This window comes from Coffea arabica, chromosome 2e (assembly GCF_036785885.1).
Source record: "Coffea arabica cultivar ET-39 chromosome 2e, Coffea Arabica ET-39 HiFi, whole genome shotgun sequence".
Lineage (NCBI taxonomy): Eukaryota > Viridiplantae > Streptophyta > Magnoliopsida > Gentianales > Rubiaceae > Coffea > Coffea arabica.
In genome coordinates this window covers 10,278,511-10,382,289 of record NC_092313.1, presented here as the reverse complement: position 1 = coordinate 10,382,289, position 103,779 = coordinate 10,278,511, and the positions used below count along the sequence as shown (strand labels likewise).

The 103,779-nt window shown below is 36.1% G+C and overlaps 9 protein-coding genes and 2 pseudogenes across 20 annotated transcripts in view; 10 read left to right on the top strand and 1 right to left on the bottom strand.

Annotated features, from left to right (window-relative positions):
• The first annotated feature begins 8,681 nt into the window (after positions 1-8,681).
• Positions 8,682-18,212, top strand: LOC113728541 (G-type lectin S-receptor-like serine/threonine-protein kinase At1g61370; annotated as a pseudogene).
• Positions 18,213-25,686: 7,474 nt separating this feature from the next.
• On the top strand, positions 25,687-32,717 carry LOC140036641 (receptor-like serine/threonine-protein kinase SD1-8). Of its 2 annotated transcripts, none has more exons than XM_072078863.1 (7): positions 25,687-27,147; positions 30,610-30,687; positions 30,880-31,070; positions 31,164-31,374; positions 31,500-31,737; positions 31,832-31,982; positions 32,135-32,717. In XM_072078863.1, exons 1-7 carry the CDS (start codon positions 25,848-25,850, stop codon positions 32,444-32,446), a joined length of 2,481 nt encoding a protein of 826 aa, XP_071934964.1. In that variant the 5' UTR covers positions 25,687-25,847; the 3' UTR covers positions 32,447-32,717. The 2 variants fall into 2 exon arrangements, with proteins under 2 accessions (XP_071934964.1, XP_071934963.1); XM_072078862.1 differs by having other exon boundaries at positions 25,688-27,147; positions 30,610-30,777.
• Positions 32,718-36,263: 3,546 nt separating this feature from the next.
• On the top strand, positions 36,264-40,683 carry LOC113728539 (G-type lectin S-receptor-like serine/threonine-protein kinase At4g27290). 2 transcript variants are annotated; one of them, XR_011840206.1, is made up of 7 exons: positions 36,264-37,701; positions 38,579-38,734; positions 38,908-39,062; positions 39,173-39,383; positions 39,486-39,723; positions 39,887-39,984; positions 40,079-40,149. XR_011840206.1 is itself a non-coding variant. In XM_072078861.1 (7 exons), exons 1-7 carry the CDS (start codon positions 36,432-36,434, stop codon positions 40,385-40,387), a joined length of 2,490 nt encoding a protein of 829 aa, XP_071934962.1. In that variant the 5' UTR covers positions 36,269-36,431; the 3' UTR covers positions 40,388-40,683. The 2 variants fall into 2 exon arrangements, 1 of the variants encoding a protein (XP_071934962.1); XM_072078861.1 differs by having other exon boundaries at positions 36,269-37,701; positions 39,834-39,984; positions 40,079-40,683.
• A 480-nt stretch (positions 40,684-41,163) lies between these two features.
• LOC113730866 (G-type lectin S-receptor-like serine/threonine-protein kinase At4g27290) lies at positions 41,164-46,203 on the top strand. Its single transcript, XM_027255824.2, has 7 exons — positions 41,164-42,721; positions 43,899-44,054; positions 44,275-44,429; positions 44,528-44,738; positions 44,842-45,079; positions 45,199-45,349; positions 45,458-46,203. Exons 1-7 carry the CDS (start codon positions 41,458-41,460, stop codon positions 45,764-45,766), a joined length of 2,484 nt encoding a protein of 827 aa, XP_027111625.2. The 5' UTR covers positions 41,164-41,457; the 3' UTR covers positions 45,767-46,203.
• A 1,835-nt stretch (positions 46,204-48,038) lies between these two features.
• Positions 48,039-53,085, top strand: LOC113730867 (G-type lectin S-receptor-like serine/threonine-protein kinase At4g27290). 2 transcript variants are annotated; one of them, XM_072078860.1, is made up of 7 exons: positions 48,040-49,376; positions 50,383-50,499; positions 51,479-51,636; positions 51,726-51,936; positions 52,010-52,247; positions 52,337-52,487; positions 52,574-53,035. In XM_072078860.1, the coding sequence occupies exons 1-7, from the start codon at positions 48,104-48,106 to the stop codon at positions 52,880-52,882; spliced, it is 2,457 nt and encodes an 818-aa protein (XP_071934961.1). In that variant the 5' UTR covers positions 48,040-48,103; the 3' UTR covers positions 52,883-53,035. The 2 variants fall into 2 exon arrangements, with proteins under 2 accessions (XP_027111627.1, XP_071934961.1); XM_027255826.2 differs by lacking the exon at positions 50,383-50,499 and having other exon boundaries at positions 48,039-49,376; positions 52,574-53,085.
• A 4,367-nt stretch (positions 53,086-57,452) lies between these two features.
• Positions 57,453-61,222, top strand: LOC113728538 (G-type lectin S-receptor-like serine/threonine-protein kinase At4g27290; annotated as a pseudogene).
• Positions 61,223-63,968: 2,746 nt separating this feature from the next.
• On the top strand, positions 63,969-68,339 carry LOC140004445 (G-type lectin S-receptor-like serine/threonine-protein kinase At4g27290). Its single transcript, XM_072078859.1, has 7 exons — positions 63,969-65,308; positions 65,410-65,520; positions 66,744-66,883; positions 66,994-67,204; positions 67,291-67,528; positions 67,629-67,779; positions 67,863-68,339. Exons 1-7 carry the CDS (start codon positions 64,003-64,005, stop codon positions 68,175-68,177), a joined length of 2,472 nt encoding a protein of 823 aa, XP_071934960.1. The 5' UTR covers positions 63,969-64,002; the 3' UTR covers positions 68,178-68,339.
• A 12,655-nt stretch (positions 68,340-80,994) lies between these two features.
• LOC140036640 (G-type lectin S-receptor-like serine/threonine-protein kinase At4g27290) lies at positions 80,995-85,052 on the top strand. 4 transcript variants are annotated; one of them, XR_011840205.1, is made up of 7 exons: positions 80,995-82,627; positions 82,721-82,840; positions 83,276-83,421; positions 83,704-83,914; positions 84,037-84,274; positions 84,437-84,534; positions 84,628-84,825. XR_011840205.1 is itself a non-coding variant. In XM_072078856.1 (7 exons), the coding sequence occupies exons 1-7, from the start codon at positions 81,337-81,339 to the stop codon at positions 84,928-84,930; spliced, it is 2,379 nt and encodes a 792-aa protein (XP_071934957.1). In that variant the 5' UTR covers positions 80,995-81,336; the 3' UTR covers positions 84,931-85,052. The 4 variants fall into 4 exon arrangements, 3 of the variants coding, with proteins under 3 accessions (XP_071934957.1, XP_071934956.1, XP_071934955.1); XM_072078856.1 differs by having other exon boundaries at positions 83,357-83,421; positions 84,384-84,534; positions 84,628-85,052; XM_072078855.1 differs by having other exon boundaries at positions 83,282-83,421; positions 84,384-84,534; positions 84,628-85,052.
• A 1,594-nt stretch (positions 85,053-86,646) lies between these two features.
• Positions 86,647-92,262, top strand: LOC113728537 (G-type lectin S-receptor-like serine/threonine-protein kinase RKS1). Its single transcript, XM_027252935.2, has 7 exons — positions 86,647-87,997; positions 89,910-90,032; positions 90,329-90,525; positions 90,620-90,830; positions 91,096-91,333; positions 91,493-91,640; positions 91,765-92,262. The coding sequence occupies exons 1-7, from the start codon at positions 86,683-86,685 to the stop codon at positions 92,083-92,085; spliced, it is 2,553 nt and encodes an 850-aa protein (XP_027108736.2). The 5' UTR covers positions 86,647-86,682; the 3' UTR covers positions 92,086-92,262.
• A 358-nt stretch (positions 92,263-92,620) lies between these two features.
• LOC113728536 (receptor-like serine/threonine-protein kinase SD1-7) lies at positions 92,621-96,448 on the bottom strand. Of its 2 annotated transcripts, XM_072078857.1 has the most exons (7): positions 95,088-96,025; positions 94,907-95,014; positions 94,556-94,770; positions 93,988-94,198; positions 93,657-93,891; positions 93,413-93,560; positions 92,621-93,288 (listed from the first exon to the last, which is right to left on the bottom strand). In XM_072078857.1, the coding sequence occupies exons 1-7, from the start codon at positions 95,782-95,784 to the stop codon at positions 92,983-92,985; spliced, it is 1,920 nt and encodes a 639-aa protein (XP_071934958.1). In that variant the 5' UTR covers positions 95,785-96,025; the 3' UTR covers positions 92,621-92,982. The 2 variants fall into 2 exon arrangements, with proteins under 2 accessions (XP_071934958.1, XP_071934959.1); XM_072078858.1 differs by lacking the exon at positions 94,907-95,014 and having other exon boundaries at positions 95,088-96,448.
• Positions 96,449-103,357: 6,909 nt separating this feature from the next.
• Positions 103,358-103,779, top strand: part of LOC113730862 (thioredoxin-like fold domain-containing protein MRL7 homolog, chloroplastic) — a 2,947-nt gene continuing 2,525 nt past the window's right edge. For all 5 annotated transcript variants that reach the window (XM_027255819.2, XM_027255818.2, XM_027255822.2 and 2 more), the window contains exon 1: positions 103,358-103,631. The gene's annotated coding sequence lies outside the window, so the exon portion shown is untranslated. The remainder of the gene's footprint in view (positions 103,632-103,779) is intronic.

The window sequence follows — 103,779 nt, the reverse complement described above, 5'->3', positions numbered from 1 at the left end:
ACAATACATCACAATAGTTATTCTCATTTTTTACATCTAATTTTTAATTTATCTTCCCAGCACCTCCCCTATAACCGGATGAAAACTCCCTGCCAATCCAACCATTTTGACGATACTCAAGCATAATCTTATTGCCATACAACCAACATATATATATATATATATATTAAACATCTTACTGAAATATAACGGCAAAAACCAATCATAATGACATCAAAAGACAATTAGTGTACCTCTCGGGCACGTAAGCCTGTCAACTGATCTCGGAATACAGATACAACATGTCTTGCCACTCTGTGTACATCAAATTGAACATTCCACCTGAGGGAACGAATTGGGAAAATATTTGTTAAAGGAGATAGTTGATTCGTATTAGTATTACAAAAATATATTTGATATATACATACCGAGCTCCATATGGACCAGGATAATGCTCTAACGGCTGCACACGATCAGGGCGCATTGTTGGTATACGTTCCCACGCCCATAGCTGTAATTTATAATATTTGAATGTATTAATTGACCGTATAATCATCACCTAGTTAAAGTTTAACACGTTGAATCTGGAGGAAATGTACCTGAAGCAAAACTAATGGTCCCGCAATTGCCGATCTAGAGGGAGATGTGGCGTTACACAATGATCGATACAGAGTTGCTAAAATCGCGCTTCCCCAACTATATTGCCCAACAGTTTCCAAATCTCGTAGTAATGGCATATACAATAGGGGGACTTTGTTACCGGACTTATCTGCTAATAAATGACCGCCTAATAGCAGGAGCAGGTATACACGGGCCCGCTGTCTACATTGGACATCCGAAGCATCAGGTGTCAACTCTGTATCTAATACTCTAGATAAACATCTAATTTAAGCTGCTGCCCATCAAAATCTGACATCGTTGGATAAAATCCAATCAACTCCTCACATAAATTCCTCCACTCCTCAACAGTATGAGGAGTATCAATCCCTATAACTGGAGGACCGTCTATGGGTAGACCCCACAGAACCTCCACATCCTGCAACGTTACCGTAGTCTCTCCAACGGGGAGATGAAATGTATGCGTCTCGGGCCGCTACCGCTCCACCAAACTAGTGATCAAAGCATGATCGAGCATCATATATCCACAGTCAAGCACCCCTTCAAAGCCATCCAATCGAATATACTGTCGAACGGGCTCAGGGATAGGTGTATGCTCCCAAAAGTGCCTATCACATCGCCTGACATCAAACTGCTCACCTACAATGTGCCCGTAAAATATAGAATGTGCCCGGTGTGCAGTGCCTGCTGAGATAATATCATACACGAATGGCCCCGGATGCAAGGCTGCATGTGTAGGAATGTCGGCCATATAGAAAACAATAGCTGCAAATGCATTATGTAACATATAAGGCTACTACACATTTAATTAGTAGACTGGTAGTTGCTAAAACTAATGCAACACTTTAAATAGTGGGATGCTAAAAATGACACTGAAATATTACGAGCCAAAGTACTGATAAACAGAATATCGTCTCATAAATCATATTAATTCCATAATCCAACAAAATGACATAGCAAACGTTCAGTACACTGGTTCCTATCCCTAAAACGGATGATGTCAAACTCTAAAATTAGGACAATTTCTTCTATTGTGACCCGACTGTTGGCAATTTGTACACCTTCTTGGTTCCTCTGGATCTCTCTCGTCCATCTCATTCCGAATTCTTCTAGCTCGTACCCTCCCCGCCCGACGGGCAACATATTTACTGCGATCTGCTTGTAACTCCCAATCCGGTTGGAGCCAAGTATCCGGATGTGGCAAAGGGTTACACTTTCCTGAATACTGAACTGTCCATCGCCTTTTTGTAAACTGCGGATCTACCAGCGCCCCCGGATTATCCCTGCGATGCCTGCACACGGCCAACACGTGGGAACAGGGAAGTCGGTAGCACTGCCACTTACCACAAGAGCAAGATTTTTCCAAATACTTGACCGTTTGTATATTGCCCCCTTTACCGTCCACACGGCGGCCTGTCACCACTTTATACACCCCGGAAGAGCCATCGAACTCAACAACCCGGTGGCTTCCCGTTTTCTGATCCGAATTCTTAAACTTTCGCCAAATCTTTGGAGGAAATGGATTACGGCAATGTCTGGCGTCCTCCCTTCTTGTTCTAAACAACTCTACTGTCCGATGAAAAGTCATATCAATACAAGCCCGGATAGGCAAGTGACGTGCTCCTCTAAGTACATTATTGTAACTTTCGGACATGTTAGTTGTGAGAATACCCCAACGATGGCCACCGTCATGAGTTAGACACCACTTCTCGATTTCAATGTTACACAAATAGGTACATGCATCTGGAAACGTGCTCCTTAATTCTCGTTTTAATGCCCTTCACTTGCGCAACTGTCTGGCCCTTCCCATTGCCCAACATAACTTTTTTAGGTTCAAACCTTTGAAGTGAGTCATTAGGTTACTCCTAACGTGTCGTAGGCAAAACCTATGAAAGGCCAAAGGTTCTTGCCAATAGTCAAAATGTGTCATAGCATGAATAATAGCGGGATGCCGATCTGAAATGACACAAATGGGATACCGATCGCGGGCGACGTGGTATCTAAGTTGCTCCATGAACCAAGACCAACTAGACATGGTCTCCTCGTCGACTATGGCATAAGCTATTGGAATAATGTGGTTGTTGGCATCCTGTGTCACGGCAACAGTAGTTTGCCCTTATATTCGCCATGCAAATGAGTGCCGTCAACACATATTACCGGCCGACACATGTGAAATGCATCAATAGCCGGTTCAAAGGCCCAGAACACATACTTAAATGTCTTCACGTGATCCGTGCTATCAGAATGATGTAACCACCTGATAACGGTTCCCTGATTTGACTTCACAAGCGCGTCAAGATATTTTGGTAGTTCGGCAAAATTTGTTTCCCAAGAACCAAAAACAAGTTCAATAGCTTTGCGTCTGCCGTACCAAGCCTTTTTATAAGAAACATCCACCTTCAGCACCTTTTTAACATCACTGACAATGTTCTTTACTTTGTACCTAGGATCGTCTTCAATACTGTGAACAACGTGTCTAGCAATAACCGAAGATGTTAGACTAGCATTGCTATTACTCATCAAATCACCCACACAATTGTGATCGTTCACCCACCTGGTTATTTGCCATAATCCGTGTGTCTTTTTCTTCACTGCTCGGACACACCAGTCGCATGGAGGTTCCGATGAGTCGGCTTCAATGGTGAAGGTCCTTTCAATTACGGATTTACATTTGGCAACCCAGGTGTTTCTCTTGCTCTCAACAACCCTAAACTCCCTATTATGAGTGATAGACCACATTCTAATAGCCCTGCTCAGTTGTTGTTTGCTCTCAAATCTCATATGCAGCCTTATATTATTATTTTCCTCACTAAATGTCACAATGCGCTCCAACTCATCGTCATCTGTCAGATACTCGTCCTCATCTATGTTTCCAAGGTTAGAGAAGAATTTCAATCCTCGTGGAGCATACAGGGGGTTGCTAGATGCATCAAAAGGCTGTTGGTTCTCAAGATCCAGGTGGACTCCATGTTGTCCAATTTCGCCATCTGAGTCACTGCCTGACACATCAACCGACTCAGATTCCTCTACATCTTCCACGTCATGCTCCAAATCATCATCTAGGGGGCTGTTGCAATGGCTTGGACCGGCAGTGAAATCCAAGCCATAACTACCAAGATGATCCGGCGATTCTGGATCTCTAAAACTTTGAATCGAGTCTAGGCCCTGAACAGATTCAACTTGCGTCCTTAAGCCTGATGTAAGACGTGGCTCTAACGAATTCCTACCACAATCTCCATGTGCCCATTGTGATACCGATGCCGTCTCAGGTACTGCTGTACTAGAGCTTGGTTGAAATCTTGTCGGATCCATGCATGCATGGACAAGCGACATCATCGGACCTAAATTAGTATTTGGTGAAATGAATGTCCCGGTGACTCGAGGATTTTGAAATTTTTCATCCTTCTCGATATACAGTTCTGCGGTGTATGGAACAATTTCATTCCATACATCGTACATTATCGCAAGAGTTTCATCATCAACCACTGGGGACACGTTATAAGAGCTCCGGCCACAAGGTTGGCGGAGAAATATATTCAACCTAAACAGCCCCCTATCGACCCCCATATATTCATAGATTCTATCCACCAAATCATCATATCCAATCCTGCATCGTAATGAGAATGTACGGTTGCAAATACGAGGCAAGTAACAAATTGACCCATCCTCGTAGTGTATTTTACCTCCCCAATAAAGAGACACGTGCAGAGGTCTTTCTATAGACATACGTGTGGAAAGAATCCCTATTTTGGAATAAAATAAGTTAGCTCATGCGGTAGAAGAGTATACATCATATAACAATCCCTATCCATTGTTACTGTTTCAAGTGTGATACAAAGGAGAACTCATCTTAATCAAGCAAATGTGTGTTTAAGGTACAAGTAGTAGTACAAGCAAAGGAGAACTCACATTTGTAGTAGTACAAGCAAATGTGATTCCAGTTTGTCTTGTATACAAATTTTTAGTCAACATTTTAAGTTAATGTTCCCTCTAACCGCCTATACATCATCATCATCCAAATGCCAAAAAGTTATTCAACAACTCCTAATTAAATTGAATAGTAGGTAATATCTCCGAGGATGTCTTGTTTTATTTAACGGAAAGAAGCACCCCCCCTTTTGAGTCCATATTGCCGCCAATTTGTCTTATTATACTCTTAAGGCAATCACTAACCAAAACACCCAAAAAGATTTTAAAAAATTTTTGACAGAGTCTCCCCTGTAACTGGGCGAAAACTCCCTGCCAACCAACATAGGCACATCGATTTTCAAACAAGACATCAAATATGAGATAATTTACAGCACTACAAATACGGTAGCATAATTTGACATACAATAAGCATCTTATAGAAGACAACCAACTGCGAATTTTCCTTAAGCCTGCAATAATAATATAATGTACACAGTAGAATGTGAAACAACAATAATTTCGTATGCTCCACTGTCAACCACCATAACATGCAATTAAAAAATATACTATACTACAAGGACCCACATTACATTCATGAATTCAAAATAAAACGGATCCAAGCAAAGCTTTATAAATTAGAACATGTGCAAGTCTACAATTAAATCTACTTGAAAACTACATGACTTACCCAATGATATGCCGAAGATTCTGAAGATGCACCTGTGCAGACAACTTCCTAGTGGTACCAATCAAAGCCTCTTCAAGTCTCCTGGCTTGTGTCGAAAACTCGATGTGCACCTATATGAATATGATGGAGTTCACACAGACCCAAGATAAGGTACTGGAGCAGAGGATCTGGGGTGCAATGAGGGATTTGTTCAAATGAACCACCTCGTTCCCGTAGATCTTGCTTGTTCCGATATACCTTTTTGGATCTATTCACCTAAATTCAAAGAATTTAACCCTTGGTAAACTAGATAACATAGGTATAGAAAACATACTTATAGAAAATAAAAAAATGTCCACGCAAGGGGGTTACTTTGGTGTCCCATTCCGACAAGGGAGGTGTTCAAGCATTTATTATTATTCCGACAAGGGAGATTATTATTGAACGAGTCATGCTTATTATATCTATGTTACCCTGTTATACTAACCTAGCAAGACAAACAAGAAGATATGTTCAACAACTGAAAAACATGTTTTGGAAGATTCTGTCAAATTCTCACTTCACTTCACCAAGTAACCAATCGTGTCAAAATATCGTCCCAATGAACCAAATAAAAGTACTTGAAGCAAGGGAAACTTTCTACATGCTTCAATATCAGATTATAATACAACTCCACAATGGCATGGTTCAATTACTGAATTAAGTGACAGAAGGGACCATTAGATAGGCTGTCGAACTTCAAGACCGAGGGCTTTTTTTTTTTTACTATACTCCAGTTTTCAGATAATACCAAAAGAAAAAGGCTTTTACTTAGGCCTTTGGTGCAATTTAGCAGTGAAGTACTGGAATTTAGCTGTTTAGTACCAACACCTAAATAGATCCGAGGTCGTATCTGATCATAAAGTCCTCGGATCCGACATGGCTCGGATCAACTATAACAGAAGTTTATCCGAGGTCTCGGATACAACAGGAACTTGTAGGATCCGAGCTCGGATCCCCTGTTTTAATTTTTGGCGTTTCAAACGATCCGAGGTCGGATCCTTCTGGGTTTTATAGATTCGAGCTCGGATCATACGCTTAAAAATTACAGCAGTACATATTCATTATACAGAGGGCCGAGGGGACGGAAGGGCAACCAAAAACCAATAATCAACAACGACATAACTTAAACAAAAAAAGGGAACAAGGATAAACAAACCTGGTATAATCTGAGCTGGGTAGCAGCTTAGAAATGCAGCGGCGGCGAACAGTGTGGTGAAGCGGCGAAGATGAAACGAAAATAGACGGACAAAGGGACAACCAGAACCCAGCTGTGATGAATTGATGGGTAGCAGCTGAGAAATTAGATTCGAAATTGAGCTGAAGCGGGAAACCGAAGCGTGTCTTGGAGGCTGGAACCGGCTGAAGCTTGAGTTTAGACAATTGCGGTCAGAATCCAATTTTCGGTCAAAAAAGCTTGAGTACTTCGCATTTCTGAAATGCGAGGAAACAAGCTCGCATTTTGTAAATGCGAGCTCTTGAGCTCGCAACTGAAGAACCGTAGCTTGTTTTTCTTTTTTTTTAAAAGCACCTACCTCGCATTTGTGAAATGCGAGGTACCTGAACTCGCATTTCACAAATGCGAAGATCACATTTGTGGAAGCTGCTTCACTAATCACCCCCTTTGTAGTATAACTTTTGTTTTTCATCACAAATTAAGAATTTTCTCCTTGGCCTCAAGGGACAGTAAAGAGCATAGAGAGCACAATATAAAAGAATGTAGAGGGCTATTGCTAGCTTACTATTGCTTGTGCATTTTAACATCTTATTCATTTTACCAGCATGTTCTCCATCCCAACCACTCAAGATAGGACAAACTCTAATCTCCGCCGGGCAACTCACAGTTTGAGTTTTATGTCTTGTTTTTCCTTTTAATTGTAGAACTGGGGGTTACAAGGCTTCCATTTGAGGAGTTAATATAACTTTTGAAGTCTTTTTTTTTTCTTTTTTCTTTTGAACAAAGGAGAACTTTTATTGATCAACCGCATAACATTAAACTATAACTTTTGAAGTCTTTAATCGCATGATAAGCATTAAACTATAAATCTGCTAGCACAGAAAGTTAACTTGCAGTATGGCTTTGCCACGTGAAGGCCTCCACTTTAATATAATTAAGGATGCATCTGTAAATTCCACATTAAAGGATAAATTATTTATTACCCCCTTGTGATTTTATATAATGCCAAATCACTCCCCCCCCCCAAACTTTTAAAATAGTCACATAACTCTCATGTGGTTTTGTGTAAAGTGGAAAATGGATAAAATTCACAATCAGTCACAGAGTTTATACCAAATATGCTTTAAAAACACGCGTGATAAAATCTTAATATCTATGTAACCCCCTTATGATTTGTATAAATATCCACTTTATGCCCATGTAATTTTTGTATTTATCCACGTAATCTTCTTATTCTTTTATACAATGTGGTCAAGCCACTGATTGATTTAGCATTTAAGTAAGAACATTGTTGATATTTCAATTAGCGCCGTTACATAGGATATTTTTCATCAAGTTTCTACTTGACATAAAACTATAAAGGGATGAAGTGGATATTTTAAAACATTAAAGGGATTATGTGGCAATAGATGAAATCATTGGGGGTTATATGTAATTTACCCCACGTTAAATTAATGAGTCATGACTGGAGTTCTGGAACCCGTTTTCTGCGATTGGAGATCCATAAGTATGACTAGTCTTCCGAACGTAGTTCTCTGGCTGTAATTTATGGATGAAACATTTCTAATATACAATCAATCTTCAACTTTTCATCCAACCTAATAATGCCATAGGAAACATCCCCTTTGCGAAACTGAAGACACCAAGTGTTAACGGTCAACTTAAAAGTATACTGCTCGTAAATGGTCCCAAAATTTACTTCACCTTCTCTTCTTTGCAGTTCTTTTTTATTTTTTTTTCCACTCCTCCTATCGTCAGAACTGTTGACAAAAAAATTGAACTAAGCTGCTTAAACTTTTAGTAGTTGTAAAAGATGATTAGTTAGTTGGTAACTAGATTAGAATTGATATCAAAATTAGTGTAGGAAATAAAGTTTAGCTTAATCCACTGATTTGATACCATACTCTAGCCTTTCTACAAGTGTGACAACTGTTTATTTTGGTTGACATAAAGCATTATTTTTAGGGATCCACAGCAGTTAATTAAAGATTTTTGTAAACATTTTCTGGGGAGGGATTGAGTGACCTCATGATTCATGACATAAGAAAAGATTAGGCTAGAAAATGGTATCTGACTAAGCCACCTTGCTAAGGTGCAAAGTTGAACAAAAACTCAGTCAAGTTAATTTGTTGATGAGCAAGCATATTGACCGATGACATTTGCTTATGGTGTACTACAAAGAAGGGTTAAAGGCAGAAGAAGGCAAAAGCGATCTCAAGACTTTGTTTGGTGAACAAATTCTTGAGGCTCTTTTGGGCTCAACGACCACTACAGAGACTAATAGCATAGTATATGGACAAGTACGGGGATATAGCTAGCTTATCATTGCTTGCGATTTTTAACATCCACTTCTTTTTACCAACATGCTTTGCATCAAATGACACCCTAACTCCATCCCAACCACTCAACGCAGGACAAGCTCTAATTTCAGCTGGACAAATCTTTGAATTAGGATTCTTCAGTCCTGGTAATTCAAGTAGATTGTACATTGGAATCTGGTACAAGAATGATATTGATCATAGAGTTGTTTGGGTCGCAAATCGGGAAAATGCACCGTTAGAAGGTGACTTGGCTTCAAAGCTGATAATCAGCAGCCATGGGAATCTAATGCTTATAGATGGAAAGCAAACTACTGTCTGGTCAGCAAATGCCCCTGTCCAGTCTAATAGCACAATAGCAGTGCTCCAAGATGACGGGGATTTCAACCTTAAAGATAATGTTTCAGGGGAAACTATATGGGAAAGTTTTTATTATCCTACTGATACAATTTTAGCAGGCATGCAGATAGGATTCAACAGCAGAACTGGACGGGAAAGCTTCTTGACAGCCTGGAAAAATGAGAATGATCCGGCACCTGGAAACTTTGTTTATGGACTCACAGACGAAAGACCAGCACAGTCTGTGGCATGGAATGGTACAAAACCACACTGGAGATCAGGTCCATGGGATGGATGGAAGTTCACTGGTATACAAGACTTCGCCGAGGGGTATTCAAATGGACTATTTGTGACACCAAATAATCATATGGGAGCTGCATCCATGACTTTCAACAACTTTGACAATTCTGATGTTTCAATTGGTGTAATTTCAACGACAGGTATGGTAGAGGTATGGTACAAGGAAAGAGAGCAAAATAAATGGAACTTTATATTTGCAGCACCTCAGGGTCCATGTGATGCATACGGAACTTGTGGACCCTTCAGTGTTTGTAGCAGGAACCATGCTTCAACTTGTGAGTGCCTGAAAGGGTTCTTGCCTAGGTCAAATGAGGAATGGAGTAAAGGAAATTGGACAAGTGGATGTGTAAGGCGTACAGAGTTGATGTGCAATGAAAACAGAAGCAACTTAAGCTTCAATGCATCTAAACCGGATGGCTTCTGGAAGGTCGGTCAGATGAAATGACCAGATCATTATGTGTATTTGTATGATAAGACTGACCAAGGGGGGTGTAGCCAATGGTGCCTGAGCAACTGCTCTTGTCTGGCATATGCATATCCAGATGGTATAGGGTGTCTGGTTTGGGTAACAGATCTTATCGACATGCAGCAATTCGTGAAGTCTGGGGAGGATCTATACCTCCGCCTTGCTAATTCAGACCTAGGTAACTTAGATCTAGTCTGGACTGGTACTACATAATATAGAATTATGTTCTTCAACAATTTGTTTAATGTAATTTTCAGGAGTAAAAAGTAGACATACAGCAATCAGCGTCAGCTTCGTATCCATATCGGTTGGTTTCCTCTTGGGTGTGTTAATATGTTGTGTCCGCAGATGGAAAGCTAACAGAAGAGGTAAACATGTTTATCAACTACTCTTAGCGTGTAGAGATATTAACACACTGAATATGATTCAAACTACGTATTATATTTGATCATTTAGCTGCAAATCAGTATGAAAGATACTTACGCTTACCTTCGTTTTTCCCAGAATTCTAACTACTCCATTGCTAATTTCAAGCCAACTTATATTTACATCTCCGAAAAGGTTAATCATCACTGATATTCTTATGCATACAATCACAGACAGACATCTCAGGGAACAAAGGTCAGAGACAAGAAAATGGTTCACAATAAAGAGCATCAGAAAAAGGGGCAAAGTAAAGGGTCACTTGGCTGACAAAAAGGGCACTTTGATTGATACTTCACAGGACAATATCCAAGAAAATCCTGCATCATCAAAGGGGTCATCAGAGCTTCCAATAGTTGATTTCAATAGGATAAAGATCGCTACCAACAACTTCAGCGAAGCTAACAAGCTTGGTGAAGGAGGATTTGGCACAGTTTACAAGGTAATTATCATTCCAAGCATCTAAACAGGTACCTGCAAACATTATATTAGCTTAAGGCCTGGGTGACATTGTTGAATAATTTGTGAATTTCACGTAGGGAAGCTTAGAAGATGGACAGCAAATAGCTGTGAAAAGGCTTTCGAGTCACTCAGGACAGGGCATGGAGGAGTTCAAGAATGAAGTTATATTGATATCTAAACTTCAGCATAGAAATCTTGTAAGGCTGTTGGGCTGCTGCATTCAAGGAGAAGAGAAAATAGTAATTCTTGAGTACATGAAAAACAAAAGCTTGGACACTTTCCTGTTCGGTAAATATTGTTCCTTTACTTTACTGAGCTATAATTAATTTTCTTTTCTTTTTTTCTTCAAAATTTTTTGCTTCAGGCCAGGAGTTTTTCGTAAGTTCTAATGTACTGTTTTGCAATGACTATCGCTAGTTGGGATCGAACTTTTGCGACTAATCAAAGTGCACAATGGTCGGTCGAGCTTATAAAATACCTCTGACTGTACATACTTTAAACAAGTTTATGCATGATCAGAAAACCAAAATCAGAGCTATAATTATATTTCTTCCAACATTTATCCACAGACAAAATCATACAGTTTTTCATAATTATCTTTCATGCAATATTTTGTTTCATAATTATCTTTCATGGAAGTCCATATGCAAAATCATATTTATCATTCATACTAGTATATAGAGCATTGTGTGTATTCGTCTGCGTACATTGAATGTCACTTGGAACATGTAATATGGACTTTGCCTTTTTCTCTCGTATATTGAATTTGTGTCTTGGATAAATGGGCAGATCGAACAAAAAGGCTGGAGCTAGATTGGGCCAAACGCTTCAGCATCATTCAGGGGATTGCCAGAGGGCTTCTCTATCTCCATCGAGATTCTTGTTTGAGAATTATTCACAGAGATATGAAGGCCAGCAACATTCTCTTGGACGATGACATGAATCCGAAAATCTCAGACTTTGGACTGGCGCGAACTTTCCGTGTCACACAGGAATTAGCCAACACTGGCAGGGTTGTGGGAACTTTGTAAGTCTTCTTTTTGCCTCTAGTCAGGAGATTCTGCTAATTCATGCCCACGATTGCCCAGTGCTAGTGCTCTTTGGTGCTTTTGTCTGCACAGGGCTGGGGAGGGTTTGGGCGGCTAGCCATAGCTACAATTAGTACGATTATTATACTCCTTTTTATGATTTACCATGCAATCGCATAACTTTGTTGTATTTCATGATGTACAACAAAAGTTATGCGAGTGTATGTCAAATCATGAAATATAAAAAAGTTACAAAGTCATAGAGTGTACACTAAATCATGAAAAAAATACAATCGCCCCAATTGCACCTAAGATCAATTGTACCTGCCCCATTTCGTGGTTAGCGGCTTTGTTTTCTGGATTAGTTTCGTCTTAGTACATTGGTGCAAATTTTCAATCTAGTCTCTTGAGCTGAAAATTATTCAATTTGGTCTTGACATGAGCAAAGCATATCAGTTTGGTCTCTGAAATTGAGGAAGTCTTGTTTTGGTATTAAAAATCTTAATTTTGCCATTCAAACTGAAAAAAAAAATTCTCAATTTTATCATCCAATTTGAGAAAATTATTCTAAATTAATCACCTAGCCCATTTGGCACTGTTGAATTGATTGTGAAAGCATCAAACTACAAATTGAGTTCAATGAGCAAAGTTATTTTAGCTGTTTTAATAAAAGTACTAGTGTTTAGCTTTTTTTGATGATAAACGTGCGTGTATCTGCTGGTTTCTTGAGATTTTAGCAAAGAACAACTTGAAGGTTTCATGAATGAAAAATACGTGCAATCATTTAACTCAACAAAAGAATGTCCTTTTCTTCACTTAAATTATTCAGGCAAAACAATTTTTGATACGATGACAAAAAACGTAGTTTGAAGTTCATTAGTTGTCATTCGATTCATTAAGGACACAAGAATGCCCTTGATTCATAGAGCAGGACTGCAGATATATCGTCGTTTAGCGTCTAAAGCCTATCTGCCATGTTAAAATAGAAATAAACTTAAAGATAATAATGTGCTTAAATATAGATGTGAAATGTTGCTAATCTTTTCATGTTCTTTTTAATTGCAGCGGTTATATGTCTCCTGAATATGCCATGAGTGGGCAATTTTCGGAAAAATCTGATGTTTATAGCTTTGGAGTTTTGCTGCTAGAGATTGTCAGCAGCAAGAAGAACACAGGGTTCGGATATCACGAAAAATATTTGAACCTTCTTGGTTGTGTAAGTGCATATTGCTTACATGTTTACTTATAGCAAGATCAGATGAGAGTTCATTACGTTTAACAAGAAAGACAAGCCGTCAAAAACGGTTTCTTAACATTTGGAAATTAATGGTTCTTTCAGGCATGGCAATTGTGGAACGAGTGCAAAGCTCCAGAGTTGCTGGATCAATCACTGGCAGATTCTTGCACCCCAACAGAGGTAAAGAGATGCATTCAAATCGGGCTTCTTTGTGTTCAAGACCATGCTGCAGATCGGCCTACAATGTCAAATGTAGTTCTCATGCTAAGCAGTTCTGAGAGTGAAATGGAACTTCCTCAACCAAGACAACCTACATTTACGTTTCAAAACTTGCAAGAATCCGATCGTTTTCAATCAGCCATTCGCTTATGCAACGGTTCCATAAACGAAATCAGTATTTCAATGGTTCAAGGACGATGAACCAAGGACGAGAGTCAGGAGACACAACAGTAACCTTAGAGAGATTACAAATTTTAGTGCGTAGCATATGTTTTCCGTAAGCAAGATTCAGATTGCTTTTGGACTTACTTAGCCTGTTGAGCTCCTTTTTGGTATATTTAGCCCCAGAGGTTTTTTCTTTTTTTGTGGGTAAAGAAAAAGAATCATTTTATTTTTGATGTAGAACTGAAGTTTATACACGGGGTAGCCCTTAAATAAAAAATTAAGGAAACAAATTAGTAGATCTTATCTAAAGGAATCCTCCACTCTAATGCAAGGTTTGGCATCCTCAACAACTTGTCATATAACTCGTTTGTGAAAGCTGAAGTTCCACTGTTTTGACACGTAAATGTCCCATCAGCATGCAAAAGCACCAAGTAAGGGGAAAACTGAACGTTCATGTTTTTGGAGCGCACATCATCAGGTACGATGATTGATTTATCAAATAACAAAAATTTTCAATATTTAACAATCACTCTGATCTCTTCTCCTCTCTGAAAATTGGCATTCGGTGGATAAACAATTTACTTCACAAAATTCAGGGTTGGCCAAAAATACATTCAAATTTAAGCACCTCCATTTTCAACTAGCATCCACAGTGTACAATTTGCAAATTGCATGGAAATCATGCACGTAAAAGTTCCCATTTCCTCTCATCAGATCAGAGATAAAAAAAGTGTAAATTACATACAACCTCCTGTGGTTTCATCTATTGCTACATGACCCCTCTAATATTTTAAAATATCCACTTTACCCCCAATAATTTTTGGAAACTTGATAGAAAGTAGCTTATGTAATGTCATTAGTTGAAATAGTAATAGTTTCCTTACTTAAATTCTAAATCAATCAATGGTTTAACCATCTTGTATAAAAGTATAGGGAGATTATGTAGACAAATGCAAAATTCACAGGAGGTAAAGTGAATATTTATACAAATCATAAGGAGGTTATATGGATATTAAGATTTTATCATATGCACTTTTAAAGCGTGTTTGATATAAATGCCTTAACTCATATGCATTCCATCCATTTTTTCACTTTGTATATAGTCACAGAGGGGTTATATGGCTATTTTAAAACCTTAGGGGGATCATCTAGCATTATATAAAATCACGGGGTAATAAGTAATTTATCCAAAAAAATCTAACTCTTACAGAAGTTCTTTTGATTATTGTCTACGAAGGAAACACTTCCAATTTACAAGCAACCTTCAATTCATGAAGCTGAAGACTGATGTTCAAGTGTAAAGTACTTCCACCAGTCCAACTTTAATAATGCTGAAGGTGCCTGTTACTTGCCGTGCTTAAACACCAAGTAACCAATGGTCAACGACTCAACTAATTAAGCTACATATTATGTAAATTGTTCAGTAATTCATATCCGCACTCTGTTTTGGCTTTTCTTTATTCTGCTTTACTCTTCATATCATAAGATGGATATTTTATTTCTCTATTCAACGATTTGAATGCCTGATCTAGCTGATGTACACGTTGCTAACTCTTTATTTTGGTTGACAGAGTGAACAACTAGGACAGGTGCAGGTTCCTTTCTGAAAAATGCTTAAGCTGAGAAGTAACAGAGATCAAGGCATTATCTTTTATGGAACCACCCCAGTCAATACTTAATAGCATATTTGTGCTCAAGATAATCTGGGTAGGGACTGAGTGATCTCATGATTATTGACATAACAATAGAATTATGCAAGGAAATGATATCCAATTATGCCACCTTGCAGTGCGCAAAGTTGAATAATAGAGTCGACTTCATTTATTTACCATGTATATTGACCATTTGTCTTCATTTCTCATGCTGTAGCAGACAAAAAAGGGCTAAAGGCAGAAGAAGAATAACAAAGAGATCTCAAGCATTCATTGGGTGCACAAATTCTTGAAGCAAACAGAAGAGGTAACTAATGTTCGCCTATTGCTCACAGTTTATTGGGAGGTTTTTTTTTTTTTTTTTTGGTTAACAAGAGTATTAACACTGCAAATAGAAAAATATGACTTGAAGTACTCTTTTTTATCATATATATGTAAAGAGGGGCTAATTCCTATTGTTTAAACGCTTATCATCATTAAAAATTTCGTTTTTTTCTTATTTATGAAATGAAAAAAAAAAAAAAAAAACTTAACAGCGCTGCCCCAGAAATTTAACCATTCCTAGTGTCTACAACTCAGAAAAGGAACTGATTGATAATTTTGTATGCAGTTATTTTTGAGGTATCGGCAGTTATGCTTATAACGATCTTCAGAGCGAGGACGAGAAAATGGTGCATAATAAAGGGCATCAGAAAATTGTGCATGCTAAAGGATCTCGTGGTGTCTGAGAAGAAAAAGGGCACTTTGAGAGATACCTCACAAGATGATATCCAGGAAAGTCCCGCATCGGCAAATGAGTCATTGGAGCTTCCAGCGATCGATTTCAATAGGATAAAGATTGCCACCGACAACTTCAGTGAAGCTAACAAGCTTGGTGAAGGAGGGTTCGGCGCAGTTTACAAGGTAAATATCATTCCAAGCATCAAAACAAGTATCTGGACACTTGATTAGCTCAAGGCACAGAGAAAACTCATTAGTAAATTTCTTAACCGAATTCCACGCAGGGGAGATTAGAAGATGGACAGCAAATAGCCGTGAAAAGGCTTTCGCGTCATTCAGGACAAGGCATGGAGGAGTTCAAAAATGAGGTTGTCTTGATATCTAAGCTTCAGCATAGAAACCTTGTCAGGCTGTTGGGCTGCTGCATTCAGGGAGAAGAAAAGACAGTAATTCTTGAATACTTGAAAAACAAGAGCTTGGACAAATTCCTCTTTGGTAAATGCTCTCCTATTTCTTTGCTGAAATATTAGTGGCTTTTCTTTTTTGCTGATCTTTTACTTCAGCCCATAGAGTTTAATGTAAATTCCAATGCATACATCTGCCAGAGGATCAAGGGCTGCAAAGTTGGTACTCAATTTGCCCAACTGGTCAAACTGTACGATGGTCAGTCAAGTGTATAAAGCAAAGCTGATAATGTAAAAATCAAACAAGTTTTTGTATTCACGAACCTTTAACATAAAAGTGATCTACTTTATGCTTCATAATATTGTTTCATCCAATATTCTTGTACACACAAAATTATTATACAGCTACTGCTACCTTAATTTCCATACCATAACTTAATCACTTGAAAATTCAATCCATCCTCAACTCACCCCGCCTGTGATGCTTTCTTGGGTCTTTGGCAAGTTTTGTGAAAGCAAACACTTCTCATTTCATTTCAAAATAGTATGATCTGCATTGCCATCTCCCCAAATATATTCTAAGGTTTGGAGAATTCATGTGTTTGCATTATGTAGATGTCCCTTGAGCTCTAGAACCTTGTGCAAACTTAAAAAATAACATTGAAGCTAGATTTCTGGTTCTGTAATTTATCTCCAGTTAGAAACATACAAGAGTAGCTTTAAACTGCAACCAATTTGCCAAAAAGAGCAGCGTTTATTCTTCTCTTATCGTTGAACATCACTTGGTACATATTATGGACTGTCCTTTTGGACTCATAAATTAAATTGTGCCTGCGGACCGTGGACAATGTGCAGATCGAACAAAGAGGTTGGAGCTAAATTGGGAAAAACGCTTCAACATAATTCAGGGCATTGCCAGAGGGCTTCTATACCTCCATCGAGATTCTTGTTTAAGAATTATTCACAGAGATTTAAAGGCCAGCAACATTCTCTTGGATGATGACATGAACCCCAAAATCTCAGACTTTGGCCTGGCACGAACTTTCCAAGTCACACAAGAACTAGCCAACACCCGCAGGGTTGTGGGAACTTTGTAAGTCTTTGCTTTTCCTCAGTAGATTCTGATTATCTGCTAATAAATCCCGAAATTCCCCTGTTTGTTGGTGCTCTAGTTATGTTCATGAACAAATTGGTTAACTTTTTCGTGTATACATTAAAGCTTACACCTCCAGCAAGTAACCGTAGAGCCCGAAAAGGGAAAAAAGCTCTCATAGAATGCCCCTGATTTGGATAGCATGAATATTATCTCTCTGTAGCACCTAAAGGCTGTGTGCCCTGATTTCATGACCAACCAAAAAGAAAGAAACATAAAGAAAATTGATATCTATTACACGGATTAATGTGCTTAAATTACAGATGTGTGACATATATTAGTAACACATTTCATGTTTCAATGTAATTGCAGCGGCTACATGTCTCCAGAATATGCCATGGGAGGGGTATTTTCAGAAAAATCTGATGTTTACAGCTTCGGAGTCTTATTGCTGGAAATAGTCAGTAGCAAGAAGAATACTGGGTTTGGTTATCACGAAAAACATATAAGCCTTCTTGGTTATGTAAGTGCAAACTCATTCACTGTTTAAAATTAGCTTGATCATACAAAAGTCCAGTCATGTCTAAGAATTGAGATTACAAGATAAATAATATGACAAGCCTAACTACAGCTTGCTTACTCGAAATGGTTTCTTAACAATTGGAAATGGTTCATTCAGGCATGGCAATTATGGAATGAGTGCAAAGCTCCAGAGTTGCTGGATGAATCACTGACTAATTCTTGCACCCCATCAGAAGTAATGAGATGCATTCGAGTTGGGCTTCTTTGTGTTCAAGACCATCCTACAGATCGGCCTACAATGGCTAATGTAGTTCTCATGCTAAGCAGTTCTGAGAGTGAAATAGAACTTCCTCAACCAAGAGAACCTACATTTACATTCCAAAGCTTGCTGGAATCAGATAATTGTCAGTCAGGGATTAGTTTATGCAATGATTCCATCAACGAAGTCAGTGTTTCAATGGTTGAAGGGCGATGAATGGGTGATTTACACAACAGTCAAGAGACACACATCCGCAGATTATGAAATTTATTACTTATCAGATGCTTTCTGTAGGTGAATGTGAGTATTAAGAATAAAGGTGCTCTGCGAATAGCCTATTTAGTTATCTAAATCGATTTAGTTCACATAAAATCCTTATGCATTCGAAACATATTTTAAGACATAATTCAATTTGTTTCGGCTGTGTCTGTCATTCTGTTTTCATATCTGAATACTGAACTGAATTAAGTCTGCTGCGGGCATATTCTAGGAAGTGCATTTTTTGGTAGTTGAAGCAACAGAAACAAAGCTTCTTCGATGGATTTTGTCGAAGAATTCTCTTAAATTTTCTGACCGGTGTAGTGGTCACTTGGTAAATGCCAGAAAGATGTTTTCTCATCTCAGATAAAGGGCAGTCACTGTATTCAAATAGTCTCTGTGTTATAATGCCAAAAAGGATGCTTGTTGAGATAAAAGAAGATTACTGCTGTTAAAACTCTGCATTTGGTTACTAAGGTGAAGAAGAGGCAACAAAAGTAGTAATTATTTTCCGGAGACGCAGGAAAGTAATAGTAATTATTGTCAAATGGCTATATGATATGATATTCATACTTCTTAGAACAAATCAAAGTGCAGGTGGAAAGACTTTTGTATCTAAGTACCATTTAGGACTTACAAGAGGCTTTTGGCTACTCAAAGGAATAGAGCAGTTTGCCTGAGTAATAAGATCTTATTAACATATTCACTTATCAAATCAGAAAACAATGCAAGTATGCAACGCTGACAACTAAAGAGGTTTGATTTTATAAGAAGAGATTTTTTAATGTGTGTAAATAATGACAACTAAAGAGGTGAATAAGTAAACACATTATTTTGTGAATTTTTTTTTTTTTTTTTGCAAATATGACTATGGATGAACATTAAAACTTAATTTGTATTATGGTGCCTTCCTAACAAGTTCTCTTGATTCTATTTGATATTTTGGATTCAAGAACTATTGCCTATTTGGTGGGACAGACAATTCCCTAAAGTATCACATTACTAAACCAAATAAATTTAATATTTTGGACTTAAAAGCAAGGACAAGTCCATGTAATTTACGTAAAAACAGATGGAAATTATTAAGTTGGCATCAATACGGCTGTCAAAAAATAGGGAAAAAAAAGGTAAAAACACAATTTTCTCAAAAGGGAGCTGTGTCACTTGTCACAAAGATAGATAGGCTACTACAGTATTTGCACCATCTTTTTATCTTTTTATTGTATGTATAGGTAGATAGATATAATCAAACTAATCCACCATAATCTACTTCTAAGCATGTTTTAACAAGCAAGCAAGACATTAAAGACTTCATAAAAGAAGAACAGTAGCAGTAAGATACTGGATGATGTCATATCTCAATGTAGATAGAACAATAGTGATTGTTTGGTTAGAAAGAGAAATATCTGCATATGCAATTTTCTTGAGTGATTCAAAACACGATCTTTATCCTTATTCCCTCTTCTCTCCAACAAATATTAATTGTAACGATCCAACAATTATAACTACAATTGAAAGATCTTATTGTAAGACTAAATGCACTCCCAAAATGACTAAATCCAACCAAAGACGGTTAGCGATGAAACCAAAGATGTGAAACAAAACCAAAAAAAAAAAAAAACAATTTGAAAAAAAAAAAAAATTGCCAACATTGCTAACATTCAAAATAGCAAATATTATTGGTGTTACGACAAAAAGCTGTCAATTGTCTACAGGCAAATTTGCCAAATTTTTCCTTTTCGATGTTTCAATTGATTTGTGAAACACGGAAACTGAACTGGAACCATACAACAATTGATTGATTGGGTCAGGCAGACAAGTCCGAAACTCGTGCACGATGGGCCGAGTCATGCAACGTAAAACTGTCGACGAGTCCACTGCAACAGTAAAGCCACATGAAGTGTTTGACCGTAAGTGCATTAAATCTCCATTTGTGGGCCTGGTGCCACAGAAGAGAAGAGAAGTATGGTCGCTGTACCACCGCCTAAGTTTGGATTAAATGCCATGGCGGATCCCACCGTTCATTTTGCCAATGTTGGCCTCCTCCGCGTTTATTCCACCGGCCTTATGAACACGTTGATGATGATGGCAACTAGCAGCCGCCATCAAATCATAAACGTGGTGTCTCAATTTCTGCTAATTCAATGTTGTACTAGCTCCGACCTTTTAACTCTTTTACCGCAGTGAAAAAGTTTAATTTTGGGAAGAGAGCAACTAGTGCCTTGCCTGCTTAAGTTTGTGCTCAGAAGTGACAAATAAAGAAAGACAGCCTTTACCTTTCCAGTATGACTAAATACTTGTGTTCCATTCTGGTTTTAAGCCACCTCAAGGATTAACGCTGCTTGATGGGGTGGGAGATCGAGAGTTTAAATATGACCTTCCGTCAATTATCACAATATGTGATTTTTTTAAAAAATTCATATGGGTGTGATTTAGTCCTCCGTAGGTCCAGTTGAACCTCCCTCCTTAGATTAAGATGTGATTCAGTCCCCATTAATCCCCCAATAATTACCATATGGCTATTTGTACAACAATCTTCATGGTCAGTTCCAATTATTTTTTTCATTTATTGATTTTTTTTTCCTCTGAAGAGTTTGTTGGATGTGAAACCCAAAAAGTCTCCAATGACAACACCATTAAAATGACACAGAAAATTCTGCGTGGAATTCGACCAGATTAATGCAACCAATGATATCCAACTATTAACCCTGTTGTTCTGGTCCGATTACCGTAGCTGAATTTCCTAACAAAATAAACTCGGTGGTTGAATACTTCTTCAACCATTTCCTGTTGGCTCTTTTCCCAACCATGAATCCATGATTCATATTCGGATTGATTCAACCCTCATCATGGAATAGGAGCCACACACTCACACACACACAAAAAGACCCCAAAAACCTTGACCCTATCCAACTTAGTAATCATTGCATTCTGATTCACTAAGACGTTAAAACGAGTTTGGATAGATTAATGAATTTGTTGGAGGCGTTAGTTTACCTTCTAAAATATACCCTTTCTACTTCAGATTCCGACATTACAATTCCGCTTTTATCTAAATTGCGGCGTAAATGGGTTTTTATGTGGGTATTTCATTAGTAAATCTTTCACGACCTTGACCTGCCACACTAATGCTTTAGTTTGGCACTTGAGTTTTTTGTCAAGTTTATTTATTATAAATTTTTTAAAAATTTTAGCTACAGTAACCTCAAAAAATTTCTCAAAATTTTTAAATCATATATTTCAAAATATTCAAACATTTATACATTTCAAAATTTTTTAAAAAAACTTCTAAAGCAGACTACAGTAAAGTTTTAGACAAATACCCAAAAAACTCGGTTACCAAACACTGGGAAACCCGTCAAATTCACAATATATGCTTTTTATTGTGATCTTTCTCAAGTTTAAATTTATATTGGATTGCAATGATCTCAGAATATCCCTAAACATTAAAAAAAAATTATCATATTCGAGAATGTTTTTTAAAAAAAAACGTGGATCAATTCAGGTATGATCTGACAAACATTAGAAAATTCCAAAAGGCAAAGATGGACGATTTATAAATTGCTCAAGGAGCTGCCAAATCGATATGGTTGGTAAAGTATATTATTCATAACAACACAAAAATGCTTCCTGCATTGAAAAAAGCTAGTAGTTAATAAAGTAATGAGAACGAGCACCCTTTACCTAACCCTTTTCCATCCCAACGAAGAGCCGGGCCCTTCTTTCTTTCTTTCTTGGCCGGCTGCGTGTTCGTAACTTCCATCGACAATCAAAGTCGCCAATAATGCTGCCAACCTCTTCAATCTTGCTTTCTTGGCGACAAATGGATATTTGCACTGCCGCATGAGGACAAATAACATGCTTCTGCGAAGGGCGTGTGGAATGGTTTTCTCTATTTGGATTGCCTTGATCTTACTTGCTACCTTCATATTTAATTTGGATTTTACTCAATCATTCCGCTTCAAACTAAGTTTTGTTTTTTCTTTTTGAAATTTTAGTCTCACCACACAAATTTTTTTCTGTTTGGACTCTGTGTCTGGTAATAAGCAATATTAAGCCTGTTCATTAACCTTTAAGCAATGCATCATCATTGAAGGTGATGCTCAAATGATCATTAACTCCATCCAGTGTCAAGAAGGTGATCAATCAAGCATTCGAGTTCTAATTGATGATAAATTGTTACTGGTCTTCAGTAATTCTCAATCTGGAAAGCTTCTTGGACTCCTAGGAAATATAATAGTGTAGCTCACGAGCTGGCACAGTATGCTATTTCAATTCCAGATGAAGTTTTTTGGGATTTTCCACTCCCTTTGTTTTTACTTGCTCTTTATGTGGGTCTTTCAATCAATTCATTCATGTATAAATCATCTCATGTTGCTTAAAAAGAATGTAACGGCAAATCAAAGAGAAAATGCACAAAAAAAGGTGTAATTTCTTTTTATCATTCATAGGTAACTTAAGACACTATTAATATTTCTTGCCTGTCATTTAAGTATCATATCGTGTTGTGTGTCGAAAAATTGGTGGTCATTGTATTCTGTAGTTGTCAATTCAAGAAATTGACCCGTTCTCATTGGAGAATAGTTTGGATTGTGATTTTCTACCAAAAAATTTGTTACGTTATTCATGAACATATTTTTTAATCATTTTTTTGATCTCGTATACATCAAATCACGATAATATATATTTTTCTTTTTACCAAAACTGCTAAAAATAACAATCCAAACGGACAATTTTTCAGTTGGACAAGGGTCAAAACAGTTCAAATTCTAGTACTATTTTAATTCAAATTAAGCCGTCTCAAAAATCAATTCTTAATATGTGTAACAAGTACTTTATCTTTTCATTAAGGTGTCCAATTGAGTAATTTAAAAGCTAATGTGGACAAAAATAATAAAATACGTCTTAAGAGAGATGCCCCCGATTTGACTAAACTTTTTCTCTTATTCTTTGCCAATCAGAGTTAACATCTGGGACCACCTGCAATCTCTTTCTCCTTAAAATTCAGCCTGTCACATTAACATTTGGTAAAGTTTAAAACTAAAGTTCAAGTAGCATTCAAATTAGAAAGGCTCCTTTAGACTGCTTTCGGATGAAACTTTTCAAGCTGTCTTTATAGGTCCTGTTTGGATTGCTACTTTTAGAAGTTTTTTTAAAAAAATATATTATAGTAATTTGATATATGTGAGTTTCAAAAGTAATTAGAAATGTTTTACAGAAAACATAAAAATTATTCTGCAAAAAAAATCATAGTCTTTTTAAAAATGACCAAACGTTATAACGGATCTAAATAATTTGAGGGGGAAAAAACTTTTTGATCATGAGTCTGAAAATTAAAAATTAAGCAATTACATTTTGGAAATGATCTCATACAATTTTAGGAAGTAATTCTTCTGTCCTAATTCACTCCAAAACATTTAATCCATGCAATATATGCAATTTAATTAGCTCCAAATCAAACCATGCTCAAAAGTGTTAGAATTGCGACATATGCGATCCATATGACTTATTCTAAGTTGATTGATAGTTTGATTGATTAATTGACATTTAGCTAGTAAGTATCTCCTATTAATGACATCATACGATATTATTCTCAATTATGATTCATAGTATGATTTCCTTGTGAAAGAAAACTTGCTATTTATTTACAAGTTACGATCCCTAACTGACCTATGCATAGCTTGTAATACTCTATCCATCCTACCGTTTACACAAAAAACAATTAGCGGGAGGCAAGTAATTCTATTACTATACTGCTACTTATTACATGTATGTGTATATTTTTAATCATTCTACACGAATTTAAGAATCTTTTAGACTAAGTGGCATTAGATGCACATTACATATAGTAGAATAGCAGTTAGTATGATTCATGCATCTAATCTAATAGTGTACAAAAATTGTTACACTAAGGATATAAAAATGATTAATCTTTAAAAAAAAAAAAAAAAAGAAATAAAACAAGAATACTATATGGCTTGAATCCAAGTCCGTAAGTACTCGTCGATATATATAATTCAAAAAATTGTTGTATTTATACATTTTAAGGGTAAATTATCTTTTATCCCCGTGTGATTTGGTGCTTTATTACACACCCACCTTATGATTTAAAGTTCTATAGATAAACCCCTCACGATTTGGGCTAAAGTGTTACCATTAGTTTTAAACCACTAATTTTTTTGTTAAAACTAGTGATTAATAGTAAAAAGTCAAAATTAAATTAACAAATTTACCTTTTCATTATTTATTTTTTTCCTCCAAACATAAAAAAGAAGAAATTGAAATAAAAAATAGATAAACAAGAACTAGAAAATACCATTAAATATTTGGTTTAAAAAACTATAATGACATTTATAGTCAAAAAGATTTTGTATTTTTTGTTTCTTATTTCCCTTCCATCTTTTTTGTTTCTTGATTATTTTTTTTAATTTCCCTTCCATCTCTTTTGTATTTGGAGAAAATTAGATTTTGTAAGCCAAAATATAGGTTTTCAATATAATCTCTTCTCTTCCCCAGAGAGAGAGAGAGAGAGAGAAGGGAAAAAAAAAAGAAAACAAGTAGTGAAAAAGGTGAATTTGTCAATTTATTAGTTTAACTTTGACTTTTTACTATTGACTGTTAATTTTAATGAAAAAATTAGCGATTACACTTTAATCCAAACCATGAGAGACTTATATATAAGTTTTTAAACTACAGGGAATTATGTGGTAAATTATCAAATTATGCAGGGGAATAAAAGGTAATTTACCCTGCATTTTAACAATACTTTAAAAAAAATATTTATATTCTTCATACAACCTTATAAAACACATAATCAAATTTTGGCACAGTATACTTCTCAAATTATACTTTAATTTTTGGAAAAAATTTTAAAATTTGTGTAATAATAATGACATCTCTCCCCAATTATATATAAAGCAGTAGCTATGTATATCATAACTTTATGGATTTATGCAGGTAAACATAATAAGGTGATAAAATCTTTGTTTGGATTGCATTTTTTTGGACTTTTTGTACAAAAAATACTGTAGCGATTTGATATATATAAGATAAAAAGGTGATTGAAAAATATGTCCATGAAAAACATAGCAATTTTTCTTTGAAAATCTGCAATCGAAACACACCCTTAATAAATTTAATATTTGATACACAAGAACAACAATTAGAAGCGGTTTAATCTTTAAAAATTGTAGTAATTTTATCTATATTTTGAGTTTTGTAACTTTTAAATATATTCGTACCATTCAAATATAAATTTATATGAGTAATTTTGTTGAACTCATATTTTTATGCCAAACTTTTGATTGTATTTTTAAAAGAAAATCCAACTATGTTTTACCCACTGCATGTTTTGAATTTTATTCGTGTTTCACAGCCAAAATGCAAGAACCATATAGCAGTATTTGTCCGACAAGATACGGAAAACATGCCCACGATGTTTCCTTTTCAAAGGAAGCCCAAAGCGGACCCCAAAGAGGAAAATCTTCAGTCAACTAACGATGCTTTCCTGCTAAAAAACCATCTCACCTGTCTTCACCAAGAAGATAACCAAAGAAAATTAAACATCCAAATGTTAGACAGAACCCTTGAAGAATGAGCTGCATCATCATCAAGCCTCATTTCTTCCAAATTTTCCTCTTCTTCGGCTCTTTAGCCCTGTTTGTTACAAACTTTGCCGTAGCTTTTGACGTCCTAACTTCAACAGAGCCCCTGACCAAAGACCAAACGTTAGTTTCATCCGGTGAAAATTTTGAATTAGGCTTCTTCAGACCTGGAGATTCAAACAAATGGTATGTTGGAATATGGTACAAGAAGATACTAACAGGCAAGACCATTGTTTGGGTAGCAAACAGAGACAATCCTCTGACAAACTCATCTGGGCTGTTGAAGATTGGTGATGATGGCAACATCCAAATTCTTGATCAAGCTGCAAATACAATATGGTCCTCAAATCTATCCAGGGTAGGCAACACTGTAGCACAGCTGCTAGACTCTGGAAATTTCATACTACGTTACACAGACGACGCTGATCCTGAAAATTATCTCTGGCAAAGCTTTGATCACCCCACTGATACATTGTTACCTGGGATGAAGCTCGGGTGGGACGCGAAAACTGGCCTAAACAGATACTTGACATCATGGAAAAATGCCGATAATCCATCTTCAGGTGACTACAGTTTTGTGCTTGATATTCATGGGTTCCCCGAATGTTTCTTGATGAATAAAGGCAACAAATCGTACCGCAGCGGACCCTGGAATGGCCTCAGATTTAGCGGTGTCCCAGAAATGAAGGCCAGTAGTCCTGTCATGACCTTTTTATTTGTGAACACTAAAGACGAGGTATATTACTCATTCGAGTTGCATAATGCATCATTGTATTCAAGATTGGTTGTGTCTTATAGTGGAAGTCTTCAGAGATTTACTTGGATAGATGATAGCAAAATATGGAACCTTTTTTGGTACGCCAGAAAAGATCAGTGCGACGCCTACAAAGAATGTGGAAATTATGGTGTATGTGACACAAATGCTTCGCCAGTTTGCAATTGTATGCAGGGATTTGAGCCCAGAAATCCACAGGCTTGGAATCTGAGAGATGGATCCGATGGATGTGTCAGGAAGCATAAATTGGATTGTGGGAATGACGGGTTTTTGTCACTGCATAACATGAAATTGCCGGAGAGTTCTAGCACGCTTGTGGTCTCCGGCATGAGTTTAGCCGACTGTGAAACGATGTGCCGGAAAAATTGTTCTTGTACGGCTTACGCTAATTCGAATCTTACAGCTGGTGGTTCTGGATGTGCTATTTGGGCCACGGACCTTCTTGATATGAGGCTGTATGCGGCGGATGAAGGTGGCCAAGATCTGTATGTTCGGGTGGCAGCTTCAGATTTAGGTACGTTTCTTTCAATATAATTAGCTGCAAATTTTGATGCGTTCGGTTCAATTTTTGCCAGAAAGTTGGACTAATTTGTCTTCGGCCATAAATGCATTGCCTATCAAATTATAATTGCATTAGCCGTCCATTATGTTTCATAAGTATTAGTACTTATATTTTAGAAAGGATGGTGGGGGGTGGTAACTGCTAAGGAAAGAAGAAGGAAGAGAGGAGAAAAGAATGGAAACAGACCCCAGAAAAAAATAAAGTACTATATTGTTTTAACTCCTAAGATGAAAGGAAATACGCTTTAGATTCTAATTTCACTACTATAGTGCTAATATAGAGTTTAAAAAGTTTTTGGGGTGGTTAACGGCGAGATATTAGGGGTCTGATAATGAAAATGAAAGTTTCAAGTGTATTTGCCAAAAATGAAAAAAGTTCGACGGGTATTTATGCAAAACTTGGGAATTTTTTTTTTTTTAAAAAAAAAAAAACCAATTTCACCTATTTTTGACTAATGTTAAGTTAAAATTTTTGTTCATAATTATTTATGTGTATTGGCAGTGGGGTTCTCGCCAAGTGTTTTTAATTTTTAATGTGAGAACAAAACGTTTGGTGCAACGCTTTGAAAAATTGATGAAGTTGGTAAGTGGATAATTGAATAATACCTATCGGCTATCGCATATTTTTTTTTCTGAGAAAACAGCGACCAAAGAATGATGATCGTTTATTAGTAGTGTTTCCAGCTATACTTCTTCTGACATGGCCGCCATCTTTATCTTTTATTGAGAAGTACTGTAGTATTTAGCAGATAGGGGAATCGTATCAAATATACTACTATATCAATCATGGCCGGGCGGTCGCCATCCAAAATTCTACATCAAGCACCCGATTGCAAGTAGTTTTAGGCTTTTGGCATTAATCCTTTTTATAAAGGCCCCTCCTTTACTGTTCAGAATTTTTTCAGATTTGGGATTTGCTTTCTTGCACTGAATAGCTAGGTAGAAATTCTGAATAAACTATGATCATAGCTAGCTAGGTGGATATTGTGGAGGATTTGTTTTGAGTTTAGTATACCATTATTTTGCTGCCTTAAAATTAGTCGAAGAAAATGGTGAAATCGCATGAACAAAACAGAAGCCAATATTATTAATAAACTAATTAGAAATCGTTCGGCACGATTTGCTTGACAAAGAAAATTGAACTAATGTAAAAAAATGCATGCCAATTCTTACCCATTAATTATTTTTGAAGCAGTTTAGTCAGCCCATCGGAGTAGCCTTGACTTCACCTAACCCAAAATTAATTCTTGAGTTTCCGTATCTAATAAACCACTACTACTAAACAACAAAATAGACTTTTATGAAGTGGCGCTCTTATTTTCAAATCCACTCTCAAAAATCTTAATTCGAAATGATAATACATAATTATGTCCATCACATATTGCCAAACACAAGGGTTTCTCTCTCCAAGTAATACCTTTCTCTCTTTTCTTTTACAATGCAAAAATTCTTTTTGTTTTCCTTTGCCATAAGAATGTTCAAGAATTGATAACTGACAATATTGGAATCTAGTCAAAGTCAGGATCAATATAAAGGGTCTATTAGTGCATAATTAGTATTGAACATTATGCAAATCAATCACTATGATTAGAGCTAAGCCAATAATATTAATATTAGGGTCATAAATCATGCAATGTGTAGTTTCTTGGGTCCACGAGGAATCCTTGAATAGCTGCGTGACGTTCTAGAGGCGGGCTCAAGCTGAATTTTCGATTTTGGAGATATCCCACCAAGAATTTTCAAATAAACCGGGCCCTCTTAGTAATAAGTCTATATTTAACGCTCACCTGAATGCGACGGGACCTAATTCCAATTCATATGTTTCTTCTGCTAAAACCCCATAGAAATAGAAAAGGGTCTGAAAATTACCCAATCTTCAACCGCCATTGGCCGACGTTGTTGACCTGGTGGCAAGGGTTGGTAAGTTAAGTAGCGGTACTTAACTAACAAGACTGTCCGAGCATGACTTGCAATCCATATTATTGTGTTTGGATGGTAGATTATTTAGGACAATTTCCTTTTTAAAACTACTTCAGTACTTTTTTATGTGACATATGTGAAAAAAAGTGAATAAAAAATGTATTTATGATGCAAGTAAATAAATTTACGTAAATAATTCACTATCCAAACAAACTGAGTCCTGTATTGCATAATATTTCATTCCAAAAACAATAATATTTATTTGTCGCCATTAAATTCAGGCCATAAAATGGTCCAAGTCTCATGGATGGATTTTTACAACTTTGACATTTAAGTGCAAGAAAATATCATCTTCTTTGGAAGTCAAAAGAAAAACTTTTCACATTTAAGTTGATCTCAAAACTTTTTATCTATGATTTAGCCACACTAAGTAACCACTATGAGTTTGCATTTGTGGAGTTGTGAGTCTTTATTTTTTTTTTCTTTTTCTGAAAATAATGAATTTATGTATTAACCAACTTGCATTTGTTCTTTTGCTTCGGGCTTAATTGCTATCTTTTGCCTTTTGATAAAATAGAATTTCCAGTTGGGCCAAGACGTTTTTATGGTTTTTATTTGATAAAGTAGCTTTTAAAAAACTTTTTATTTTTCCTTTTTGCTTTATGAGTGATTACAACTGAGCTTAAGAACTTGTGATGTCATTAGTGGTTTGATTACGAAGATCACTAGGGATGATGAGGTTAATGAGCGATAAATTAAGCAGCTGGATGTCTTAAGGGCTTAGATTTGTGAAAATACTGGGCACGCGGGAAGGTATTGGGCTCTGGCCCAACTTCCATGCACAGAACTTGGACTATGGACTGGTCTGGGAAGGCTTAATTGCAGATTAACCCCTATAATTAGGGAGTAAATGTTACATAAAAGAAAATTGATAATTTAAGGAAGCAAGGACTAGTTAAGTAAGAACGAATTGTATATCTTACTAAAGACCAAGATTGAATGTTAAATAATCAGCAATGTAAATGCCTATTTTGCCAAGGGCTACCGTCCTTAACCGAGGATACATATAATTATAATCACACACTGCCGGATTTACATAAGCCTCCAATGTGATCTTAATGGGAGCCTAACAGTTTAGTCCAAGTCTATGATCCTTACTCTTTGTATCATCCTCTGGCAGTCTGGCTAGTTTCAGTCAGCATGTATGAAAGGAATTCCATGATTTCTAATCGACATTTCTCCTGATGTTATTTCTAGCATGAATAATGACACAAGAGGTAAACATGTACTGTCCAATGAATCAAGACTTCATATATGCTGCTTAAGTTACAAAACCATCTAGTTTTTGTCCTTCCTGCAATAAGGGAAAAAAGGCATACTTGTTGTAGTTCAGTTAGTCCGCACTACAGCCCTGCATTAGCACTCTTTTAGTGTTGATTAAGATGTTCAAACGTGCGGCGGGCTAATATTTCTGATTTTTCCATTTGGATTTCAGATCAGGCTGGTAATGTTGGCTCTGGAAATGACTCTGACAAGAAAACTAGGATCATCATTGTGACAGCCATAGCAGCTGGTATTCTTCTTATGCTCTCAGTAATAGGTATAATTTTTGTTTGGAAGAGGAAATCGCAACATGTCCAAAAGAGCATTATAGATCATAGAGGTAACTAAAAAGTTACAGATTTTCTCCAAGCTTCAGTGGTATTATTAAATACTCAAGAGTTATTGCATAATACTTAACAATGCCTGCTTTCATTTTCTCCAGGTTCACGCGAAAGAAGTCAAGATCTTCTGTTGAAAGCAGCAGTTATTCCCAGTAAAAGGGATCATTCTGGTGAAAGCACCACTGAGGAACTTGAGCTTCCATTATTTGATTTTAGCACCATAACATTGGCTACAGACAACTTCTCTGAAAAGAATAAGCTAGGACAAGGTGGATTTGGCTGTGTTTATAAGGTATGTCTCAATTATGATTCGAGGAGTTGATATATTGAAGTACTTTCAACGTCAAAAGAAGAGCTTGCGACAATGTCTTAATGATGATATCAGGGTATGTTGGTTGAAGATCAAGAAGTAGCAGTGAAAAGGCTCTCCAAGAACTCGGGGCAAGGAATAGAAGAATTCAAAAACGAAGTTAGATTGATCGCTAGGCTTCAGCACAGAAATTTAGTTCGCCTTTTAGGTTGTTGCATCAACATGGAAGAGAAGATTCTCATTTACGAATATATGGAAAATAAGAGCCTGGATTCAATCTTGTTTAGTAAGCCTGCTGTTCTTGTAGTTTTGCCAATATGGTTTTTGTTATTGGAACGCACTTAGCAGAGTTACAATTTTCTTCAAAATCTCGACAACTAGTTTTGATGGATGTATGCCTAATTTGCTCAGATAAAGAGAGAAGCTCGTTGCTCCATTGGCAAAGGCGTTTCAACATCATTTGTGGGATTGCTCGGGGCCTTCTTTACCTACACCAAGACTCACGGTTCAGAATTATTCATAGAGACCTCAAAGCAAGCAATATTCTCCTTGACAAAGAAATGAACCCCAAAATTTCAGATTTTGGCATGGCAAGAATTTTTGGAGGAGATGAGACAGAAGCAAACACAAGAAGAGTAGTTGGAACATAGTAAGCAGCAAATGCAAATCCTTAGTAGCATTCGGCTTTACATTAATGCACTGCCACTTACAACTATATCCTGGATGCTTTTTTTTTTTTGCAGCGGTTACATGTCCCCAGAATACGCAATGGATGGCGTCTTCTCTATTAAATCTGACGTTTTCAGTTTTGGAGTTCTTGTCTTGGAGATAGTGAGTGGTAAGAAGAACAGAGGATTCTATCATATGAACAACCAACTCAATCTTCTTGCACATGTAAGTCTAGCTTATTCAAAATTTGTGTGTTAAATTTTTGCATTGAAAACAAAGAGTTACATATCCATACTTCTATAAACTTTTCTTTCCTAAGGAAAAGGGCATTGATGAAATTGTGGTCACTGACAAAAAGATTACATGAAATCGCACAGGCTTGGAAGCTGTGGAGGGAAGGCAGAGGATTAGAAGTAATGGATTCAGCAGCAGGTGAACTGTATTCCACTGTTGACGTAATGAGATGCATACATGCGGGTCTACTTTGCGTGCAGGAGCATGCAGAAGATAGACCGAACATGGGAACTGTGGTTCTGATGTTAAGCAGTGAAAGTGCATCACTGCCCCAGCCTAAACACCCCGGATTTTGCCTTGGAAGAAGGCCCCATGATACAACTTCATCTTCAAGTAGACAAGATGAATCTTGCACTGTAAACCAACTTACGGTAACTATCCTTGATGGCCGGTAGTTGAGGAATGCCCTCGAGCAAAAGCAGAATTGTATAGGTCATTGAATTCGACAAGAATTTTCTGTTCATACATGATTTTCTTTTTGCTTCTTTTAGTTGATACCTAGAGATTCATACATCTTTGTTGATTTAAGATACAAAAATCATGCACTTGATATAATTCTTTTCTTTTTTTTCCCCCTTCTTGCTGGAGTTCGCTGTAAATTTATCTGTTTTGTTGAGAATGGAAACATGGAAGTAATTTTGAATGAACTATCGAGCATGATCTCTATCTCTGCCTTTCCACTCACTATCCTTGTTGAAGTAACCAAACTGTCTGTTCTGACTTCTGATTACGTATCGCTCCAATGATTTATTACCGAGCAGAACTGTACCAGGCAGTTGGGAGTTGAGACACTATTGAAATGGATAACACAACATAAATCATTCTCAGACTAAAATCTCACAGAACACCACACGTAAGAGCCCGATTCAGTGCGAGGATCTGACATGAAATAAATGTGTTCAAGACTTTGACAATCGTTGGAGTCAACTACATAATACAGTAGCGAGGAAGCGTTGTCTTGATTCATTAAATTGAGTAAACGCCAATTGAATAAAGATGTTTGGTCGGCAGACACTAGTATACCGTGGGACGCCTTCTTTGAAAGGTTTCACCATCAGAATTGAAGCATATGGTCCGAAATTCAGAATCAATCCTTTGTTACCTTCACATGTATCTAACATGGAAGAATTAGGTAAATTGTGCTCAAAAGTCAAAACCTCGAAAACTTCGTAGCTCCACCGAAACCTCCAGAACAGAAAAGAAAGCTCCCAATGCTTGAACAACGGATTGCGAACCAACCCACCTGGTCATTACTACGTAAAAAGTGTAGCCTTGATCTTATTTTTTGTCATTTCAATTATGCCCTTATTAATTTCTGGTTAAAGTTTCATATAATCTTAATTGTAGATGGTTTAGAAGAAAATAATGGTTGATTACTAAGATCACCATATTGCATCATACCATATTGATTTGAGAAACATCTTCTTAAAGTTATAAACAGTGAAATGATTTAATGATTTGAGAAACATTTCTTGGATAAATTAAATAAGTTGTTCACATCCAATTCATAAGGGGAAGAATTTTTCATGTTTCACCCAATGGAATTTCAATATACAAAAAGGTATAACAACTTTATAACTGAAATAGCAATATTAAATTGGAAAAAAAATCTGAAATAGCACCATATAAACCATTATTATCATTTATAGCAATTCCTCAAAACAAGAAAAACTGAAAACTATTCGTAAAATGACATAAAGTGAATAGCAAAAGAATTAAAAAGATCAAAATATAATTCAAATAATGCCAAAGACAACATCCAAATAACTGACATTTAAGGGAAGATAAGCATTGTTATTTGCAGTAATATAGGAATGCTTCATTTTGTATTGGTTTGAACAAATAAGTCCATCTATCAAGCCATGCAGAAGCCATCTCCATTTATAAAATAAGAATTATAATAAGAGTAAATTTAAAATGAAGAACGATATCCAAATTATTTTTTTGTGATGCCCAAAGTACCCTTATTTTTCTAATGATTACATATATTTATTGTATTGCAATATTAGTGAATAATGGTAGCAGTTATGAAATGAAAAATTTTAAAATTAAGTAAATTTTATTTATGGTGACAATTGTAATTAGGCAGATTTAGTGTATTCCAATAATTGACAATAATGTAGATGTTATGGATTAAAGTTGGCAATTGAAAAAATAAAACACTACAATATACTAAAAATTAATATTAAAATTGTTAATTAGCCAGAATTCTCATTCCAATTCCATGATTATTAAAAACATTGATACCGAAACAAAAAAATATTGTGCTGATATGAAAAAAGTAGACTTGTTGCTTTTGCTTTGCATTGGATTTTGATTAAAAAAAATGATTAAAAGAAAAAAATGGAAAAAAACTCAACTATTTATGAAATTTTAATTGTCAGAATGTACAAGCCAAAAAAAGAACTTTACTTGGTGGATCATTTATATTCCATTATTGACAAAAATAGCAATAAAAAGAATACAAATAATTGAAATTACACGTATGTTTATTATTTTAGCTTAATTATATTCTTCATTTATAAAAAATGGTAACGATTGTAGTTTATATGTAATAAAATCATGAATATACAACAATTTTGGTAAAACATGATATTATCAATATTTGATATGTTAGAATTCAAGCCATAAATCAACAAATATTTGGTTCATGATTCCAAATTTAATCAATGCTTTTCGTCTCTTTCCATTTAATACAATTTCTAAAAGTTACTAGTCAAAGAAAATAAATAACATAAAAATATTATATTATGATGTTGATGATCAAAATTTCACAAAAATTTTTTAGTATCTAAAGAATAATATATTTTAAGATATTATAATCACGTGCAAATCATGTAAACTATTACTAGTCTCTGAAATGTGTTAAACTTAATGGTTTATACTTGATAACTAGTATTGATCATCCCCAACCAGCGATAAGTACTTGATATCCCATAATTATCTCTAATAACTTGATAGTGGCAAATGGTTGTCAGATCAGATTAGTTTTTTTTAAGAGGTTTTGAATTCAAAATCTTTTACTTATAATCCCTCCTACCTTACCATTTAACCCAACCCAACCCTCTCCTAATGATTATCAGATTGACCATTCTTATCAGGAATTAAAGTGATAAACTCCATACGGTTCATTTATCATCTATTTATTCCTATAAATGCCAAATATACATCACAAAAGACATATTCATTCTCATTACAACTATTAGTCACTGATTACTTAATTTAGAGAAAACTATTACTCATTGATTAATTAACTTTGAGGGCAGCCAACTTTGAGAATTCATCCATTCCAAAGCTATTACTCACTGATTACTTAACCCTGGTCCTCTACAATTCATACTTGCTTCTGCTGAACTACTTCCATCTTACCCAGTTCAGTTTGGCACCATTGATTTGTGTTTTTACAGTCTTCTCTCACGCAGGGAACAGGGTAAGGGTAAGGGTAAGAAAACGGTGACATCAAAAGGCCCACGAGACCAAGACAAGACGACCAATCAAATGCGGCCCAGCTGTCTGAAAAAATCTTCCGAGCAGTCCTAGTATGACCGTCAAGGCGTCAACCGAACATAGTACTATCATTTTGGTTTTAATTAAGCTTTTAAGTCAATTCAAAATATCAATTCCTAGTGGTGACATGGGACTTATCAAAATTATTGGGGTAAATTACATATAATTTCAATGTAGTTTGATCCATTGATACATAATTTTCTTAACATTTCAAAATATTTACTTTACCCCCTTATACTTTCATATAAAGTGGAAATTTTTTTTAAAAAAAAATCCCTTTTGCAACGTTTGGTTGAAGTACCAATATTGTTCTTAATTAACTACTAAATTGAACACCATCTTTACACTTACACAAACTATTATAGTGTTTGGTTTAGGTCAGGAATTGACACCAAAACCAACCATAGTCATACATTTTGTTCAAAAAAGAAATACTTTAAATCATTCTAAAGTGTAAAAACAAACTTCTTGTATTATTATTTTTTTCCCGTGAAATGAAAAATTTGTTCATGTGTCATCCATCCAACTATAATAGTGAATACTGTATATATAATTTACTCTTAAATGAATTAATCTATTCTCTTGGCAAAAACTAGCTCAGCCCTAAACAAAACTAAGTAGGATAAATGACTTGAATACAAACCTATAATGAAGTTTCTGATTCCCATTTTGATACATAATGCAAACAAAGCACTCCAAAAGATATTCGTCCCACGAGACCTTGTAAGTCAAAGATGGTGACCTATTATTGGAACTACTTCCTCTAGCACAGACCTTTCAAAATCAATTTTCAAAAACTCCTCTACCAGTTCATTGCATAATGGATTGTTTAAAGTATATTGAGAGGCCCCTTTAGCTTGCTAATTTGAAAGAATGGACTTTCCTCGGCTGTTTTCCCTTTCAGTTCTTCTCATATTGACATTTCTTGCTTCCTACTCCTCCATTGCAATAGACACCTTAACACCAAATCAGAACCTCACCGATGGCCAAATCTTGCTGTCCTCCAACCAGATTTTTCAGCTGGGATTCTTTACTCCAGGAAAGTATGGTAAAAGATATTTGGCCATATTGTATCATAACGTCCCTACCACGACAGTGGCTTGGGTAGCAAACAGAGATAATCCTCTCAGCGATTCATTAGCCCATCTAACGATGAGGTCTGATGGTGCTTTATTGCTTTACAACAGCTCCATGGCTGTTGTATGGTCTATGAATGAAACAATGACGGGCCAGAGTCCAATTCTGCAGCTTCTAGGTACAGGTAATCTTGTAGTCAGAAAACAGGATAATACTAATGCAAGCGATTACATTTGGCAGAGCTTTGATCATATGTCTGATACTATGTTGCCTGGAATGAAACTTGGATTGAAGTTGAAAACTCGTACCAGCAACTACATGAGATCCTGGAAAAGTCCTGATGACCCTTCTGATGGAGAGTTTACATTCAGCTTGGAAACGCCTGAAACACCTCAGCTTTTACTGCGTAGCGGATCAAACAAGGATTACAGGTGGGGGCCTTTTGATGGTGATAGGTTTAGTGGTGGTAACCGATTGAGGAACAACACAGTCTTCAAGCCTATATTTGTTTCTACTGCTGATGAAATTTATTATACTTTTGAAGCACTGGATAATTCTATTTTAATGCGGTCCGTTGTGACACCACTTGGTGGAATTCAGTATCTCACATGGCGAAATGGTAGTAAAGACTGGAGCCTGACTGTAGAGGTAAATAGGCTCTATTGTGATCGATATGGAATGTGTCGAGGAAATGGAAATTGCTATGCGGATGATCCTCCGTGCAGGTGTTTAGAAGGGTTTGCTCCGCGCTCGCCACAAGATTGGAGATTATATGATTATTCAGATGGTTGCAAGAGGAAATTTGATCTGAATTGTAGTAACAGAGATGGTTTTGTGAAGTATGATGGACTGAAGTTGCCAGATAACGTGGTTGTGTGGCCTAATCTTACCCCTGAAGAATGTGCAGCAGAGTGTCTGAGAAAATGTGATTGTATGGCCTACACCCGAATCAACCCTCTAGGTAATGGCAGCCAGTGTGTAGTTTGGTTCGGTGACTTAATTGACCTCAGAGATTTCCCTGAAGAAGGCGAAGAACTGTATATACGCATGGCACGTGCTGAAATAGGTAAGCGCTTGTATTCTGCTGTCTGGAATGTCATATTAGAGTATGGTAATGTCTTGCTCGTATTAGTTTTGACATCAGGAATGCACTAATATTTTGTAGAGGATGTAGAATTCTTGTGTTCGAGAAGTTTGTTTCAGTTTCTCTTCATGATGAACATCCCGTGCTTCGCACAGTAAAGATGAAATTAGTGACTAACTGGAGCAATTATATCATGCGACTGTCCATTTATATGCATCAACTTTGTTAGCTTAATTGGATTCTCTGAAATGAAAACTCTAGCATAAAGGGAGTGCATTCAACTCAATGCTTTTCTGAAGAGGAATCTTTCGAAAATTGATCTAATGAACGAGTATCAACCGTACTTCCTCACTACAAAGAAGCACAACTAGTCTATAGACCTTCGAGGTTGTTGATCTTCACTTCAAATTCTGTCATCTGATGTGGATCTTTAAACAAGCTGCATGAGAGGCTTCCTACCTAATTAATGTTGCTCAGTTAGCTTATATTAGTTACTTTGATAATATGCTGCAACCACTAAATGAAAACTTTATCGTCCCTTCCCTCCAGGAGGGTATAATGGCTGTATGTCTAATCCTTGTGAAGGGCCATTCTACCACATATCATGATCAACTTGTTTGTATTGCTCTGGTTCTTCTGAAGAGCGGACTGCAAAGATAGAATGAAACTCTTATGTTTCTTCTAGTTCTTGTTTCTTTTGCTGCAAAGACTTAAAAAAAAATCTCCGCATACATCTAGCCACCATAGAGAGCAAACTTCTTCCCAACTCTGCTAAACAACTTTAGTATACTGTGCCTAATTATATATGTAGCAGACATTTCGATTGTCATAGTTACTCAGCTGTATTTTTAACTACCAGATTCAATTGCTAAAAACAAATGGAGAAAGCATATGAGATTAGTTGTTGCCATCACGATGTTATCAGCTTTTGCGCTGCTTCTCTTGGCTATCTTGGCTTGGTACAAGCTGAGACCAAAGGGGAGAAGAGAGGAGGATACCATATCAATGCCAAAAGGTATTTCAAATTTTCCTTTTCCTATTAATTTCAGAGGTTTGTCACATGGTTTGGTACTTGGAACAGTGACTAGATTCAAGTTATACTGCTTTCATCGAAAGGATTTGGATGCTGAGAAAGCTAATATAGGTATTATACTAGATTCCTCCATTTAACTCCAAGTACCATTGCAGCCCATGAGAGCAAGTCATTCCCCCATTATGAGGAAGAAAGTCAAGACGAGGACCTTGATTTACCTATATTTGATCTAGCAACGATTTCTGCTGCTACAGATCAGTTTGCCTTAGGTAATAAGATTGGACAGGGTGGTTTTGGTCCTGTATATAAGGTATGGCTTATTTTTCCTTCCATTCAGTTAGTAATTAGAAGACAAATGCAGAAAAGAAAAATCAACCGTTAAGCATGATATTAATTGGTTTTTACTGTACTTGTACACAGGGCGAATTACCTAATCGATTAGAAGTAGCAGTAAAGAGGCTTTCACAGAATTCAGGTCAAGGCCTAAGAGAGTTTAAGAATGAAGTTATACTGATTGCAAAGCTTCAACATCGTAACCTTGTTAGGCTACTCGGATGCTGCATTCAAGGCGATGAAAAAATGTTGGTCTACGAGTACCTGGCAAACAAAAGCTTGGACAACTTTATATTTGGTACCCCATCAGATCTCATTACATGTTGCCCTCATGATTCTACCCTTTCAGTTATTAAGCTAAATTAACTAACCTGCGTACTGATTTCCATAAAACTTTCAGATCGGATAAAAAGAAAGCTACTTCCATGGAGTATACGCTTCAACATCGTTTTGGGCATTGCAAGAGGGCTGCTTTATCTTCACCAAGATTCCAGATTGAGAATTATCCACAGAGATCTGAAAACTAGTAATATTTTACTTGATAGAGAGATGAACCCAAAAATCTCAGACTTTGGCATTGCAAGAATTTTTGGTGGAGAAATAACTGAAGAAAAGACTCGGAGAATTATTGGTACATAGTAAGTAATACTAACACACAAGAAAAAATGAACCTCATATTTCTTTGTCTGCCTTTTTGGTGTGATTCAGTTTGGTCATCAACGTTTACAAATGCTGGATTTGGATGCAGTGGTTACATGTCCCCCGAATATGCAATGAGTGGTCATTTTTCTGTAAAATCAGATGTATTCAGCTTTGGAGTCATAGTGCTGGAGATTATAAGTGGCAGGAAGAATTGGGGATTTTATGATCCAGACCATGACCATAACCTGATAGGACATGTAAGTGCATGGAAAAGAATTATATACTTCAAATTCATCCTATCGAACTAATTGTATTTACTCATTCTTACCCATTGAACTCAATCTGTTTCAGACCTGGAAACTCTGGAATGAAAAAAGATCTATTGAACTAGTTGATGACATATTGGACGGATCATTTTCGAAGGATGAAGTCTTAAGATGCATCCAAGTGGCCCTTCTATGCGTCCAGCAACGAACTGAAGAAAGACCAACAATGAGTACTGTGGTATTTATGCTAAGTAATGAAAATGTGGAGTTGCCACAACCCAAAGAACCCGGTTTTGTTTCAGAGAGATCTGCCATGCAGATTGATTCTTCATCTAGCGGTCAAGATTTTCACACAGGAAAGCATATAACTTTCACAACTGCAGAGGGACGATAACACTTCAAAAACAAAAAAATTCTCCAGTTTTGTACAGATCTGGATACATGATCACAAATGAGGCACCTCTCCAGCATCTTAGTTTCTAGTGTACCATACCTCATCCCATTTATTAAAGTGACTTGTATTGTACTGGGGAAGTGAAAGTTGGAAGTTATTCCTTAATTCTTTGATATTCTCCCCCCACGCCAATCCCCCCAACCCACAAAAAAAAAAAACCCAAAATCCCCAACAAAAAATAACTCTTTAAAATCAAAATGTGTTTATACTAGTATTTCTTCTGGTTAATTTTCATATTTGAAGTCTCTTCTTATTATCTATGACTGTAAAGATCAATAATCAACCGATCAAGAAAATGAAAGACTGAAAGAAAACCTGTTGGCCAGATCCGACTTTTCTCTTCTTCATGTTTTTGGTGCAGTATTTCAGTTCTGATTGGATTGTAAGTTATTTGGGATTATTTAGGATATTTTTACTGTAACACTTTTTGTGATGTGATGTATGTGAGATAAAAAGATATTGGAAAGATAAAAATATGTATTGAAAATTGTAAAAATGATGTAAGCAAATAAAATTGAGGAAATATGAAGCAATCCAAACAAACCCAGTCTAGTATTTTCTACTCATAAAGACTGAAACCTTATCTCCCAGTGACATCATGAACAGGTCTATGGTCAAACAGTCGGTCCTCGATTTCTAGAAGCATAAAGCGTTCGGTTGCAAAATCTGACATGGTTAATCAGTCAGAAATCTTAACTAGACAGATAATCTGTCTGAGGAAATGGTGATAAGAAGGCCTAGTCAACTATGGTCAATTTGACGGTGCCCTGTAATGAAAGTTAAGCTACAAATCTATTGCCAAGGATCTACACAGGACTCAGAAGTCAAAACCAAGTATTTGGAACAAGTCAAACTATAATAATAGCATGTGAGGCCTTAGAAGTCAAGCATGGAAACTCTTATTGCACCTAAATTTCTCTGGCTGGCTCTTACTTTTGATCACATTAATTTCACATATGAAATTTTGTTAATGCAAATAGAAAGTCCCTTTACGTTGCCAATTCGAAAGAATGGGCTTTTCTCTGATATTTTCGGTCCTTGCCATTTTCACACTTCTGGCCTCCTACAGATCCATTGCAGCAGACATCTTAGCACCTAACCAGAACCTTACAGATGGCCAAACCTTGGTTTCCTCCAACCAGATTTTTGCACTGGGATTCTTCAGTCCAGGCAATTCAGGTAGAAAGTATTTGGGCATATGGTACCACAACCAACCCCTACCCCTAACAGTGGTTTGGGTGGCCAATAGAGACAATCCGATCAACGACTCATCTGGCGGTCTAATGATGAGTATAAATGGTTCTCTATTTCTTTATAACAAGTTCGTTTGGTTTACAATTACGAATGGAACAATGGCAGGCCAGAGTCCATTGCTGCAACTCCTAGATACAGGTAACCTTGTAGTGAGAAAACAGGATGAAGCAGATGGAAAAGATTATATATGGCAAAGCTTCGATCATATGTCTGGTACGATGTTGCCTGGAATGAAGCTTGGATGGAATCTAAAAACTGGAACCAGCAATATCATGAGATCTTGGAAAAATTTTGATGACCCTTCAGATGGTGAGTTTACATTTAGCTTGGATCCTCCTGAAACTCCTCAGCTGATTCTCCGGCAGGGAGAGACTAAGAAGTACAGGTGGGGTCCTTTTGATGGTGATAGGTTCAGCGGTAGCAATGAACTGAGGAATAATACAGTGTTCAAGCCCATCTTTGTTTCCACATCTGATGAAGTTTATTATGCTTATGAAACGCTAGATGATTCTACTTTAGTTCGGTCCGTTGTGACACCACTGGGTTCAATTCAGTATCTCACATGGCGAAATACTAGTCGAGACTGGAACATGATTGTGGAGCTTAACAGAATCTACTGTGATAAATATGGCATGTGTGGACAGTATGGAAGTTGCTATACCAATGATCCAAATTGCCGGTGTTTAAACGGTTTTGTTCCAAACTCACTACAAGATTGGAGATTGTTTAATTCATTAGGTGGTTGTAAGAGGAGGTACAATCTCAATTGTAGCAATGGGGATGGTTTTGTGAAGTATAATGCACTTAAGTTGCCAGATAATGCAGTTCTGTGGGCAAATTTTGGGCTCGAGGAATGTAGAGCAGAGTGTCTGAAGAAATGTGATTGTATGGCCTATACAAGAATCAATGTTCTTGGCAATGGCAGCCAATGTGTGGTTTGGCTCCATGATTTGATTGACATGAGAGATTCTGCTAGTGATGGAGAGGAACTCTTCATACGAATGGCACGCGCCGAATTAGGTATGCACTTATTTTCTGTTGCGTCATTCTCTACCCTTGCACCACTTCTGAAATTAGGAATGCACTTCCATCTTGCTGAAGATGTGGAACTTTTGCCTTGCTAAATTGTGCTTTAGTTTTTGTACATTAGCCTTATATGCTGCTTCACTAAGGAACCTAAAATTGGTAAACAATAGCAACAAAATTGCATTGTACCTATCTTATTTATGTTAATCAATCAAATTTGTTTGGTTAATACGATGCAGCATAGCAAAACCTAGGGACAAGAGGAGGAAAGTTCAACTTATAGGACAAATTCTTGTGAAAATTGAAGCTATGACAAGTTGGTAACTGTAGTAGCTCTACTTGTTGATTGCAAAGAAGAACAATGAGGATGACTCTAGCATTTCTAGGTTGTTGATCATTACCGTTCTATGTCATGTGAGGTGAATAATCTAGAAGTTTTCTGAGATGTTTCACGATGAATTAGGTCTACTTCTGAAGTTATCTTGATTGAATGGCTTGGGAATCAGTTTGAAACAATACCTAAAACTTTCTTCTGCCTTAAATCTTATAATGCAGTTATTCTCCAATGAACTGCAATGGACATTCCTTTCATCTATGAGAAATTGGAAACCATGTTTAGATCATTGGACTACTCCATGTTTTAAGACTATTTTGGGCAATTCAAAAACCTTCTTTATTTATCCTCACTGCCTCAATCTACAGTGACTTTTGTAGCTAAACCAGAAATAATGATTTGATTTCCGAGGTATTTCACTCCTCCAGTGTATTGAAGTATGTCCAGAGATTTAACTTTTCATCTTAGGTTATTTTAGTGCGGATTAAAATGCTTTAAGTTCTGATATTAGTATCATACCTAAAACTGATCAGATTTAATACCGAAAGAAAAATTGAAGGTCCAGTTAGGAATCCTTCACAATTTTTTGTTTCTTCTAGTTCACATTTAATTGTTTAGAGGGATTACTGGGTAAACTTAAGCATCAGTGCCAGTAAACACCTTGGCAACTCTGCTAGCGAGATTACAGGGTTTTTTTGGGTAGGTAAGAAGCTTATTGATACCCAGAGGAGATACAAAACTACAAGTGGCATATCCCAGGGTGGTTGTTGCAATAACTGCATACTGAGCTTTTACTCAAAATTTTGATTCTCATCTTAGACATAATGTAACTGCCAGATTCAATTGCTGAAAACAAAAGGAGAAAGCGTATTAGAGTAGCTATTGGAATCTCCATATCAACAGCTTTTCTTCTGGTTCTCTTGGCTATGGCCTGGCAAATGATGAAAAGAGTTAAGAGAAGAGCAGAAGAGGATACGGTTTCTATGCCAATAGGTATCTCATACTTACCCTACAGTACCTATTTCTCAGCTAAGGTTTTGTGACTACCACTATTTGGCTTTTTTGTCAAGAGAGTTAGCACTTAATGGATTTTAGCCACTAGAATTAAATTCAGAATTTTTTTAATGATTCCACTGAAAGTATCTCTTTATTTGAAAACTAGGAAAACCTTATCACACTAACCTTGCTTCATCTATTACATATCTATGTTCAGCCCATGACAACAATTCTTACAACCATTATGAAGAAGAAAGTCAAGACGAAGATCTCGAATTGCCTATATTCGGTCTTGCAACCATTGTTGATGCTACGGACCAATTTGCTTTTGGCAATAAGATTGGACAAGGTGGTTTTGGTCCAGTCTATAAGGTATTCAACTTTTCTATGGATGATTAGTTTTTAGCTTACAAAGGGAAATCAGATCCTTCAGAGGTAATATGTTGTTTTTTCTTGTGTTGGTGCCACAGGGTAAACTACCTAACGGATCAGAAATAGCAGTAAAAAGGCTTTCACAGGATTCGGGGCAAGGCCTAAGAGAGTTTAAGAATGAAGTCAAACTGATTGCAAATCTTCAGCATCGTAATCTTGTTAAGCTACTTGGATGCTGCATTCAAGGAGAAGAAAAAATGTTACTGTACGAGTACCTGCCAAACAAAAGCTTGGACAACTTTATATTCGGTACCAGCACTAACCCTCAATACCTGTAGCTCCATTAGTTATCTCTCTTTCACGGCAAACTAAATTGGCTTACCTACAAATTTAATTGCATATGCAATTATAGACCGAGTGAAAAGAAAGCTACTGCCATGGAATACACGCTTCGATATTGTTTTGGGGGTTGCAAGAGGGCTGCTTTATCTTCACCAGGATTCCAGATTGAGAATTATCCACAGAGATCTAAAAACAAGTAACATTTTGCTTGATATCAAGATGAACCCCAAAATTTCAGACTTTGGCATTGCAAGAATTTTTGGAGGAGAGCAAACAGAAGAAAAGACTAGGAGAGTAATCGGAACATAGTAAGTAATTGTCATACCTGAGGAAAAAGATTTAGGAATGGCAATTCTTTTTCTTTACCTTTCTCTTCGATTGATACAGTTTTTTCACTGATGTTGCTGAACACTGTACTCTGATGCAGTGGTTACATGTCTCCTGAGTATGCAATGAGTGGTCATTTTTCCATAAAATCAGACGTATTCAGCTTTGGTGTTATAGTGTTGGAGCTAATAAGTGGCAGAAAGAATTGGGGATTCTATGATCCAGGACATGACTATAACCTGATAGGACATGTAAGTGCACAAAGAAAATTGATACTTACTTCAGCTGAAAATTTGCGTATTAGTAGAACAAATTTATTTGTAATTAATGATTGTTTCATTGAACTGAATTTGTTTCAGACATGGAAACTTTGGAATGAAGACAGGTGTCTTGAACTGGTTGATGAGATGCTGGATGGATCATTTTCAATAAAAGAAGTCATAAGGTGTATCCAAGTGGCGCTTTTGTGTGTGCAGCAACGAGCTGAAGACAGACCAGCTATGAGTACTGTGGTTTTCATGCTAAGTAACGAAAATGTGGAGTTGCCACAACCCAAAGAACCTGGTTTTGTTACAGAAACTTCCCCCTTCAAAATTGACCCATCATGGAATGGTCAAGATTCAAATACAGGCAATGAACTAACTATCACAGCAGTGGAAGGAAGATAAGATTGAGAAATTCAAAGAGTCTTCCAATTTTGTACAGTTATTAGCTTTGGTTACATGGTCACAACTTACAAGTCAATCACCTCGCACTCGGGGTAAGTAATCAATATGTGAAATGAGTGCAGAAAGTTTTCTCTGGAGAAGCATATTATGTGGGAGGAAACGAAGAAGAAGAAATGTCTACTTTCAAATGGTGCAAACCAAATGCATGTTGCATCTGTACGTTCTTTCTTTTGGTTTCCGAAGATGGAATGATGGAACTAAGCAAAGTTAAGCTTCCACATTTTCTACAGAGGAAGATGCAACATACTGAAGAAAGCAAATGTAAAAGATCTAGTAGAAATTATAACAGTAAACTGTCAACTCACGGTAGTAGCCAGTTACATGATCTAAATTGACCTATATTCCATATAATGAAGACAAAGCTCATTCTCTGTGTACGAGATTAAGCCCTTGTCCCCTATATCAGTTTCTATTCAATATGAATTATGTCTCCTCTTTCCATACATCTGACACAAATTTGACGTTTTGAAACCTTCTTGATAGAAGTGCTGTTTAGGTATTAATTATGCTGTTGATAAAAATCCTTTAACATCATCCACTCAATTTCTAGTATTTCAAGAACATGGAGTAGACGACTTGTATAAGCCTGCAATACTTTTACCTTCACCAAACAGAAATATCGAGAAATATAAACCTGGCAAATATCATAAACACAATATGTTTTAAGTATAGCTAAGATCTTTTGGTATGCCTGATGGCTTAGTTGTTAAGTGTCAAAGATGATCTAAGAGTTTGGCTATATCCTCCCTGAAACAAGCCCTTTTTTTTCCGTGTTCATATGTCGAATGACTCCAAATATTGGGAATCATATGAACATTGTACATAGATGCTTGTGATTGATTTTCTGTTAATTTATGTTCATGTTTGTCTCATTAATACAATTGGTGCTGGTTAGATAAACAGGATGCATAGGAAGGGACAATTTAGCACCTCCAAGTGACGAAAAATGTTTGGAAAGTTTCTGCAAGTGTTCATCTTGGAGATGGAAATTTATTGTATGCTCAACTGATCCAATCCTCTCTGGTGCTGTTTAAAAATCTTTTTCTTTTTGTCCTGACTCTTGAGTAAGGAAGAAATTTTTCATAGCTAAAAATGCAGAATGGGGCACCAAGAGTTCGAGTCTCACCAATTTCTGCCCGAAGGTGTTGCTTTTTGTCTAGAGATAGCAATATGGATAAATGGTTCATAATTGGTTTTGACTTAATGGATGGTGGATGAAATTTATCCAATCCATTTAGATCCATTTAATAAATGAATCTAAATGGATTAAATAAAAATCGATTATCCATTTATAATCCATTTAAATATTTTGGTTACTTTTTTTTTGTATTACCATTTCTTGTAATATGGAGATACTTTTTTTATGTACTTGTAAATTTTAGATGTATTTGGACGAGAAAGAGGACAAAATACTTAGATTTTTCATTTAAGAATTTAGGTATGAACAGTGACAGCCCATTACTCAGGCATGTTCTAGTGAAGGCATGCCAATGCCACTAGCTAATAAAAGAGGAGAATATGTGGGTGGACCATCTCTGCGCTGTGAAATCATCTTCATAAGGACTTGAACACTCAGAGAAGGCATCCATGATCTACACCTAGTGGCTAATGGCACAAGTTCATGCATAACCTCAAAGTTCTATTCTTGGCAAATTCTTAATGCATTTAATACAGAAAAACCTTCAGAAATTAGACCCAATTCAAGAAAAGCTCCACATAATTCAGCTTCATTGACCATGATTATAATAGAAGCATCCTTCCCTGCTTGCACCACTTCTCAACGGTTATTTAATTCCTTGGACAAGCCAACTCAAGCTAGCTGTGATGTGCGGCTTTAGTCAACAAATTCGGGATTTCAGTTAGCTAATAAGTTTTGCAACCAATTTGGTTTTTAAGTAAATGGATATATGTGATTTTTGTGGATAATTCATATAAATTTATTTAATTTAATAGTTTTACTTTGATCAACCATTTAAAACCAATATTACAACTGAATAAATGGATCTCAATCCAAATTGCCACATCTATTTTTGTCTTAGTAGCGTTCACAATTATTCTCTCTCTTTTATCTCATCACGAAAAATTGTTTTACCACTTAGCATTTGACCCAGTCAAAGTCATTCTTGGAATTTTTGTTACCAGTTCTGAAATCTGAACTATTCAATTCACAATTCAAAGTCCAAATCTTGCAAGTTTTGTTTTACCTTTTTTTTATTATCATTCCTGTCTTGTTCAACTCAATAAACATGATCTAGAGCTCGGTGATTGAGATCATGAATGATGGTCATCCTATTCATCATCTTCTCGATCGCTTCACCCTTCTTCTGCCAATTTTCTTCGGCAGTTGACTTCTTGGCACCAAATCAAGTTCTATTAGACAATGGGGGGACACTAGCTTCAGCTGGCCGAAAATTCGAGTTAGGCTTCTTTGGTCCGTCAAATGTGAGCAAAAGATACATTGGAATTTGGTTCAAGAACATCCCAGAGCAAACAGTGGTATGGGTTGCCAACAAGGACAATCCGATACCAAGCTCATCAGGTATCCTGTCAATCACACCATCTGGAAGCATTGTCATCATCAACAACAGCACTAATTCTATCATCTGGGCATCGAATACATCCGCAACACTGGTCAGTAATCCGACATTGCAGCTGCTGGACAATGGCAATCTTGTTCTGAAAAATGGTAGCGACTATGGCAAAAATTCAGGTACCTATCTGTGGCAGAGCTTTGATCATCCGTGTGATACTTTAATTCCCGGAATGAAGCTTGGATGGAACTTCAGAACAAACCAGGAATGGTACTTAACATCCTGGAAAAGCTTGCAGGATCCATCCACAGGAGCCTATACGTATAGAGTTGATCCTGGCGGACTTCCTCAAGTTGTTCTGAGCGAAGGATCAGCCATCCAATACAGAAGCGGACCCTGGGATGGTGTTCGCTTTGGGGGCGGTGACCTGGAAGAAAACACTGTCTTTAGACCAGAATTCGTGTTTGATGCAAATAATGAGTACTACACATTTGAGAACACTAATGATTCAATTGTTTCTAGATTCGTACTGAACCAGTCAGGACTTATTCAGCATCTAACTTGGAGCATCAGGCGAAACGAATGGGTGGACATAGCCACGGTGCAGAGCGATGCTTGTGACCAGTATGCCCTCTGTGGAAGTTATGGCATTTGCAACATCAATAACAGCCCTTATTGTAGTTGTCCACCAGGGTTCACCCCAAAACTTCCTGCGGATTGGCAAAGGATGGACTGGTCAGGTGGATGTGTACGAAAAAATGCATTGAATTGCAGTGGACCAGAGGGATTCAGAAGGTTTTCCAAGTTGAAGCTGCCTGATACCGCGAATTTTCTGGTAAACAAAATAGCGATTGATCCAATGCAGTGTGCAGCGGCTTGTTTGAGAAATTGCTCTTGCACGGCTTATGCTAAGATTGATGGTAGTGTATGTGTGGTCTGGTTTGGTGATCTGTTAGATGTCAGGACTTACCATTATGGAGGACAGGACCTCTACATTAGGATGCCTGCTTCTGAACTAGGTATGCATTTTATCAAAGTAACTTTTTCTTCACTTTTGAACTGGATGTATATTTGATTTGCAATTTTGTGATTCACTACTTGGTATACAACTTGGCCCTCAACATGATAATATTGCTATAGCAGCCAAGCTTCAGCTTCTATTATATATCATTGATACATTAGCACTCAGGTAACAAAAGATATGCAACTATTGCTATATTATTGGCATCACAAAACCTTTTTTTTTTTTTTTTTTTTTTGTGCATGAACACTGCTAATGGTTTATTCTTTCAATGATTCTCCCCAAGTGGTTCACCTACTATCTATGAGGAACTTATTCCATTTACTACGCAGTGACAAAAAAATTACTAAAATTTTTTAGTCATAGTAGTTGGACTATTGTTGTTTTATAATAGTAAAATATTAATTTTTCCAATGTCTAGAAGAGTTTGATATGCATATCTTAATCTTCACAAGCGAGAAACATTTTTCAGTTGTCTATAGAAAAAGAAGAAGTTGCACGAATTATTCCTCATATTTGTAACTGTTGGTTGTAGCCCCTCACATTTAAAATTGCAAAATGCATAATTTCACTTTAAAATGATAAGAAATTTTTCATTTCAAAATTTGCACACTTCGCACTTTAAAAATATCAAAAGAATACAAACTTACTAGTGAAATTAAACCTATTACAGAAATTAATAGTTCTAGTGAAAATGGAAAAAATCCATTCATGTATCTAACAAGTTAATAACAACACCATAGGGAACAAGTATGACCATTTGTCCAGTTAAATATTGAGTATTGACTATTGGAACAGAAATTATACCTCAAATCAAAGATACAAACTATTGGAAATAAAAGTTTGGTGCACAAACTGAACCTTGACAAAACTTTAAGGACGCAAACTGCAAACTGCAAAGTCTTACAAGTCGTCCCTTTTTTTTTTTTTTTCCTTCTTTGTGGGCTCTATGAATAAAAGTGATACTAATGTATTTCGCTGTCATTCTTGATGGATTGTGGAAGGGTCTGACAGCAAAAGGGATATTTTGATAATATCGGTGTCGGTGGCTTTAGGGACTCTTGTGTTGGTCCTCGGCGGGTGGTGTCTATTACGTAAATGGACCGCAAAGGGTGGTCAAGGTAAACCCTAGCTTTGCTATTATTGCATTATAAATGTTTGACGAAATGCCTCAGTTGACAAATATGTTTTACCATCCTTGTCATCTGGCAAGTTTTCTTCATATTCGGACGCAAACAGATTACACCTTTTTCCACTTGTTCTGCAATAGTCTTATGGCCAATGGGCCTATTCCAAAAGTCACGTCCAGTTTTTCAATGCCAATGGAATATAGAAGAATATTTTTAGGAACCCACTTGTGGATAATTTCAGCTCAAACTGTTAGGATTTTGTTCAACCAAATTTACTTTTTCAGCATCCTTAATATTTTACGCGGCACTAATTGGAGTATGGCATATTAAAGTCATTTTCTTGTGCAATTTCATAAGCATTAGTCAATACATATTCTAATTTTGATGATATGCAATTTGAAACGGCAAGCGATGCAGATTCATCTCATCTTTAGATATGATGAAGCCACATCGCCTAGTTGATTTGGTTCACATTGGATGTTCTTGAGATTATTGCCTTGACTAAAATTTGGACCTCAGGGTTTTTCTTTTTTTCTTTTTTCCTCCGACGAGAATTAAAAAGATAAGGAGAAAAAAAAATAAAGAATCCAATCCGATGTGGTGGGAGTTTGTCATACATGCCAACTAGTTTTCTTAAAAATTTGGAACTCTAGCGGAAAAGAGGGGGACTTGAAACCACCATGCATAGCAATCTAACTGTAGCGCAGGTGTTCTTCAGCTGGAGGAATAACTGCTTTCAAGTTATTTAGTATTTAGGAGGTCAATTACTGTTAAGCAGTCATTATTAGATAGATTGTTTGTTGTATGATAGAATGTAAAACATATGATCTCAACTTCTGCAATTTGATCGACCCGGCAAGAGCAAATCGTAGTAGTAGGGATATAACTTGATTCTTCAGGATAAGGGGTTAGATGCTGGATGGTTCCCTTTCCCATTGATGTCTAATGCGATTTTTACCTAAATTGTCAGCTAAAGAACAAGAGACTGCAAGCCAGGAGAATACCAAAAGAATTGCAGATGACGAGATAGAGTTACCCTTATTTGATTTGATCACCATTTCAAATGCTACTAATCAATTTTCATTCGCAAATAAGATTGGAGAAGGTGGATTTGGTCCTGTTTACCAGGTAGTGTCTGTCACATATCCATTGACTTCCTTTAACATTTCTTGTAGGACATTTTGCTTATTCTAACTCAAATATAAGTTGCTTTGCAGGGTATCCTCTCAACAGGGCAACAAATAGCAGTCAAGAAAGACTCAAAAGATTCTGGACAAGGTATTGAAGAGTTTAAAAATGAAGTGATCTTAATTGCAAAGCTGCAGCATCGAAACCTTGTCAGGCTGCTAGGGTGCTGCATTCATGGGGATGAGAGAATGTTAGTATATGAATATATGCCCAACAGGAGTCTGGACTTATTCATCTTCAGTAAGTTTCCTATAGTTTCTGATGCTCATTTTGTTTAAATGAAAGAGGCTAACATAAGTTGAATACATCATAGATCAAGGAAGAGGAAAAGTACTTGATTGGAGAAAACGCTTTGACATAATTGTTGGAATTGCTCGGGGACTTCTATACCTTCATCGAGATTCCAGGTTGAGAATAATTCATAGGGATTTGAAAGCAAGCAACATTCTTCTCGACAGTGAAATTAATCCTAAAATCTCTGACTTTGGCCTGGCACGAACATTTGGTTGTGAACATTACCAGGATAACACCAAGAGAGTCATGGGAACATAGTAAGCACATTTTCTTATCCCTGCCTCTTTTTCACAGACATCAGTAGCTAATTTGCAAATGATGAATATTCTTCCATGTTTCCATGTAGTGGCTATATGGCTCCTGAGTATGCAGTAGATGGCCTGTTTTCAGTTAAATCTGATGTGTTCAGCTTTGGTGTCCTGGTTTTGGAGATAGTTAGTGGTGAAAAGAACAGAGGATTTTGCCATCCTGATCATGACCTCAACCTTTTGGGACATGTGAGTCCAAAATTAACTGCAATACTTTCTTGACAAACATCTTGTAGAGAATAATACAACTGACCTGAGGGTGGCTCTGAATTTAGGCTTGGAGACTATGGAATGAAGGAAATACTTCGAAACTAGTTGACCCATTTATGGAGGGGGCGGCTTCTACATCTGAGGTGTTGAGGTGTATCCATGTTGGCCTCTTGTGCGTTCAACAGCGGCCTGATGACAGACCTGCCATGTCAACTGTTCTATTACTTTTGGACAGTGAGAATCCAACTCTTCCGCAACCTAAACAACCTGGTTTTTACATTGAGAGAACTGTTATTGACACAGATTCTACATCAAGTGGGAAAATGCCGCATAATTCTACTGATGTAACAGTAACACTGTTACATGGTCGATAAGTTCTGGTTCATAGCATGTATATATTTCTTTAAAAGAATTTAAAGGGTGTGTAAATGCAATCATTTGCGTACATTCCTAAGTGTATAGTATATGTTGCAGAACGTTAATTTCTCTTCCATATTAATCAGTTCAAATGTAAATTTTGTTTGGACTTTGGTTTGAGCTTTGGCCGATACCAGAATTCAATTTCATGATAAGTAAATATGCAGGAATCATAAACTAGGATGACAAGGGATAAAGTGGGGGAAGATTTCTTGAAAAGCATTTTCTTTTATTTGACTTTGGTGTTGTCAGAGAAAATAAGAGAAGAAAGGGGTAGAAGAATGAAGGCTCTACCCCATTTGGCAAGGTTTGGAATTCAGCTCTCTGTTAATTTTTAACTGAGATACTTGCAAGTAGGATCGTATGAAGAGAATTCACCTACTTTGACGAGATGCTCACATCTCCAGTTCTACTGTTAATTAAAGCACGATGTCTTGTTGTGTCGTTATTTTAGTATCATTTACCTAAATTTCAAGAGTTGCATTTCTTCGTGTATTATTTAACTTGAGATCCTTTATGCTGTATTCTTCAACGTTTTAATGTTGATTAATATATTTCATTTCGTTTTAGCGAGGAAGATCGAATTGGTTAATACCTAATATTCAAGTTAAATTCCTGTCTCGCAGTGGGTATAACCAAGGCAAAACTTATGAAGCTTGATATTTTGCATCCAATTTTTCTATCGAACCAAGGTGGAGACCCATTTAGTAGGTAATTTCGACCTTGGAAATTATTGTCAATGACTTCCAAAATTCAGCTAGGAAAACAAGAAATTGGAAGGTTTTTTTTTTTTGCTGCAAAAAGCTGCCCAAACAAGAAAGAGTTTACTCAATGGGTTTGTTTGGATTGTGAATTATTAGAGATATTTTTACTGTAGCACTTTTTGTGATGTGATGTATGTGAGATAAAAAGGTGTGTTGAAAATTGTAATGATAATGTAAGCAAATATATTTTGGCAAATAAATCGCAATCCAAACAAACCTATAAATATAATATTACACATACCACATGACGGTTATATCCCCCACGTTTCTTTACTTAGACAGCATCATAGTTTCTATGTTTGGAATATGATTTTACGCAGAAAATTTTTTATGATTTTCGTAAACACATTTCTATTATTGACAGGTTGTCAGCCTGTGCAATAATAAAAACCTGCTCAATTAAAGTTAGTTTTTGTAAATAGTGGTAAGCAGGGTCGAATCCACAGGGACTGAGAGTAATTGTTTCTTTTCAAATCCACAGTAACAAAGGGGGTGTTTTTGTGCAGAAGATGACAATCAAAGAAATTCAAATAAAATCTAAGAAACTATTAAAAATTAAATAACAAGTTACTAAAATCAAATGAATGATAACTAAGGCTCTAGCCAAGAAATAACTTCAGCAATGGTGCACCTAATTGATCATCGAAGCAAAACCAAATCCAATTATTTACTAATAAATAGGTTATAACTGCCAAACAAGCGATGACAGTCAACCCCTCCTTACTATGTCGGTGATTAAGGTACGCCCGTTAACCACTACTCTAATTGAGAAATAATCCTAGGTACGCCCGTAAGATTTAATTCCGCAATTGCCTTACGTATTAGAGGAGCCATATTCTAACCAAATAACGCACTACCAGGGTTATTTTAGATTAGCCCGCGTATCCCTCCTGACACAAACCTAATCATGCCAGTTGTCATTAATTCAAGGCAATTAAACAATTACGGATTTAATGCCTTAATTGACAGTAAATTATCAAGTTAACTAATTATCCGGATCCAAGACAATCAATTAATCAAATAATCGTAAACACTACAATCGAGAAATATACGAATACCAATAAATAAAAAGAAAAAATAAAATTAAATCGATCTCACAATTTTAGGCGATTCAAAGTATCCGTTGTTCCCTGATTAGAGTGCAGAAATTAGTTCATACTTAATGAGAAGAAACCATACAAAACTGGGGCAAGAGTCGCGGCCATTGTCTCTGATTTCCGAGAGTTCAATTCGTTCAAATAATCAGAGGAAACGAAACCTGCATAGAATGGTTGAATCTTCCCATTGTTCCTGCCATGCGGGCATACAAAGCTACTAAGAGACGAAAAGGGCAAAGTCAAAGTTCTAAAACTCCTGACATGCGTGAATTGGGAACTACTCCAAAAACTCACAAAGGAAAAGTCAACAAAAGCTCCTAATTTCTCCTCACATCCGAGGGAGAATTATCACAACGAAAACTAAGAACGAAAAGTCAAACATAGTAACTCCAAAGTAGTGCCTCCTCTCTACTGTGCGGCGGCCTCCCGCCCCCCTCCCGAGAGGAAGAAAACTCCAGCCCTTCGTTCTTTTTTCTTCTTTTATGCTGTCTTTCGCAAATTATAAAAAAGGATCGCGTCTTAATATTTTAAAAATATCCCTACACTCCTTCTTGATGATTATCAAATTGGCACTTGTTATGGTATTTACGTTCTATTCCTTGTAATAAATGTCAATTCTTCAAAAGTGAGTAGAATTTAACAATTAATTCACATCAGATCGGATAATAAGGGAAATTAATAATAAAATAGATGATAAAATTGTAACCTATCAATTATCTTATATACATCAAATCGTTATAATATATTTTTCTATAAAAACTCCTAAAAATAACAATCCAAATGGAACTGCATTCGAGACTTTGACCATAGTTACATGTCCCTTGTTTAATCTAAGAAGACCTATCGCATGATAAAGTTAAATTAAACTTCTGGACTCTAGATTGAAATTACCTTGCAAGATTGGCAAAGTGCAAGCCGTGACGTGAAGAGCAATATCTATGGACACTGTTTGCTCACAACTTATAAATGTTTCTTTTGTGAAATTGATAAAAACCTCTGTTTTCAAACTCGGATCGGACCGGCCGGTTCGGTTCGACCGGTCGAACCGGGAACCGGCCAGTTGACCGGTCCGAGTTAATCTTAAAAACCGGGAAATCAACAATTCGGTCAAACCAGGTCAAAACCCGGGTTTTGACCCGGTTTGACCTGAAAAATGAACCCGGTCTCTTTTTTTCTTTTTTTCTTTTTTTACTTTTTTTGAAATGGCAGAATATTTTTAATATGATGTTTTGATCCTTAAGTTGTTAAAAATTATTAACATATCTCAAATATTTCATACTTTATAAATGTTGTCTTAAAGTTTGGTGTTATTTTTCAATTAAGTCCATAATTTTAATTCTAAACTTGTTAATGCTTATTCAATAATATAAATTGTTACTTGATTGCTCTAATTTATTTGTATTTTCTTATTAAATATATTTGAAACATCAAATATATATGAATATACCTTTATTAATATTAACATGTTATTAAGTATTTTACATATAATATTTTAATTTTTAAATAAATTTTATTTATGACGTCATCTGGTTCAACCCCTATCGAACCCGGTTGAACCCATTGACCCCTGAGCTCGACCGAGTCGATATCCGGTCCGGTTCTGAAAACATAGATAAAAACATAAGAAATGGTGCAAGTCTTGAAAATTGGTGCACAAAAAGTCAACGAAACAGTTGAAAATCTTTACCAAAGGGCCAAGCCAGCAGCTTAAAAATGGAATTAATTTTTGTTCGATCCTTTCTATTGAGACTAGAAAGCATTGTCTGGAAAAGCACAAATTATCCTCTCCCCACTGTGATTGGTACATTGCCGGATCAAAAAAAAAAAAAAATACAATTCATGAACGTTTTAATTGACTACCATTTGAATGTTTTTTATACACTTGAATCAATTTACTTTTATATACGAATTTGGAATTTTATATCCATCGAGCTTAACTTGTCTATATATTTAATTAACATTAAAAACCATTCAGGTTTGATTAATTAGAGTACCGCTCTGGACAGAATTCTGAAGGACCCTCATTGATTTGTTCAACATTTAGCTCTAACATCAATTGATTCAATACAATAGAGTCATTTAAAATTTAGAAAGAAAATTTCCGCAAGGGTGTAACCAAATGTACTGTATTATGTATATATTGAACACGCAAAAGACATACAACTATTGCATTCAAAGCTGACTCTCAAAATCTCCATAGGCAGAAAATTCCGTGTCGAAGTGTGAGTTGGATGCTTTCTAAAACTGCGACTTTGTCACGTTGAGTTCAAATGAAGAATGCCAGACAAACTGAGTTGAATTTAGTGCTCCAATGAAGCACTAAAATCCTGTCAGGCTCGTCTTCCAGCTTTATATTTCACTGAAACTCCTGCCAAGTGATTGCAAAACATATGAAACGAGAATCGGATACAAACCAGTTATGAAGTTAGTTATACGCCTTAGAACTTGAGTTCAGTTTCTTACCCGGGGACAATTTGCAGTCTTGCACTTGCCGTTCCCGTGATAGTTTCTTCTTTGCCACCCCTTCTAGAGAAAAGGATGAACTGAAGAATCAGAGACAAGATCATCTCTGTCACTCCAAGTTTTGAACATCTAGCCAAAATCATGGCCCGACAGATTCATATCGACAGCTATGAATGTGATATGTCTCGATCAACCATTTCCAGGGGCAGTCGTGCTGCTGCTTTTGTGGGTTTTTGTTACAGTATATTCCTGATAATTTGCCTGATTGAAATCTCCCAGGCAATTGACATGCTGACTCCACCAGGGGCAATCACCGATGGCATGACTTTGGTATCTGCGAGAAATGTATTTGAGTTTGGCTTCTTTAGTCCCGGAAGCTCCAGAAATAGATACTTGGGAATATGGTACTTTCAGATGAGTCCACAAACCATTGTTTGGGTTGCAAATGGGAATAATCCGCTTAATGACTCATCAGGAGTTGTAAGCATTGCAAAAGATGGAAATTTCATCCTCCAAGACCAGACAGAGAGGATTGTTTGGTCTACAGGTGCGGAGAACATATCCTCAAATGGGACCTTTTTGCAGCTATTGGATTCTGGAATCTTGTCCTGAGAAATGACAAAGGTGGAAATGCAGGAGACTATATTTGGCAAAGCTTTGATCATTTTTCAAATACATGGTTAACAGGAATGGAGCTAGGGAAGGATCCCAGCAGTGGCCTGTTTCGACGTATGACATCATGGACAAGTGCAGATGACCCTGCCCCAGGGCAATACAGTTGTAGTGTTAATCCCCGTGGACCGCCCTTGGAATTTGTACTTTGGGAAGAAGATTCTCTACAGTATAGAAGCGGACCATGGAATGGAGTTGGTTTCAGCGGACTCAATTTTGAACCAAACAATGTCTTCGACCTGAAGCTTGTGGTGAATGCAGAAGAGACATACTACGAGTACGTTCCTGAGACCAAACTTGTTACAACAAGGTCTGTTTTAAACTACTCCGGCATAATGCAGCGTTATGTCTGGAATGCTACCAGTCTAAAATGGCTACTTGTAGGTAATCTTCCCAATGACCCTTGTGATAATTATGGCCATTGTGGTGCCAACAGTATTTGCACGATAAGTGACCCAACTATTTGCAGTTGCTTGACTGGATTCATACCTAAATCACAACAGGGTTGGGAAATCCATGATTGGACTGGTGGATGTGTTAGGAAACATCCACTAAATTGTTCAAAAGGAGAAGGTTTCTTGGAACTAAAAGGCGTTAAAGTTCCAGATCATTGGTTGATTTGGATTAACACCGGTATGTCCCTGAAGGAATGTCAAGCAGAGTGCTTGAAGAATTGTTCTTGCACGGCATATGCTAATTCAAACGTTTCAGGGCAGGGAATTGGCTGCCTAATATGGCATGGGGATTTGATTGACGTAAGGCAACTAGTAAGACCAAGTGCTCAAAACCTCTATATTCGTGTTGCAGCTTCTGATCTAGGTACTTTAATTGCTTGAACTACTTTATCAGTTGCAGTCAACCAGTCTTTGCCTTTTGAATATTTGTTTCTGAACTTTAATTGAGTACATGGATTTGATAACAGGCCCAAAGAAAAGAAACAAGGTCATCTTGGTTGTGTTAACTTCCTCATTATCTTTGACAGTGATGTTTTCAGTTTGCTGTATCATCCTACTTAAGAGAGCACATATACAAGGTAAACTCACTTTTTATTGCACTGACAGAAATCTTGTTAGCTGCAAAACTAATTGCTTCCTCATCAATAGTGACCATAACCAGCAATTTTAGCTGTTGCCATGTAGAGATCTGAGAACATGTACCACATATTAAAACTGAAGTCATGTATTACCTTTCATTTTCTATTTGGCGTTTCTGCAGTCATCTTCTCGTTGAATTCCTGAATGTGTTTCTTTTCTGATCAAAGCTTTCCTTGCTAAACAACATCAAAGCAGGGACGTAGCCATCCCACTACTGCTTCCTTCTCTGACTGCACATATGACTTAACCGGAATACAGATAGATACGATTGTCAGAAGCACATCAATCAGACTTTGTTCTTCCAAGGGTTGTGTCATGTGTGTCTTTTTGGGATTGGGGAAGGCGGGGGGGGGGGGGGGGGTGGAAGAGAAAGAAAAAGTATATGGGATTTTTATTGTAATGGTATTTTTCGTCATCTGACATGCACACATGCTAAAACATAAAGGATCGATTCTGGATTATCAAGTACATTGTTTACAACACTGACTGAGATTAAACAAGTAAAGCAACATTATTATGACATCTTATTGTACATTTTCTGTATTAATATTTCATTTTTAGTATTTTTCTCAATTCGATTAAATTTATGAGATCCTGTATTAAGGCATGGGATCTGAAAGATAGAGACTTCCACAAAGACCAGGCCAAAGGATGCAAACTTTATAGTAAAGAATACATCTATCGGTTAACTATTTCAGTTGCTAGTTTCTTTTCTAATGTTGCACCAATTGCAGCTGGAAAGGTAAAACTGCAGCGCTGGTCTAAAGACATGGAAGACCTGGAATTGCCAACTTTTGAGATAATGAGTGTTGCAAAAGCAACTAATAACTTTTCAGAGTCTAACAAGCTCGGAGAGGGTGGTTTTGGCCCTGTTTTTAAGGTATCATGAAGTGCAGGACTATAAGCATTCATTTTGTGTAGAAACTTCAAGTTCCTGGCAAACTATCTGGACTCACTTGACATTTTATAGGGTCAGATTCCAACTGGTCAAGAAATTGCAGTGAAGAGGCTCTCTGTAGATTCCAATCAAGGACTGATTGAGTTCAAAAATGAAGTTAAATTGATTTCTAAGCTTCAACATCGGAATCTGGTTAAACTTTTGGGATGCTGCATTCAAGGAGAAGAGAGGATGCTGATTTATGAATACATGCATAACAAAAGCTTGGATTACTATATTTATGGTTCGCAATCTTAACCCTCCCCTTTTTTTTTTTTTTTTAACAATTTGCAAGACAACAGTAAAAGAGCAAATCCTAGGGAAAAAGTATTAAGAATGACTGGAGTGACTGCTATAGGTCAGAAAAACACACACATATGTTTAATTAGATGCTCTTAACAGATAGTACAAGAAGGCATTCACTAACGTGGACGAGGCTCTTTGACATTATTATTGGAATTGCTCGAGGGCTTCTCTATCTTCATCGAGATTCAAGATTGAGAATAGTTCATAGGGATCTGAAAGCTAGCAATATTCTTCTCGACAGAGGGATGAATCCTAAAATTTCAGATTTTGGCATTGCTAGAACTTTTGGAGGAGATCAGAGTTGCGAAAGAACAGGAAGGGTTGTTGGCACCTAGTAAGAAAGTTACTTCGCTCCCTGCTTTTATTGTCATTTCTTATTTCAGGAAGTAGCATTGCTTGATTTCACAACTTCAATGTCGGCGTGCAGTGGCTACATGTCTCCCGAATACGTTGTAAATGGACTATACTCAATGAAATCAGATGTCTTCAGCTTTGGAGTATTGATCCTGGAAATTATCAGTGGCAGAAAGAACAGAGGTTTTTGCCATCCAGACCACAACCTTAACCTACTCGGACATGTAAGTTCATCCATTGCAGTTCTCATCTGCAGAAAATTGTGCAAAAAATTTTATGATTAACTATTATCAAATAATTCCAGGCATGGAAACTCTGGCATGATGGGAATGCCTCTCAACTAATAGATGAGCTAATGGAAGAATCATTTCCCATGTCTGAGGTAGAAAAATGCATTCAAGTTGGCCTCTTGTGTGTTCAGCGACGCCCTGAAGATAGACCTACCATGTCCGATGTACTATTGATGTTGGATGGTGAAAGTACCATCCTTCCCCAACCTAAGACGCCTGGTTTCTATATGGAAAGGTGTGGAGATGAGAGACTAGATTTGCTAGGTGAAGAATGCCCTACCACAAATGATGTAACTATCACTGTAGTTGAGGGTCGATAAAAACAGTACTTTTGTCTATAATCAAATTACACAAAATCTCCTTCAGAAAGCATCTTTTCCTGATGGAAATTGCAAGTAAAAATGCCTTTATGCTCTTTTTAACTTTACTTTCGACTTTCAATCACAGAATACTAAGTCATCAAGTTGTTGAGTGCACCTGATTAGGCTTTACATTTTAACCGTTTGAGTTCTTTATCCTTAATATAGAATTATTCATGTACCCAGTCTCTTAGGCTGGCAGAAATAAATCTATCCACCTGAAGACTTATTCATTCTCTGGACTCCCAGAGGTCATGTTTGATCTATTAAACAAGGGATTGCTATAGTTCACGGAAGAGTCAGAAATGGCAACTCACATCCCTCCTTGCTTAAGATGGAAAGGACCAAGGCAAGACATATAGATGCATGCCTCTTGACGAGATTGGGTGTACAGTACCTCACTAGAGAAGAAATCTTTTTGACACTTTCCTCTGTATTGTGTTTCATGTAATGAACGTCAAAGTGAAATTATTGGAATGTAATTTAGTCAAAATGACAAATGGTAACACGAAGACGGTAATGAAAGTACAGGACGGCCCGGACGATTAATCATTCCAGTGAAACTCTACTCACCATTCGAAAAGTTGAGGATGCCATTTTCTTTCATTTGCAAAAGGTAGAACAAATATCATCCACAAAATTTTCTGTTTTGTTATTTAGCCACCCTCGTGTATGGGACGGGGGATACTTTGGGTTGTCCATTTAGTCCAGTTACAATGTCCGTAAGAATCATGCAAACATCCAGTTTCATGAGTCAAATGCACTGAAATGGGATTTTGTGGATAACTCGGCTTGGTTATGGAGTTAATTGATGGATAATTCAGGGAAAGTATCGTAGTAGATTCCATTCCCATCTTCTTGAGTTTCTTTATATAGTCATTACTACAAGTGCATGAATCTTGGTTCAGAGTCTATATTGTCGTAAGAAGTCAGATCTGCAGACTAACAAATAATGATGTAATCCATACAATAGTTAATTAGAATAGGTAGTACAGCTTTTTTACTGCCAATCTGCATGAGCAGCCCTGCAGTTTTCTAAATGATGCGCTATTAGAGCGTTGACTTCGATAGATGCTTAGCTGACTTTCAATATCATACAGTTTAGGACCTTCTTCTCTTTTTTGACTTTTGATAGCTGTCAGCCAGCGACTCCTCATCATCTTGTTCAACATTCTCGACTTAGAATTATTCACCGGGATCTTAAAGCTAGCAATGTGTTATTGGATAGCGAGATGAATGAATCCCAAGATCTCCGATTTGCGAGGAGACGAGCTGTCTGCCTGGAACATGGTTAGTTGTTAGTTAATAACAATACTGTTTGATAATTCAATTCAATACTTAAATTTAATAAATTCAGATCTTCAGACCGTTTAATAATAAAAAATTGAACATCCGAATTAATTAAGTGATACTGAATTTTCTAGGCAAAACTTGCTTCCAAAATTAATGACACAAATATATTGGATTTAATACTTAACAATTTAATAATTTAATAAATTTAGACTTCAAATTTTAATTTTTAAATTTTAATTTTATCAAATGCACCCTAAATTACTAAAAAAATCGTATGAAATGTATCCTTAACAAGTGCGCAATGTCGTGCGGCGGTTATATGTAAGATCTCCAATCAAGAGTCCTACATTAGCGGGGAGAACAGTAATAGATTGATATGTAATCTTAGGCCCATTGGATCATTGAATAACCCAACGACCGGCTAAGTGACAATATGGTTCTAGACGGCAATGAGTGAATGTGGACCATGAACCAAGTCCCCGACAATTAGTATACATAATTATTGCAGGCATGGTCCTCCTACATTAAGCATTGGTTTCTTATACAATGTTACTCTGTAATTATTGCAGGCGTGGTCCTCATATCTTTAGCTCAGAGCTCAACTTAGGGCCATTGCACTATTAATACCCAACTAAACTTTTGTCCGTTGGGTTATTAAAACCCAACTAGAAGCTAAGTAATGTTATGGTTCTAGACGAGGTCAGAGGTCAACTTAGGCCCATTGGACCATTAATACCCAGTTAGAAGTTAAGTGGCATTATGGATCTAGACGGCAAGAAGTGAACATGAGGCCTCCAACATAGAGAACGCAATGGTACTATACATAATTCTTGCAGGCCTCGAAGCAGCTTAAACGAGCTCGGAACTTAACTTAGGCCCATTGGATTATTAATACCCATGTAGTTTTGGACCATGAACCAACTCCCCGACAATTTTTAACTTTTCTTATGCAATGTTACTATACAGTTTAGTCCACATAATTATTATGGTCCTCGTACATTAAGCTCGAAGCAGCTTAAAGGAGATCAACTTGGGCCGAACCACAAGTAATTGTTTATTCACCTGGCTGGATTCATGGGAAAAATCCAGTGTGATTGCTGCTTTAGAAGACATTTGCAAATTTCACCATTGATAGTGAGCTTCCAGAGAGAAGCTTTCGGTTTTTTTCCACATGCTTGTTTGTCAAAGCTCACCAGTCACCACTAGGAAGGTTGGACTAACAAACTTGAGACTTTTCTCAATAATGACTTGTGTTGACCTACATGATCAACGTGCCCAACACCTTTGACTGATATTCACAGTTTGATGGCGTATCTGGACTTCAACCTTCAAAGTAAAACAACTGCTCTACTCAACATTCTAGTTCTAAAAAATACTTAAGTAATGTTGACTAAATTGGTTTTAGACTTACTTCCCACTCCATCAGCTCGCGTATTCAACGGCCATTCATGCATTCTGATCTTCATATGAAGATCATTGTCATATTTCCGGTTTTCTACTGCACAGTAGGATTCATACTTTCTGTTGTCAGGGCAACTGATATCTTAGCTGCATCTGAGACTATAACTGATGGCCTGACATTGGTATCTGCTAGAAATAGATTTGAGTTTGGCTTCTTCAGTCCTCCAAATTCAAGAAAGAGATACCTAGGAATATGGTGCCATGGAATGACCCCACAGACCATTGTGTGGGTGGCAAACAGAAATAGCTCTCTCAATGACTCATTAGGGGCTGTCAGCATTGTTAAAGATGGAAACTTGATCCTTCGAGACGGTACAGGAAAAACAGTTTGGTCTACTGATATTCAGGAGATATCCTCAAGTGGGACTGTTTTGCAGCTCTTGGACTCTGGGAATCTTGTTCTGAGACATGATGACAAAGAAAATGATGAAGGGTACATCTGGCAAAGCTTTGATAATTTCACTGATACTTGGCTTCCAGGGATGAAATTAGGGAGAGATTCCAGGACTGGCATAAATCGAAAATTGACATCCTGGAAGAGTATGGATGATCCATCCTCAGGGCAATTTACATATGGCATCAGCGGTACTGGACGTCCCCTGGAGGTTCAACTCTGGAAAGGTAATTCTCTACAGTTTCGAACTGGACCTTTCAATGGTGTTGGCTTTAGTGGAGTTATTTCCATACCACCGCCAATACCTGCAGTCTTCAACCCAACAATCTTTGTCAACACAAACGAGGTTTACTATGAGGTTCCTGAAAGTAGTCCACTTCTCGCAAGGATTGTGGTCAGCTACTCTGGGGAAATCTATAGCTATTTATGGAACAGCAGCAGCAGCCTAGAATGGATAGTCATCTATAGTATTCCTATTGACTCTTGTGATAATTATGGCTATTGTGGTACCAACAGTATTTGCACCATAAATGATCCTTTTCGCTGCAGCTGCTTGACTGGCTACGTGCCTAAGTCACCTCAGGATTGGGAAATTGGCCTACGGTCCAATGGATGCCTTAGGAAACAACCTCTAAATTGTTCGAAGGGAGAAGGTTTTATGGAGGTAAAGGGAGTAAAGGTTCCCGATCACTGGCTGGATTGGATGGACAGCAGTGCAACTCTCAAGGAATGTGAAGAGGAGTGTTTGAAGAATTGCACTTGTACTGCATATGCCAATTCAAACGTTTCAGGGAGGGGAAGTGGTTGCTTCTTCTGGTATGGGGATTTGATTGATATAAGGCGATTAGCTACCCCAAGCAATCAAAATATTTATATTCGTGTAGAAGCTGCGGATCTAGGTATCTTGAAATTCTTTATTACTCCATTATTTCTTAATAATCTGTTTTTTTCTTGCACCTCTATTTTTTGACAGTTATTGACTTTATAAAGCTCACAACAGGCTCTAACGAAAGAAAAAAGACCATTCTAGTCGTGGTGCCTTGTTCAGTTGTTCTGGCCTTGCTAGTTTTGACTTTTTGGTTCATCCTGTTCAAGAGATCACGGAGACGAGGTAAATTCAGAAACTCGAGATCGATTTTCATTTCAAGAATGTGTTCTAACAAAATATCGCTTGTTAGCAAATACTTGCTTAACATTGATGAAAACACTTGCCGCATTGTTTTACTGTTACTGCAGAAGACACAGAACTCATGCAAAGTAATGAGCAATTAACTATTTCATCCGAAAAAAGGAGAAACAGTCGATGCTTTTTTCTTTTGTTCTCAACTTATTATTTGCTGATGACAACTGCCTTAAGTAAAACATGTATCTTCTGATCAAGAGCTCATATCTTGAATACGCCGAGAAAACAGTAAGGCCCTCCTATTGCCTGCTACTTCTCCAACTGGTCTAATAATGTAGAAATAGATTCGTATTATAACTCTGCTCATCCCGCTGATGCCAGACATTTGGGGTGCTAAGTAATTTGAGGGAGACAATCATAGAAATATGCTCGCGGAGAAATGATGGTGCAGTAAATGGTTTACGTTAGAAAAGATGGGATGAGGACATAACAGAAGACAAAATGCATCCTTTTATCAAGAAAAGCTATATTTTTTACATCTGTCTCATTTAAGTCTAGGCATCTTGAATCTTGTTCTAGTGAGATAATTCAGGAATCTCTCATCTATACTCGAGAATTCATTTAGGATTTTAATTAAGGTAGTTTCTATAATTTTTGTTAGTATTTACATTTATTTTTGTTGTAATCATAACTGTGCTAGCAAGGTATGGAGAAAGAAAGAATCTAGGCCAGCTTGACATTGAAGGTCTGCAGGTGGATCCGTAACTGACACTGGCTGCCAGCAGCGGATCGCTATGCGGACCATAGTCAGAGCCTTCTGCAAATTTTGTTGTAGCCTATAATCGAGCAGGATTGTTATTATCAAACTTTTATCAATGTTTATAGCAAACTTCTATCAATATTTACAAAATTAAACACTTTGTATTTGTTGGCTCTGCCATGTTCCTTGACTATGCGATAAGATTCGTTTTGAATCGGGTTTGTTTGGAGTTTGATCGTGTACGGCTCCTGGATTACTCTTATGGAGGGAGTTTGTATAGCTTTTTCTTATTCCTACACTTCTCTACCAGGTCAATTAGGGACTTCATAATTAAAGTTTTAAGACCTTCAAGCGACCAGGCGGACAGATCATCTTTGAGACTTTATTTTCGTCTTTGGAAATAAATTTGAGTTCAAGTTTGGTTATAATGTTAGACATGTTCTGAGTGCAGGGCTAAAACCACAGCTTCATTCTGGAGTAATGGAAGACCTATCATTACCGACTTTTGAGATGATGACCATTGCAAAGGCAACCAACAACTTTTCTAACTCAAACAAGATTGGAGTAGGTGGTTTCGGACCAGTTTATAAGGTATTTTCAAGTAGTAGTAATCCATTTATGATGTGCAATCTTACAAATTAGACTATGTACTTCAAATTTCTTCTGTTATATTGGTATTCTGCAAATTTGCGCATTTCCAGGGTCAGCTGCCAACAGGACAAGAGATTGCAGTAAAGAGGCTTTCGATAGATTCCAATCAAGGACTTGCTGAATTTAAAAATGAAGTCATCGTGATCTCCAAACTTCAACATCGCAACCTGGTTAAACTTTTGGGATGCTGCATTCAAGGAGAAGAGAGGATGCTAATTTATGAGTATATGCCCAGTAAAAGCCTGGACATCTACATATACGGTGCCACTCAACAAAAATCTTGTTCAATTGATTTCTATCTTGTCATGAGAAATTTGGTTTTCTTACTTGATTATAAGCTCTTGCAGATAGCACGAGAAGAAAGTTGCTAACATGGACATGCCGTTTTGACATTATAACTGGGATTGCTAGAGGGCTCATTTACCTGCATCGAGATTCAAGATTGAGAATAATCCATAGGGATTTAAAAGCTAGCAATATCCTCCTAGACAGAGAGATGAGTCCTAAAATTTCAGATTTCGGCATTGCTAGAGCTTTCGGAGGCGATCAGAGTCCGGAAAAAACAACAAGGGTTATTGGCACTTAGTAAGGGACTTAAAAGTTTACTATTTCCAGATTTCATATTTTTTCTCCCCAGCAGGTAACTGTTTTTCTCTCATAGAAACTGACATACGATGATCTGCAGTGGCTACATGTCTCCTGAGTACGTCACAAAAGGGCTATATTCAACAAAATCCGACGTGTTTAGCTTTGGAGTGCTAGTCCTTGAAATTGTGAGCGGCAGAAAGAACAGAGACTTTCACCATCCAGAGCACAACCATAACTTACTTGGTCACGTAAGTAAACAGGATTTGGTGTTTCATCCTTAAAATGCTTTACACATGAAGTTTCCTCCATCAAATTTTGTCTACAATCTCAGGCATGGAAACTCTGGAGTGAAGGGAATGCCTGTCAACTGATAGATGAGGTAATGGAAGAATCTTTCTCGGTATCAGAGGTGGAGAGATGCATACAAGTTGGCCTCCTGTGCGGGCAGCAGCACCCTGAGGACAGGCCAACCATGTCCATTGCACTGTCCATGTTAAATAGTGAGACTGCTCTACTTCCCCAGCCTAAGCGGCCAGGTTTCTATTCGGAGAGGACTGCAAATGAAACAGAAGATTCAATGGACAAACAACAACAACAACACCCTGCTACAAATGACATGACTATAACTCTATCGGAGGGTAGGTAGAGAAAATTTTTGGCACTGAAATTGGTTCAACAAATTTTGATCCTGTCAATAAGGATCTAGTAAAGTTGTATAGCAGCTCTGTATAGCAATTCAATTCTGAAATGTTTGAGCTTCCACATTAACAAGTAATGACTAATCACAGCCATGATGCGATTCTCAGTTTCTCACTACTACCTCAGGAGAACCAGATAAATCAATATCTAATTGATTTATATACAGATTTCATGGCTTGATTAGTTGCAAAATGCAGCGCAAAGTTCCTGATTTGTATACAGATTTTTGCCATCCTGACCACAATCTTAACATACTGGGACATTTTACGAATAAAATGGTGCATATTGGTTCTCAATTACACGATCGGCATAAACTATCAGGCGTGGAAACTCCGGAATGAAAGGACTGCCTATCAACTGATAGATGATCTAATGGAAGAATTCTTTCCGGCATCAGATGTAGAATACAAGTAGGCCTCTTGTGCGTGCAGCTGCACCCTGAAGACAGGCCAACCTTGTCCACTGTGGCCTTGATGTCAAATACTGAAATTGAAAATTTGTGGGACAAAGAACACCCTGTTACAAATGATACGAGTATCACTTTGTTAGATGGTAGGTAAGGAATTTCTTGAAATTAAATTGATTCAACAAATGCCAAAGCAAACCAAAACCGTATGGAAACTAAATTTTTTATATAAGCAACGGTGCAGGCCATTGTCATTTCTGTATTCATTAAGATATAAAAAAGTCTTAGTTTCCAAAATTACGTTCGTGAATTGACATTTTACTATGCATATAAATCTCCCATCCTCCCAACCTAAAATTTTGACTCGGCCATTGATTGAAGCCAACTTTTCATTTCTTCAATGAATATGGAAATGACCGAGTATAATGTTTGAAGTCAAATTTTTAACTTAATGATGGTCCATACTGCTATACCCTTTTGAACAGAATTAATTAGAATTTCTATGATCCATTTAATATAATTTTATTTGAATTCACGTCTCATTTCATTTTAAAACCCTTAATGTCGTTATTTAAAATTTAAGAGATATAATGATTCAAAATCAAAATATTAGGGACTAAAAGCGTAAATTCAAAAGTGTTGACTAATAGCAATTTGGTATTGAGTATTGGCCAAATATTATTGATCAAAACTGACTGACACACCACAGACCAAATATTATTGATGAAAACTGCAATTCTCTCCAGAAACAAATGACAGCAAATATTTATGTTGAGTAAGTAAAACATGAACGCGACCGAAATATCAATCCATAGGTGAAGCTCCATTCCGAAACATGAAAAAGAAACATCTGTTCTTTCATAGAAGCCAAGATATTAATAAAGACGGGTAGCAACATGCAAGAAAGAAGGATACAAGGAGACAGTTAATTTGCCTTTCTTCTCTTCAAGTATTGGAATCTGAAGTTCCCATACTAAAAAAAAAAAAAATTCAAGAGAGGTACATTCAAACTACAAATTTGTACGAGGCTACACTGCATGCATGCTGATATCTCCACCAAAACTGAAAATTTTGGCATTTTTCTCTTCAAGAATCTCCGATGTCACTTAGAGCCTGCACGTGATCAAAATTCAAAGGTAAAGAATGATCGAACATCTTTCGGAAAAATTAACTTGTGCAGATACAGAAGTAAGATTTCTTGATCAGAACAGCATTCTTTTTTCTTTTTTTTTTTTTTGGTAACAAACAAAAGGACCTGGCCCTTGATCAGAACAGCATTCAAACTAAAGAAATTTCATATTATTGCTCTTTGGTGCGGCCATGTATAGACAACATGAAAGTCACGTTCAATTGGAATCAGTAGTGTTAAATAGCAGCTAAACTTGACCTAGATGGTTCTAAGGACCAAGAAATAGTAGCAAAAATCAATCAATCATACTCTTAACATAGAGTCGTAGTCCCTTTCTTCTTTCTTTTTTTTTCCTTTTGAAGAAATTAAAGTCCAGAAACAGAAGAAGAGGAATGACATGCATATAATAGATAATATTAAAGGGACGTCAAACACAAATAAAAATAAAGTAGTGAAATTGAAATTCAATTTCTGGGCGAAAGAAGTAAACTTACTTGGTGCAGTCAATGTTAGGATCAATGGTAATATTGAGGTTGACGTTGCAGAGGGCGGGGAGTTGCTTAGCATTATCATAATTTATGTCGGGATACGTTTGCGCAGCAGATTTCAAGCATTGGCAAGCGGATTGCAAATCGTCTTTAGACGAATTAGCCGAATTGGCCACATCTTGAGCACCAGAACAACATTCAATACTGGGTGTGGGATCAGCAGCTTGCAAGTAACTTAGGCATGGAATCAGTTCTTGCTGGGCGCCAATGCAATCAAATGCCTTGGAAGGCCTCACAATCAAAGCTGTAGCCACTATCAACCACACATAACAATGCACTGTGGTTTTTGCCATTATAATTGAAGCTGGCCTTTCTGCCTCAGACAGTATTAGAAGGAGAAGAATTGGTGGACGAAATCGTTGAAAGAGAATCTCATTTGGACACTTACTTATACTGCAAAGAAGATTTCATAAAGGGTTCAAGAATTAGTCTTTTTCCTTTATTGTTTGGCAAAATATATAACTTGGCAAGACAAGTTCTTGGTAGAATCATGTCTCTGTTGTTGGAGAAGGGACACGGATGTTGTTCATTCATGCATCATCAGTACTGGATTTAGATAAATATAATGAATTACTAGTTACTTTAAAAACCTCTATTCCATTCTGGGTATTGCCGATTATCAGACGTATGTATGGAATTAATGCACATATATACATTTATAACATTTTTTGATTTGTTGGTCATCTTAAATGCATTTTCTTATTGGTTCGTTATGTGGACCTTACTTACGAGGAGGGTACATGTATCTAATGCCATTTAAGGAGACTCTCTTGATTTGGTCAGGACGTGCTCCTAAAAATATACGTCTGTTACAAGAATTTTTTACCAACACAATCCTTAAATCTATAACAGAATTTAAATATATGATTTTTTGTAAAAAAAAAACCCATACTTATCAATTGAACTAACTTTGTATTGGCAAAGGATCATTCCATGATTGAAAAGTTGGTTCATAAAGTCAGAATGATCGTTCTTGAATTTGTTCTCTTCCGGTCCTTGTGCGTATCAAGCGTGAGGGCAATGCTCCTCCTCCTTTTGGCCCTTTCTATTGCTGATCTTGCTCTGTTTGAATAGCATGATTTGGGAAAATTTTTTATTAAAAAATATATTATTTATCCATGAACACATTTTTCAACCACACTTTTATTTCACATATATCCCATTATTAAAAATGCTATAGTGTTTTTTAACATAAAATTTCCAAACAATCTCGGTTTGTTGAGATATTTTCCCCTATATATGATGTGATCCCTGTTTTAGCTGTGGATTTATCTTACAGAATCTTACATTTTCCCTCAAAAAAAAAAAGAAAAAAATTGTCGGTGCCACTAAAATTCCATAAGTTCTTCTAAGTTTTAACTGAGCTAGTTAACTAATGGCACAAAGATAATGTCCATACAGTCAAGAATTGTTTTGACTGGATACAAATACACCAAGTCACCAATAGACCTGGAGACTCCTCTTCGCTGAGCTTTTAGAATTGAAATAAAACCCCTTTTTTCTTTGGTTTATCTGCCCCAGCAAAAGAAAGATAGTCGATTTCTTTCTATCCCTTCTTGACTCTGTCGCCATTCGGGCAATTTCCAATTTTGAATGTCTAATCAATAGTATGCGTGCTGTGGAACTTTTTAGTTTTAATTATCTCCCTTCTCAAAACACTCATAAGGGCAATCAATTAATTGCTAATATAACACATGCAATTTCAAAGGAGATTATTTCCCATACATCCAAACTCGCTAATTTTACTCTTAACCGCGGAGAGGAAACTAGATCGAATGATATGGACTTTTTTATTTTCATAGAAGGAATAGAATTTGATGATTATGATTACTGTGGTCTAAAGGGGAATGGTGCAGGACTTTCCAAGAAAGGGAAAAATGCACTTTTCATCCTCAAAGTTTGCGGGGTTGACCAATTTCATCCTCAATGTTTAACTCCAAACACATTTCATCCTCAAAGTTCCGTAATTTTGACCAATTAAGGACAATTGACGGGAAATATCCAATTGACCGTTACAACCAACGGTTTTACCCAATAAAAAATGGGTAAAACCGAATGGAGCTAACTTTAAAGGAACAAATGCAACGGACGGATGAAAAGCTCCATTGTTGTCCTTTTTCCCTCTGCCTTTGAACTCCAAAATTTTTTTGCCAATCTTTGCAGCTTTAAACATTTCATCCTCAGAGCATCTGGCAGTGGAGCTCCCTGTGCTCTCATTTTTGCCTAAATGAGGAGCAGAAGTTCTGAAGTCTCCAGTGGTTCATCGACTCCATTCTGCAACTGTGGGTTAAGAACAAAAATGAACACCTGTTGGCGCGGCGAGAATCCGGGAAGAAGATTCCTTGGTTGCTCTCTGCCACTTCTCTTTGGCCAGATCCCTATTTTTTTGCATTCTCTGCATCATGTACAACCGTATTGCTTCAAACATCTCAATTATTGGCTTCTCCCTAGCATCAAGAATTTTACTGTTGAAGCACTCACAGATGTTATTCAATAACATAGCACATTTAGGATGAGTGCTAAAATAAGCTCTGCTCCATTGACTTGGTGGTTTGTCATCAAACCACTTGGCTGCCTCTATATCAATTTCAGCCATTGCTTCCATTCTGCTATTGAATTGGGCTGGTGTTGTTGCTTTGACAACAGTCCATAACGCTCTCCTCAAACCTTCTCCTTTGAACCCAGCAGATGAAAAGTTATTGTGCAAGTGTTTCACACAAAATCTGTGGGCTGCATTTGGAAAAATCATATCACGTGCTTCAATTAGACCTTTTTGTTTGTCACTCATTATTGTCCACTCATAATCCTTTTCAATCTTCAAATCTTCTTTCAATAGTTTGAAGAACCAGCACCATGAGTCCTTACTTTCACCCTCTGCTGCAGCATATGCTATTGGAAAAATGCCATTATTGGCATCAGCTCCAACAATTGCTAGCAAAACTCCTCCTACTGATCCTTTCAAAAAAGTACCATCTACTCCAATAAACTGCCTACATCCAGTTAGGAAACCATGCTTCACTCCAGCAAAACAGATGTACAGCCTCTCAAATCTGCCTTTCCCTGTTTTTGAGTCTCTAAAACCATCAACAGTTTTCATTATAACAGTACTACCAGGGTTGGATCTTAGAATTTCATGCATATAAACTCCTAATTTGCTGTACTGGTCTTTTTCACTGCCCTGAACAATTTTCATTGCTTTTCTCCTTGTCCTATATGTTTGATTTTTTGTGAAGGAGCACATATTTTCTTTCATTACTGTCTTCCTAAAATGCTCCAAATCTAATTTAGGATTACACCTAAACTCTTCACAGTACTTCTTAGCTACCCATCCAGAATGCACAAGAGGGTTATCATATGTAAAACCACATGTGTGATTATCTTCAAATGTTCTTATTTGAATAGTTCCATCCCCACTTAATTTTCTAGCATATATAACCCAATTACATTCACTATTTCTGCATCTAGCCCTCACCCTCACTCTATCTTGTTTCACAAACTTACAAGGCCTGCCTTGTTTCACACTATAATTATGTACAGCAGTCTTGAAAAGTTTCAGACTTGTAAAGGACATGTACAGCTCTAATTTTGGATTGTCAATATGCTTAGGATCAAAAGTACGAGACCTCAATTTAGACTCTTCATCATCAGACTCATGAATGCTTTCAAAATCAGATTCAGAATCAGGAACCTGTTCTGTTTCATCAGAATCAGGAACCTTCTCTGTTTCATTCAAAGGATCAGGAACCACATTTTCTTTCCTGTGATTGTCTACTCCCAACCATTCAGCATTTTTGTCAACATTATCATGAAATATACCATCATCAGCATCATCGCCTATTTCATAATCTGAATCAATAGCTGAAAAAAAAGTCTCATCACTTGCGTTGGAATCATTATCACAATTATTAGCAGCACACCTTCCTTGCCCTTCATCCCTAATATTATTGTTACCATCACCATTTTGGAGTTCATTTTCTGTCTCATCTACCTCATACGGATCATAACCAAGTTGTTGCACTAGAATTTCATGAAAAGATACTTCAAGATATAAGTTAACTTCCTTAGTTGGCCCAACCTCCCCCTTAACATAACCATTCAACTCCCTACTGCTTTCTATCCTCCTAAAGGTGTTATTTTCCCAACCATAGTACACCTTATGACCATATAGACCAGCACTCTCAGTTAATCTATCCACTTCGAAAACACTTAGACCTATACTCTCAACATAGTCAAAAACACACAAATCTCCACCTTCGTAATGGGGATCAGGAGTATATGAAATGAGGCCTCCATGGTGACATCTTAATGTAATAAATGTGCTGCCCGTTTCTGGTTAAAGAAAATAATATAGATCAGACTCTTTAGGAAAAAAAAAAGCTTCATCATTTCAGCACAACAAACTGTTGACCCACACAAAAACTACCAAACAAGGACCACTTGCACTTTTTCCATACACATGGTCAGATACACATGGCCGGCAAAATATACCAAGTGTTATTGTTTATTAATCACTCTCATCACAAATTTATAGTCAAGCGGCAACTATCATCAGACATAAGGGACCACATTCACACTATAATAATCAAACCAAGACAAATTTTTGGATTTATTTATACCTCATGCAAATGGCCAGATCTGGAAAAAAAATAGCCGTAAATTGTAGTGGGGAAAAAGTACAAACACAAGGGACCACATATCAGGTTTCCTTCTCCAAAAAAACAGATATCTTTATGCAATGTAGTTGTTGATTTTGGGTATAAATACCGTAATTTGGAGGTGGACAAATGTGGAGCTCTTTCTTCCGCAATGCCATTTTTTTCTTCACCTAAAATGTTCCACGGATGCCGTCTATGCCTTCCTTCTTGCCAGCAGATGCTCGAAAAATGGATGAAACGATTGGCAAAAAAAATTTTTAGGGCTGAGAACGGAGAAGAAAGAAGGAGAAGACAGGAGCTTTTTTCCTTGTGCTATTTTGTGTTTTTTGTCCGTTAGAAAAAGTGGATCCATTCGGTTTGACCCGGTTATGTTGGGTATAAAGTTGGATCTGACGAATTGTGCTTCTCACGTGCAAAGTTCCGTCCCAATATTTGATTTGTCCTCCAATTCCCGTCAATTGTCCTTAATTGGTCAAAATTACGGAACTTTGAGGATGAAATTTGTTTGGGGTTAAACATTGAGGATGAAATTGGTCAACCCCGTAAACTTTGAGGATGAAAAGTGCATTTTTCCCTTCCAAGAAATGTTAACTAATTTTCTTATTTGTTCGTCATTGCTATGGTGGGAACATCATTCCTTAATTATGTACGTATGCAGTCCCAGAACGCGTCGCGTCATAAACTCAGCCAACTGTGAACCAAAAGAGATTCACGTAACTTCCGTTCAAGGAAATGATAAATATCTCTTGAATAATTTCCTTATGCGTGCGCGGTGCGGATTCGAGGCTGAAACTGCTACCAATGAAACAGTGCAGGAACAGTTTCATGTATTTAAACAAAACATGCATTTGTTCAGTATGTAAATCAACTTGAACACAATATACATTTACTTCATTTAACTCTTTGCCATCTTAGATTCTTAGTTTTTTTTTTTTTTTTTTTGCATTTTCCAATTTTTTTTTTTCAAAAGAGCTTTGCCATCTTACTTGAGTTTTGAGAAATTCTATAGGGCTATTACGAAGAAAGAATTTACATGCATGATAGTGCCGGTCCAATTGGATGGAAAGTATCATTAATTATTTTTTATTTTAATTTTCTGTGGCACATGAAAGGCAACGAAGTGGTTTCGAGTCATTTTCTTTCCTTCTTTGAATACACTTTAAGTCGTCAGTTCAATTGTAATTTGTAAACATTGTTAATGCTTTGTTTCATTTAATTTTGTAATACTATGTAATTATTTGAATACTAATGAACATGCAAAAAAAAAAATTTTTTTGCGGTCTGTCCAGCTGCAGAGAGAGGATGACACAGACCAGTTCAGATTTTATCAGAATTGTTTGATAAAGCAGATGTGGGATAGTGAAGAAACGAGAATAAAACACAATAAAGGATGCAATTTTTTTCAGCGAATTTTTAGGAATATTGTCAAAATTGAAAAAGTTCAGAAAATTGGTGTTCCGTGAGGAGTATTGTGGAATAAGAGGTCGCCGCAATTGAGACGTGAGACTACTAATAAAAAGATTTTTAATTTTTATTTATTTTGGTTCTATTTTTTTAAAAAAAAAAAAAAACACTTCGCCGCTCATGAAATAAGCGGGGAAGGAATTTTCTTCGCCATCGCCGCTCAACTCATGAGCCGCGAAGGATTTGTCTTTATCTCCGGATCAAAAAGTACTAAGAAAATAAGGAAGAACCCATAGGGCCAATAGAAAGAATTCGTCTTAGTGCCGTAGGTTTGGATAGCTATTCCGATTCAAAGCAAAGGAAACTTGCTAAGGTGCGAAGCAAAAGGGGTAAGGACAAAAAAGGGCTTTGACAATAAAGAAGGGCTTAGAGAAAAGAAGCTCTTCTTGAAGTGAAGAAGGAGCTGTGGCACTTTAAATCGTATCATCCATAGATAGCAAAGGAACTAGCCATTGGATATCTTGAATAGGACGAATGGGCAGAAGGTTATGAAAAAAAAGGAAAGACCAGTTGCAGGAAACTTTGACTGACCCTATTGGACATTGTTGACTTGCAAAGACCGGTTCTGCCCGGGAGAGTGAAATCTCCATTCTAAAAGATCAGGGCGATACATTCTTTTTTTTTTTTTCTTCAAAAAATTCTTCCTACCTTTTATTATTTAATATGTAATTTTTAATAAGTTATTTAATATTTAATAAAAGGCGACGCGACCAAATTTTTTCTCCCGTAAAACGTAACCTTAAATAGGCGTATTTAGGGTTTTACGTTTTACACGAAATACTAATTTTCAAATTATAGTGTAACACTTTTCAAATTAAAATTCTTAAATCGTATTACTAAAATTTTATTATAAATTAAAATTATCAAAAATTTAAAATATGATATTAGAATAATATTAAATTTATAAATTAAGATGATAATCAAGTATGCTATTAAATTACTAATAAAATTTGCCTAAGTCATATTTTTAAATTTTATAATATTATTATCGCAATCAATAATGATAAATAATACCATATTTATAGAATGTAATAATTAGTATATAAACTTTTTTCAGTTAAAAAAATTAATTTTTGCGCAAATCAATCAATAATTGCCTTCTCACTTTAAAAGAAAATATTTTGGCCGACAATATGCGTCGTTTATCACATTATGATCAAAGGTGGAAAAAATAAAAAATTTTGACGCCGCAAAATTTCAATTAAAAAAAAAGTTTTTGATGCCGCTTAAAAGTCAAAAAGCTGACGTCCTGCCTAGCTAAAGCCTCCTAACTTTTCCGTGTTAGCCATTTGCCTCAGCCTATAAACTATTCAAAAAAAATTGAATTGTATTAGCTGTGGTCCTGCCGTCCTATCAAGTCATTGTAAGCCAAAAATAAAAATAAAAAAAAAAAATTTCTGAACAAATTATACAAAATTATGACAACCAAAAATAAATACAAATTAATTCTAATTTTATTGATAGCCGCTTACCTAAAATGCGGCGACCCTTAAATCAGAAACCTCTCTGGACTACCTCCAATTTCTGAACTTTTTTAATTTTGACAATATTCTTAAAAATCCGTCATTTTTTTCTCATAAAGTTGCCATGCTCAAGAAGTTAATAGTACCTACAGTCAATGGCGTATTGGTGTCCACTGTCCAGTTATGTTGCTTTATGGGCTCAGTCAATTTGCCTACAGAGTGGAGTGGTGATCCAGATGCGAAATGACAATACCATTTTCCCTGCTTGAGGGGGAATATGAGGCCCCTACAATTTTGAATTTTCAGAAGTAGTTGTAGACATTTGATATATAGTCACCGTCATGAATTGATTTTTTACCCATTGAGAGACTACTTATTGTCTTCTACAAAATGTAGCCATTCATCATCGGTAGACACGATGGATTTGGATTGGAAATTAAATCAATCAAATGGACCACCATAACAAATCCTGTATTATGCCATTTCATCTACTCTAAGAAGAAAACTAGTCGGCTGCTGCAATTTTCTTAAGATAGGCTCAGTCGTAGATTTAGGAATAAAAGTCCTTACACGGATCAAAAGTGTAAATGCGGAAGTTACCAATTCGTGACAAAGTCAGTCAACTCCTGGGTTCGTCAAGAAGCATCTTATTAGAGTGTGAGTGCCTCACAATGGCTTTGTAGAATATTAGCACCCTTGTAGTTTTATATAATGTTGTATGACCCTGTTTCAAAATAGTCATACAAATCCCTTCGATTTATATAAAATAAAAAATGGATGAAAAGCATCACCAGTTGCAGTGATTGAATCAAACGCGCTATGTGTGAAATAGAATCACTGTATTCACTTGACTCTCCTGTATTTGTATGACTATCCACTTTATCTCCTTGTTATTTTTCACTATTATCCACATAATTCCCTTATGATTTTATGCAAGGTCGTTAGGCATTTTTCGATTGGCCAAATTCTATCAATAATGTTCTTTTTTGAAAAATTCGCTCAAATACAGTTAATTGCGGGATTGTTCTCAATCTAGTTAACTCTAAACCCATTTGAAAAATGCATCTAGGACAAGGGAAAAAAAAGGAAAGGAAAAAGGATCAGGGAATCCGGCCGAGTCCCTTTTTTTTTTTTTTAAATCAAACCTCGTTGCATATTGTACACATGGTTAGGTATATATTTTTAAGAAAAATGATTAAAACATTTCTCACATTTTGTCAAATGAATTTTTTCATCCTTCACTTTTAAAATAATAACTTTATATTCCTTACAAAATTAAATCAGTAAAATTTGGTCTCAACCTAGGTTTTGACCACTTTCTAGTTTGAAATCTTCATGTGACCCATATACAGTCATTTTTTATGTATAAAAAAGTTAGATCCTACTTCTTTAGTGGCAAAAATGAATACGGATTAGGTTGGATCCCCTCTTTTTTCAAGCAAAAATAATATGGTTTGGGCCATATCCTACTCTTTTAGAAGCAAAAATGAATATAAATAGAATCATTTTTTAATTATAAATGGGATTTAACCTTTTTGTCACTGAAAAAATGATTATGCGTAGGTCACATGATGAATTTAAAGTAAAAAAGTGATAAAAAAAATCTAGGCCCTATTTGGCACTTGAGTTTTTTACCAAATTTGTCTGCTACAAGTTTTTTAAAAAACTTTATCTACAGTAACTTCAAAAAACTTCTCCAAATTTTTAAACTATACATTTCAAAATATTTTTAAAAAAAACACACTTCAAAAATTTTTTAAAAAACTTGTACAGTAAGTTACAGTAAAATTTTAGACAAACACTTAAAAACTTACTTGCCAAACAGGACCCTAGATTGGGACCAAAATTTACTAACTTGACTTTGTAAGGGAATAAAGTTAGTATTTTAAAAAGGGAAATTTTTCAATTTGGTTCCTCACATTTCCAAAAAAAAAAAAATTTGTAGTCCCTCCTTCACATTCAAAGTTAGCTAAAATAGTCCCTTAAATATGAAAAAATCTGCCCACTTGATCCCAAATCTCATTTTTGCTCACTTCTCTAGCCAAAAAACACACATCTCCCTCACTTGCTCATAATTTCAAGCACAAACCATGCTCACAGGAATGAGCACGCGAGGCAAGCATGTGGTTTTTGGTCAGAGAAATGAGTGAAAATAAGCTTTGGGATCAAATAGACAGACTTCTTTTTATATCTATGGAATTATTTTGACTGATTTTGAATCCGAAAGACTAAAAAACTTTTTCAGAAAATGTGAGGGACCAAATGGTCAAATTTTCCTTTTAAAAATGAAGGAAAAAAAATTCATTTGATGAGATGTAAGAGATATTTTGATTGATTTTCTCATATTTTTACTTTAGGGCAGGTCCCATACTTTCCCATTCAGATAGAGGCAAAACTGGAGGAAAAAAAATATTGGAAACAAGTCTCAACCTTGTGAAATTTACATTGAAAGCTTATGGAAGAGTTATCAAAAAAAAAAAGAATGGCAAATTATACTTTATCTCCGTGTGATTTAGCAATTTTTCACATAATCCTCTATAGTTTCAAAAGTTATACATAATTCTCTCATGATTTGAATTAAAGTGTCAAAGTAACGGAAATGATCATTCATAACGGAACTTTAAAATGTCAAAATTACCCTTATAAATACATAATACACTAATCCTGTGTGATCTTATGTTTTATCATATAACCCCTTATAATTCTCAAAATATACACTTAACCCCCCTTGGTTAATAAACCATTTTCAACTTTATATAAGAGTATTTTTTATATTTTAGGTGATTCCATTACAAATGATCATTTCCATCACTTTGACACTTTAATCTAAATTATGAGAGGATTATGTATAATTTTTGAAATCATAAGAGAGTTATGTAAAAAAATACTAAACCATAAGAGGGTAAAGTGTAATTTGCCCAGAAAAGAAACCTTATGGAAGTTTATTGTCGCGGGACTTGACTTACGGTGAATTGAGCGGAGTTGGCTCTTTTAATTTTGTTTCGTTTTATTTTTTTTCTTGCTACCCAAAATGATGCCGCCTATCTTCTTCGCATCTCCCCCCGTCTATGTTTAATGTTGTGCAGATTAATCCTGTCCATCAACCGCACCCAACCGCACCCTATACCAACCGCATTGGCATTGTTTTCCTTTTAACTGGGTATTGAGGGGATACTACCAACTACTGAGTACCCATCCGGCTTGACTGATAAAGCTCCAATACCATCCTTGTCTATCAGACTTTAAGTAAAGATAGAGCTTAGTTCAAAGCCAAAAAGCAATAAATTGGCAGTTTTTTTCCTTTTTTTCCACTGTACCATTAATAATGCCTCAGCCATTTCTGAAATGGATGGCCTTAAGAATCGGTCTCTAGCTTTTGAACTGACGATAACTTCCAAGTTCAAGCACAGTTTGATGACTGCTCACTAGATAAGCAGCATCATGCAGTTCGCTAGACGCCATCTCTTCTACATACTGTGCCAGATTTCTTTTGCGGTTTTGTATCCAACAACAACATTGGCAGCAAATGACAGGCTCAGTCAATACCAACTTTTCAATGATAGCTCCAGCTTAACGTCTGTAGGCAAGAAATTTAGGCTTGGTTTTCTTACTCCTCCAAACTCTAATTTACGGTACCTGGGGATATGGCCTAATGAAATCCCAGTACAGACTGTGGTTTGGGTTGCCAATAGAAACTCTCCTCTGAATGATGCATCTGGGATTTTGAAGATTGGAAATGATGGCAACTTGATACTTGAAAATTCCCAGGGAAAAAAGGCATGGTCTACAAATATCTTAAATATATCCACGACAGCTACCCAAGCGCAGCTTCTGGACTCGGGAAATCTAGTTCTTCGGTATGAAAGTGATACTAAATCTGATCAGACCTATCTTTGGCAGAGCTTTGATCATCCTTCAGATACACTTTTAGCTGGCATGAAACTGGGATGGGATATTAGAAATGGCTTAAACAGGAATTTAACATCTTGGAAGAGTGCAGAGGACCCATCTCCTGGGGAATTCTCTTTAGCTATTGATCGCGGCATCTTTCCCCAATTCTACTTGAAAAAGGGAACGAGAAAGATATTCCGAAGTGGATCATACGATCTTCATATTTTAAATGGAACTTCAGTGAGACCAAATGTTTTCTTCAAGCCCAAGTTCATATCTACTCCAGAAGAGGCTTACAGTGAGTTTGATCCAAATAATGAATTCTCAATTGTAGTTTTGAGTTATACAGGAACCATTGGATTCTTCATTTGGGACGACAAAAGCCTTGTGTGGTTTGACATACGCACTCATCCTGGTGAAACTTGCGAAAATTACGACAGCTGTGGTCCAAATGCTATATGCACATCATACACTACTCAGCCCTGCAGCTGTTTAACAGGTTACGTGCCTAAAGCTCCAGAAGATAGTAATATGCTTGTTTCATCACACGGTTGCATTAGGAAATACCCCTTGAACTGTCCACAGAATGAAGGATTTCTTAGGATGACTGGAATTAAAATACCTGACACGGTGCACTTCAATATCTACTCTAATATGAACCTCGATGATTGCCAAAAGGAGTGTTTAAAGAATTGTTCCTGCACAGCTTATTCCACTGGAGACTCCAGTGGAGGTGAGAATGGTAATTGCTTGCTCTGGTATGAGGATTTGTTCGATTTACAAAGGCATGATTCCTTCAATCGTCTGACTTTTCATGTCCGTGTTACAGCCGAGGATATTGGTATTATTTCTGTATTCTAGCAGTATTTCTTCTATATACATTTGGAGATGTTCCTTTTTCTAGCGGTGACATTTTGACCATGTCTTCTTGTAGAATCATCGTCACATCCTAAGAAAAAACACCTCATGATGGTAACAATTCCTGTGTCTGTAACATTTCCGATGCTTATTGGAACCTTATATCTTGTCTGGAGAAAAAAATTATACAGCAAAGGTAACTTTCCCATTTCCTTGACTGTCTTTCCTACTTTTTCTCTTGATTTGTGTCAGGGCCACGAGGTCCTAACGTTTCAGGCTTTAGACCCTGAATCTGACAGTCAATTTCCTTCTGTGACTGCCATATGATTTACCAAAATGATGTATTACACAGGATTTTGAATTATTAATGTCAACAAAATTCACACTACTGTTTTCCGGTGGCAGAAACAAATATGTACATCTGTATAGAATTTTTTAAGAACTTTGCTGCGGCATTTCAATTTTTAACTCTTATATTGGCATATAAGTAGTACACAGTTTCATATAAACACACTTACACGGAACCTTGTTGACTGTGGTTATCTGGTAATTCTTTGATGTGTTTAATCTAATGTGAGATTCCAAGGCCCTTTTCTATGCTACTTTTGGTCTATTGTTGAACAAACTGCAGTTGTAGGAAGAAAACCTGAGCCCAGATCTAGTAGTATGGGAGAGCTCAAATCACCGACTTTTGATATGATTAGCATTGCAGAAGCAACCAACCAGTTTTCTGACTCAAACAAGATTGGTGAGGGTGGTTTTGGACCTGTTTACAAGGTATACTAAAAAACAAGCAACTGCATTAGCTATTCTTAACAAATATAAAGGGCGGGAGTTCATTGGGCTCATATAGACAGGGAGCTGTAAAATAGATAGAGAGATCCACTGCAATCAATCCTGGACTTGTCATCATAAACAAACAGGAATGTTGTTTTTCTTGTAGTTACCACACACCGTCCACAGAGAGAGAGAGAGAGATCAGGGGTCTAATTCAATGTACAAATAACTGTGCACATTGAACAGGAATGACACTTTGGAAAACTTTTCTGCAATTTACAGGGCCAAATTGCAACAGGACAAAATATTGCAGTGAAGAGGCTCTCCCTAAATTCCAAGCAAGGGCTGACTGAGTTCAAAAATGAAGTTAGCTTGATTTCCAAACTTCAACATAGGAATCTAGTTAGACTTTTGGGATGCTGCATTCATGGTGAAGAGAGGATGCTTATTTACGAATACATGCCCAATAAAAGCTTGCACAACTATATTTATGGTTAGCAATCTCAGACTCTCTTGCTTATTGAATTCCACTTCAAGAAACAGAAATTCTGTTTTTCCTGATGCCCTCCTCTATATTAGAAGGCTATCTGGTCATCTGATTAGAAGTTGCCGCAGATTGTACCACAAGGAAAGAGCTTACATGGATGAGGCGATTTTACATTATTATTGGGATTGCCCGGGGGCTTCTCTACCTTCATAGAGATTCAAGATTGAGGATCATTCACAGGGACGTGAAAGCTAGCAACATTCTTTTAGACAGTGAGATGAATCCCAAGATTTCTGATTTTGGGATTGCAAGAGCTTTTGAAGAGGAGCAGCTTTTAGCCAAAACCACCAGGGTTATCGGGACTCAGTAAGCATGCTTATCGTTTCTTTGATAATCTACCGGGCCTTAAGAGTCTTCCTTGAGCCAACACTTCTTTCTTCGTTTGTGACTTCTAACACTCTTTAAACATACATAGTGGTTATATGGCACCTGAGTACGTGACCAATGGGCTATATTCAATGAAATCAGATGTCTTCAGCTTTGGAGTATTGCTCTTGGAAATAATTAGTGGCAGAAGGAACAGAGATTTCTATCGTCCTGATCACAACCTTAATCTATTGGGACATGTAAGCTCATATATTTTCCTTCCTACAGACAAATAGTCTGTGCATAAAAAAAAAAAAAAATTCGTTTATCTGTTGTTGAACTATGCTTGTCAGGCCTGGAATATCTGGAGTGAGGGGAAAGCTTGCCATCTAATCGATGAGCTGATGGAAGAGTCATTTAACATAGTAGAGGTAGAAAGATGCATCCAAGTAGGCCTCTTGTGCGTGCAGCGCTGCCCTGAAGACAGACCAACCATGTCCTCTGTGGTGTTGATGTTGGATAGTGCGAATATGGTGCTACCCCATCCCAAACAGCCTGCAGGTTTCTATGGTGAGAGGAGTATGTACGATACTGAAGATCCAGTCGAAAAACGCCCAACCAGTGACGTAACTGTCACTGTACTCGAGGGTAGATAACCAAAATTCATTGCAACTTTTACCATAGTTGTACGCAGAGTGCAACTACAGTACCTTTATGTGATCTAATGTTCATGTGTAGTTTTGACTATGAATTTCAAGAATATCACTTGAAGGAGAAATGGCAAGTGACTGATACAATTGCAGAAAAAGCATTTGTGCTTCTAAATTAGAAAGGAAGAGGAGAGGAAAAGAGGGGGGGGGGGGGGGGCTGCAGTAATTTCCCATATTTTGATCAAGTTTTTTATGGCGATGTTAAGCAAAAATGGATTAAATGGTGCAAAAGTTACACTGAGAGGCAAAAGTCAGTATTAATGGAAACAGGTACATCGAATTTAATGTGATTCTGACTCTTCAACGTTTGATGGACACTTGTTCTAATGCGAAATGCAAAATCAAAGGTAAATACGTGCACATTACATTACCATACCTCCTCTTTTTTCTATTTCACAAAATGCTACCTTTGTGTTATACCTGCAGAAATTGGACCCTCAGAGAAAGCTTTTTTTTTTTTGTTTTTGTAGTTGAAAAATCTACCAGACGGTACCAATGCTTCTGTGGTACGTATCAATCAATTACTTAAATATGATGAACCTCATTGCATTAATTAAAGAGAGGCTTATGATTATCACCGTAGCATTGAATGCTTGATACGGAAATGGGGCAGGTGCAACTGTCCCTGAGCGGTTAATGACCATGATTTGGCCTCAAAATTTTGTGCGGCTGAGATTACAAGGTGTAACTCGATTTCCACGCCATGTGTGGGCTCCCACAAAAATTTGCTCTAAAGTTACGCGATGTGCAAAAAAAGTTACACGATGTACAAAGAAAGTTACGCGCAGTTGATAATGACCAAAACCGCCTGGGACGGTTGCACCTGCAACCGTCCGTGCCCCGAGTCTGCTTGATACTGGCTCTTTGGAAATTTCATACTTGCTGATGATACAAAGCCCAAAAATGTTGTCAATAGTACTAATAGTTACTAAAAGAAACTCTAAAACTTTCAAAAAAATAAAAAAAACAATCAGTAGAGTCCAATGTCAGTCGCAAAGGGGAGGAATGGATTGGATGACTCGAGAGAGAGTCCAAGTAAAAGGTTTCGGATCGAGCCCTTCCACTTACACTTAAAAAAAAATATATCATTTGTGTAAATATCAGCATAAACCTGATCATAGATATCTCACTATCTTATAGTTGGACTACTTCCCTTTCCATAACTTATGAGCACTTCAGAAATTTTTTGTAGGAAAGCACACCTGAAGTTGCACGGGTGTCCTGCTTAGTGCTTAGTATTAAAACTTTGCAGAATACAGCTCACAATATCCGTTAAGTGAAGAAGTCAGAAAGTTAGTGAACTCATGGGAACCATTTTTTCAATTAACATGCTGCCTATGTTTCAAGAATCTCCTTAAATAATGGCCCCGTTTGATGAATGAATTTTTTGGATGTTTGTCTAAAACTTTACTGTAACTTACTGTAGAAATTGTAAAAAAATTTTTTGAAATGTGTAAATTTTTTAATATTTTAAAATGTATAGTTTAAAAATTTTGAGAAGTTTTTTAAGATTATTGTAACTAAAATTGTTAAAAAACTTGTGACAGATAAAATTGGCCAAAAACTTGCTTGCCAAACAAGGCCACTATTTTCTTTTTGTTTTATTTAAATTCTATTTTCACAACGACTTGTACACATGTATTTGATGAGTCTATGCACAAAAGTGGCATTCCAACACACTCCCTTTCAAACTTCCAAATGCCAAAAGCAAGAAGCCTCGAAGGAACCATGCAACACCGGAAAAGGTACTTATTGGTTTCTCTCCTCTTGATTCTTATCCAGTATTGCACTTCCAAGGACTCCATCACACAAAACCAATCTTTCAAAGATGGAGATCTTTTAGTTTCCAGTGGAAACTCCTTTGCTTTTGGTTTCTTTAGCCCTGGAATTTCTGGAAACCGATATCTCGGCATCTGGTACAACAAAGTTCCAGAACAAACTGTTGTCTGGGTAGCCAATAGGGACAGTCCCGTAAATGGCACCAATGGAGTTGTATCCATTGAAAAATCAGGAAATCTTATTCTACGCGATGAATCCAGCAACCTTTTGTTATGGTCCACCAATGTTTCAGGCATGTTATCCACTAGCTCTTCTTCTGTTCAGCTCACTGAAACAGGGAATTTGATGTTGTTTCAAGATCAAAGCAGAAGCATTGTAGCATGGCAAAGTTTTGATTTTCCCACTAATACTTTGCTTCCTCACATGAAACTTGGGGTGAACCGGACATCTGGATTTAAGACAGTCCTGACCTCTTGGAAGTCACAAGATGATCCTGGGACGGGTGATTTTCGTTTCAACATGGAGCTAAATGGCTCACCCCAATTCTTTTTGTACAAACGATCAGACCGGCTATGGCGAACAGGGCCATGGAATGGGATCCAATTGAGTGGAGTACCAGACATGACTTCAAAGTTCATCTTCACAGTTAGCTATGTCGATAATAATGATGGAGTTAGCCTCTCCTATAGTATTCACGATCCCAATATTTTTTCTAGATTAGCATTAAATGAATCAGGGACCATGGAGAGGCTAACTTGGCAAGGAGGTGAGCATAGCTGGGTCAAATTTTGGTCTGCCCCCAAGGATCAATGCGACTATTACAGCCATTGTGGCACATTCAGTGACTGTGACCCTTACAATTTGGGTGAATTCGAGTGTAAATGTCTTCCAGGTTTTGTGCCTAAGGTGAAAAGTGAATGGTATCTGAGGGATGCAATCAATGGGTGCACCAGAAAGCAAGGAGAAAAGACGTGCGGAAACAGCACTGACGGATTCATAAAATTGACCTTTGTGAAGGTTCCTGACACTTCAAATGCTAGAGTGAATGAGGGTGTGGGATCAAAAGAGTGCCAGGATTTGTGCTTAAGAAATTGTTCATGCACAGCTTATGCAAGTGCTAATATCAGTCGTGGTGGAAGTGGCTGCATCACTTGGTACGGGAGCTTGATAGATATCAGGCAGTTTTCCAATGGGGGCCAGGATGTTTACATCAGAGTTACAGCCGCGGAGTTAGGTAAGCTGTCAATTTTCTTTATCAATTGTTCATTTACCAATCTTTGTGATTTCTTGTTTCAATTCCCATGAAAGGGACTCAAAAGTGAGAAAATTAGGAGCACTAGATTTCGTCAGTGAGTTAGCTAGAGACGATTCAATCACATTTTGACATCCAGTCAATGACGAATTCATTACTGATAAAAACGTACTCCATACACGAATCAAAAGTGATATGGAAAAAGGAAAAATGGACTCGGAGTCAAGCCCGGCAGTCGATGTTTCGAGACTTTCTTTCCTCTGAATGATTGACATCGATTTCTGAGGTTTGCGGGGTCTTAACCTTAGCAGCAGCAGCCTTATAGCTTCCTTATAGCTTCTCTATTCTGTCTATCCCTCGTCGTTCTTGCTCATCGTTCTTGGGGGGTCAAGGGCACATAAGATTTTCAGTGTCATTCTTTCAGTAACAATTCAGTGCCACTTTTATATTTAGGTCAAATGTCCTATTTATTTAATTTATCATGTGCTATTTATTTAAATTTTTTCTACTATTATATGATAAGTGGAATTGACACTAAATTTGACACCGAATAGTGGTATAGAGGATCCCAACTGGGTCAAGGGTTGGATAGTTAAGTCCCCAGATTTACCTCAAAATTTGCCGACTTTCGAAGTTAAATTTGAGATTAGGTTTAATTAAACAATTTCTTACTTCTGTAAGAAAAGGAAAAGGGAAAGGAGATAATTAAATATTGAGTAAAAAACTTGGGGAGTCTTTAAAATATTGTGATTGTCTACATTTGATCCCTTATCTAAAATTTATTTTTGATTGGTCCTTAAACAATTAAAATTGCATATTTTAAGGACTTTCAGTTACTTTAAGCATAAATTTGGCTGGATTTAAAGGGTATTTTGATCCGTTTACAATTGAAGTATCAAGACTAAGTATCCCTAAAAAGAGGCGGCCCTTCAATTGCTTCAAAACACCGTTAGATTTTCTTCAAAAAATCCTGTGAAAAATCGAGGATTGCCTCTTTTTAGGGTTTTTTTTTAAGGATAATCATCATAGGGGAGACACTAGTAATCATCAGCAAGAAATAGTTAGAATCTCTGGGAAATCAGAAGAAGAAGAACAACTAAGAGGACGGATGGAGGTGGAACAAAAGGAAATCAAGGTGAAGAGTTTGGTGGGGAATAGATCAGGAGAAGCAAAATAAAGGAAATTGTTGTGTGATGTCCCTTCAAAAATACTTGCTCTCACTGCTAGAAAACTTTCTTTTGTTGGCTGTATAAACTTCCGATGTGTCAACAGACTCTGCGACTCCACCATTCCGATGAGGACCACCAACACATTCTCTCCATGTCTAATATTCCTGGAAAGATCAAGAGGACTCTACGGCTTTGTTGATTCCAAGTGGAATGCCAAGTACTCTTTTTCAGTTCCCAAGGCACTAAAAGATCATGCAATCTGCTATTCCAAGGAGGATTCATTGCTAATGGACAAAGAATCATCCGTTGCTACCTTTAATCCAATAACAAAAGAGACACTCCAATATCCATATGTACAATCTATTGGCTATGCATTTTCAAGTTTCATTTTTACACCCTGTCCTTCTTCTTCTTCTTCAAATCCTTTAGCAGTCGTTGAAGGATTGCCTTTTTTTTTTAGGGTTTCTAATGCTGGTGCCACTACTTTAATTGTGAACTGACAAAAAAGCCCTTTAAATTCGGCTAAATTTATGTCTAAAGTCACCGAAGTCCTTAAAGGATGTGATTTTAATTGTTTAAGGCCAATCAGAAACAAAATTTAGATGAGGGATCAAAAATAAATTAGTTTAGGAACTTCCCAGGTTTTTTAATCTTAAATATTTACAAATTGGACTTGTTTGCAACATGCTGAGCTAATCAATTGAGTGGTCTTTCCATCTTTGCAGCTGAATTTCTAAAGAGTTCAAAGGGCTCGCGGAGCAAAAAGTTGGTAATCATTGTTGTAGCATCTGCAGCAGGAGTTCTCATACTGCTATTTTTGTCATGGGTGGTACTCAAGAATAGAAAAGGTAAACAAATTACTTTGAATTACAATAATGCATTTGTATCTTTCTATTGCAAGATGGATTTGGCAGTAAAATTTTGCTTCATAGATATACATACTTAAAAGCTCAGAAATTTCTGATCTTTTCTTCAAAGTTCAGGGTACAAAAAATCATGACACGATGACTTTAAGCTTCAACAATTTGACTTCAATCCACGAGAACCTAATTAGAGAACTAAACCAACCATTACCGATTAGAATTTTTCTTCTAATTCTCTGAATTCCATTATGACTTCTTGAAATGCTTGTGTACAAGGGCAGGTAAAAGACAGTACATCAAGCGGCTGCTCAGCTTTAACATTAGTCCAAGATCGTCCTACGGAGCTTCTTCAACAACAAAGGAAATAGATGAAAATACAGATTTGTCCGTTTTCGACCTAAGAACCATATCTTCAGCAACCAACAATTTCTCCCTTGCTAACAAACTTGGAGAGGGTGGATTTGGAACAGTTTACATGGTGACTTCTCCTTGTCCATGATAAATTCAGTTTTCCACTTGTTTTGCTACCTTCTGGACAAGATAACCTATTGGTTTCTAGATTCTAATTTCAGGGTCGACTGCATACTGGTAGAGAAATAGCTATCAAAAGATTGTCAAAAAGTTCAGGACAAGGGATTGAGGAATTCAAGAATGAAGTTACACTGATAGCAAGACTACAGCACAGGAATCTTGTTAAGCTTTTGGGATGTTGCATCCAGCAAGATGAGAAAATGCTAGTTTATGAATACCTGCCAAATAAGGGACTCGACAATTTCATCTTCGGTATGCTTCTATCAGCAGTACTATACTCATCTTGTGCATACGTGGTCGCACATTCTCATTTTCTGAAATTGAAAAACATTTGGTACAAGCACAAAACGATGATAACTTTCTACAATTCGGAAAAGTGGCATTGCATGCCGCCCTATATTTGTTCATCAATCTTCCTTCAGCCTTGAGAAATTATTTTTCACCCCTCAATTTGAATAAGAATTTATGTTAAGATGCTGAATGAAAATGTGATGGATAGTCGATATGCATTGTCCAGATAAAGAAAAAGCTGCATTGCTCAATTGGAGAAAACGCTTTGAAATAATACTAGGCATTGCTCGGGGACTTGTGTATCTTCACCGGGATTCGCGATTAAGAATTATCCACAGGGATCTGAAAGCAAGCAATGTTTTACTAGATGCTGGTATGGAGCCAAAAATATCAGACTTTGGCATGGCTAGAATATTTGGAGCAGGTCAAATGGAGGCTAACACAAACAGAGTGGTGGGAACCTAGTAAGTGTTCTGATTCTTTTCTTTTTTTTTTTTAAATAGTCAGCTACTTCTGAGTCTGATCCTCAGTTTGCAGACTACTGAAGTTGGAATGCATACTAATATGAAGAGATTACTTGCAATAGCATAGTACTAATTAATATGATATATGTGTGATTGCAGTGGGTACATGTCACCAGAATATGCAATGCAAGGGCTCTTTTCTGATAAATCAGACGTTTTCAGTTATGGGGTTTTGCTCTTGGAGATTATCAGCGGCAGAAAGAATAGCAGTTATTTCCATGATAACGCTATCAATTTGATTGGATATGTAAGCACACTTGCATAATTCTGAAGTCATGAAATCTAATTCGATGACATGGCTAACATATTTATGATTGACGAAAAGGAAAACTCTCTGTTTTTTGATATATGTGCTTGATTCTACGCCTAAGGTTTGGGATCTGTGGAAAGAAGATAAGGCCATGGAAATAGTTGATCCATCAATGAGGGACTCGTATAATCAAGATGAAGTACTGAGATGCATTCAAATTGGCCTTTTGTGCGTTCAAGAACAGGCGAGTGATCGGCCAACCATGTCCCAAGTTCTTTCCATGCTATCAAATGGAACGGCACTGCCTTCAGTTTCTCCTAAACAGCCTGCATTTGTCATAAAAAAAGTTAATAATGGTAGTAATCTTCCATATTCGTCATCTGCAAGCATAGGAGCTGTATCGGTCGATGAAATGACAATTACTTTGATGCAAGCTCGTTAAGAATTCATTTAAATTGTAATAGAATGTGCAGTTGCATGCATGCTTGGTGAATATTTGGATCTGTGGATGTATAGTTCTTGAGATTAGATTTGATCCTAATAATTCATGCACCTAGTTATGTGAGTGAACAATATCTATAACTACATGAACAATATTGAGACAATATTTGGACAGTCATTGTGATGGTATGGCTCATTGCATCTAATTGAGAAATTTTAATGGTGATTGCTGTTCTACCCTACTTCAGGCCACATTGAATCGACAATTGGATATTGTCTTTTCCATTTTGATTTGGATTGCAACACTTTCTTAACTTCTCAACTATTTTCAACTGAAAAATTTTGCTACCCTTTTTCCTAGAGGAATTTCTGTCCGACCCAACTTTAAATTTATGATGCGAGATTATTAGGATAAATTTACTACTGACATATGGATCTCTTGATGACTAAGGCCCATGAAAAAATTTAATATTTCAATTAATTTCATTAGAACCAAACCAGGACAAAATTGGATGAGTGTTGTGGCATTAGAGAGGTATGAAATTTATTAGATTTATTTTGTAGAAATTCAAGGCTGTTTTGAAAGAACCAGGAGTTTTTAAACAGATGCTGGGAGAGCAAGACTGTATACAAATCTAGGCTTGCTTGAGTGCAAAAATGAGAGCTTGTAGAGCTGCAACTGCACAGGCTATGCAACTTCTGATACTAGTTCGGAGGTCTTGGTTGCTTGGCCTACCCCAACACGCATTGAATAGAGAAAACATGATCCCAGTTGACAATTCTGTTGTACTCTTGCAAGAAGACACAAAAAGTTGAAAAGAACTTCGCCTGGAAAGCAAGGATCACAAGGTTGGGAAATGGCTCATGCAAAGTTGTTCTTCTCTTTTGGAGGGAGGCTTCAACGGGCCTCCAATAATGAAATAGTAACATCATTCGTAGAACAAACTGCGAAATGACCACCCTCTGAGCTCGTATTCAAGAAATTTCTCCAAGTTGTAAAAGCAGGCTCTTTTGGTGATGTTAGTGACATTTGTTCATTCCTTAACATTGCAACAACATCAGACATGGTTGGTCTATCAGCTGGATTTTCCTGGACGCATAAGAGACCTATGGTAATGTATCTTCCAGGGTTGGATGAAGAAGAAATCTGCAACGATGGATCTATCAGCTCCAGCAATCTGTCTGTTTTCCACAGCTCCCATGCCTGAAAATGAAAGCAATCCATGTGCCAAGGAGCTTTGTGTCAACATTAATGTTTTAGATACTAGTTTTGGCTCAGAAATATCCAATAATGAACAAAGCGATATAGGAGAAGATCAGGAGCTTACATATCCAATAAGAGTCATATTATCAGAGCCATAATGACCAGTGTTTTTCTTTCCACTCATAATCTCTAGAACCAGAATTCCAAAGGCAAAGACATCGAACTTTACAGAGAAAAGTCCTTCCATGACATATTCTGGGGACATATAACCACTGAAAAAATGGAAAGGATGATTAGCCAAGAGGATCTGGAATGACAATCTAGGATGTGCGGCTCAGTAGAAAAAGCATTTGAAGGTACACACTTACTAAGTTCCAACAATCCGATTTGTATTTGCTTGCAATTCATTTAAACCAAAAATTCTTGCCAATCCAAAATCAGATATTTTAGGGTCCATATCTCCATCTAATAAAATGTTGCTAGCTTTCAGACCTCTGTGAACAATTCGTATCCTTGAATACTGATGGAGGTAAAGAAGGCCTTGTGCAATACCGTCAATTATGCGAATACGTTGTTGCCAATCCAAAAACTCTTGCTTAGGCTCTAAGGATATGTGCAGTAGTGAGAATAACAAATTCTGATAGCAGAATCGAGTACGAGCAGATAAGGGATGACAAAGATGGACAAGATGTTACATACCAAAGAGAAAAGTATCCAGGCTTTTGTTGGGCATGTACTCGTAGATTAATATCTTTTCGTCTTGTTCAAGGCAACATCCTAAGATCCTAACAAGATTTCTGTGTTGAAGTTCTGCAATCAATTCTGTTTCATTTTTGAACTCTTCGAAGCCTTGTCCCGACTTTTTAGAAAGCCTTTTCACAGCCACTAGTTCACCACTCTGTAATCTTCCCTGAATATCCCAAAAGGACTAGCGGGTGAATCGTGAATCTTACTTGCACGTCCTTAGATATCCGCAGAATTATGCAGATACAAACAGATGAGCTTTTCACAGAAGTAAATTTAATGAAAAACCCAAAACCTATTCAAAGTTTGGGCGCCAATGGTATTAGTGAAGATTCAGAATTATATCAAGAACATAGGATAATACTAATAATAAAGAACCGCCATAATCATGCACCAAGCTACTTTTCTTTTTTTGGTAGAAGCAAGCTACTTTGTGGCATCACTGTTTGTTCCTTCTTATTCTTTTTCGATAAACTTCTTATGCTGTCCCTAGTCAAAATTCGGTCAGAGACTCAATGACTACCTTGTAAACTGGTCCAAAACCACCTTCGCCAAGCTTATTTTCAGAGGAGAAATTATTAGTGACAGCAACAATGCTTGAAAAACTGAACACTGGCAGCCCAATGCTCTCAATCTTCACTTCTCCCCGACTATCTTTGGCTGTGGCACCATTGTTATCCTTTGCCCTATTACTACTTAAATCAAGAAGAAACAGATTCTGATGATGTACTATATTCCCTGTTCAAATATGATCAAGGACACCATTATATCAATACGACAGAATACCAATGTGGCAATCTGGAAGCAAATTTGGTCACCAATTGCAGGGAAGAAAAGTAACACATGCGTCATTAAATGACAAGGAACAACATACCTTTTTGTTTGTACTTTCTTCTCCACAAACAATAAAAGAAACAACAGCTTATGAAAATTGCAGGAGTAATAGATGCTGCCAGAGCTACTCGTAATGATTTCTTATGACCTAGAAAATTGGGAAAAAGATATTTGGTGGCAAGTCATAGTTGGCCATAATATGCGGTAAGGAAGCGTCTAACCTTTAGCAGGAAGCTCAGACAAATCAAGTTTAAGATAGAGGTCTCCACCAGTACTTCCATTCTGTTGTTTTTCTATGTCCAACAGATTACCAAGCCACAATGAACAACCTCCACCGCTACTATAGGAAAAAGCACTGCAGGAGCAGTTGAATGAACAAGCAAACTCACATATTTCAGCCCGTCCTACTTCTAGTGATTCTGAGTATGCAGGCAGCCTCATGGTAGGTATCGATAGAAATCCTGTTTGGCCTGTGGCACAATTTATAGGCTTTTTCCTCATACATCCCCCAGAAAAGTCTAGCAAATCCCAATCTTGCTTGAACTGGGGTTCAAAACCTGGCAAACAGCAACAAGATGGACTACTACTGATGTCACAATACCCAAAAGCCCCACAAGAAGAGTATATGTCACAAAGCGACGAAGGTAAAGACCTGAATATAGTCCATTTTTGTAACCTTGGCAACCAAAAGTATTGCCTCATTGTCCCAGAAATATCGATAACAATTCTAGATATGATGGATTTATTGCCATTGTATACCAAGTATTTACCCTCATCATTTGAGTTGTAGCTGAAATTGTAACTATCGTCAATACTCGTTTCCATAGAAGGAAAACTACCAGCTTGCCAGCCTCCAGACCTCCACAATTTGTTACTGTTCCGCCATATGAAAATCTCACCATTGCTGGTGGGGTCCATGCCTAATGAATAGAGACCTTGAGCTGGATTTTCCTTGTTCTTCCAGGAAGTAAGTACTATTGTGGCGTTAGTAATCCTACTGAATCCAATCTTTCCGCCTGGTAGCCACGTATCCGTGGGATAATCAAAGCTCTGCCATATAACACCAATCCCACTCGCCAAAACAAGATTTCCATTATCAAGAAGTATTGCCTGAGTGGTATTTGAGGTTGTGATGTTTGAACTAGAACTTGTACTTCAGACTATATTGTTCTTGTTACTGAAGATATACAGGCTTCCATTTTGCAGTGCCAAGAACGATGTACTGTAAAACGAATAATCAATTGGGTTCTCTCTGTTTGCAACCCAAACTATGGTGCGAGCCGCTATCTTCTTGTACCATACTCCAACGTAACAGTTGCTAGAATTTCCTGGAATGAAGAAACCAAGTTCAAAATTTCCTTCTTTAGAGATAATGGTCTGGTTTGAAAAGAGGAATTGGCCTGATGAGATGGTGTCTGATCCTGTGGAAAAGCAAGCGAGGTAAGAAGTGCAAGAAAGCATCAGAATTGGCCTAAACAACCAAGTTCTTATCCCTGGGAACATGTTGCATTAGACCATTCAGAGTTGTGAATACAGAATAGTTGAGGTTTAGATTCAGGACAAAGATGCAGTAGCTAGGTTGATGATATTGAAGAAAGATGAACAGCTCAAAACTGTTGCAGACAGCTAAGAAAAGTAACTCATGATAAGGCAATTTCAGTCGGGATAATTTCACAAACCTCCTCTGAGATTTTTCATAATTACGAAGAGCTCCCCTCAGGTTTTAAAAATTAGATATACCTCCTCTATTTTTACTGTTTAGTAACAATATAGGTCCAAGAATTTAGATTTTCTTTCAAAAATCCTAAATTGCCCTTTCATACAAAACTAAGAAAGAAAAATATAGTATCTCAATCATTTTCTTCCATATTTTGCATAAATCAACAAATCGAATCACTAACAACCATCCAAGCATAAGTTCTACAATCAAGTAGCCATTCAAAATATTCTAAATTACATATACAGTATCAATACTTACAACGATAAAAAAAAAACACACAAAACCCCATGAACAATAAATTTTATACCCTCAAATTAAATATCAATGCTCAAATACCTTTTCAATATAAATTAATTTAATCTAGAACCACTATTACAACTCTCCTATGATCTTAAAAATATTAATATTTCAAAAGTAGTGAATAAATTCTACCTGCACAATAAAATCATAATAAAAAAATTTTAATCCAATGAAAGAAATCATTATATAATTATTGACATTTTATAAAAGTTTTTCTTAACAACAAACAAAATATGACAAATTACACATCTTTAGTTCTTCTTTAGATTTCAATCACCAATTTCATTATTTATTTCTCTATCACTGCGAGTTTCTTCATTTCCTTCTAGTTTGATACATGATCTATTCCCTTTGTAGATTTTGTAATTTTAATTTACTAATATCCACAAAATTGAAAATAATAAAAAGAAATTATATTAATTAGAAAATAGACAAGAGACAAAAGAATAAATTTTTTTTAAGGTTTTGTAAATTTATTGCATTAAATTTAAAATTATCTACTAAATGGAGGGCATTATAGGCATTTTATTATATCAAGGGAGGTAAGTATAATTTCTTAAACTTGAGAGGAGCTGAATAAAATTGTCAGAAACCTCAAGGGAGGTTTCTGAAATTATCCCATTTCAGTCTACTTTTTTACATAAAAAAGAAAAAAAAATTCAGTCAACTTTGGTTAGCTTACTTAAAAGTAAACCCCAGCCCCGTATCCACAAAAGCAATTTTAACGTTGAATTTTCAAATGTAATGGTGGACTTATGGACTAATCGCTCGAGATTGGCTTAAATGAAAAAGACATTCGTTTCAATTTGCGTTGACTATAAAAGTCTAGCATGTTAGCCAGAAGCAATAACATATAGTGTATAACTGTATATGAAACGTGCGTGTTTGTGAATAAATAAATATTAGGATTTTTCTATTTAATTGAGGTAAGAATATCCGGACTTGCTCAATTTACGGTAATTGTGAGGACAATCAAAATTATGGTATACATAAACCTTTTATGTTTAGATTCAGCAACGGATTAGCTTATATGATCTTAATTGTTGCTACTGTGCCAAATTCTAGGTTAAATGGCTCGATAAATGCTATGTTTTCAGATTCGGATAGGATATTGATTCAATTGAGATCAGGAGTCAAGGATTAATGAGTTCAACCAGCTTCAACCGAGGTCAAATCAAATGACATCATAAATATGTCATAAATATTTATTAATAATATATAATCAAAATAAGATATAAAATTTATTTTTAAATTGGTGATTTACGACCTCATAAGTTTAGATTGACATATCAAGGTCATCCTCGTAGATGCCATAACGTCAATGTGGTGTTATTAATAAAAATTATTTAGAAATTAAAATATTATGTAAAATATCTAAAATCATGCTAACATCAATAAAGATGTATACATATGTGTTTGATATTTCAAAGCTATTTAAGAAGAAAATGCAAAGAAATTAGAACAATAAAATAGCAATCTATATAATTCAATGCATATTTACAAGTTTAAAGTTAAATTTATGGAGAATATTTATAGATTATGAAACATTTCTAGGTATGTTAATAGTTTTTAATACCCAAGGGGTTATAACACAATATTGAAAAAGTTTTTTGAACCCTACATTAATATCCCTCCAATTCCTTCCTCTTTTTCCTCTAGCTGCCGACAAAGGCTTTTCTACTATTATGCTGCCTTTTCTTGTTCCTGTTCTCCAGCCGTTCATTCCACTCTTCCTTTTTCTTTTTTTCTTTTTTTTTTTAAATCCAAAGAAGGATAGAAGGCATCGTAAGCTCTCAAGTCTCAAGTCCATCGATGGCAAAAGCTCTTAGGTAGCCACTCCAAATGTTTTGAAAAACATTTCCCTAGTGTTTTGAGATTGACGAATTTGAAGAAGTTGAGCAATCTTTAAATTCTTCTAGCGACATTTTTGAAGATACTTTTGATTTTTTAGTTCTCTTGACATGGATTCATTGCAAGAGTAAACTTTACAATAGACATTAAAGTCTTGCTTGTTCTGGGTAGAGTTGTAAACGAACCGAATCGAATCAAGTATCTCGTGTTTGAATTCTGTTCGTTAAGCGATTCGAACAAGGTTCGTGTTCGTTCGTTAACTTTCGAACTCCAAACATGTGTTCATGTTTGGCTTATTAATCAAAGTTCATGTTCGAATTCGAGTTTGAGTTCGTATTTGGCTCGTTTAACATAAACGAGTCATTTGCGAACATGTTCGAAAAGCTCGAATTCAAATTATTTTAAGTGTTAAATATGTCATACAAATCATTAATCATCCTCAAAAATAATTAAAACACTAAGTGACTAAATTCTATTATTCATTAACTATATAACCAACCTTAACATAAAAATAACAAATAAAACAAAGCAATTTGCCCTCCAAATATTCTAGAGTATGTCTAATCAATAATCTACCCTAACCAATATTACTCCTAATAACCCTCCGGGGCTTGGTCTGGTGGTTGAACTTGCTGAAAATGGAACCTTAGGTCCCTGGTTCAAACCTTGATGTCAGTAAGTTGTGGAGGGTGGGGAATAGGTGCGGGGTCCACTCCCTGCGGAACACCCCTAAAAAAAAAAAAAACTCCTACAATATAGCGAGTTTTCGGGTTAGCAGAGTGTGTTTGGTTTACACATTATTTACACACACTAATTTGCTTGCATTATCAACACATTTTTCAATTACTTTTTATCCCACATACATTGCATAAAAAAAATGTTACAATATTTTTTTAAAAAATGATCCCAAATAATCTCCTATCCAAACATACTAATCCGAAAATTTTTCTGTCTAGAATCTGTTATATCCGCTAATCCGAAAATTCGTCATATTTGATTTGATCCGATTTGAAATTTAGGATATATTATTTGATTGGATCAAAAGAGGATCAGGTACCCGTTTAGATATTGGTGCGGGTTAGGGTAACATAATTAAAAACTCACAAGTATTCGACTCACCCAGCATTTATTTTTTTTATTTTTATACACATATTATAAAATAATCTTTTTAGAGTTAAATAAACAATTTCATTGAATAAATTGCTTTGGATTAGCTGTTTTTGGGGTTGTTTTTCAAAAACACCACTGTAGCATTTCGAATCTGAAAAACAAGTCCGTTTGGATTAGTTGTTTTTGGGGTTGTTTTTCAAAAACTATATGAAAAACTTTTACTGTAGATTTTTTTGGATTATTTTTAGAGGTATTTTTGAAACATATTTTTGAGTATTTTAAAAATATTATAATTTTTATATTTTTATATAAATATACATTTATGCATTTTTAATACATTTATATTTACAAATGTATAAATGTATATTATTATAAATGTATAAATTATAAATGAATATTATATAAATGTATAAATTATAATTTTTATATTTTCATATAAATATACATTTATGCATTTATAATACATTTATAGATATTTATAAATAAATAAATTTATATATTCATATAAAAATATATAAATGTATTATATTATATATAATACATAATATAAATATATTTATAAATGAATAAGTGTATATTATTATAAATGTATAAATTATAAATGAATATTATAAATATATTATAAATTATAAGTGTATATTATTATACATGTATAAATTAATATATTATAGATATATATTAATATTATGTAGAAATGTATTTATATAATTAATATAAATGTATATATGTATTAATATTATGTATGAATGTAAAATTAATATTATGTATATTAATATAAATGTATAAATGTATAATATTATATATAATACATAATATAAATGTATAAGTGTATATTATTAAAAATTTATAAATTATAAATGAATATTATATAAATGTATAAATTAATATATTATAAATATGTATTAATATTATGTAGAAATGTATTAATATAATTAATATAAATGTATACATGTATTAATATTATGTATAAATGTAAAATTAATATTATGTATATAATATAAATGTATAAATTTATTATAAATGTATTATATTATATATAATACATAATATAAATGTATATTATAAATATACATAAATATTTATATATTATGTATAAATGTACATTTATATAAATGTATAATATATAATATATAATATATTATATTATATATAATTTATATAACATATAATATTTAAGTAAATATATTTTAAATATATAAAAATATATTTTAAATAAAATAAAATATTTATAATATGTATGTATAAATATATAATATTTGAAATATATAATATATATAATAAACATTAATATTAATATAATTTATATATAATATACATAATTAAAATATACATATTAATATATATTATAAAACAAAATTGCATAAATATATTTATAAATTTATATATAAATTAATGTATTTATATAAAATATATAATATTTAATTCAATTGACATAATATATATAATATTATACATAATTGAAATAAATATATTTATATGAATATAATATATATAATATACATAATTGAAATATACATATTAAAATACATGATTGAAATATACATATTAAAATATATAATTAAAATATAATTAAAATATACGTATTAAAATACATAATTGAAATATACATATTAAAATACATGATTGAAATATACATATTAAAATATATAATTAAAATATAATTGAAATATACGTATTAAAATACATAATTGAAATATACAAATTGAAATATGCTTATTAAAATATACAAATTAAATATACATAATTGAAATATATTTGGAGTTGTTTTTTATATATTGTTTGGATATGGTGTTTTTGAAGTTGTTTTTGAAATACACATTTACTGTAGCATTTAGAATGTGAAAAACAGTTTTTCAAAAACAGGCTCAAAAACAGTCAATCCAAACAGACCCTATAGTTTGTTTACAAAATTCATTTGTAGCGATCATGATCTTATTTTTTTTAGAAAAGAGTTTAATTAACGTGGAATATATAATTAAAAAACTACTTATTTCAAAGTTTTATTGATTTTAAATTCTTTTAGTTTTTTCCTTTTTACTGTATCTGTCTATGCATGTTTGTTTCATAGTGGGACACTCTTTTTGAAAAAAAAAAAGTCTTCATTAAATTTTAGATGAATATGTAAAATACAAAAAAAAATAGTATAAATCATTTTTAAAAAAAATTTAAATGACAAGAGGGATGGGACAAATAGTCACTGATCCAAACCTATCTCAGCTGCTGATAGGGGTGGGCACGGATCGGGTACCCGCCCCTAACATAATTTAGCTAACCCGACCATAATATATTGGATTAGCCATTTTGTAACCCTAAACCACTCCTAATATTTTCGGGTACCCGAAAAAAAAGAGCGGGTCAAAGGTACCCGCCCTTAAAAAAAATATTTTCCAATAAAAAAATTGTTTTGCACTTAATATCAACAAATTTTTCAATTAAAAAAACATGTTTTCCAATTAATATTGGCAGAGATATTGTAAACATAGTCCATACATCACCATTCTCACATATTTCATCCAACAATCAAACTTATCTCATAAATTTAGTACATATTAGAATTAAAATATCTAATAGAAAAAACGAAATTTCATGTTAATTTCGAGTACATCACCATTCTCACACATTTCATCATTCTATAACACAACAAACACAAGAATAATAAGTATCCGGTAACTTTCCCAACTTCCTTAAGGATGTTATGGTACAAAACTGCATTCCAAATGAGTCGACTGTAGAATCAAATCCAGAAAAGAATTGAACGGAGCTAATTATTTTTTGAGAAAGTATAACCAAAAAAAGCTTGAAAAATCTTTCCCAATTTTCTTACATCTTTGGAATAGACCTTTTGGCATTAAAGGTGATGAAAAAGAAAAATAAATTTCTTGCACTAAAATAAAAGAGACAAATTTAAGAGACATAATTACAATAAAACGAGTCAAATAAATAAATAAATGAGAGACACAAATGTTTTAATTATCTAGCTAACAGAAAATTGGAACTCCAAACACAAATCTTTGATTGAATAGATGAAAAATTTACAGAAAAGATCGATGGAGGTAGAATAAAAATGAAAAGGATCAAAGGAATAAACAATTTTTATGATAAAGTTTCACAAATTTTTGTTCATTTGATTCAGGTTTCACCGAGAATATTCGCTCTCTTCAAACAATATGAGGAGAGTCGGATCATATGCTATTAAAATATGAGGTTGTGAGCCCTTTCACTTACATTTAGGATTAAAAATTATAAAATTATAAAATGATCCCTAATTTTTTTAATATTTATATAATATACCTTATGGGTCGGGTACCCGCGGATTTTTATTTTTATGATCCGTATTCATATCCATTTTCGTAGGTACCCAACTCTCATCTGCCTCGCTAAGAAAAATCGGATCGAATATTCTATTTTTCGGATCGAATCGAATCCGTCGAGTTTTTGGACGGGCGAATTTTTTTACCCACCCCTAACTGCTGCTATGCCGGTTGGATAAGGGTCAAAAAATGATTGAGCCATGAGATGCAGGGTGCATCGAATGACTATTCGACCGGTGTTCACCTCTAATTACAGCCGACCGCGCCGGCTAACTACGGGAATAATTAGAAAATAAATGGCTTATCCACAATCCAGACACAATTCTTAAACCCACCAAAAACCTCCGCTCCCAAATGGGGCAATTACAAGCAGCGCAATTTAAGGTGTGAGAATCCATCGGATATCTCTCTGTCCATGCGTATCAGTACTCAGTACTAGTCTTGTCATATCCCTGGAAACGTTGGCTACCTCTGTAAGTTTTGGTGTTGCTGAGACCGTCTATAAGACATTTGATTTTATGTTTGTTTGAGCTTTGAAGACCCTTTACTTTTGTGTTTATCGTTCACTTGGAAATTTGCCACTCAACTGTTCATTTAACTCGGGATTTGCTTCTTTTTTAT

Excerpts from the sequence above, each read along its gene's own strand:
- LOC140036641 (XM_072078862.1), top strand. The coding sequence starts at position 25,848 with ATGAGCTGCATCATCATCAAGCCTCATTTCTTCCAAATTTTCCTCTTC. Across the intron at positions 31,738-31,831 it reads AGAAGAGTAGTTGGAACATA|CGGTTACATGTCCCCAGAAT; the intron begins GTAAGCAGCAAA and ends TTTTTTTTGCAG. Across the intron at positions 31,983-32,134 it reads AACTCAATCTTCTTGCACAT|GCTTGGAAGCTGTGGAGGGA; the intron begins GTAAGTCTAGCT and ends GAAATCGCACAG.
- LOC113728539 (XM_072078861.1), top strand. The coding sequence starts at position 36,432 with ATGGACTTTCCTCGGCTGTTTTCCCTTTCAGTTCTTCTCATATTGACA. Across the intron at positions 39,384-39,485 it reads CTTGGACAACTTTATATTTG|ATCGGATAAAAAGAAAGCTA; the intron begins GTACCCCATCAG and ends TAAAACTTTCAG. Across the intron at positions 39,985-40,078 it reads ACCATAACCTGATAGGACAT|ACCTGGAAACTCTGGAATGA; the intron begins GTAAGTGCATGG and ends AATCTGTTTCAG.
- LOC113730866 (XM_027255824.2), top strand. The coding sequence starts at position 41,458 with ATGGGCTTTTCTCTGATATTTTCGGTCCTTGCCATTTTCACACTTCTG. Across the intron at positions 44,430-44,527 it reads GTTTTGGTCCAGTCTATAAG|GGTAAACTACCTAACGGATC; the intron begins GTATTCAACTTT and ends TTGGTGCCACAG. Across the intron at positions 45,080-45,198 it reads AGGAGAGTAATCGGAACATA|TGGTTACATGTCTCCTGAGT; the intron begins GTAAGTAATTGT and ends ACTCTGATGCAG.
- LOC113730867 (XM_072078860.1), top strand. The coding sequence starts at position 48,104 with ATGATGGTCATCCTATTCATCATCTTCTCGATCGCTTCACCCTTCTTC. Across the intron at positions 49,377-50,382 it reads GATGCCTGCTTCTGAACTAG|GGTCTGACAGCAAAAGGGAT; the intron begins GTATGCATTTTA and ends GGATTGTGGAAG. Across the intron at positions 51,937-52,009 it reads TCTGGACTTATTCATCTTCA|ATCAAGGAAGAGGAAAAGTA; the intron begins GTAAGTTTCCTA and ends AATACATCATAG.
- LOC140004445 (XM_072078859.1), top strand. The coding sequence starts at position 64,003 with ATGCATTCTGATCTTCATATGAAGATCATTGTCATATTTCCGGTTTTC. Across the intron at positions 65,521-66,743 it reads CAAGAGATCACGGAGACGAG|GGCTAAAACCACAGCTTCAT; the intron begins GTAAATTCAGAA and ends TTCTGAGTGCAG. Across the intron at positions 67,529-67,628 it reads ACAAGGGTTATTGGCACTTA|TGGCTACATGTCTCCTGAGT; the intron begins GTAAGGGACTTA and ends GATGATCTGCAG.
- LOC140036640 (XM_072078854.1), top strand. The coding sequence starts at position 81,337 with ATGCAGTTCGCTAGACGCCATCTCTTCTACATACTGTGCCAGATTTCT. Across the intron at positions 83,422-83,703 it reads GTTTTGGACCTGTTTACAAG|GGCCAAATTGCAACAGGACA; the intron begins GTATACTAAAAA and ends TGCAATTTACAG. Across the intron at positions 84,535-84,627 it reads ACCTTAATCTATTGGGACAT|GCCTGGAATATCTGGAGTGA; the intron begins GTAAGCTCATAT and ends TATGCTTGTCAG.
- LOC113728537 (XM_027252935.2), top strand. The coding sequence starts at position 86,683 with ATGCCAAAAGCAAGAAGCCTCGAAGGAACCATGCAACACCGGAAAAGG. Across the intron at positions 87,998-89,909 it reads AGTTACAGCCGCGGAGTTAG|CTGAATTTCTAAAGAGTTCA; the intron begins GTAAGCTGTCAA and ends CCATCTTTGCAG. Across the intron at positions 91,334-91,492 it reads AACAGAGTGGTGGGAACCTA|TGGGTACATGTCACCAGAAT; the intron begins GTAAGTGTTCTG and ends GTGTGATTGCAG.
- LOC113728536 (XM_072078857.1), bottom strand. The coding sequence starts at position 95,784 with ATGGACCCCACCAGCAATGGTGAGATTTTCATATGGCGGAACAGTAAC. Across the intron at positions 95,015-95,087 it reads GTCTGAGCTTCCTGCTAAAG|GTCATAAGAAATCATTACGA; the intron begins GTTAGACGCTTC and ends CCAATTTTCTAG. Across the intron at positions 93,289-93,412 it reads ATATGACTCTTATTGGATAT|GCATGGGAGCTGTGGAAAAC; the intron begins GTAAGCTCCTGA and ends TTTCATTTTCAG.